Genomic DNA, 144,179 nt, shown 5'->3' on the forward strand with positions numbered 1-144,179 from the left:
ATTGATGCAAATCTATAGATCAATTTAAAAAAAATAGGACATACGAAGAGGAATTGGGTAAAGTAGTGACGGTCCCTCCATGTAGGAGAAATGTGTCTGGCATGCAGCCTCCTGACATTGTGTTGCACATGTAGAATGAACATGAACTACAGTCTTTTCTTCTGGTAATAGCAGCGGCAGGATCACTTGCTTTGTTGCAGTAGACGGGGTGGACTTTGCATGGTAAGCATGATCTCATGTTTCTCCCAGGCCTGTGCCTGACATTGATTTCTGATACATCTCTCTCTATCAGAGTTCTGTTACATTATGTCTGTCACTAGAGTTTCCAGCTTCCTGGGGCTAATATTTTCTCTACATAGTGTTAAAATGATATGGCAATAGGCTACAAAAATTCAATGCTTATCCCTAAAATTATTACAAGATGCTAATTGTAACATAATATGGTCAATAACATATTAAATAGTCATTGTACACAGCACTAATCTATACATGGATATACTCAGCTGGTCAAGTGGGGGATGGTAACATTGAAAGAGCGTGTGTATGTCGAGACTACAATTGTACCGCTTGTAAATGTTAAACGCTGAAACAGTTTTTTCTATACAACCTACTGAAATACCAGCCTACCTTGCCTATACCCTCACACTGTCCTTGATCCCAAGTACGTAGACCACCACTGAGTTGAGATGAGGACGACCAGGACAGTGGGACTGTGCTGGAAATCTGGGACTTTCTCTCTGTTTTGTGATACATACTTAGGAGGAAGTCTACAAAAAGAAGGTTCAGATTTTTAGCTCAAACATATTAAAACAACCACCAAGTAAAAAACTAACGGGGAAGAAATTATCCAATAAAAGACCTGAAACCATGTATCCTTAGGGTATGTTCACACGCTTAACAAAATACGGCAGAAAATACGGAGCTGTTTTCAAGGGAAAACAGCTCCTGATTTTCTGCCATTTTTTAATCAAACAAGCATTTTTCGCTGCGTTTTTGGAGCTGTTTTTCTATTGAGTCAATGAAAAACAGCTCCAAAAATGGCTCAAGACGTGACATGCACTTCTTTTTACGGGGCGTCTTTTTACATGCTGTTTTTTTAAATTGAGGCATAAAAAACGCCCTGTCAGAACAGAACGCTGTATTTACCATTGAAATCAATGGGCTGATGTTTGTAGGCATCCGGCTTCCGATTTTTCAGCCGTTTTTTGGAACGTTTATGGCCCGAGAAACGGCTGAAAATAGCCTCTGTGAACATACCCTCGTTATCAACATCGTTGCAACATCAGACTGGCTTTTCTTGGGCTTAATAAAAGAAACCATCACCCATCTATACAGAACTTGCAACCATACACTTTTTATTTTTTCACAAACTTTATTATTGTACATGCAGAACATGTAATCAATAAGGTTCTTTGTGAATCAAGCCATAGGAAATAGATCCTAGTGGCAAGTGATTGGTTCCAAAGTCACCTCCAAATGGTGTTGTCTTCTGCTGGACCTTTGGGGGCACTGTTGTGTTAGGGGCCAATTATTGTGTCAGAGTCTGGGCCCAACAGAGCACCCTCTGGTGCTCTAGTGGGCCAGTCTGGCCTAGATTGTGGTGAGTCCAAGCTGCAGAGTCCAGATCCTAATGCTAACCTTGATGTCTGATTATTGACTAAAACTGCAATACAGCTATGTCCACATAAGTATGTTCTACACATTATCGATTATTAGCATTATTGTATATTAATATCAGACGAATTATCACTGTTTTATGAAGCCATCTCTATTTAATGGTAATCCAGAATATATATATATATTGTGTTTCTGTATGGAATAAAAAAAATGCGTGACCACCTCCATATTATAACACATTACTGAAGAGTTGGCGCTCCCAGAGTAATAAATGTTTATTATTACCTGCATAAATAATCCTCATGTATTTTGTATGCCTAAGGATATAGCTCAATCATTTACAGTGGAAGTCAACATACAAACCTTCCATGGTACAGGATACCATGCTGGGTAACTACACAAACCTTCATTGATGTAAGTGTATTGAATTTACATAGAATACTGTATGTAAAGTGGGACGCCAAGTGGCGATTTACATTGATCTGTCATGGGAGCAATTGGCAGGTAGAACTCTATTGTCTGCACCCTCTAGACTAGATGTAAATAAACTATTTTAGGACTGGTGCACGACACTCACCCATCCAGATTATAAAAACGCAGCTTTTTATTCCATAAGGAGGAAGGTAACAGGAGACTAGTCAGCCTCCTGTCATGCGCTAGTCTCCTGTTCGTAACCTGCCTCCTTATAGAATAAAGAGCTGCCTTTTCATAATCTGGAAGGGTGAGTGTTGTGCATCTTTCTTCTTCGTTTGAATGTTCGAAACTGACTTATCATATGCACAGAGCACCAACGATCAGCAGCGATAGAACCACAGGTCCCAGCAGCTTAGTGTTCCACAGTGGATTGCCACGGTGCGATGTAGTGCCAACCGCTTACTCGCTGATGTGTAAATTGGGACTGGGATTCCTTGGGCCCACCAGAGGAGACGATCCTGAGGGCCCACCCCATCTATACAGAACATGTACACGTCCATATTATTATTAAGAATAGGTTATTACTGAATCATCTCATGAGAAATAGACCCCAGTGGCAAGTGATTGGCTCTAAATGGGGTTGTCTACAGCTGGATCTTTGAGGCCCATTATTGTATCAGGGCCAGGGCACACCGGGGGATCCCCTAGTATCCTGGTGGACTGGGATACTAGGGGATCCCCCAGTCCATCCCTGTTTTCAAGCTGTATTCACAAAACAGTCCATTTCTAATAATTAGTACAGACCATGACAACCAGAAAAACCTTTCATGTTTTCTCATTAGTTAAAATGGGCAAAGTCATCACTTTGCTTCAGTAGTGTTTTTGTAATAAGATTCTGAGCGAATTAACTGTTGGAGCTGATTAAGTCATGGTTTAACCGCATTGTCTTACCTAAAGTACTTTAGAAAGTTTAAAAAATTTTTTGAAAAAATGTGACGTCATGTCAAGACTAAACAAATTATTCAACTATTGCAGAACAACCTGCCATTCATTTATGCTCTGTGTAGGTTGTTGTTCTGGATGACAACATCATAACTTAAAATGAATAATTCAGATGAGATTTCTATCGATGACGTCATAACACAATTATTTTAAGCCTGCCCCCTGGTATACATTTGTGATTTGACTTTCCAAGTATACTCTTCCACGTATATCTGCCTTCTGGCAGCATTTGTCAGATTTTTATGGGTCATGAAAAAACATCAACAGACGACATAAAATGGTCTAAATTGGTCATGTTGGGTGTTTGAATTCTCTACTGTATGGCCAGCTTTAGGGGCAAACTCCCTCTCACAAAATCGTAAATACTTTGGGTTATGACACGTTAAGCACTAAGGACTCATGCACACAACCATATTTTTGTGGCCGCAATTTATCCGCATTTTCGGGGATAAAATGCGGACCCATTCTTTTCTATGGCCCCATGCACACGACCATGGTTTACACGGATCGGTGCGGCGGGTGAAAATCTGGACCGCAAAAACTCAGGACAAGTCACTTTAAGGGTCTAGATTTGTGGATTCGCCAATACTGGTGAATTGTTGTGGATCCATGAGTCCTGATGACACATGGATGCACAATAAGGTTTTTTTGCTGTCCGACGGACCATAAAACCAATACAGTCGCGTGCATGAGGCCTTAGAATTTCACTTGGCCTTCTTTTCCCAACTTCCCCCTTGCGCTCTCTGCGCTTCACCATGCGTTCCAACACATTTCCCCTCTCTTCCGGCATGCATTTGTTTATGGTTGCCATGACAACGCGCCAGTATGCGCGCTATGAAAGATCTCGTGTAGTTTTTTCTTTTGACACTTGCAATATCTCACTATCCCCCTTACAACTTCAGACTACTTATTCCTTCCACATACCACAAATAAAACCTCTTTATGTACAATTTACTGTTTGCATTGAGTGCAGCATTTCCCTGCTGCCCTGTGACTGAACAGAACCCCCTGGTTCGTCCAGTTAATGTAGCAAATATGGCCCTGTATGTCATTTTATGTCATTCATTATCTGCTAGCAACCCATTTGTGACCTTTATTCATTCCAATTTTATTGTTCACTGTTTTTATTTTTTCTGACATTTCTGAACTTTGACCTGCAGGTTTTGGCGGTTTTTGGCCAGGAGGCTGGTCTGAACTGGTCCAATGAACTTACTTTTCACTTGTACTTTTGTGTATATATATGTGTGTTTTTTTACTACTCTCATGATATGCCTGATGAAGATGCCGGTCCGGTATCGAAACGCGTAGCAATTATCGTCATTAAACCTATCTTATTAAGCAGCGCCGTGTATCCCGTTTTTTCCTCCTGTATTTCTTCTTTTCCCAAGGATATCAGAGTGTTTGTGGATCTGTTTCATGATCTATCATCCTCTGAAAGAATGAATGTTGCTTGTTGGATACCTTAATATTATTTATACAGAAGATGTGGTATTTCTTGAGACCACAATGAGCGGGCAAATGGTGATTTAAAAAAAGAAACGGACCCGGAGAATATTCGATACATCAGCCTTAACAGGACTCAAAAGAAATAATTTTTGGGGTTGGAAGATTGACCCTAACTTGGGAAAAACTTTAATATTGCAAATTTCCAGGCCTTCCAGAATGGAGGAGGTCTGCACATTTTTCCCATTGTGGACAATAATACTACATGAATATTATTTATCTTACTATCTGCAATCCTTGTATCAGGGAGTGTCAGGACAGAGCGATTTTTAAAGTATAGCAGATGTTTTCCAGAAGAAGCAGCTGGGATCTACACTGAACATCTCTGATCTCTGCTAACCATGATTCTGAGAATTATAATTTATGGTAAAGGGAAAAATCCTCCTTGTTACAATCTAGCAGTCCCTTGATAAATGCAGGCAGGGAGACAGACAGCAGCGGAACTGAGATAAAAGATATTACAGAATAGATAGAGTAAACAGATGAATTGTCTTAATGCTCAGCACATCTGTTCTTCCTCCAGTATTGTCACTTATTACAGGACAGCAAGACTTCACCTTTATCTCACACATGAATATTCTGGTGTTCATATCCACTCTCAGTGCAGGATATTCCCTAAAATAAGTTTTAAAGAGAAATCCACCCTGGTTGTAAAATCTTTAGACTGGAGGTACACAAATGTATATATTCTGCAGTTATTATAATCTCACTAGACCAATCATTAAAGGGGTTTGCCCATCAGGGACATTTATGGCATATCCACATGAAATGCCATAAATATCAGATAGATGCGGGTCTCACCTCTGGGACCCGCATCTATCTCTGGAACGGGGGCCCCTAAACCCCGTTCTACCTTTCTCAGTTCCCACTGCCTCCCGGGCCACTTCGTCGTTTCCGACCATGTAATCAGGAAAACAGAGTAGCTCGCTGAGCTACACTGTATTAGTAAGTCTCATAGAAGTGGATGGCAGTTACGGAAGAGGTGTAGCACCCGAGCTACACTGTTTCTGTAACTGCCTTTCACTTCTGTAGGAGTTACAAAAACAGTGTAGCTCAGCGAGTTACACTATTTTCGTAACTACTGACCATGTGATCAGGAAGAGGCCCGGGAGGCAGGAACCGAGAAAGGTAGAACGGGGTTTAGGGGGCCTCGTTCTAAAGATAAGTGCGAGTACAAGTGGTGGGACCCACATCTATCTGACATTTATGGCATATCCTGTGGATATGCCATAAATTACCCTGATGGGCAAATGTAACGTCCGTGGTCGCTGACCACAAACTCCTTCCATCCAGTCGACGCCCTTCTCTCTAGAGTTGTCTGCACATATGGCCATCTTGTTCCACAGTGATCACCAGGGTGCGCTCGCGAGCTCAATCCAGACTTAAGAAGCCAGAGCGCACACATGTGGGAGATTGAGCTGATTGCTCCCAGAGCACCCTGGGCTATAAGAAGGTCTCAGCTCCTTCCTCCCACACCTGAGCATTGTTGTCATATCCTAAGTTTGTCTTGCAAATGGTCCTCTAGTGTTTCCTGCTCCCAGTGTTCCCTGTTCCTGTATCCTGTAACCTGTATCCTGATCTAGTGCCATGCTGAGCTGTTGCCGTGCTGTGCTGTATACCACGCCTGTCCTGCTACCCCACGCCTGACGTCTACCTGCTGCCTAGTCCCAGCCAAGCCTGCCTTGCTACTGTCCGAGCTGCCACAGGTACCCTATATGAACTATAAACTCTGACCTGCGCCCTGTTGGCCAGCTGCCATACCGCCAAGGCGGTATGGCCCAGTGGGTCCACGAACCCTACGTGACAGCAAACTCCTTTAAAATGCTGTCTACAGTTTGTTGACAGAAACCGGGGGCAACTGCAAGGAACTTTATTTGCAGCTGCCCTTCTGTAATCTTATCTAATATATTAGCTTTAGTGCTCATTCATGCTATCTTAGGCTTATTTCACATCTGCACCAGGGCCCCGTTCCGACGGAGCTTTCCATCGGAACGGGACCCTGACTAACACAAACGGAAACCAAAGGTTCTAGTTTCCATCACCATTTATTTTCAATGGTGACAGATCCAGTGCTAATGGTTTCCGTTTGTCTCAGTTGTGCAAGGGTTCCGTCGTTTTGACAGGATTAATAGCGTAGTCGACTATGCTATTGATTCCGTCATAACGATGGTCGGAACGGGACCCTGGCGCAGATGTGAATGAAGCCTTATTATTACTACTTCGTACAACCTCCAAATTGTAAGGAGCCATAATACAGCACCCATAGAAGTTTATGGGGTCCCACCGTACCTCTGTATGATTCCAATCCCATATAAAGGAATAGACCATTTTTTTCCTTATGAATCCAACAGAAAATATGAATGGCATTTTCCATCGGATGACACATTACAGAAGTATTCTTGACTAGAAAAACTGTTGTGTAATAAGGTGCCATATGGAGGAACCATACGGTGGCACACAGGAAGTATGGAGTCACAGGGACTTAAGGTGCCTCTGTATAGGCTCTGTGCAGAGGGTTCGGTTTTCTTTGGCTTTTCCAACTAGCAGACCCCTGATTCATGGCTGTGACCAAACCTATCCTGGAACTACTCATGATATGAATATTAGTGTTAGTCCCGTTTTACTAAGCCTCGATGCCATTAAAAATTTTTATTATACTCTTGGATATTATTGGGGCTTTCTTGGCTTTGGAGACTATACACCTTCTTTTTGGCCAAAAATGCTGATAAAAGAGATAATACAGTTTCAAAAATTATAAATTCCATCAGTGGCGTTGCTGGCACCTGGCACCAGTGGAATATGACATGGGTATTTTGATCAATGCCCAAGGTCTCTTGTTGCATCCTCCCTTCCGCCAGTGCCCAAGTATCTTCAGAGCCTACCAAAACCCTTGCATTCCATTAAGATTTGGGAAATTTTACACATTTTTGAATTTCACTAACAAAAAACCTTAACATTAATTTTAGGAATAGCCATTTTTTAAATGTGTAAAATTGGAAACACATTATCACTATATGATTGTTAGTATTTATGTGTAACATAATTTAGGATTTTGTGATTTTAATCAACGATAAAGCAAAAACATTCCATCTAAGACTGATACAATATGTTCTTGTATGACTGGATTTGTATTTTTGCATCCATGTATAAAGCGTGCATGTACAAGATTCAGATACATCTTGTTATTGCCCAACAATATACCCACCTCCCCTGTGTCAATTTACAAGAACCTGACTCATCACTCTCCAAGGGAGACAGGATGAAGGGAAAGCTTAAGATAAAGCAGCTCGTGTTACATGTGGCCAGGAAATTCTGCCTACTTGAAACAACACAATGTGGATACACAAATGTGTGATACCAAACAAGTTAAAGCCCTTTAATATGGATTGTAGAGCAAGATCTCATTGTAATATGATGTCAAATCCCAAATTATTTGTTACCTGTTTACAGTAATTCCACACAAAATGTATACACACCTATCACTTGGTTGGTATGTCTTTAATATACCATTGCAGTCATTTTACATTTCGAGGATATAGAATGGAGCTTATATCTGTCTCCGTTTTCTTCATTTAAAAAGGATTTAAAGGAACACTCCATGAAAAATGGCTACACTGTGTTATGCCAAGTGCAGGCTTCGAACACCAAAAACAGAAGTCATACATCTTCCTCTCGGGACATGCACTAGGCATAATACAGTATAATATTTATTTCCTGACGTGATCCTTTAAGGCTATGTTCACACAGGCAGGGCGACTATGCCGCGTAAAAGCACACAGCATATATACGCCTTGGACGCCCCAGGGAATTTCTGGCCAAAAAACTGCACCAAATTGCGGTGCAGTTTTTCGGCCGGAATGTCAGCTGCAGAAAGCTGGTCTTAAAAAAACCAAATGTCATACCTACGTAGTGATGGCGACGCGTCCCTCTGCCATCCTGCAGGCCAGCCCCCTGGGAAGATCGTCTAGGAGGCCGGCCTGGATGAAGAAGCACAGAATTCTGGGCAAGACTTTTTTTCTAAGGTCAGATTTTTTGCAGCGGAATCTCAGCTTTTCCGCCGCAAAAATTGTAACATCTTCAATTTGTTGCAGGATTTACCGCTCCATTGAATTCAATGGGGAAAACCTGCAACAAAAAAGCAGCGATTACGCAAATAATGCTGCGGATTAAAAAAAACGCACCAAGGTAAATTTCTGAGTGTTTTTTCACATCATTTACGCAGCATGTGGATAAGATTTGTTCACTTTGCTGCTACTGTATTATGCTGCGGATCCGCAGTATTTACGCTACGTGTGAACTTACCCTTAAAGCTCCAAAAATACTTTGCACTTGCTACAGCCGATAAAAATATTTTACTTTTATCGACCTCTCTGGTAATAGAGAGGACAAAGTGGCTCGGACATTGATGGTATATCCTAGCCATATGCCATTTGTTGTGAAACAACCCCATGCAGGACATTGCGATCTATGAGTTACATTTGTTTGAATGATGCAGCATTTGTTGCTAAATACCTTTTTCCTCCCGAATTTCATAATTCGGTAAGGATCACAGATTTCATGACCTCCAAACCCTGGGACGGGTTATTTTCTGTACTCATCATCGCCCCCTGCAGAGAAATAAACATTGTATTGAACGAGGCCACCTAAGGTAAGATATAAGATGACTTACCTCAAGGTCAACATAGTTTGCTTGAAATAAACATCTCATTTCTTTTAATGAACAGAAATGGAGCCATTGATGTACAGTATTATATATATATTATATACAGTAACGAAAAATGATGCATTCTCGCCTATTTACAATTCATTTTTATTTCATTCAGGCCTCAATTACAGGCAGTGAAATCACCATAAGACATGCAATGAGATCATAGTCAATAATATCTGTCTTCTATTTATAGCCATTCACAGAAAAGACGAATGTTTTTGTATACAGCAGACAGGAGCTACAAGATGAGACTGGAGACATTAGTAGTCGGGAATAGCACAGAGATGTTAGTCATGTGTGTTGCATCAGAAGACAACCTACCATTAAAAAATGAGAAAAATATTCATTACATTTGGGTTTTTTGTTTCCGACATAATGACTCCAGTCACAAGTTCTGCTAAGGGCTTACAGTGAAGATCCCTGGAGCCAGAGTGGAGAATATATGCTAGAACTGGATAAATGGCAGCCTGTAGTCTGCTGATAGATCTGGAGGGCAGCTGTGGGGAAATTCTCTCCAGCCCGACATGATATATTTGGTATGTTCACTTTGGGGTATGTGCTTTATGTACTGAGAACCTCAGTTATAGATACAATATCAGATCCATCAGCACAGCTGGACTGTCCCCCAATAGGAGACGGAGATCCATACATAGCATTCATACATATATGGCTGCAGGGAAAATGTAGTATTACATACTGGCCACTCAAATGAATAGACAATCATATAATACATGGACAGCCTGGTTCTGCTCTTTGTGAACGGCTCTGTGCTCTGGCTCATGGAAGGGGTCCTAAGCTTGGACGCCCCTCTATGATGTTTATATGCTCTAATAAGGCAATAAGACCATAATTATGGCCCGCAATTACGGACGAATTCTACGGTCGTGTGCATGCGGATTTTGAAGAAAAATCTGCAACAAATCCGCTACATGTGTGGGTACCCTAAAAATCCTAGTACATCGAGCAGCGAAAGGCAGGCAACAACGGAATCATGGAGCATAGTGCTATATAGTGTTATACATCTACCTATCTATTCCATTTACATAATACAGGCTGCCGCAAATGAAATTCAGTCTTCCCATCACTGTTGCTACATGGGAGCGATTGTGCTAATAACATTAAAATTAAATTCTTTGATATATATATACAGTATGGAGTGGAGTTTCACTACAAGTGGCCATACACTTGTGATTTTGATCATTCGAAAAGGCAGCTTTAGAGAATTGTCGTCCATTGATTGTAAATTTTTCATGCACCGAACGACCATGTTCGACAAACCCCCGAAATCTGTGTCGGTCTTGATCTGAAGTTTCGGATTTTTTTTTAGTTGTATGTTTTGACCTGTTGTTAAGTACTGAAATCTTCGTTTCATATTGGACCGATGACATGTAAAGAGGATGCGCCAACAAATTACGTTATGAAAGGAATCTAATGAAGGTGTGCAGGACGAATGTCTCCTCACAAAATGGCGACAAGCAATATTTGTGAGCAGGACATGGTCAAACTGACGTGTTAATTCGTATACGTTTTCCCACCCAGAAATAATTTTACACAGATGTCGATTTTCATCTTTTCGGTGACAAATTGTTACACGTCTATTACCGTCTTCTGTTTTGCCAATCAACGCATATCAAAGTCGAATATGGAGTCAGCAATTGTACGGCCGTTCAAACTCACTAATATACATATGGCCAACTTTAGGATCCGTACTTCAGATCTTTGTGTATCTTTGAGGCAGCGTATTTTCTTCTAGAAGCAATCTTCCAAGGTAAGAATACTTTCATAATACAGAATGCAATGGAGCATGCCCCAATTTTTATCTGACCTCTGTCTAAAATTGCACATATGTTAGGTCCTACATTACGAATCTGTACCGCATGGATCCGTAATATGGCCCCGTGCATGACGCCTTAAATAAAGATGTAAGATTTTTCCATAATAATTGAAATATATCAGTCTGATCACTGGATGATCTGAGCTGCATTTCCTTTCCAATTTGGGGATAAACATGGTAATTAACAACTTTATCACATAGAATGTGATCAGCCAAGATGGAATCCTGCCAGGTTTTCCCAGATTTACTCCTTCTCATGAGTATTTTTCTCTGTAATATTTAGGTCAGAACTTTGCCTCTAGCAAAAGTCTACTGAGAACAACACATTTAAATCAAAGGAGAAAGCTGAATGTACAAAAAAAAAAGGGTATGTGCACACACACTAATTACGTCCGTAAATGACGGACGTATTTCGGCCGCAAGTACCGGACCGAACACAGTGCAGGGAGCCGTGCTCCTAGCATCATACTTATGTACGATGCTAGGAGTCCCTGCCTCGCTGCAGGACAACTGTCCCGTACTGTAATCATGTTTTCCTGCAGCGAGGCAGGGACTCCTAGCATCGTACATAAGTATGATGCTAGGAGCCCGGCTCCCTGCACTGTGTTCGGTCCGGTACTTGCGGCCGAAATACGTCCGTCAATTACGGACGTAATTAGTGTGTGTGCACATACCCTAAGATTGAAATGTATACACTCCTATATGCACTATGAATGCAGAATAATAACAGGCCACTCATAGTAAAGGTGCAGTATATTCACACTTACGGCATGTTCATACGTGGCAGAGTTTATCCGCTGCAAATGTCAGTGCAGATTTGGGGCAATTACGCAACGAATCTGCACCAACATTTGCATATTTGACAGGTAATCCAGACGTTGCAGAAAACACAGCGGACTTGCCACAGATTTCAGTTTTTGCATTGCAAAGGCTGAAATACGCAGTGAAATTCCGCTTCTTCTCCGCAACAGACAGTGCATGCTGCGGACAGAAAATTCCGCACCGCAGCCTATGGTCCGCAGCGGAGTTTTCTGCAATGTCTGAACTAACTTGCCTCAAAATGTATTGAAATAAACGTAAAAAACGGCCGCTGGGGAATTCCACAGCAATTCCGCTACGTCTGGCCATGCCCATAGGCCTCATGCACACGACCGCCTTGGTTTTCCAGCCTGCAAAAACCACGTTGTGGTCCATCGAACCGCAAAAAAAACCTTGTTGCGCATCCTTGTGTCATCAGCATACATGGATATACAACAATTTCACCAGAAGTGGGAACCCGCAATCTGGAACATAAAATGACATGTCCTGAATTTTAGTGGTCCGGATTCGCGGCCCCAGCACGAATCCGTGAAAACCACAGCCGTGTGCATAAGGCCATAGAAATGAATGGGTCTGCAGTTTATCCACAAAAATGCGGATAAATTTCAGACACAAATGCACGGTCGTGTGCATGAGGCGTTAGTGTTCGCAGTGCGGATTTTCCATCCAGATTTCGGGGCAGAAAATTTGCAGCGTATTACAGTAGCACAAAGTGGATGAGATTCTAACCAATCTCATTCATGTGATGCGGAAAAATTTTGCACAAAATATGTGCATAAATTCATTATAAATCCACAGCATGTCAATTTATGCTTCAAATTTGCTATGCATTTGTTGCAGAATTTCCCCACTGAGTTCACTGGCAAATGCCATTGTTTGCGGAATTTGCTGTGCATTCGAAGCAAATTCCCAGGTTTAGAAAAAAATAGATCCTATACTCACCTCTTGTGGCGCTGCCATATGCATCCCTGCTCTTCCAGCTGTTCTGTATCCAGACTGCAGTGGTCACATGTGATGAAACGTCATCACAGTAGATGGCCTGGACACAGAGCGTATGGAGGCCATCATTATTATTAATCCTGCCTGAGATGATAATGAGATGACTGCTGAGAAGTGATCTCTAGAGAACAGGAAGGATCAGTATATTCTGAATGGTGGATCCTGTGTTATCTATATATATATATATAGGTAAAACGAGATAGGGACTCCTAGCATCGTTCATAACTATGATGCTAGGAGCCCGGCTCCCTGCAGTGTGTTCGGTCCGGGATTAGCGGCCGAAATACGTTCCGTCCATTATGGACGTAATGTGCTCGTGTGAATCCAGCCTAAGCCTCCTTGGCTCTGGGCCATGTCCCTCCACAGATACATCACCACGCAACAAAAACCACCACACAACACCACTGGTTACCATGCGGTACTGCACTTGATAGAGTAGGGACCCACTAGAAAGAGGTTGCTGTGAAGTAGCACGTGGGCTTATACAATTTGATCAAAATGTTTACTAAGAACCTCATGTTCGTACATTTTTTACATTTTGCTGAGCCCCAATAGATCAAGTATAGCAAGTGGATGTGCGGTCCAGGTTTACTTTTCTCCCTTGTGGATACATCAACATTCAGCATACACTCTGCTATGCCCAGTGCAGGGCCCGAGGGGGCATTGCATGACACAGGCATTCAAGGAACACCAAGGAGAAAATCACTTTTTCATGCACCGACCCCCTCAGGCCCTGCACAAGGAATAACACAATCCATCAGTTTTATCTTGAGTATTCCCTTAATTTTATTAGAAAGGCACATTAGAATGGAACATGTTTATAAAGATGGTAAATCTAAAAGCGTAAGTGCAACCTATACATTTCACATTTGGTAATAACCTATTTTATTTTTCTTTATTGCCACATACAGTGCTTTGGTCTATTTTTGCAAGATGGATTTTACATACATTTTAAGGAAAAATTAGATAAGTAGATTGCATATTGCTATATATATGAAAGTTCACAGGCAATAGATATGGACTTACTCCTTACAACAGGAAGGAAGCTTAAGTGTTATTAGACTCCTCATCCCATTAGATATAATCAAAGGTAATTAGGTTAGGGCTGGCTGAGCCCCTGTCTCACCCTGTGATTGGAAGCACTTGGCTGGAGTATAATCAGACAGAAGAGAAAGTTCATTAGATTGTAGAAAGTCAGCAATCGCAACGCTGGCAGTGACTCATAGGCCTGAAAGTCTATCTTTACTACTTTAAAGGACACTCAATTTGAATCTATTCTATTGTTATAGAAGCTAAACATGTCTTCTGTTTTTGGAAAAATTATACTATATAATGTAGAGAGAGAAATTGATGTTCTAATATTTAAAAGTCTGGGTCAATATGTTATAAAGGATGATTAACAATAAAGTGCTTTGCTTGTAAAATTAATGTTCCTAAGAAGACCTTGTAATGTGTGTACCCTGGGGTGATTATCGGGGAGAAAAGCTTTTATATAACGCTCGTTGACGATAATTGCCCTGTGTAAACAAGGCAGCGATCAGCAGATGAACGCGCAAACGCTCGATCATTTGCTGATCGTATCATTTTAAAGAAGTAAAATATTATCATTGTTGGCAGGCGCTGCTGACATGATAACAATGTATAGGGAGGAGTGATCAGAGTAACGACCGCTCGTCCCCATCCATAGCTCCGTTTGACAGGAGCAAGCGAGCGCCGATCAATGATGTCTGGTTCATCGGCGCTCGCTGCACTGGCTAAATAATGTCAGGTTTAAAAGGCCTTTTACGCGATGATAAGCAGATCAGAGGGTGTCACACTGCTGGGATCCCTAGTGATCAGCTGTAATCTGTGGGGGATCATGGCAGCAAGTGATCAAATCTCCTGCAGTGCCCCATGGGGGAAATTAAGCATTACACAGCCTTAATTGAGGTCAATGGAATTTCCATGTAACGCATGGACATGCCGGGTCCTCCAGAGACACACTTTGTAACCACTCTGACTAATAGTTGAGGATCCTGAGGAAACGCCCAAACTGCACTTCCCCCATGCACCAATTTCCAATTCTGTCTCCTTTATTTCATGTAGTTTTTGGTCGTCAGTGTAGGTGTCCCTAAGGTCACTTGATGTCCACATAGGTCAATGTCATTTACCCAGTCGAAACCAAAAATAACTCTGAACATATTGATATTTATTGCAGCCAAGCTCTCATTTTGCATAATGCATCGGTATATAAACAAATACGCTATGTTAGGGTAAGTTCACACAGAGTTCTTTGACACGTGCAGGCAGAGCAAAATTTGCCTCAAAATTCCAAATGGAATGCAGATTTTCCGACTGCAAAAAACTCAGTGTGAACCTACCCTAAAGTTCAAAATACCTGAAGTATACACGATAATTACATTTAGAACTTCTGTGCTGATATTGACGTTGTTCACCGGTATAAGCGTAGCTGAAGGGTGCTATAAAGCAATAATAGTAACACATCCCCCTGATACCGTCTATCTACCTTGCAAATACCATACACTCATAGTAAACAAATATTCCAAACTATGATCCTGGCTAGCTTCTGCACACATTGCATTTATGTAATGTTTGCAAAAAGTAAAAATATATCAAAACAGAAGTAAAAATTAAAAATCAAAGTTGAAGAAAAAAATATACAACATGATTTTAGCCGATGATAACTTATTCTGCACGAGGACAATCATTAATAACGGTTTCTTCCACAGCTTTGGATTTGCACAGCTTTCTCTTAATAAGGAAAATGGACAACAACACCCCATAGGACACACTGACGCAAAGGAGGCCGCTGTATGTCACGAAAGCTACTTGGAGGACATTGACCGAATCTGTACAAAAAAATATACAAATAGTGTTATTGGATACGTCCATATGACCATCATTTATTTTTGTTCACAAAGAATAATGAGTCAATATCTTAGTGACGAGGATATAATTGCCGCCCGCCACCACAGGCTTATATATAGGGGGATGGTGTAAAGAAAAAAATTTTATTAAGCTAATTGTAAAATTATGTAACATGAAAACTTCAATATTATTTTGCGTAAAGATCCTGTGAATAAATTTCTCATTGAGACAGCAACAGACTTGATACGTTGTTAGGGTGCACGTACTCACATAGAATGGTCTCCACTCTCAAAAAATGTCCAAAGTAGTAATTGAGAAAACAGCATCCTTTTTCAATGAATTTCTTTTACAGTATTGTGTCCGTACTTGTACAAAAAAAGAAGTAACGTTTCGACCCATTACAGTGGTTGGTTCTTTTCCAAGCCCCACCTACTTTTTTAAAAGAGTCGGAGGCCACGTAAAAATATCAGCAGAGACAATTGTTAGTTTACCCTTTGTTCTCTTATTACAATTTGTATTTGTATACTTTGTAACTCCTAACCCTCTTCCCTTCCTTTCTGTACTCTCCTTCCATACCCCTCCTTTCCTATGTTTTAAAAGAAAAACTTAAATAAAGAATTTATAAAAAAAATTGATAAAAAAATAAAAATGGAAAAGTTTTAAAATTGTTGTAAAAAAAAACAAAACTTTTCTACGCCAGAAAATTACCGTAGAGTGTTTCATAAATTCCCACCAGCGTGTTTTACCATGTATGTTGCCTACATTTCAGCAAGTGATAAATATAATAGGCACATTATTTATAATGTAGTGTTTGTGGGGTCTAAGTTTGTTTGCTCTAGAAGAGGAGTTGGGTGGAATGACTTTCCTACATCATTAAGGATAGCTTTTAAATTAAATTACAATCAAATTCTGCTTTTGTGGGCAGCCACATTTGCAGAGTAATCCATTGCTTTTTGGAGGGGCCAGATGTAAAAAATTGGATTTCTGTAATGAATATTGTGCCACATGTATTGGTGCCGGTCTATGTGTTTCCTGCCCCCAAAGGATTCAAATGAAAAGAAAACAGCATTATTTTAGAAGAAAGAAAGCGTATTTTAAAGGGAAAGTCTGACATTAGTTATCCTCTGTGTTAGGGCTTATTCAGACGAACGTGATATACGTCCGTGCAACACGCGTGATTTTCACGCGCCTCGCACGGACCTATGTTAGTCAATGGGGCCGTTCAGACAGTCCGTGATTTTCACGCAGCGTGTATCCGCTGCGTAAAACTCACGACATGTCCTATATTTGTGCGTTTCTCGCGCATCACGCACCCATTGAAGTCAATGGGTGCATGAAAATCACGCGCAGCACACGGAAGCACTTCCGTGTGACGCGCGTGATTCGCGCAACAGCAGTAAAAACTATGAATGAAAACAGAAAAGCACCACGTGCTTTTCTGTTTACAAACATACAAACAGAGTGTCATAATGATGGCGGCTGCGCGAAAATCACACAGCCACGCATCATACGGGGCTGACACACGGAGCTGTTATGTACCTTTTGCGCGCGCAAAACGCACACGCTCGTGTGAATCCGGCCTTATAGGTGGGCATATGTAAGTTGGGACCCCATTGATTTTAAAAACAAAGGGGGATTTTATAAACTTTTTCTGGCGTAGAAAAGTAGCAAATGGCACAAAAGTCACAATTTGCGGGAAAAAATTATTTTGTGCCGCTTCTGTTGGGCCATGTTCAGATGTGCCGGAATTTTCCCACTGAAAATGTTGGTGCAGATTTGGGGCAATTACGCAACGAATCTGCACCAACATTTGCATATTTGACAGGTAATTCAGAGACGGTGCAGAAAACACAGCGGACTTGCCACAGATTTCAGTTTTTGCATTGCAAAGGCTGAAATCCGCAGTGAAATTCCACTTCTCCGCAACATAATGTGCATGCTGCGGAGGGAATATTCTGCACCGCAGCCTAAATTCCGCACAGTTATTTTCTGCAAAGTCTGAACTAAGTTTCCTAAAAATGTATAGAAACAAATGTAAAAAACGTCTGCTGCAGAATTCCACTGACCGCAGCTGAATTCAACAGCAATTCTGCCACGTCTGAATGTGCCCTTGCTCATGCCAACTTTTCTTTTTTCTTTTTTTATAAACGGTGGAGCTTAGTAAAATGAAGCGGAGCCACTAGCCGCCCAAGACATTTACTATAGTTTGCTTTAAAATGCAATCAATTATTTACGCCATAAACTGTACCTGGCCGGCGTAGTTTTCACTCTGTAGCATACGGAGAGCCGAAAGATGCGACAAATTTATTAAGAGGCGTGGGCCACTTAAATTTGTTGCATCTTACTCCTGCAAGCTTAAAGCTAAGACTGGCATATGAAACGCTAGTATTAGTAAATCTGCCACGTAGAATCCCATTTACAGCTGGTAAATGATTCCCATAACACTAAGAGCTCATGTACATGACCACATTATGGCTCTGTTTTGTACGAAGCCGTAAGGGTATGTGCACACACACTAATTACGTCCGTAATTGACGGACGTATTTCGGCCGCAAGTACCGGACCGAACACAGTGCAGGGAGCCGGGCTCCTAGCATCATACTTATGTACGATACTAGGAATCCCTGCCTCTCCGTGGAACTGCTGTCCCGTACTGAAAACATGATTACAGTACGGGACAGTTGTCCTGCAGCGAGGCAGGGACTCCTAGTATCGTACATAAGTATGATGCTAGGAGCCCGGCTCCCTGCACTGTGTTCGGTCCGGTACTTGCAGTCGAAATACATCCGTCAATTACGGACGTAATTAGTGTGTGTGCACATACCCTAATAGGGCTGCCATATAGGTCCATGAGCCCCGTAATGTACCTCCACATGGTTTATCTTATGCCGCTTGTATGGAATTGTTCTTCCCTATTGTCTATATGTACTGCTGTACAGGCTTCAGTCATTATAATAGTGTCTCTTCATGTGATACTTCTTTTTGGTGCGTAGAAACCATTTGTGCATACAGAGGAGTTGCAACGTTTTTTGGAAATCCTAATTGACTGTTTATAGTGTTGGAACATGGACATATGAAATAGTTAAACTTTATGTATACTCTCTAAACCTTAGTATTTTATTGCATTAGCGTTCATTTATCAGAGTATTGAAAACACAACAACTTGGAAACTGTTATTTTGTGCAAGACAAGTACATGCTGCAGTATTTGGACAGCGAAATTGAAATTCACATTCTCCCTATTTCGAACAGCTGTTAATCTGAAAATTACTTGGACATTCCAGGGCCGTAATCTCACCTCCCGAGGGGGAGTACAAGGGGTGGATAGAGAGTAAAAGCAGGAAGAGGAATAAATGATATCCTTCCCTCAGCAGACATCTGTATGATATTCTTCCCTCAGCAGACATCTGTACTGCCCAGGGACAGTTTGAGGATGGAGAGCTGGAAAGTTTATCATTCTAAATAAATTTAATTGTCTTACATTGTTCTGGGGATTTACCCACTTAGAAACAATTGATGTGTATGTACATCAACAACGCAGATGTTGTCGTCTGTCACAATACAACTGAAAGGGAATGTGTCGCTAGAAATTATTATTATTTTTTTTTGTTAAACAATTATTATTTAAGTGATTACACATTGTTTTGATTATTTAAATTTTTTCACAAGTCAGGAAATATTATAAATTAGATTCTAATTTATAACATTTCCATGTGCTGGTCACTAGAGGGAGCAGTTCCCAAAATTGCAGCATGGTCAATGTGGTAAAGCAACCTCATTGCTTTATGCTGTAAATTTGGGGTAGACACACTCGCTCTAGTGTCTTCACACAATCCCCCCTCCCTTATTCTGGCTAGTGCCAGGAGAAGGAGGGGGTTGAATCTTCAAACCTCCTACACTGTGTGCCGCCATTTTCTGAGCAAATGCACAGTGTAGGAGGATTAGATACAGTGCTAATCAGGCAGTATAACACGAACATACACAAACATAACTTACCTGCTCCTGCCGCCGCTGCCGCCTCCGCTCCTATTCCTTGCGTCTTCGCTTCCTTGAACATATGGCCAGAAGCCGCAGCCAGATGTCATCATCTGACTGTCCGGCAGCAGCTTCCGGTCCACATGAAAATGGCGCCGGATTTCGCTCTGCTAATAAGCTTCATTTTCGTCTGTGTGGGAGCGGCGCATACGCCGTTCCCACACAGACGCCGTACGCTGCAGTGAATGGAATGGCTCCCGTTCGCATTCTCTATGGGGATGTATGTGCCGTATTCCATCTCTGTATGTGTCGTTAATCGACACATACAGAGATGAAAAAAAGAATGGCAGCCCCCATAGAGAAGTAAAAGTAAGAAATAAAAAATAAGTAGTAATAACACAAGAACACAAATAAAAAATGTTTTAAAAATGTCATACTAAAAGCAATATTATAAAAAAAATTATAATTTCATGACACCTTCCCTTTAATGTTTTAATACCCACCAATGATGATAGACAGACAGACAGACAGACAGACAGATAGATAGATAGATAGATACATACAGAAATGAGGCAGCACTCCAGAGATAAAATAAAAAAAGTGTGGTGCTTTATTGATCCATAAGCTCAGTGCAACGTTTCAGTTCTACCATAGAGCCTTTTTCAGCAGCGGTTCTGGTGGCATATGAAAAATGAAATTCTAATCTCTCATATGACACCAGGATCTCAGTTCTAGCTGTGACACACCCAGAGATATCGCCAGTTGAAAACACAGTTGGGAATGGAAGCTGTATTCTATATGATCACACTGTATTGCTGGGCAGGGAAGGGGGAGAAGCTGTATGCTGATTGGACAGCGTCATACAGAAATTATTACACCGCCCAGAGTGAAAAGAAAGAGTCGCCTCCTATTTGGCTATTAGAGGCACATTAGCATATTTAGAAAAATTCTCATAACTTTGCAAATAATAAATGTTTTTGAAAAAAAAATATATGTAGTTATCAGCATCATAGCGCCTATTAGATTAGTTAGGAGATAGGGAATTAATAAACTGGTGATAGATCCTCTTTAATTTAGATTTGTATCATCTTAAAAACTTTCTTAAACTACTTTTTACATTATTATTTTTTAGTCCCAACACGGTACTTGAACATGCGATCATTTGATTGCTGGTACAATGCACTATAGTACTTGCAGTGTATTGTGCAATTTGCATCATCCTATTATTAGGGGAAACAACGCAGCAGACCTGGGGCTTTCACTAGTGCAGCGGGCCCCGCAGGGGGCGTTGGGCTGACAGAATCCCCCCCCCCTTTGTCTGTTAGATGCCGTGGTCGCTATTTAGCACCAGTATTTGTCATTTAGCCAATCGTGTGACTAATAAGCAACTTTGCTCTTCTCTAGCCGCTGAACCTCTTATGTAGATTCTTTTATCTCAATAGAGCTTGATAAATAAAAACACAGTCTTGGAAAATCTAATACCTGGAGATATCACAAATGTCTTTTCCTCTGTTTTATTTTTTGTTGGTGACAGTTCTTCAGCGATCAGAATCAGGGGATCACATTCTGAAACACATAAAAACATGACAATGAACAGCAAAAGTGTTTTGTCAATGCAAGTGGAGCTTGGGCTGCTGGAATCTGCTGGGAGAGAGCGTGCACGTAAACCTGCAACCTCTAATCCGTAACCACTCTGGTCGACAGAATCTAAGGCGACGCTAAGGTGTTCACCAAAGCTGACCGCAAGGTGAGATGAGCTTTGCTGCTTAGAACCCAGGTTGTCTTAACAGAATGTAGTTTTGGAAAAGAGGTGCAATGTAGGCAAACCTGAGCTGGAAACCAAACGGCCAATAGGTTAACTGAAAGTCCAGAAACGGAGTAGAGGTAACCAGACAAGCCACGGTCAAAACCAGTCGAGAGCGGATAATCAGAATCGGTAGGCAGAGGGTTAACGAGAGACAAGCCGAGGTCAGTATACACGAGGTCCAGAAAACAGAAATGCAGGAGCAGTCAGGAGCTTGATCAGAAACCAGGAAACAGGAAGATTCACAAGCAAAGACAGGAGGGAAGAGACAGGTATAAATACAAGCCCACAGCTGATTGGCAGAAAGACAGAGAAGAGAGATAGGTTCAAGGTAAAAGAAGAACCGCCCAGAAGCTAGATAGGTTGTCATAGCGACCTTACGGGAACAGTTGTTTTCCTAACAAAAAAAATCTGACACCGCAGAAGTTTACATTGATGAGCTGACAACACCACTAGTGATATATCGATAAAGGATTCTTGATACATTTATTAAAGGGCTTATCATCCATAATTAGACTTTATTGGGGTGACTAATGCTTCTGACGATAAGAAGAGCTCATCATCAACGAGATTTACAGCATATTTAAATGATCCTTCCCTTTTTACAAAAAAGAAGAGAAGGATCAACACTTTCCATCACTTTTGGCACCACCTGAACAACAGGTATTCTAGGAGTGGACTTATGTCTCATCAATGACAGTCAGTGTCATTGAAACATATAGTTGTCTATGAATGTCTACTCCTTTATTTCATAGGTCTATAATAATTTTTTGCTGGATAATTGTTTAAATGATTAACTACTGCCACCACTAGGGAGAGCTTAGGAGCTTACTGATACTGTTTGTACAGTGAACTCAATAACACAGTATGCAGTACGTTTCTAAGCTCCCCCTAGTGGTGGCAAAACTTTGCTCTGTAATAGACAACCGGATCTCTGACTGTTATAAAGATAACTTAAGAAATCAAACAGCCTAAAAAATACATGATGGTAAAATGTGGAAATGTAATTTAAGCCTCTGTGGTATATGTTATATACCTTATAGTAACTTCAGGATTTATCAAAGCCAGTGCTTTTCACGTAATTTACTCATGTGCACTCACTATGGGGCTGCTGGGAAATCATTGATCTCTGTGATAACCTTCCTCCGGCTGTGGTAGAAGATTATTAGCAGTTATAGTGCACACATTATTTTAACCACAAGCCCCTAAAACGGTGGTTTAGCAGCAGTTTGCTTATAAAGAAGGAAGCCAATTGTGAAACGTGCAGCTTTTTTGCGGTGAACACATCTCACAAGACTCACTAAACTGCAATCTTGTGAAAAAGTTCACAGGGCCGGATAGGAATTTTTATTTCAACCACAAGGTTAACCTTAACAACAACGGTCAACCTCGCATACATAGATCATACCACTTTCTACTGAATTGGACCACATACTGTCCTTTCTGTGTTATGGCTGAAGCCTGATTCGATCTGTCCAGTTTGGAAGCATCTGGGCTTGAGCATTAGGGTATGTTTACACGTAAACTCAAAAACGTCTGAAAATACGGAGCTGTTCTCAAGGGAAAACAGCTCCTGATTTTCAGACGTTTTTTAAGCAACTCGCGTTTTTCGCTGCATTTTTTACGGCCGTTTTTGGAGCTGTTTTCAATAGAGTCTATGGAAAAACGGCTCCAAAAACGTCCCAAAAAGTGACCTGCACTTCTTTTTCGCGGCGGTTTTAAAAAAAAATCAGCATAAAAAAACGGCCCATAGGAACAGAACGCAGTTTTTCCCATTGAAATCAATGGGCAGATGTTTGAAGGCGTTTTGCTTCCGTTTTTATGGCCGTTTTTCAGCCTGAAAAATGGCCGAAAATAGGCCGTGTAAACATACCCTTAGTCAACACCAATAGCATGTAAGTCGCAGGGAAATCAAATTCACTCTAGGATCAAATTCCCTCTGGGATCATAGTTAAACTATCGACTATAGTCATACACATTCGTCTATAAGTCATCAACTGGCTCTAAGGGCGACGAGATGGATGAATACTGTATAAGTGAATTATAACATTTCAAATAATATAATTCCCATGTACCTTTAACCCGAAATGACAAATTTTCAGAGAGTGGTAGTTTAATGGAGTTATCTCAAGAATAAAGGTTATGTCCTAACCACAGGATAGGTGAAAACATGCAATAATGGTGGTCCAACCACTGGGAACCCCACCGATCACGAGAATGGGAGCCTTGTTCCTCCGAATGAACTGAGTGGCAGGTCGTGCATGTGCACTGCCGCTACATTCACTGTCAATGGGACTGCCGGAGATAGCTCCATGCTCTATGGCAGCATGTTATCTCCTATCCTGTGGTTAGGAGATAAAGGGGTTATCTGAAGAATAAAAGTTAAGAGTCCAACATTTTTTGTATTTAGTGCATTATTCTAGCAATAATCTTTTTCTTTTTTTAGTATTATTATAGATAAAATTACGTTATTTTTTTTACTTTTATTTTTTTTCATTTTTATTTTGGAAGTTTACACTAAAATGGGAGATAAAATGGTTTCGCCATTTTGTTTTGGTCGTTTTAAAATAACAGGTCATCAGGGCAGAAAATGGGTACGGATTTTTTTTATTTTGTGTGCGTGTGTGTGTGGTATTAATATTTTTTTTACATAATATGTGCCCTAAAAGATCATACAAGACCTTTGCGGGAACATTCAAACTTCATATTTATTTTCTTTTTGAAAATTTTTTTTTTTGGAAAACGTTTATCTTGAGTTTCGGGTGAAGGTACATAAAGGAGGGAAGGAAGGAAGACCTGGGTAAACAATTGGGCAAGGGATGGAAACAAATGACAAAACAGGTAAGCAAACAATAAGTACAAACAACAACATCAAAAAAACATCTCTGCTGACCAGGCTGATCATTATGTTACAGTCTTTTTAACACTACGGTTTTCCATAGGAGCCCCAGTTACAGAAAAAACAGTCCCTTGTGATTACATGAGTCACGGTCAAGTGATCGCTTGGTCCAATAGAGGCATTGCATAAAAAACCTCAACATGCTGTTGTACACATAAACCATTGTATGTTTTATGTTCTATTCTATGTACATGTCAACGATTTGCTTTATCAGTGACTATGTTTGCTACACATGTATTAGCCCCATAATTTGCTATTCTTTGCGGTCATTATAGTTATTCTGTGTAGTACAGTGAACCACCATGGCAAAGGCTGGGAGGAGAAGCATTGAAGATAGGGAAAACAAGGGTCAGACCAAAAAGAAGCATTGAGCTGGGGTAAAATCTCATATGTAAAAGGATTTTCTGGATTGTCGAAAATCCATCTTCAAATAACTTATTAAGGAACTGAGTTAATAAACGGGCTCCCCTATTCATGACCCTAGTTTACCAGCCAGAGCAGAGAGCAACTACAAACAACCTCTCTAAATAATACAGTGTAATACCTAATTTTCCCTGTAGTGGCGCTGTAGGGAAATGCAACACTTGCTCCTGAATTTCCTCAAAGATTTCAGCTGATTGCTTGAGGTCTTAGAAGTGGGACACAGTGTGATCAGTTTAATGTTGGGGTAGCCTTCTAACAAAAAAAAAATTCCCTGAAGCAAACAACACCTTGAAGTTGAGATAGGCTTTTAACCTGTTAGTGACCACCAATACGCATTTTCACGGCGGCCACTAATGGGCTTTATTCTGGTGCAATAGCCTTTTCATGGCGCCGCATCAGAATAAATAAACAGAGCAAGGAGCCGTTAAATATCCCTGCTCTCAGCTAGAAGAGGTAGCTGAGGACTGGGGGCGTCCCTGCTCGAACAGGTGAGATTGATATTTGTATCGATCTCTCCCGTTTAACACCTAGCGAGCGCCGCATCTGAGTGGTTTTGGAGAGCGGGAGGGAGCTCCCTCTCTCATCGCATCGGCACCCAGCAATAAGATCACCGGGTGTCGTGTCTTCTATGGCAGCTGGGGGCCTAATAAAGGCCCCCAGGTCTGCCTGTAGTAAATGCCTGCTAGGTCATGCCAGAGGCATGGCCTAGCAGATGCCTGTCGGTTTTAAACGGACAGGCACTAATACACGGCAATACAAAAGTAATGCCGTTTATTATAAAAGCGATGGGCTGATCGCATATTAAAGTCCCCTAGTGGGACTAATAAAGAAGTAAAAAAAAAGTTTAATAAATTTCATTAAAAAAAGTGAAAGAAAATGAAAAACCCACTTTTTCATCTTACAAAATGCTTTATTATTAAAAAAAACCAAAATAAAATAAAAAAAGTTACACATATTTGGTATCGCCACGTCCGTAACGACCCCGACTAGAAAGCTATTACATTATTTAACCCACACGGTGAACGGCGTAAAAAATAAAATAAAAAACAATGGAAAAATTGCTGTTTTCTGTGAATCCTGCCTTAAATGTGATAAAAAGTGATCAAAAAGTCGCATGTACTCCAAAATGGTACCAATAAAAACTACAAGTCATCCTGCAAAAAAAAAGCCCTCATACAGCTGCATCAGTGGAACAATAAAAAAGATATGGCTCTTCAAATATGAAGACACAAAAACAAATAATTTTGAAAAAAATTTGTTTTTACTGTGTAAATAGTAAAACATACAAAATCGATACAAATTTGGTATCGTTGCAATCGTATAACCCACTGAATAAAGTTATTGTGTTATTTATACCACACGGTAAACGTCGTAGATTTAGGACGAAAAAAAGAGTGGCGAAATTTCAGGTTTTTTTCTATTCCCCCCCAAAAAAAAGTTAATAAAAGTTAATAAATAAACTATATGTACCCAAAAATGGTGCTATTAAAAAATACAACTTGTCCCGCAAAAAACAAGACCTTATACAGCTATGTCTACGCAAAAATCAAAAAGTTATAGCTCTTGGAATGCGACAATGGAAAAACTTAAAAAATAGCTTGGTCATTAAGGTTTAAAATAGGCTGGTCATTAAGGGGTTAAAGGCAAAAGACAATCACAGAGTTTTTTTTAGCCTTTCTGGCAACAATAGTAAAGAGCTTGTTTTTTTTTACCTTCCCAAGACATGTCATGTTGTCCAGTAGAAATAATGCTCCTAGTTTGTATACCGGATTCATGTTGCATCAGACATGTAACCTCTGTCCCTTTCTTCCATCGTTTTATCGGTATAGTAACAACAGAGGTTTGGTGGAATGTATTGTCTGTATTTTGAATGTGTTGGAAAGTTAGGAGCTCAAGAGGCAAAGATTTGTTATTGAGGAACCACTTAATCCGTAAGGGTTTAGGAAAGTAACGCTCAACATAGCACAGGAAGGTGGCCTCGTGACGAGACTGGATTTCCGAAGGAGAAGGTTCAAAAATCATTAAGATTGGTCTGTGAATTTCTTGAGTTTCTAGGAGATAAAATTAAAATAAAATATAAATGTAATTCTCTGCAGGAATTCAAAATTAAGAATAGATAGAAGATATGTAAAGGAAACACATGCATTCACTGATGAAGCTTCCATGTCCAATTATAAAGTAATGTTACCCGTAGACGTTCTAATGTCTATGAGGACTGGAAGACCCATGCCCTTGTACTGCAGCCGGGGTAAAAAAAGACTAGAAAGGTTGGCTTTCTAATAAAGAATCTATCGTTCTAATCAATATAAGCAGTTTGGCAGCCGCTTATCTCCCTGGCTTCATAGAATTAACATAACAATTCCACCGAGCAAAAAGTTCATGTCAATGAGATAATCACTGAATTAAATTTTTGCCCCAAAAAATTCTTTCAACTGACAATTTTTTGATATCTATGGTTTTAGATAAAGGATTGGAATAGTAAGGAGAGATCATGCATACATCTGTCTGACTAGACAATTTTTGGAATAGGGGCACCTGGATCCACGGAAGCTGAGATACTTCAGCATCTTCTCGGCTTTTCATGGTATTTATGTACATCAATAAGCTTATTGCTTACATAGACAAAAGTTTCTTAATATTTATATCGGAGAAGTTATGGAAACTATTTTATACCGATAACTACAATAAAGCCTGCCATATACATTAGAAAGCTGTCACCCGACTGCTCGTTCACCCAACAGCTACCGATCCCTACTCCCCCATAAACACGCACACTCGGCTCACCTCATTGGAGAGAGAGGAATAAGCGTCTGCTATACACCTCTCCTGGAGAACAAAGGATTGGGCATGTTGAAATCTAACATAGCCAATTCTACTTTCTGCCAGTGACTGTCAGGCTTTCCCCACACACATCTGATCGTCAGCTGAATTTAACCCCCTACCTCCGCAGCGATTTTTAGTTTTTCTTTGGTTTTTGAATTTATTTATTTTTACCTCCTAGCCTTCCAAAATCTATAACATTTTAATTTTTCGGTCCTATAAGGTCTATTTTTTTGCGGGACGAGTTGCAATTTTTAACAACACCATTGATTATATCGCATAATCTACTGGAAAAAAAAGGATTCCTCGATTGTTTTTCGGGCTTTGTTTTTACAACATTTATCGTGCGGTAAAAAAAACATGGTAACTTTATTCTGCGGGTCAATATGATTAGGGTATGTTCACACAGCAGCGTCCGTAACGGCTGAAATTACGGGGCTGTTTTCAGGAGAAAAAAATGGCACTGTTCAAATAAAAATGAATCATTTAAAATGTTATATTTCAATTACCCTGCACTTTGACCTCCGTGCCTTCCCCAAAGATATACTGGTTAGAGAACCAAACTGCACAGTAGTAGAGACCATCATCATTCTTGTCTGCATTTCCAATTGTTAGTATGAAAGCATTTGCAGACTCCTCAACTTCTGGGATGAATCTTTCAGTAACTCCTTCTCCGTAGGTAAGGCGACTCTTATCTCTTTGACTCACCAGGAACTCGATTTCATTTCCTGGCTTTTGACGGTACCAGGACAGTATATGATATGAAACCTTGCTACCTCTCATGATGCATCTCAGAGTAGGGTTTTTCCCTGCGGTGGTAATGGATGGAAGTGTCTGCTCCAGAGAAGGGACAGCGTTAGGCCCACTGACATCTGCAGAAGCTTTGGGGCCTGCCAAAGAAAGGAATAAAATTGAAAACAGTAACATAATGTAATAAATAGCCCAAATAAACGACATGGTGCTCTGGTATTATGAACGAGCTGGTGTTGTCAATGTTGCTTTTAGCAATTTTTTGTACACACTCTTCATTTATCTTTCTCTTAGGCTGGGTTCACACAACCTATTTTCAGGCGTAAACGAGGTGTATTATGCCTCAATTTACGCCTGAAAATAGGGCTACAATACGTCGGCAAACATCTGCCCATTCATTTGAATGGGTTTGCCGACGTACTGTGCCGACGACCTGTAATTTACGCGTCGTCGTTTGACAGCTGTCAAACGACGACGCGTAAATTGACTGCCTCGGCATAGAAGTGCAGGACACTTCTTTGCAACGTAATTTGAGCCGTTCTTCATTGAACTCAATGAAGAGCAGCTCAAGATTTACGAGCGTCACAGACGCCTCGCATAATACGAGGAGGAGCTTTTACGGCTGAAACGAGGCAGCTGTTTTCTCCTGAAAACAGTCTGTCATTTCAGCCGTAAAAGCCTCTCATCGTGTGCACATACCCTAAGGGCACATTCAGACGTGGCAGAATTTTTCCGCTGCAAATGTTGGTGCAGATTTGGGGCGATTACGCAACGAATCTGCACCAACATTTGCATATTTGACAGGTAATTCAGACGTTGCAGAAAACACAGCGGACTTGCCACAGATTTCAGTTTTTGCATTGCAAAGGATGAAATACGCAGTGAAATTCCGCTTCTTCTCCGCCACAGACAGTGCATGCTGCAGACTGAAAATTCCGCACCGCAGCCTATGGTCCGCAGCGGAGTTTTCCGCAACGTCTGAACTAACTTGCCTAAAAATGTATTGAAACAAATGTAAAAAAAAGGCCGCTGAAGAATTCCACTGCGGACTGTCCGCAGCGGAATTCCACAGCAATTCTGCCACGCCTGGACGTGCCCTAAGGGCATGGCCAGATGTGGCGGAATTACTCTGGAATTCCACTGTGGACACTCCGCAGCTGAAATCCGCAGCGGACCCGTTTCTCCATTCCCTTCCTCAGCTTTTTAGTAGGGTTCGTTTGCACGTTGCGGACAATTCCGCTGCGGAACATAGGCTGCGGTGCGGAATTTGGTATCCGCAGCACACAATGGTTGTTGCGGACGTGTGGCGGACTGGTTGCGGACTCATTGCGGAATTTCTCCATTGACTTCAATGGAGATTCAAAATTCCGCAATGAAGTCCGCAGATGTAATGTAGATGTTATGTGTGCTGCGGAGCGTATTGGTTTTTTAACATGACATTTTTCTTCATTCTGGCTGCACCTATGTATTTCTAGGTCTACAGCCAGACTGAGGAAGTCAATGGGGCTCCCGTAATTACGGGTGACTACGTGTGTGCACCCATAATTACGGGTGACTACGTGTGTGCACCCGTAATTTCGGGAGCGTTGCTAGGAGACATCAGTAAATAGTCACTGTCCAGGGTGCTGAAAGAGTTAAGCGATCGGCAGTAACTGTTTCTGCACCCTGGACAGTGACTACCGATCACAATATACAGCAACCTGTAAAAAAAATAGAAGTTCATACTTACCGAGAACTCCCTGCTTCTTCCTCCAGTCCGGTTTCCCAGGATGACGTTTTAGTCTAAGTGACGGCTGCAGCCAATCACAGGCTGCAGCGGTCACATGGACTGGCGCGTCATCCAGGGAGGTCGGGCTGGATGCCGAAAGAGGGACGCATCACCAAGACAACGGCCGGTAAGTATGAAATTCTTTTACTTTCACTAGGGAAAGGGCTGTCCCTTCTCTCTATCCTGCACTGATAGAGAGAAGGGAAGTACTTTCACCTCAATACGCAACGGCTAGTCGGCATCAATTTACTGCACATTTTGGGCAGATCCGCAACAGAATCTGCAACGCAGATTCTGTGCGGCATCGATGCGGACAGTTGCGGAAGAATTCCGCCACGTCTGGGCATGCCCTAAGTCTTCAATTCATAGGATATCTAGATACCTCCTGCCAATTAAACATCTCCATAAAATTAATTTAAAAAAAAATTGTTACTATAAATAAAATATATTCATACTTAAAAGCGTTAAGATTGTTGTGATATAACACAATCAATTTTGATCTTAGTATCCTGTGTCCTGCGCCCTCACCATTGGATTTATTAGGGCTGACAATTTTATAGTGACAGCCTGTGGACTATTAAATGGCCCCAGGGCTGAGTTGTGATAATGCCTGTTAAATAAAGTTTAACAAAGCTAAAAAAAAAATATAGCAAAAGTAAAAGTAAGAATAAAAACCAATTATTGAAAAAAACATATGCAATAAAAATGTGTTTAAAAAAAAAGGTTAGAATTGCGTTATTTGATGACTTATTTATTTTGCATTCCTCTAAAAAAAAAAAAAAATATGCTGCTACGTGAATGAAAAAACGGAAAAAATGTATAGCTGTCAGAAAGCAGGTAATAACTAGTATCGTCTGCATCTTTGTCTCCAAAATTGTCCGGTTCCTTAACTAACCAGTGAGAAAAACCCAATAATACATACAAAAAGATACAAAAGTTATCAAAATTGTAGCAAAAACAAGTTGATTTTTTTTCAAAGATTGTTTAAAAAATGTAGATATTTATTCTGTATTACTTGACCTTAAAAAAAAAATATGAATAATGATTTTTGACATGTTTCTTTTACAAAAATATGTTAAATCTTAAAATAAATTTAAAAAATCTCACGATCATGAAATAATTGTGTACCTACATAAAAATCAAAAATAAATCTTTCTAGAACTCGTATATAATTTTCTTAAGAAAAGAGAATTACATAACATATTACTATTATTATAATTCCCGCTGTGAAGTTCACTTTCTTATGTACTATCAATATTCTCATTTATATTTTTAGGTTTTACATCACTTTAAGTTTAATTATTTTAGCAATATTTACCTCTAATATATGTGACAATATGAAATCATTTTAGGTAAAAAGTGTCGGCATAAATTTCCGAAAGTAACAACGTTGCAAGAAGAATATTGCGCCATTCTAAATTCATGCTTTTTTTGTACCATAACATTTTGGTTTCAGCATAAAATACAAGGACCAAATATTTCTAGTCTTTTTTAGCATCTGTGCCAGAGATATTTGTCCTACAAATGTAATATTTTTTATATTTACTGACCTGCCACATAGAGGAGAAATGGGATCATCAAGTTTTTCATTCTGCTATGGCTTTGTGACAAAGATGGCCACAACCAAGGAGTGTTAGTGTTCTTTTTTCAGCCCCCCCCCCCCCTCTTCTACCCCAATTATTTCCTGCGTTCAATGCTAGAAATTTACCATATAAGGAGTTAAAACCAAAAAAACTCAAAGACGACCTGTGATTATAACTACTGAAACCTACTGAAATACTAAGTCTGAACACCTGTGCCTTGTTTGAAGGTCGTCTACCACGCTGATGAATTTGCATACGTTAAAGTCTCAGGGCGATTTGTTTTTCGTTTTTTCTTTGCCGCATTCCAAGACCCATAACATTATTTTTTGGGTTTTCTTTTTACGTGCGGTATAAATGACATGTTAACTTCACTCTGCCGCTCAATACGATCACGGCGATACCAAAATAAGTTTTACTACATTTGCGCAATAAAAACACTTTTTTTAATTGTTTTTCTGTCGCCAAATTATAAGAGCAATAATATTAAAATTTTTCTGTCAAAGGAACTCTATGAGGGCTTTCTTTTTTTGGTGCAGGTCAACCTGTAGTTTTCATTTTGGAGTACATACGACTTTTTGATCACTTTTTATTCAGTTTTATGGGAGACGGGATGAACAAAAAACATCAATTCTATCAATTTAAAAAAAATGTGGGCGTTCATCGTGCGGGATAAATCTCATCATTTTATAGTATGGGTCGCTACGAATGTGGTGATACCAATTTTGTATGGTGCATTTTTTGTTAGTTTTTTTTCTCATAATAAAACATTTTTAATTGCAAAAAAGGGGATTTTTTTTTTTTTTTTACACTGTACTACTTATATACTCATGTATGGCGGCTCACATTAAGGCCTCATTTACACGAGCGTAATATACGCGCGTGCGACGCGCGTGCTTTTCACGCGTGTCGTACGCACCTATATTACTCTATGGGGCAGTGCAGACAATGCATGAATTTTGCGCAGCGCGAGTGCGTTGCGTAAAACTCACGACATGTTCTATAATCGTGCGTTTTTCGCGCATCACGCACCCATTGAAGTCAATGGGTGCGTGAAAACCACAAAGGTCGCACGGAAGCACTTCCGTGCGAACTGCGTGATTCGCGCAAGAGCTGTCAAACTGAATGTAAACAGAAAAGCACCACGTGCTTTTCTGTTTACAAACATCCGAACGGAGTGTCTTAGAGATGAGCGAACCGAACTTCACCGGGTTCGGCCGAACTCGTTTTGACCAAACCCGGCAGGAGACAGTCACTGTCCAGGGTGCTGAAAGAGTTAAACTGGTTCAGCACCCTGGACAGTGACTTCCGAACCCAATATACGTGAACGTGTAAAAAAAAAAAAGTTCTGACTTACCGATAACTCCCGGCTTCTTCCTCCAGTCTGACCTCACGGGATGACAATTCAGTCCAAGTGACAGCTGCAGCCAATCACAAGCCAAACACAGGCTGCAGCGGTCACATGGACTGCCGCGTCATCCAGGGAGGTGGGGCCAGATGTCAAGAGAGGCGCGTCACCAAGGACGCGTCACCAAGGACGCGTCACCAAGGCAACGGCCGGGAAGTTCTCGGTAAGTAAGAACCTCTTTTTTCTTAAACAGGTTACTCGATATGGTGATCGGAATTCACTGTCGAGGGTGCTGAAAGAGTTACTGCCGATCAGTTAACTCTTTCAGCACCCTGGACAGTGACTCACGTCGACTAGCCTCATCTCTATGATGGCGGCTGCGCGAAAATCACGCAGCCGCGCATCATACACTGATGACACACGGAGCTGTCAAGTGCCTTTTGCGCACGCAAAACGCTGCGTTTTTTTGCGTGCGCAAAACGCACACGCTCGTGTAAATCAGGCCTAAGGCTTCATTTACACGAGTGTAATATACGCGCGTGCGATGCGCGTGCTTTTCAGGCGTGTCGTACGCACCTATATTACTCTATGGGGCAGTGCAGACAATGCGTGAATTTTGCACAGCGCGAGTGCGTTGCGTAAAACTCACGACATGTTCTATAATCGTGCGTTTTTTGCGCATCACGCACCCATTGAAGTCAATGGGTGTGTGAAAACCACGCATGACACACGGACGCTCCTGCGTTGCATGCGCGAAAATCACACATCACTTGTTATGTCCATGAAAAAGAGTTTATAAAGCTGGACAAAGCAAACAAAAACCAGGAAGTGCTTGCGTTTTGACTGCGAGTGGGCAAGGCTATTGACTTGAGACAGAACTTAGCTTCCACTGACATCTGCTGCCATGCCGCGTGGGATTGGAGCGCCTCATCGCCCTGGTCCAGGGCCATCATGCGATTTGGGACACTCGCGCGGAGGCGTACCACGACCGCACGGTCAAGGAGGACGCCTGGGAGGAGGTCGCGAGGGAGCTTTTTGGCCAGGAGTGGGAGAGTGGCCGAACCCGGGACCGCAGTCGGTTCGGTGAGTACCATGCTTTTTCTGTCAATGCAATGTCATCCCTATTGAAGAACTGGGGCCCTGTATGTGTCTTCTTCCGAAAATTTGCCCAATGACCTTTTGTGGAGCAGGCGCATCACCGTGTACCACGTCATTGGCAGGGCAGGGCCCCTCATTTTAGTGAGAGGGCAGAGTTCTTATGGCGTTATATTTGTTTTTACTCCAACAGTCCAAGACATCAAAACACGGTGGCGGAGCTGCCGGGACCAATTCCGCCATGAAATAGGGGAAAAGGGACGCAGCGGAGATGGCGGCTCGCGTAAGCGCCCTTACATGTACACCAAACAGTTGATGTTCCTGAAGGACATAATGGCGATGCGAACGTAAAGAGATTCTGCAATTGCATGTGTCTAATGTGTGTTCGCCCATGTCCTGTTTGCCATCGTGTTGTTGTGGGCATTGTTCTATATTCTGTTCTTACGTAATTTTCCCATTATAGAACCACCGACAATTTGGAGGATACGACAGAGGAGACGGACATCGGAGAGTCTCTGCCGGAATCTCCTGCTGCCCCTGTCCTGCCCCTTAGCCCTGAGCCGACACCCCTGGACCCCGCCCCTGTCCAGTCTGCACGGGCCGTCGCCTCTCCGGCTGAGGAGCGCCCCGTGCGTGCCCCCACTCGCCGGTGCCGTGCTCAACAGTCCTCCGCTGCTGCCCAAGTCGATACCCGGGTCCTCGAATATCTCAGGCGAGCCGCAGATGAGGACGGGAACGACTCCTTTGGGCGCAGCATCGTTCCCCTACTTCGGCTGGTCCCCATGGATCGTATGGCCCGTCTGCAAGCGTCGATCGTAACGTTGATCAACGCCTCCACACAGCCCCACAATCCCAACCATTGCTTCACGGCCATTGAGCAGTGGCGCGGATTAGCCATGCCGGCCACCACGCCACAGATGCCGGCCACATACCATCCAGCCCCCCAGATGCCACGTCCGCATCCCTATATGCGCCCTATGGCTCCCCACTTCCCTGCCCCAATGTACCACGGCCAACATCAGCACCACTATGCTGGCGAGGAACAACCTCCACAGCTCCAGGTCCAGCATAGTGGTGCTGAAATGCCGGCGTATTCGTCCCCTGGCCACCACTACCAACACCTGTGAGTGTGTTGGTGGCGTGATATTTGGGCGGCCAATTTAAGTTTGATGCAGGGATGGCAACTCGTCGTCTTATATATTATGTATATTACACCATGTTGGTGTTTGTTTGTTTGTTTATACGATATGTTTGTGTGTTTTCCTGACCACACCATGTTTCCGTTGTGTGCATTCCAAACACATTAAAAACATGGATGTTGATTGTTTCTATTGCGTGTTGTTTTTAATTGATACCCCTCAACACAATGTTTGACCCACATTTCCTTTGGCTATACCCACTCACACTTCTGGCCTTTGGGTCCAATGCATACCCACGTGATATGAGGTTTTAGTTAATCTCTCGGGGTTTGACATGGTTTGCAAGAGGTGCGAACGTTTAGGTGCTGTCATGGGCCCCGAAGCAAACTAAGTACACTTGCAATTGGACTTGCCTATCTTTAGGCCGCACATCATTCTATCTCGAGAAAGAATGTTGCCAAATGTCAAAAGTCCTGGTCAAACCCTGACAGATGTAAGCCCGCGTCAAGGGTCCTCATGTTTTGCGAGTCCCTAACCCAACACATAGTTACATAGTTACATAGTTACATAGTTAGTACGGCTGAAAAAAGACACATGTCCATCAAGTTCAACCAAGGGAAGGGAAAAGGGAAGGAAAAATTTCTACACATAGGAGCTAATATTTTTTTGTTCTAGGAAATTATCTAAGCCTTTTTTAAAGCCATCTTCTGTCCCTGCTGTGACCAGCTCCTGCGGTAGACTATTCCATAAATTCACCGTTCTTACTGTAAAGAAGCCTTGTCGCCTCTGCAGCTTGAACCTTTTTTTCTCCAGACGGAGGGAGTGCCCCCTTGTTTTTTGAGGGGGTTTTACAAGGAACAGGATTTCACCATATTTTTTGTATGTGCCATTAATATATTTATATAAGTTAATCATGTCCCCCCTTAGTCGTCTTTTTTCAAGGCTAAATAGGTTTAATTCTTTCAATCTTTCCTCATAACTTAAATTCTCCATGCCCCTTATTAGCTTTGTTGCTCTTCTTTGTATTTTTTCCAACTCCAGGGCATCCTTTCTATGAACTGGAGCCCAGAACTGGACTGCATATTCTAGATGAGGCCTCACTAATGCTTTGTAAAGTGGTAATATTACATCCCTGTCCCGCGAGTCCATGCCTCTTTTAATACACGACAATATCCTGCTGGCCTTTGAAGCAGCTGACTGACACTGCATGCTGTTATTGAGTTTATGATTTACAAGTACACCCAGATCCTTCTCAACAAGTGAATCCGCCAGTGTAGCTCCCCCTAGGACATATGATGCATGCAGGTTGTTGGTACCCAGATGCATAACTTTACATTTATCTACATTAAACTTCATCTGCCAAGTGGACGCCCAAACACTTAGTTTGTTTAAATCTGCCTGTAATTCATGAACATCTTCCATAGTCTGAACTATATTACATAGCTTGGTGTCATCTGCAAAAATAGAAATAGTGCTATTAATCCCTTCCTCTATATCATTAATAAATAAGTTGAATAATAGTGGTCCCAGCACTGAACCCTGGGGTACACCACTTATAACCGGTGACCATTCAGAGAAGGAATCATTGACCACAACTCTCTGGATACGGTCCTTGAGCCAATTCTCAATCCAATTACAAACTATATTTTCTAAACCTATAGTCCTTAATTTGCCCATTAGGCGTCTATGGGAGACAGTGTCAAATGCCTTTGCAAAGTCCAAAAACACTAAATCCACAGCGGCCCCTCTGTCTAGACTTCTGCTCACCTCTTCATAAAAACAGATTAGGTTGGTTTGACAACTTCTGTCCTTAGTAAAACCGTGCTGGCTGTCACTTATAATGCTATTTATTGTCACATAATCCAACACGAACACAAAAAACTTCTAAAAACCCAGGCCACATGTGACGTGTGTAGTGAAGCCTCCAAACAACAGATAACCCTTCAAAGGTCATCACGCCCCCACGGTGCGGCTCCTGATGGGCACTCGAAATATGCCGCCAAAGTATCCCGCACTCGAAGGCCGGAAGAGAGAGATCGGCCGAGAGGAATAACCGGGACAGTGTGGCTGGTGCCTGCATGTGTTAGGATATATTCTGCATCAAAGGTAGCATCATTAATGCGGCAGAAGTTATGCAGAACGACACACGCTTGTATAACACGTGTCACATTCTGCATGGGCAATTGCATTGTCGTCAGAAAGACACGCCACCTGTTCGACATAATGCCAAAGGCACATTCCACACATCGTCGAGCTCGGCCTAGGCGGAGATTGAACATGCGCCGACGGTCATCCAAGCCCCTTCTCGCAAAAGGACGCATGACTTGCCTTGTCAGGGCAAACCCCTCATCCGCCACGATGACATACGGGATTGGGGGTCCGCTGGAGCCTGGGAGGATGGAAGGTTCCGGCACCGCCAGTCGATTATTCACGAGTCGCTTCCCCATTCTTGATGAACGGAATATGCGGGCATCTGCCGAGCTTCCATACGAGCCGATGTCAACAATAGTGAAACAATAATTTGTGTCCGCCAAGGCTAACAATACCATAGAAAAAAACTGCTTGTAGTTATAGTATTGCGAGCCACTGCGTGGGGGCTTTCTCACACTAATGTGTTTGCCGTCTAGGGCACCAATGCAATTTGGAAAATCACTTGCTCTAAGAAATCCCTCTGAAATTCTTAGCCACTGTTCTGTCGTGGGCTGAGGCATGACCGTGGTCTTTAACCTCTGCCACAACACGACACAGGTGGATGTGACAATGAACGAAATGGTGGTCACTCCCAAAAGAAATTCTAAATGTAACGAATGATAACTATTGCCTGTGGCCAGAAATCTAGAAAACAAAGAGAAAGAAAAAGAAAGCAACAACACATGTTAGGGGGGGCTGGTAAAGCAGACAGCGTCATTGACTAAGTAATAGCAGCTGCACACATACCTCAAGGTCACAAGCAGACGTTCCTCGGGCGAAATGCAGCGTCTCATGTTGGTATTCTTGTAGGTGAGACCAGAGCGAATCTGCTCAAGCAGAAGGTCGAATGTGGCCACAGACATGCGGCAGAAGGCTCAAAATTTTTCAGGATGCCGTCGTAAGTCCTCATACAGGCTATGGAAATGGCCTTTCATCGTACGTTGGGCCACAAGTGGATGAACCCAAATGCGACATCTTACAGGCGTCTGGTGCTGCAGCATGGGTCGACGCTCCCCAAAACGACGTGAGATCATCCAGGCAAGAAGCACACGTGCCAGCGACTGAGAAGGCATAATTGTGCCGTGCAAAGCCGATTCCAACCTCAATGGAGAAACACACACTGGGGTTTCTGCAGAGGCGGAAATAAGGTGCAAAACCGGCTTCTCCCAGCAAGCAGGGGTTGGGCCAGCTGGCCTATTTGTAGGCTGGCCTCGCATTAATCCCCTCGGCGTTTTTTACGCGCGATGCAAACGCTAGTCGTGCGCGCGTTTAAAACGCAACAACGCTGCGTATACGCAGTGCAAATGCAATGCCAACGCGCGAAATACGCTGCGTTTTTTCCGCGCGCAAAATGCACACGCTCGTGTAAATGAGGCCTAAAGGAAATCTGTCAGTAGTTTTGAGGCCTCAAAACTGCCCACAGCACAATTTAAGGGAGAACATTTGTACCGATAAAGGGCGGATTTACACGAGCGTGTGCGTTTTGCGCACGCAAAAAACGCTGCGATTTGCGTGCGCAAAAGGCACTTAACAGCTCCGTGTGTCAGCTGCGTATGATGCGTGGCTGCGTGATTTTCGTGCAGCCGCCATCATTATGACACTCTGGATGTTTTTTAAACAGAAAAGCACGTGGTGCTTTTCTGTTTGCAATCATAGTTTGCCTGCTGTTGCGCGAATCACGCGCGTCCCACGGAAGTACCTCCGTGTGGCATGCGTGATTTTCACGCACCCATTGAGTTCAATGGGTGCATGATGCGCAAAAAACGCAGAAATATAGGACCTGTCGTGAGTTTTACGCAGCGGACTCACGCTGCGCAAAAAACACTGACAGTCTGCACTGCCCCACAGACTAGCATAGGTCCGTGCGACGCGCGTGAAAAGCAAGTGCGTTGCACGGACGTATTACAAATCCGCCCTAACTGTTGTCTCTGAGGCTATGTTCACACGCTAAACTACAAACGCCTGTAAAATATGGAGCTGATTTGAAGGGAAAACAGCCTCTGATTTTCAGCCATTTTTTAAACCACAACATATTTTTGAGGCGTTTTTGGTGCTGTTTTTCTATTGACAATGAAAAACATCTCCATCTCCATTACGCGCCGTTTTTTCAATAAAAGCCATCAGAACGAAACGCTGGTTTTTCCCATTGTAACCAATGGGCAGATGTTTGGAGGTGTTCAGCTTCCATATTTTTTACAGCCGTTTTTCGGGGCGTTTACAGCCCGAAAAAAGTGTGAAAATAAGCCGTGTGAACATACTCTAACATTCAAGTTGCATGACTAAGAAACCACCGATTAATTCTCCCAGCGCCATGGTCCCAATCGCTACTCTCTGCTCTGCTCTGACGGCTCTAGCGGGCAATCAGGAGACCACTAGAGCCGTCACTTAGAGCAGAGGGGCTGGCAGCGTGCAGTGAGTAGAACCAAAGCGCACTCGTGACCGCGATGCCGGGGGAATTAAACATAGATATTAACTTGCATGACTGAGACAAAATATACTGTTACAATGACCCCCCCCCCCCCCCTTCCGTATATCGCGTCTTCAGCAGTTTTGAGGCCTCAAAACTGCTGCCAGATTCCTTTTTAGAACATTCTGCGGGAACAAGTAAAACTACAATCTTGGTTACGTGTTCAGATCCCTGTGTGCAGTCTTGATCACTTCAGAAAAAATACAATTTATTTAAAGCATTTGAACTTAATAGATATAATGTAGATCTCTTCGACGTAGATAGACATCAACTTTTACAGATCATCCCTGCTACTCCCATCTCCAGGGGTAAAATGCAGGTGTTGAAACCTCCATAATATGGGATCATGCCGGATATAGGCAAACAGACGTATAGCACGGACCCCTTCATTTCTATGGGTGCCACATTACAGATCAGCCACACCACCATGTACATGACTCTTATACTATTTATGTTTGTGTCATTTCTATAATTGTAACTAAATGCTTTGCAGAAACAACATGACCTGCCTAAGTAGAGTCGTGTGTTAATGAACCTTCCCTTACCCATCCTATCCCTCCACCCCCACCTTTAGGAAAGACACGTGACACCGAGGTTGGATGTGAAATGGCCACAGCAGCCGTTTATTAATTTCACAGTTTTAAAAAAACAATTTTAAATCCGAAACATTCGGATAACTAGTTAGGAATCCACCAGAGAATTCCTCCTAATAATTCACATGACCCAACATGGGTCAGAATCGTAAATAACAATTTTAACGTTAACATTAACCCGAGCAGAGGAAGTCCTTGAAGCCATTTCAGATATTCCTTTTTTAAGAACACACCGAGTTAGCCATCTGCAAACCACCAATTACCTCCAGCCGTCAACCAGCTCGGAAGCACCGTTCACCTCTGCAGATGGCTCCAACCACTAGAAGTCCACTTCAAAGGGATAACACCCGATGAAGCCCTCAAGTGATATACCGACCACTAGAAGTCCACTTCAAAGGGATAACACCCGATGAAGCCTTCAAGTGATATACCTTCCACCAGAAGACCACTTCAAAGGGATAACACCCGATGAAGTCTTCAACCATGTACCTTTTTTGGGGGATGCATACCCCCGATGCGACCCCCCCACCATTTTGTACTGACTGGCCTCAAGGACTCCCCCCGCCAGCTGCCATGACAACAGAACCTACTCCGGAAAAAGGAAAAAACATGTTAAATAAGCACACAAATCAAACACAACACTCATATGCAAACGTACATAAAGACCCACAGGGGTAACAAACCAAGGGCGGGAGGGTGGGAGCTTGTCTCTCCCTGTGTTACTTCTCCCGCTGCTTCCGGCTCAATGCCGAAAACAGCGGGAAGCTCAGGAACGGCCCCCTGACTCCTCCTTGTCCCTCCTCCACCTCCTCCTAACTCTCCCTCGAACTCTCCCTTACCTATTAACCCTTTCCCTACCAGGGAGGTCATGCAGGCTTCCCTTTAAGCCCTGCAGGCTGCGTCCAGCCTCTTCTTGACCTGCCTAAGTAGAGTCGTGTGTTAATGAACCTTCCTTTACCCATTCTATCCCTCCACCCCCACCTTTAGGAAAGACACGTGACACCGAGGTTGGATGTGAAATGGCCACAGCAGCCGTTTATTAATTTCACAGTTTTATAAAAACAATTTTAAATCCGAAACATTCGGATAACTAGTTAGGAATCCACCAGAGAATTCCTCCTAATAATTCACATGACCCAACATGGGTCAGAATCGTAAATAACAATTTTAACGTTAACATTAACCCGAGCAGAGGAAGTCCTTGAAGCCATTTCAGATATTCCTTTTTTAAGAACACACCGAGTTAGCCATCTGCAAACCACCAATTACCTCCAGCCGTCAACCAGCTCGGAAGCACCGTTCACCTCTGCAGATGGCTCCAACCACTAGAAGTCCACTTCAAAGGGATAACACCCGATGAAGCCCTCAAGTGATATACCGACCACTAGAAGTCCACTTCAAAGGGATAACACCCGATGAAGCCTTCAAGTGATATACCTTCCACCAGAAGACCACTTCAAAGGGATAACACCCGATGAAGTCTTCAACCATGTACCTTTTTTGGGGGACGCATACCCCCGATGCGACCCCCCCACCATTTTGTACTGACTGGCCTCAAGGACTCCCCCCGCCACAGCGAAACAGGCCTTGACCACCTTAAGCCTGTGAGTTCCGCCACACCACCACCGCCCTTTCTATTCCTTCTGCTATCGCCAAGCTCCAAAGATCAATGCCAACCTCGGTCAGATGAACCCCATCACTCCTCCAGAAGTTCCCCACTCCTGACTCCAAATCCCTGTGCCGCACGCAAATGCCCCCGTTTTTCGCTACAAAACGGGACACCGCCCGATTAACTTTAATGCGAGCCTTATTGACTCTCTCCACTGACCTAGCCAACCGCCAATGTTTCCTCGGGACTATGTCCGACCACACTATCACCAACTTGGGATAAGAAACCCACAAACACAACATATCGTGTTTGATGTCCCGCACCAACTCACGAAAGGGGCGGACTCCTAAGTCATTCCCACCCACGTGCAACACTAAGACCTCCGGAACCCTATCAAGCCGGGCATATGTCTGGAATTCCGCCAACACCCTGCTCCAAGACATACCTCTAAATCCCAGCCAATGCACAACCGCATCCTGTCGCGGAATGCGCAACTGGCGACCGTCCGGGCAGACGTCTGCCCTCAAAGCCCCCCAGTGCACGTAAGAATGACCCAGCAACCACACCAAACACGGAGGCGAATCTGAAACGGAAAAAACAATTAGACACCACCATATAACATTTCTTAAGCATTAAAAACAAACCTCATAACAAATGGGGGCGGACATAGGACTTAAATCTGTTGGACTCCCAACGACCAATGCGCCGAACCCCTTCATCATCCAACCCCCAGCGCCCCGCTTCAGTTGCTGCGCCAATCCTGAAGGAATGAGATGAATATGAGCCCGCCGCGACACCAACCGCCGTCAGACATTTTTTAAATACAGCTCCAAACTGAAACCTGGACAAAAACGACCCGTCCACATGACGTAACAAAGGCAAATCTGGAGACCCCGCTCGCGGCTTAAAACCCTGCATGCACTCTACTGGGCACATAACCGACCCCGGGAGGGCGAACAAAACTATCAGCTTACCCTTCCCTAATTGGTCAGTTTTTGATCGACGCAACCATACCTCCAGCCGATCTGCGAATAAGCTCACTTCCCCAGATCTCAGCCCCCCTGCCTGTTTGGTACTTGGCGACACCAACTCACCTATTCTAAATGCCCCAAAGAACGCTAACGAAAAAGCTAATCGAAACAAATCCCTTTCGTCTGAAGAACGACAGACCGATGCCAATGAACCGCCCAACGAACTAAGCAAAGCAAACGACACAGGCCTTCTACTATCCGCCTCCACTCTACCTCGGCGCAACCCCTTCAAAGCCTGTAGCACCAGAAATTCCTTAGATACATCCTGAAAGCCTCGCAACTTAAAACCAAACGCCACCGCAGATATGAACCGGTTCACCTTTGCCACTGAAAACCCCGCCTCCCAGGCGTCCCCTAAAGAGTACAAAAGTGCCACCAACCTGTCTCTATCCGTATTGACGTCACCCAACTCTCTTATCCACTCCTCCCACTGCCTCCAACAAGCAGAATAAGCACTCCACGTCGTGCGCGCCAAAGACCTTTGTACCAGTTGTTCTACGGGACCGAGACCAGATCCCAAAGATGTTCCGGACAAGCCAAACCGAGACGTTCCGCTCCCGGTGCCAATTGCCGAAACCGGTCCCACTGCGAGCGAGAAAGAGCATCAGCGATACAATTCCGTACTCCCGGCACATGCACCGCCACCACCCACGCGTTCAACGACAAACACACCAACACTAAATGTCGCAACAATTGAACTACCGGAGGAGAGGACGCCGTGATGTTATTAATGGCCAGCACCACCCCCATGTTGTCGCAGTAAAAACTAACCTTCTTATCCCTGAGCCTGTCCCCCCAAATGGTCGCCGCCACCACGATGGGGAACAGCTCGAGCAGGGCCAGATTCCGCGTGAGTCCACTGGACACCCAACTAGCTGGCCATTGACCTGCGCACCACGGACCTCCCCCGTAAGCCCCAAAACCGCCCGCCCCAGCCGCATCCGTAAAAATATTCAAATCACTCGTATCCTGCGCTGGGGCCATCCACAGCGAGCGACCATTGTACTGGCCCAAGAAGTCATCCCAAACCTGAAGATCAGCTCGGTGCTCCTCCTTGAGCCGCACAAAATGATGCGGCGCACGCACTCCCGCCGTTGCCGCCGCCAACCGTCTACCAAACACCCTCCCCATTGGCATAATCCGGCAGGCGAAATTCAACTTCCCCAGCAGCGACTGAAGCTCCCGCAGCGTCATTTTCCTCAGTCTACAAGCCCGCCGTACCTCCAGCCTCAAAGCACCCAGCTTATCCGCAGGGAGACGACACTCCATTGCCACCGAATCTATTTCAATTCCCAAAAAACAAATCGTCGCTACCGGGCCCTCCGTTTTTTCTGGCGCCAAAGGGATCCCAAAATCCCTCGCCACCTTCTGTAGTGCATAAAGCAAATTACCGCAAACCGGCGAACCCCCCGGCCCAACGCACAAGAAATCATCTAAGTAATGGATCAACGAGTCGACCCCGGATACTCCCCTCGTTACCCACTCCACGAAGCTACTAAACACCTCGAAGTATGCACAAGAAAGGGAACACCCCATCGGGAGGCACCGATCCACGTAAAAAGCCCCATTCCAAAAACAGCCCAACAGCCGTTGGCTTTCTGGATGAACTGGCAACAACCTGAACGCCGCCTCGATGTCGGTTTTTGCTAGCAGCGCGCCAGGACCCGCAGCCCGCACTAAACCCACCGCCTTATCGAATGAGGTATAAACTACGGAGCACAACTCGTGATCTATCCCGTCATTTACCGACGAACCCTTGGGATACGATAAGTGTTGAATTAAACGAAATTTTCCGGGCTCGCGCTTAGGAACAATACCCAACGGGGACACAACTAAATCTTTTACTGGCGAATCAACAAAAGGCCCCGACATGCGACCCAACGAAACTTCCTTTAACAATTTGTCCGACACGACCTTGGCATGCAAGTAAGCCGATTTTAAATTCCTCCGCGTGACCGGAACCTCATAAGGAGGCGGAGGAATAACGAAACCAACACAAAACCCCTCGTAAAGCAACTTAGCCGCCGCCCTATCCGGATACTCATTTAGATAAGGGGCCATCTTTTCCACCCTCACCGGTGACACCCCCTTGACCAGCCGCGGAGGACTGGTTCCCTGACCTCTTTTTTCACATACATTTTGCCGCCCCGTGTGATGCACCATTACACTCGGAACACACGTGCTTGAACTTGCACGTGGCCCCGAACTTACACTGGCCTTCATTAAATTGCCAGCAAAACCCCGCCTTTCCCCCGCCGCCTTGTCCAACCTGACTAGACTGGCCTCCTTGGCCGACGCTCCCGGGAAAGGACTGCCTGACCGGAGCCGTAACCCGCAACCAGAGAGCAATATCCTTCTGGTCCCACCGAATCGCCGGCCGAACCGCTTTCCGCTGACGGAATTGCTCATCGTATCGCAGCCACGCCTGGCCCCCATACGCCCTATGAGCCTCCCCAATGGCATCAAAATAACAAAACAACGCCGAACAATTTTCCGGCGCCTTTTCCCCTATCACACTGGCTAATATGGCGAACGCCTGCGACCAATTAACGAATGTCTGCGGGATAAGCCTATACCGCCGCCGTACCTCCTCGTCCTTTTTACTCTCGTCCCGCTTGCTCTTATCTAAATTAAATTTAGCAAGCGGCAAGAGAGAAAAAATCTCGACATATTCATCCTTCCAGATCCGCTCACGCACCTCCTGCTTTAAATGCGCCCCCAACGGACCTTCGAAACAAACATACACCTCCCCACGAGCACGATCGTCAATACGCACCCGATCGCCATCCTTTTGCGCCTCGGTCTGTACCGACACCGCGACCGCCTCTCTAACCGCCGTCACGGGCCGCGCTTGTAACAGTCCCACATCCCTGGGACCCTCCCAAACTACCGCCGGGGACACTTCCGTGACTACCGGCGCCACCGCCCTATCTAGGCGCCCGACCAGCTCTCTCAAGCAACCCACTAAATCTGCCAGACCCGCGCCATCGCGCCCGCCCGCGCCACTACCGGCCACCGATGCGACGCTAGCAACCCCCCCGCCGACACCCGACATAAAAATCGCTGGATATGACAATGATGGAGTTATACACTCACCGGGCTGCACAGGCGCTGTGTTCCCGTCAGCCGGACCATCCTGACCTCGACGATACGAGTCCAGTTCACCCTCCTCCAGCTCCTCTCTCGCAGACGACTGGCCATCCCACCGACATCTTCGGAACGGAGATGATGAAGCGCTGACCGATGGGCCGGCAACCTGCCACCCGACCGCTGGAACCCAGACTTCCGACCGGACCTGTTGCCTCGACGTCGCTGTAGATCTAGGCGTCCGTCCTGATGATCCTGAAGAAGCCTGCCCCCTGGCCGGAACATCAACAGGCGGGGCGGCCGTACCTTGTCCTCCGAATCTTCCATCCGATGGGGGAGGGGTGACAGGGAGCCCGGCCTGCGACTCCCTGCATACCGCCGGACCCCGTCGCGGCTTGGGATTCCTGCCAGGACGCAGGGCCTGGGAAGGGGCGGTCCTCCCAGCTGCCTGGCCTGCAGCGTCCGTGATCGGGCTCCCTCTGCGACGCCGTGTCCGCGGGACTGCCTCAGGACTGAGGCGCTCTGGAGGTCGGGACCGCCGGGAGGGACGGGTCGACCCGGCCTGAGTCGCCGTCACCCCCGGCAACGCTCTCTGCCTGCTCCGATCAGGAGCGGTTGTTGCCGACTCCCCCCCCCCGCCGCCATAGTAAGGCTAGGAAGGGGGCCGGGGGAGGGGAGCCTGTCCTCTGCAACAGACCCCGAACGCCGGGCCTGACGTGGCGAAACGGCGTCCGGGATCCTAGTTAATGCAGCCACGGTCTCCTCCAGCCATCCGGGACCGTGGTGCACAGCAGCGGCGCGCAGCCGCTGTAATAATAATGCCTCCGACATAGGGAGTAGCGCGGGCAACGGGGAGCTTGTCTCTCCCTGTGTTACTTCTCCCGCTGCTTCCGGCTCAATGCCGAAAACAGCGGGAAGCTCAGGAACGGCCCCCTGACTCCTCCTTGTCCCTCCTCCACCTCCTCCTAACTCTCCCTCGAACTCTCCCTTACCTATTAACCCTTTCCCTACCAGGGAGGTCATGCAGGCTTCCCTTTAAGCCCTGCAGGCTGCGTCCAGCCTCTTCTGGATTAATATCTATGGGCTGTGTCTAGTATTGCAGAACTGTCCAATTCATAAGAATAGGGCTGAGCTGTGTTACCAGACACAGGCTGTGGACAAGGGTGGCACTGTTTCTGGAAAAACAGCAGACCTAATCTCATTCAATGCCTTTAAGGCCATGTTCGGTTGCTGTTGAATTCCGCTGTGGACAGTCCGCAGTGGAATTCTGCAGCAGCCGTTTTTTACATTTGTTTCTATACATTTTTAGGAAACTTAATTCAGACGTTGCGGAAATTAACTGTGCGGAAATCAGGCTGCGGTGCAGAATTTCCCCTCCGCAGCATGCACATTATGTTGCGGAGAAGCAGAGGAATTTCGCCTTAGCAATGAAAAAACTGAAATCTGCGGCAAGTCCACTGTGATATCCGCAACGTCTAAATTACCTGTCACATATGCAAATGTTGGTGCAGAGTCGTTCCGTAATTGCCCCGAATCTGCACCAACATTTGCAGCGGAAAAATTATATCACGTGTGAATATGGCCTAATTGTCCTTCTAAGCTAATTTCAAGGGTGGAAAGATAGTTAACATCAAGTATTGTTTGTTTTATTTTGTATGATTAACCAGTTAATGTCGTTTTATGCCCAATTTGCCTGTGTCATTTCAATGGTTATCACTATGGCACCTTTTGAGGCGATGACAGGTCCTACTGGACTTATCAGAACTGAATAGATACTTTTGTATCACATTAGATATTGTAGCATTGTCTTTGCAAATGCATTACACGTTATACAAGAGGCTAAATGAAGATTGAAGTTGATGTATTAGTCAGTCAGGAAACCACTGACTCTCGAATCAATGCCGCTTTCTTCTGCAGCAAGTGATAATGCTCGCTCACATCCGACTTCAATGAGATTTAATAAGTCTTTGCTTTTTGCAAGTCACAGCAGCTGTACCGGCTTCTACACTGCCATCTAGTGTTCACTACCTCAATTGCCAATTATCTATTCTAATACATATTTCTTAAGAAAATAACATATTCCTCCTACAAAAAATAGCTTGTTGCTGTGTTTACTATATTAAATCAGAACAACGTTAACACCGGTGCTACTACTTTACTATTTTCCTAATGCGCAGCTTTTATTGAAGACCCAAAAATGTAATCTGACAACCGTAAAAGTGGCTTTACAAATAAAAGAATTACTATTTGCGCTATTACCACCTTCGAATATAAGCTACGGCACATAGCACTCCTGATCGGTAATGCAGGATTGAAACATATACGCCGCAATAAAAGCTGGAATAGGAGATATCACTTAAATATACAGTAGAAGTAGACACTTTACTGTATAGAGCAAATGCTATGTTGGGCAGATGCCACTTCCATGAGAATTAAAGTTCTGCAAAGGAAATGTCAAGTGATTTTCACATCCGTGCGGTCCCTATTTGATAGTGATAATTGTGCAATGGTACCAGGTCCCATAAAAGTGTCAGTGCTGTCTGCAGTGGGCTGCGTATATCATACATCTCACTGCAGTTCTATGGCCGTAAGGCTTAATTCACATAGGATGGAAGTGCTGCAGAAAATCTGCTTCGGGTTACAGTCCCAGCCATGTGGATGAGATCTGAACAAATGTCATCCACATTGTAGAACATTTTCTGGACAGAATCAGAGCATGCTCATTCTGTTCTGCATGTCCACTGTGGATTTCACCCTTTTCAAGGTAGAAAGGATAAAATCTGCAGCAATGTGCGGATTTTGCAGCAGAAACGCTGCGGAAAATCCATGAGAATCCAGCCTAGCTGTCCTAAGGCTGGGTTCACACGACCTATTTTCAGACGTAAACGAGGCGTATTATGCCTCGTTTTACGTCTGAAAATAGAGCTACAATACGTCGGCAAACATCTGCCCATTCATTTGAATGGGTTTGCCGACGTACTGTGCAGACAACCTGTCATTTACGTGTTGTCGTTTGACAGCTGTCAAATGACGACGCGTAAAAATACAGCCTCGTCAAAGAAGTGCAGGACACTTCTTTCAGACGTAATTTGAGCCGTTCTTCATTGAACTCAATGAAGCACAGCTCAAAATTTACGGCTGTCAGAGAAGCCTCGCAAAATGCGAGGAGGAGCTGCTTTTACGTCTGAAACGAGGCAGCTGTTTTCTCCTGAAAACAGTCTGTCATTTCAGACGTAAGAGCCTGCTACCGTGTGCACATACCCTAAGACTTTGGATATCCTAAGACTTCAACAAGGTTTAGGTTTATTTTTACTTTATAAGAATATAACTCACACATTCAGGGCAGTACTGTTCAGAGCAAAAAAAAATATTTGATATAAATTGTACATATTATTCCTTGTAATACTCTTTAGCAGCCTAACATGGGCATACACAAAGGTGTGGGGAAGGGGTTATATGGTTAATACACTTAGGCTATGTTCACACGCAGAGTCAATAATGTCTCAAAATACGGAGCTGTTTTCAAGGGAAAACAGCTCCTGATTTTCAGACGTTTTTCGCTGCGTTTTTTACGGCCGTTTTTGGAGCTGTTTTCAATAGTCTATGAAAAAACGGCTCCAAAAACATTTTACGCGCTGTATTTGGACAGCGTAAAATAAAGACTCGTGCGAACAGAACATCGTAAAACCCATTGCAGGCAATGGGCAGATGTTTGCAGGCGTAATGGAGCCGTCTTTACAGACGTAATTCGAGGCATAAAACGCCAGAATTACGTCTGAAAATAGGTCATGTGAACATACCCTTTCACTTCTCAGTCTTTAAAGAAATCTTTAAAAGCATTTCTTCCAGCAGCCGCCACTAGGGGGAGCTGAACTTATGCAATGTAGGTCAAGGTGGTGTATAGCCAATGTGAGCAGGGTAGTCACTGAAAGGAGGAACGGATACTAGGATGACGACAAAACAAAGGAGGGAATTTATCAACCTTTCTACGCCAGTTTTCTGGCATAGAAAACTCACAAAAGTGCCCAAAAGTGAAAAGGGCCGTGGTTTTTAAAAGGGGATGGGGCCACAGATATGGTGGGCAGCGCCAGGACGATGAGGGGGCCGATGCATATAAGGCCCTGATGCTGCTCGGAGTCAGGACTTTGTATGAGCTGTGGCATTCTGAAGGAGCCTAAGGGGACATGGAGGGGAGATGAGGAGCGGTGAGGTGTGTAGACTTCTTTTTTTTTTTTTGTCTGTTGGGAAGGGGGGAATGAATGGCACACAGCCGTGGTCGATGCACCATAATTGTGGCACACGGCAAAACGAAAGATGTGACACATTTTTTAAGAAGCGTTTGCCTCTTACTAAATGTGTTGCATCTTACTCTAATTAATAATTTATTAAGATTGGCATATGAAACGCATATGAGTCTTTTTACTCAGGCCGGTGTTTCACTCGCCTACGGCCACAGCAACTCCGGGGACACTGCTAGTCCTACTATATTCAGGGGACACTCAGTTGGCACTGTTTATTGTGGGCATTCTGTTAAAAATTGTAATTGCTCTAGCTGTCGTTATATGAAAGGTGTTTTGTGAACTGTATAGCAGAATTATTTATTAATAAAAGCATGACCACATTATTTATGTGACTTTAACTTGTAACTTTCCTTGTGACACAGGGTATAATATTCAAACAGTGTCCAACACTTTTAAACAAAACATTTTTATCAAGTGCTTGACAAAGCGGGCAGTGCCCACAAAACATTGAACAGATGCTACTACCACACATGTAGATTGTTGACTGTTTACTTTGATTTATTGAGTTGAGTGTTATTTATGTGTTTGGTGGCATTAGTTATGTGTACAGTATGGCAGCATTGTATATGTACACTGTATGGTGACATTATTTATTCACGTTACAATGGGGGTGGTGATTCTGTCTGTCAGGTGCATATGTATATATCTGTATGTCTGTGCATGCTGCATATGCATTAATATAGTGGTGAATACTCCTTTGACAAAATAATGCATGTATCCCGCAGCCTTAGCTCATTTCTCTGACCTACTCAGATTGCTTTGCACAGTATCATCTCCTATTGTGGTCTAGGGAGTGTTCCTAGAAATCAGGAAAGTTCACAGTCTATAAGTTTCAGATCTGTCCAGCGCCACCTTCTCAGTTATGTCATTTGCAGCTGCATATGTATAGGCGAACTGTGAACATTCACATCAATGTCTCTAAATTACATATCTGTTTAACAGATGCATTGTGACTAATATGAAGGCGGACGCACCAGTATCAAATTGCTTAGGCAACAAAAGGTCAGGAGCTTTTATTCCTGGGTGAGATGTTTAACAATAAAACAGATGCTTTTTCCAGTCTTGGGAACGCCTGTTCATTTAATAGTTATGGGTATTAAGTCTAGCAAAGTGCAAAAGTTTAGTAACAGCTTATAGCAAACGATCAATAATTATGTCTGACCAGGAGTGTACGAAGACAGGAGAACAAACAAATATGAGGCATGCTGTATGTATGTATCATTTGTAAGCCACACTGTCCATAATATAGTGTCAACCTCAGGTTCCCTACAATACTGCCAGCCATAGTGCCCCAAAATAATGGCAGCAAGAGGATACATAGAACAATGATAATCTCCGTGCCACTGCAAGAATATCTGCACTGTTATACCTACAACAGGACCAACAGTATCCCTTAGACCAGTGGTTCCCAATTTTATTACCATGGGGGAACACCTAAAAATTGTTTTTACTTTTGGGGAAGTCCTGTCAATCCTACCCCCAAAGAAGCTTGATGCTGAGGAAGGTCAAAAATTCTAGACGTCTTGTCTGGCTCTGTGTTCTGGATGAGATGTGTTGACTGCTTTGCCAAGCAACTTGGGCAGGCTGAAATCAGCTTCTATGTTCTGGGGAACCACTGAACAGGTTCCAATGAACCCCAGAGTTACAGGAAACCCTGGTTGGGAGACATTGCCTTTCACAGCTACCATGCAAAATTATCAGCCATAGTGCCCCTAATATTATATTGCTAGTGTTCCGTTCCAATTATCTTCTTTACACATATTGATATACTCATATATTTTTGGGTGGAAGCATTCCTTAATCTAAAGAGAAAATCAAGTGAAAGGGCAAACTGCACAATATTTTGCCTTTGTGACATTTTCTGGGCAGCTCGTAAGAAAAAAAACTGCCGTCACAAAACCTGGAGCCCCAAAACAAAATCATATTGACCCTCCCCTAGTGGTTTGTGCCCTAAATTGGCTGCATTAACCCTTCCAATCTACACCCACCCTCAGCTGGTCAACCATACCCCACCCTATCTATGATTAGCAGCCATACATTCTTTGTAGAGACACAAATCACGAGAGAGAAGATGGAGGGAAGCAAACTCTACTCTACAAGCTCTTTTTAGAATTGCCAGGGAGCTACGTTTATTTGGCAGGTACCCCAAAAACTAGATTAATACAGAAGGAACATGGCACTTCCCTTGTCTACAGTGTTCAGCAATGCTCAGGTGATAATGTAGACTGTGGCATGCACGTTTGATATTAAACTTACTGTATGATGAGACAGGTAAGGTTCTGTTCACACTAACGGAAATAACAGGAGGCCATGACTTTTATGAAGGATCTGTTTCGATTTGGACCTATTGACTCATAATCGGTTTGTCAGGTTTCCATTTTAGTCTAAAGGAAAGAATAGACTAAGCTATACTTGGAAAAAAAAAAAAAGCAACTGAACCTGATGGAACAGACCCTAATGAGAACAGAGCCTAGAGGGTGGGAAGAAGCGAATAAGGGTGCTAGGTACATTTGTGGGGAAGATTTTGTCTTGCCTCAATCACCGGCTGTGTTCCTGCTGCATCTCTGCAACAGACCCTTATCAGCCTATTAACGCTCAGTGGTTCGCCATCTGATTAATATGGCTAGGGCTTGTATCCCTGTCCGGTGGAGACAAACTTCCCCTCCTTTCGTTTTTTTGTGGTTTAACAAAATACAGGAGATTATGAGAATTGAGGATCTTACCACCTCTCTCAGAGGCATCATGATAAATTCCTTACATCTTTGTATCCCTGGATTCGTTTCCAAAACGCCACTGAATTCAGATCTATTTCCTCCTAGTAGATCCAATGGTGATTATATGTTACATTCCATTTTTCTTTTCTCTGGCACTTCCTTTTCCTTTAGGAGACTGCCTTTCTTTCTCCTCTTCTTTCTCTTCTTTAGTCCATATACATGGTTATTCTAAGCATTGCATTACCTGTTAAATTTATTTTTGCTATGTGTAATCCTTTGCTGAGCCAAAAATTGTGCTGTTTATATTTCACATTAAAAATTACTTAAATTAAAGAATTAAAAAAAAAAAAGATGATGTAGTGGGTGTGCATGATGTCCTGTGGCAAACTACATATAAAACATTGTGGTATCCCAAGTTGTACCAAAAAGCTCTTATATATACACAATCGAGTCACATTATTATGACCAGCAGCTCATATCCAGAGTAACCGCCGTGTGCAGCACGGACAGCAGCTAGACGGGCTCGGAGTGACTCTATAAGATGCTGGTAGGTTGTCTCCAGTATCTGTGGCCGTGCTGACTGCAGAGCATCCAACATTTGCTGTTTGAGAAATACTGCCACCCTTGGCCCAAAAGCCAGTAATCATCCTTTTTAGCAACTCTGATAAATTGCCCCTTTTACCCATGGCAACAATGAGTGATATGTGTTTAGACAGCCTATCGCACACCTTATATACCCACCAAGCCAGCCCACGACACATCACTTCCTTCATGGGCTACGCACATACGACGTCGAAAGTAGGAAGTGGTCATAATAATGTGACTCAACTGTGTATGTATATATATATAGCGCTGGTGACTCCTAGTCACTGTAGCGGTGACCACAAAGATCACAAAGGGCACATAGCATGAATAACCTTTTGTATGCACCACTTTACTTTCTTAACAGAAAAATGCCAGAAATGAATCATGGTTTAAACTATAATATGGGAGCTTGCATCTTTATTCTGAACTAATCACTGAGAACTTCTAGTTATGTGGAAGGCAGATGGAGATGCCGTCTAAAGAGATTTTCTCATGCTCCACTTGGGACTCCCTTGCCAGATTTTCGGTCACTGGGACAAATACCAAGATGTATCAGACAGGACAGAACATATAAACATCCCAGCTAAGCTTCCTTCCTTCCATCAGAATATGGATTCTATTGCTAAGAGAAAGAATTAATCATTTCAACCGTGGGAAATTCTAAAATATGGGCACCGATCTGTTCATTTCCAGCCAGATAGGAGGACACCTTCAGGATCCGGATAATTGTCCTAGACTTTGAAAAGCATTGCAGATGTCACATGGGGTTTTCATAACAATAATCTATCTGGGGGACAATTACCTAATTTTACAAACTGCATATAAAATGTAAGCTTAAATTTTTTTCTCTTTTTTGGTATAAACTTCTGAACTGTGCAGCTGTGTCAACGAAAATGATATGTTGTGATGTCAAAAGCAATTTATTAATATTTTGCTTGTAAACTTGCATGCATGCTAACATGTTTAGACTCATCGAGTGCACTCTAAATGAACCAACGACCTTGGCTATTCCAAGGTGAACAAGGGTGCCAGAGTTTGATGACACATCTTTAGGCTATGGATAAACTTAAGAAGATTCCAAGAAAGGCTACATAAAAAGAACGATGTAAACTATCCCATGGAAAAAATTAAAAGAATTGAATTTAAACAGTTTACAGGAGAGAACAGATCAGATACTTCACAGCAAATTCTGTGTGCTTCTGTAATGATGGGGGTAAGGAGACAGACAAGTGAGCCCTAATCTACCCGCCACTCAGTCCCTGCCTACTTGCAACGACCCGCCCTAGGCGACGGGGTACAACTGGGCGACGGTCCCTACGCTCAATAATTGCACGACAGACAAACAGACAAGGGTACACAGAAGCAAGGGAAAAGGGGCAGTTGCCCACGGCAACACCGTGAGCAATAAGAGTGGTGAACGAGCCGAGTCAAACCAGGAGTGTACGAGGTACCAAACGCAGAGCACTAGAGTAGTGAACAAGCCGAGTCAAACCAGGAGTGTACGAGGTACCAAACGCAGAGCAGGAGAGTAGTCAGTAAGCCAGGGTCAATATGAAGCAGGGTCAAATGGTTCAAGAAGCTGCAGCAAGGCCAGGAAACAAAACGAGAAGAATCACAAGCAAGGAGGAACAGGAAAGGCAGGTATAAATAGACAGAGGGCGGGAGCTAGCTCCGTCTGGCCAGGCTGTGATAGGCTCTCCCACTCCTAAGCCTGCCATCCTGAGTGGTGGAAGATGGAGTCAGTCTCACAGACATAGAAGCAGGTGCAGACTGATTACCTATGGGAGTGGATACAGAAGCTGTGCCTGGCAGATCCTTAACAGCTTCATTGAATGTACACTAGGTTCACAATATAATTCACATTCTATCTAATGGGTAGTTGTCCCAAAATTGCAAAAACAATCTTACGTTTTGACGCAGTCGGTGTTCTAGGCAATGTCCTGAGAATGCAGACATGACACCCCTGCCTTTCAAAAAGCCTCCTCCCCCGAGTGGCGTGAGAAAATAAAGCATCAGGTGGTTGCTATCACATCTTCAAGGCCGATGATAAGATTAATTGCATAGCATGGCCACTGCAAATATCTAAGTGAAAGACCAAGCAGCAATTCAGTGCATGGTGAAGAGGTTCAGTAGTTCAGACCAAGTACCAGAAAGGGGAAGAAAAGCCTTCTTTACTGTAAGGCTACATTCAGTGCGTCGGCAACCTCGGACGTGAAAAACGAAAGTTTTTCACGTCCGACGTGCACCCGTGCTGGACGCGTTGTCATGGAGGCCCCCATAGACTAGAGTCTATGGAGGAATCCATGGCACGCAGTAAAATAGGACATATCCTATCCCCTCGGGTCCTTCAATACCAAGTAAAGCCATCGATCACATCACAGGGATTTCCTGTGATGGATGCGATCAAAGGGGAGACCCCCTTCTCATTAGTGCTTTGAATGCCGGGATCAGCTTTGACGGCGGAGAGAAGAGATAAGTATATCTCCTCTTTGCAAATTCCCATCATTTTTAGGTCACTAGGAGAATTTTTCCCATGTACCGTAGAAAAATTAGCAGATACGCCATGAGACATAAGTCCCTTCTTTACATAATTAATGTGCTCATTGATGTGGGTTTTCCATTTTCTGCCTGTCCACTCCACATAATGAAAATCACTTTTACACGTTGTGGAAATGCTGCAGATTGTCCATCCAGATTTCTGTACAAATTACTGTGAAAGTAGCCTAAACATAGATAGCCCATGCACCTCGGATTATTCTGTTGTATTAATGCATGACTGTGGTTGGATTCCCTATAGCTTTGCATAGTTTGATTTCAGACAGATTGCTAAACCAAGATTCTCTACTGTAGTATATTGCCAATTCATGAGCCTCAACTGGCTGTCCAACATTGGTATTCTTTTACATATAGTTTATGTACTGTTTTACCTTGTTTGTAAAACCTCAATATCGGCTGTAAAAATAAAGGTACTACTGGTTCCTGATTTTAGTGGCTTCTATTTAACCACTTAATGACCAGACCTGAATGGGCACGACCAGCTCAATTTATTTGTTTTTGCCTTTCTACATTTTAGCAGCAATATTTATTTTTTAATTGACATGGCCATATGAGGCTTAGTTTTTTGCGGGATAAATTTTTATTTGTTTTCGACACAGTTTGGGGGTAAAAATAATTTACTCTGTCATTTATATAATTTGTGTTTTGATGTGAATATAGATTTTTCAGCATTTTATTTTTTACACTGTTCTGGTTTTACACAAAATAACCTGGTAAATTAATTTCTTAGGTTATTACGGTGGTGTGCATTCCTAGTATGTGTAGGTTTTTTATGTTTAGTATTCACAATAAAATTTATTTTATACTAAATAATCATATTAGAATAATAATTTTTTAATTAATTTATATTTAATCTTTTTTTTTAAAATCTCCTACTATGATAAGGTCACCAGGAAAGCCGGTAACACAACTGTAGGGGGGAGTCCCCTTTGATCATGCGGCGGTCACGGACCATGGCGATCAAAGGGTTAAAAGCCCGGGATCAGAGGTTCCTCCGTTTCCGGCCATACCTAGGAGTCGTCGCTAAGAACAGGAGCTGTTAGTAATAGATCCTGCTTAAAGAAAGAGTGCTCAGTGGAGAGCTCCTTATCCTGTTCTACAGCCTCGCCAAAAAACGATGCTATAGACTAAGGACCTTCAACGCCCGCCGACAAAAGTGGGTGGTCATTGAAGGGTTAAATAATTTTAATGGACAAAACAAAAAACAAAGGGCTTTTAGGTCTTTATGGCCTCTACACGAAAGCCATAGAATAGGGAAAGCTTGCAATGTAGTTTCCACTTACACATTAAATATAGTACATTTACATTTTTCGGCTTTTTTAAAACAAATGTAAATTGCATCCTCATTTACCGTAATTTACAAACACATTAATCTTTCTGTTCGTTCTTCCATTACATTTATTCTTAAACGCCCTTTAATTTTCTGCACTTACTGATATCTCAGCTTCTCGCTTTCTGAATTCTATAAACCATTACAACTTGCCTCCAGTCAATCAAGGTTTAAGGTTGTTGAAGACTTTCTACACCTTCATATGGATTATACAGGCAATGCAGACGTTATGCAGTATTCACTATGACAGTATGGATGTACCTGTTCATGACATGTCCGTAAAGGTACACAGTGCTTATCACGGCTGCCATGATAAATGTGATTACTTCCCTCCTAGTTTTGTAAAACAAGTGCAATTTATAGGCTATGTAAATTTTCGAAGGTTTTTTTTTAAATTAAATTAATGTTTTTGTGTTTTTAAGCACTTTTTTAATTGACTTTGATGAAAAAATGTTTTTACTTTTTGCAATACAACTGAGATGTCATCGATATTAGCTGGATCCTGTGTGCCAGAGACACGCAGGACGCGCTCCCAGCCAAGCCGTCAGTTCAGCTCAAATAACGGAATCGGCTGAGAGAGAACGATAGAGCTTCTATGTATACAAAATACATAAAAGCTGTTTCGGAAAAAGTTAACTTTAATAAAAGTCAATTTAAAAAGTGCTTAAAAACACAATAAACATTGAATTTAAAAAAATCCATTAAATAGAACTTATGTACCTGCTAATCATTATTCTTGCTCTTCCTCAATTTGTGTTGGGTCCTATAAAAAGACCTGTTTTTCACAGCCTAGTACATCATATAGGCACCTGCAAATAGTCTAGCTGCTTACAATGTGGTGGTATCAGTATTTCATTGTTCACTTTTAAAAGACAGTACATTGTGACATGCGCTTGTCTACCAGAGAAAATAAGTATGATGAACATCAAGTTAGTTCAGTTGTTTCCATAACGCCCTAGACTTTAAAGAGGCACTGTCACCAGATTATAAGTGCCCTATTTCCTACATAATGTGATTGGCGCTGTAATGTAGATACATATTGAGCAAGTTATGCACAATTTTAGATTTATGCTAATTAGTTTCTTAATAGATAACTGGGCGTGTTTTTACTTTTTTACCAACTGGGCATTGTAAAGACAAGTGTATGACGCTGACCAATCAGCATCATACACTTCCCTCCATTCATTTTTAGCAGTACTCGCAACGCAGTGTGATCTCGCGAGATCACGCTGTGCAGTCACATACTCCGACATTAACTTTACCGAAGTATATTTACCGAACTATTTACCGAAGTATATTAACTTTACCTCCAGCCAGGACGCGATGTCTATTCATTGGGGACTTGCTCACACAGCACAGCGTGATATCGCGAGATCACGCTGTGATGTCCTTCACAGAAACTTTACCAAAGTGTCGGGAGTGTGAATAGACATTGCGTCCCGGCTGGAGGTGATGTCTATTGACTCTGAAGATACTTCGGTAAAGTTAATGTGGGAGTATGTAACTGCACAGCGTGATCTCGCGAGATCACACTGTGTTGCGAGTACTGCTAAAAATGAATGGAGGGAAGTGTATGACGCTGATTGGTCAGCGTCATACACTTCTCTTTACAACGCCCAGTTGGTAAAAAAGTAAAAACACGCCCAGTTGTCTATTAAGAAACGAATAAACATAAATCTAAAATTGTGCATAACTTGTTATCTACATTACAGCGCCGATCGGATTATGTAGAAGATAGGGCACTTTTAATCTGGTGACAGAGCCTCTTTAATGGAGGGAAACACTTGTCCCTTCAATCTTCTTCCGGTTGCGGCAGCTGCCTAACCTGGTGCATCGAGGGTCATGGGATCCCTGTACTCCTAATAGGACACCCCACAGTTCAGGACCTGACCTATCAGACATTCATGGTAGATACCATAAATGTCTAAAATGGGTAATCCCCTTTAATATAAGTCCTGAACGGTGGAGGTTTAGTTTAATCTCTATCTGTGCACTTACTGGATCTCATTGAACCCAAACACAGTTGAAAGGTTGTCCATATGCAAAAAAAGGAAACCAACAGATCACCTAAAATCTATTTGTTGATGCTGCAGATATAAATCCACTGTTCTACAAGAGTTATTAATGGGGAGGCTCACATAAAACAAATATATTTCAACTCACTCAGTGTTCAAAAGAGTAGAACTTTTTGGCAGGCTTTTTCTCATCTTGGATCCCAGCCTCAGAACAGAGAGATAACATTTCTATCACTATTAGCATTAGCTTTTGGCCCATAGGAAGTTCTCTCCCTCAGTTTTCTTTTCACACACAACTGCAAAGTATAAGAACGGAAGATACCGGGGTCAGGATCCGGCAAGCATTGCCAGACAACATTACCAGCTGCAAAAAGAAAATGAAAAAATTAACTGATTCATAACTGGATAAACTAAAGTATGACGCAAAATGAAGATTTGAAGAACGATCCTGGTAACGGAAGAAGTGAAAGGGTAACACTCACAGCTGCAGGTCTGAAAAGAAGGACTGCTGATTCTTCATTTATGACTGACTCATTCATATCCTCTGCACAAAAGAGACGGCAATGAGGAAGTCTTTAAACATACTGTGCAGCTAACCAACACTATTAAATGGGAACATTCATTAATGAACTATTCTTAGATGTATAAGGAAGTGTAGTACAGATCTATTTCACATATTCAGCTTTTTCAGCACAGAACGTCCCATATTATACGTTGTTCTTATTTTACGGTTTTAATCCATACTTCCGTAAAATGTGACGAAATAAGGTCACAAAGAGTTCTTTAAACTGTACAGTTTTATCTGAAAACGACAATAGCACTTTATACTTAGAAAATATATGAACCCCTTTCAAACACAATGGAGCCAATTTTGTAGAGAGTCAATCAGTAGGTTTTTGGTGGGAAAATGAGTACCTGGAGATAACCCACGCAAAGTCAGGGAGAATTAACAAACCCAGGACATCGGTGCTACAAGGTAACAGTGCTTACCACTGAGCCAACGTGCTGCCCATCATGGACATGGAGAAAGGAGAGAGCTTTGGGTGGATGTAGAATCCGTCAGTCACAAAGAGGGTGCTCGAAAAACATATAAAAACTGAATGTGTAAAATAACATAACACTAGGTGTGCTTCAACCCGCTTATATACACTGTAAAATGTCATATCCTTGAACACCTTCATTGGAAACATCATTGTTTATCTATATCCATCTTGTACATGTGTATGAGATACATACCTGGTACATAATTCCTTGTATTTAAACAGTAAACCCCTCCCTGCAGCCAAGGTCTCCAAGGTCAGGACTTGGTGGTGATTCTTGGTTGGTCCATTTAGTTCAATACTAAAATTCATCTATTTATTTCTTATATACCTGCGGATCATGAAATATATTCCTCTCTCTGTTTATAGTTTTATCATTTTAACACAAATTTGAAGCTCTTGAAAGAATAACCCACATATTTTTGACACATTTTGGATTTTAATAAGACTGTATTTAAGTTGTATGTTATGTATTAAACCAATTAAAAAGATCAAAAACTTAATGTCAAACAATATAAAAATTACCCATTGCGCTTAATAATGGTTTATATATCCCTCTTAGGGTATGTGCACACACAATAATTACGTCCGTAATTGACGGACGTATTTCGGCCGCAAGTAGTGGACCGAACACAGTGCAGGGAGCCGGGCTCCTAGTATCATACTTATGTACGACACTAGGAGTCCCTGCCTCTCCGTGGAACTGCTGTCCCGTACTGAAAACATGATTACAGTACGCGACAGTTGTCCTGCAGAGAGGCAGGGACTCCTAGCATCGTACATAACTATGATGCTAGGAGCCCAGCTCCCTGCACTGTGTTCGGTCCGGTACTTGCGGCCGAAATACGTCCGTCAATTACGGACGTAATTAGTGTGTGTGCACATACCCTTAGGGTATGTGCACACGTAGTGACCAAAAACGTCTGAAAATCCAGAGCTGTTTTCAAGGGAAAACAGACCCTGCTTTTCAGACGTTTTTTGACCAACTCGCATTTTTCGCGGCGTTTTTTGTGCCGTTTTCGCTGCGTTTTTTACGTCCGTTTTTGGGGCTGTTTTCATTGGAGTCTATGAGAAAACAGCTCCAAAAACGTCCAAAGAAGTGTCCTGCACTTCTTTTGACGAGGCTGTATTTTTACGCGTCGTCGTTTGACAGCTGTCAAACGACGACGCGTAAATAACAGGTCGTCTGCACAGTACGTCGGCAAACCCATTCAAATGAATGGGCAGATGTTTGCCGACGTATTGTAGCCCTATTTTCAGACGTAAAACGAGGCATAATACGCCTCGTTTACGTCTGAAAATAGGTCGTGTGAACACAGCCTCAGGGGTCTCTTCCTTCGACTTCTTCACTTTCAAAGGTTCTTCCTGCATTTTAAGTTGAAGTGCTTTATGTTTTGAGAATCCCAAAAAATAAATAGATTAATAATAAATAGTAAATTTTTGGGTTGAGCAGGCTCTGCATGCTTTTATCACAGTGGTATATATAGCCCTATTGAAATTAATTATACAGATCTGATTCTAGATGAAAACTTAATCAGTAAAACAGAACTTTGGCCATAACATGGTGCGCAATGCTATTCCGTTTCACCGAATTAAAAAGCAAACACCGAGTGCATGAGGCTGAAACTTTATAATTATTTATGCTTATGTTTAACTTTGAATACCATTTTTTAGTACATAAAAACCTGAATAACTTTGTAAATACTTGATCAAAAGGGCAAATGTTGTAAAAAGGTCAAACAAAAAAAAAAAAACATTTCCTACCGCATCTACAAAATTCCTTATGAAGCCGCTAAGTCTAGGTTCACATTCTTTTTACTGTATATCCCCTAAAATCCTCCCAATGCATAAGTCTAACCTGACCATAAACTTTCATTAGCCAAAAGTATGCCGAAAAAGTGTCCCTTTTGCCAGACATTTGGCCAATCGACACTGGTATAACATTGCTTCAACTATATTGAAAAGTAATCCCATAGTTGACTAATTTTAATACAACCTAATAAGAAAAAAATGAAAAAACTATACAAAGTACATGTTTATTTTTATCTGTGTCAATGGCAAACATATGCTTTTGTATTGGAGCATATTTTCAGCAGAATGTTTCAAACGAAAGTAATGCCCAAATGAAGTTAGCTTAACTTTTCGTAGAGTTATAAGTTGACTACCACAACATTTACAGTTGGCGACTGGTCTGGAAGTAGCAATTCCTTAATGGATTCTAGAATTGCCTGAGATTATAAATAAAGCTTTGGTTTTTTTTCCCAAAAAAAGTGCCGCTCTTTTTCATATGCTGTGTCTGGTACTGCAGCTCCATCCCACTCCCTTGAATTTGGCTGAGCTGCAATACCAGTCACAGACCATTGACAACCTTGGCAATGAAAAATCTAATCTCATACAACCCCTTTAATTGTAAATGCAAATTGTGTACTTTCCTAAAAAGATTAGGAGTGTGGGTTCTAATGGCTAGTGCGCACGGTTTTCGTGGTGTTTTTCGGCTGCGGCCATTGAGACGCTTTCTCTGCCTCTTATTGATTTCAATGGGAGAGTGAGACGGAACCGCTAGAAGGAAGAGCATGTCGCTTTTTTTTCCCACAAGCGACTAAAATCGCGTGCGGGAAAAAAACGGCTCCTGGGTCCTTGGCGCTGATTCGAACACGGTTTCCGGGTCAAAATCAGAGCAAAAAAGCTCCATGTGAACAGGGCCTATGTCTGAACACTTTGCTGAATTTCTTCCTCAAGTAGGTAAGTATGATATTTGTATATGACCTCAAGATCCTAGGCATTCACATCTGCACGAATAAAGTGTCCCTAGAAATTAGCAAGTACATAAATATGCTCAAGCACCTAAAAAGTTTATCCCATGTGGATCCTCTTATTATACTGTATATATTTGGTAAGTCTTTATTTGAAGAAAATGTTTCTTTTTCCCCAATCTTATTGTAACGTACTGTAAGATGCTTCAAGTTTCTTCGAGGTAAAAAAAGAAAAACATCTCAGGAAGTGAGTACATCTGGAACAATTCTGTATATGTTGTGAAGAAAATGTATAAACAGGCTCTTCTCTGTGGGGAAAACAGATGGATTTTTTTCCCCTCTCCAAAACTTGGAAACCAAATGGCTTTAATGAGAAGCAAATATTTTTTGTCCTGTTCCTGCAAGTAGCCTCTTAGCCATAGCAAAAACTGACAATTCAGATATACAGCCTGCTCGTGCTGTATATTACACTCTTATAATGCACCAGGGGCGTAACTAGGAAAGACTGGGCCCCATAGCAAACTTTTGACTGGGGCCCCCCCTCCCCTGGGTGTCACACAACCCCCCCCCCCCTTGTAGATAGTGCCTTTTTTACAGCCCCCCCTGTAGCTAACGCCATACAGCCCCCCCCCCTCTGTAGATAGCGCCATACAGCCCCCCTGTAAATAACGCCATACAGCCCCCCCTGTAGGGAACGCCATACAGCCCCCCCTGTAGGGAACGCCATACAGACCCCACCCCTGTAGAGAACTCCATACAGCTCCCCCCCCCCCGTAGGGAACGCCATACAGCTCCCCCCCTGTAGGGAACGCCATACAGCCACCCCCCTATAGGGAACGCCATACAGCGTCCCTCCCCCTGTAGGGAACGCCATACAGCGTCCCCCCTCCCAACAAAAATGCGACCTACAGTATGTCCTACAAAATACATGTATCCCCTCTCCACAGGATCTCCACAGGATAGGGGATACATGTGTGATCGCTGGCAGCGATAGGGAGAACGGGGGACTGAAAGTCCCCTGAACTTCTCCATGACAAACCTCGGACTTCCGGCGTCTGCGCAGCTCAATAACAATGAAAGGAGCGCTGGTCACGCATGGGCACAAGCACGACCGGCGCTCCATTCATTTCTACGGAGCTGCCGACACAGACCCCGGAAGTCCGAGGTTTGTGATGGAGAACTTCAGGGGACTTTCAGTCCCCCGTTCTCCCTATCGCTGCTACCGATCACACATGTATCCCCTGTCCTGTGGAGATCCTGTGGAGAGGGGGGGGGGGATACATGTCTTTTGCTCTGTTTTGCGCCTTCAGGACCAGACACCGTTTAGCCATTTTTAGCACGTGTTTGTTAAATGGCTATAACTTTTTTATTTGTTGGGCTAACGACGTGATTTTTACGACGTTTTTTCCGTAGATCTTGATGGGCATGTGTCTTTTTTCAGCCGTACTAACTATGTAACTATGTAACTATGTAACCATGCAGGTTTCATTTTTTATCGTTTTTATACACACCTTTTTTGCTATTTTAGAATTTTTATTCATAAAGTTTGAAAATAATAGTAAAAAAATAAGCTTTTTTACATTTCAGCTATTTTTTTTTGGGTAATAACATAGTTTTACCCTAAAATAGACGTTTTATTTGTGACCGTCATTGTCTACCGTAAATTGTAATATATTACATGTCTATATTAGGGTAATTGGGTCAGCGCTAGCGTTACAACAATGATTGGCGGGGGGGGAACGTTTTTTTTTTGGGGTGGGTATTTTATGTATATTTATTATTTACATTTTTTTTGCACTTTACTATTTTTTCATTACTATGGTCTGTTCCTCAAAGGTCAAAGAAGACCTTTGGGGAACTTTATATATTTTTTTTCTCTCTTTTACACCATGTTTTTCCACTGTAACTGGAGCTGCACAGCAGCCCCAGTTACAGGGGTAATCAGCCCTCTCATAGTGACGATTGTCACTAATAGGGCTGTGCTGGGTCTAGTAAGACCCAGCAGCAGCCTGCCACTAACGGCACCCGGCGATCATGTGACCAGTCACATGATCACCGGGAGGAATAGAGACAGCGACGCTGCTGCTGTCTCTATTCCTGTACACAGCGCGCATTCAGCGCTGTGTACAAGTGATCAGAGAAGACAGAAGCAGCGAAAGCTGCTTCTATCCTCTCCTCAGGGTCCCCGGCAGTCACTGACAGCCGGAGACCCGACATTCAGCTGCCCGATCGCGCGGGCAGCAAGTTAAAACCCGAGCCGTAGAAAGTCTATGGCTCGGGTTTTAAGGACCCTGACCGCTGGCCATAAAAATACAGCCAGCGGTCGGGAACCAGTAAATGGCAGAGCGGGGAAATACCTCCCTGCTCTGCCGTAGTGTTCAGTGGCGTCCCGCTGTAGCAGCCATAGCGGCTGCTAGCGGAGCCTCCGGCCATGGTGGGGGCCCGTGCCGGCGGACGACACGGGCCCCCTCATGCCGCGGGCCCCGTAGCAGCCGCTACTGCTGCTACGGCGGTAGTTACGCCACTGTAATGCACGTCAAAAACACACTTCCATTTATCTGTAGATAGACACCTCCTCTAGCAACCAGGGGAATGTCTGCTCCAGTAAGGAGGGGAAAGGGAGCATAGGAAAGGCTAAACAGGTCATGGTAGTGGGAGACTCTATTATTAGGGGAACAGATGGGGAAATCTGTCACAAAGACCGCGAATGCCGAACAGCTTGCTGTCTACCGAGAGCTCAGGTTCGACATATCGCGAATCGGGTTGACAGATTATTGGGAGGGTCTGGTGATGACCCAGTGATCATAGTGCACATTGGCACAAATTACAAAGTTAGAGGGAGGCGAAAGGTCCTAAAACAAGATTTCAGGGACTTGGGTAACAAGCTCAGGGCAAGGACCTCAAATGTAGTATTTTCAGAAATACTGCCTGTACCACGTGCCACACTGGAGAGACAGCGGGAGATTAGGGATGTGAATAAGTGGCTAAAGAATTGATGTAGGAAAGAGGGGTTTGGGTTCTTAGAGAACTGGGCTGACTTTTCTGTTGGCTACAGACTCTACTTTAGGGATAGATTGCACCTGAATGGGGAGGGTGCAGCTGTGTTGGGGGAAAAGATGGCGAGAAGGTTGGAGGGAATGTGGAGGGCAATTACTGTATAAGAGCGGGGGCGTAGCTAGTGAGCCAGGGCTGAGAAATGGAACTGGGGGTGGAAGAGAGGAATGGGTTAGAACAGTTAATAGGAATAAGAAGAAAAGTGGTACGGATAAACACATAAAGTGCATGTATACTAATGCCAGAAGCCTCACTAACAAGATAGAGTAATTATAATTGGTAATGCTGGAAGAGAATTGTGACATAGTTGGGATAAGTGAGACATGGCTGGATGATCGCTATGACTGGGCTGTTAATTTGCAGGGTTATAGTCTGTTTAGAAATGATTGAACTAATAAGAAAGGGAGAGGGGTTTGTTTATATGTGAAATCCTGCCTAAAACCCATCCTGCGTGATGATATCTATGAGGGAAATTATCATGTGGAGTCCCTATGGGTAGAAATAAGGGGCGGGAGCAAGAATGATAAAAGACCGATAGGGGTTTGTTATATGTCTCCAAGTATAATGGAAGAAGCAGAAAATCAACTGATAAAGCAAATAGATGAGGCAGCAAATCCTAATGAAGTCATTATTATGGGGGACTTTAACTAATCTGATATAAACTGTGAAAAAGGTTTTTGACAATAATTAAGGACAATTACCTTTCACAACTGGTGCAAGATCCAAGAAGAGGGGCCTACTAGATTCCAGGATTCCAAAAGTACAGGTTGGAGGTCACCTAGGTAATAGTGACCACAACATAATATGTTTTCATGTAGCCTTTAAAATGATGTTTGGTAAAGTATCTACAAAAACACCAAACTTCAGAAAGGACAATTTTCACAGGCTAAGGGATGACCTTAAGGGCGTAAACTGGGGCAATGTCCTCAGAAGTAAAAATACAGAAACTAAATGGGACATTTTTAAAAGCCTCTTAATTAGGTCCTGTGAAAAATATATACCTTATGGGAATAAAAAGCTAGAAACAGGATGAAACCTATGTGGTTAAATAAAACATTTAGGGGGGCAATAAATGCTAAAAAGGAAAGCGTTCAAACTACTAAAGCAAGACGGAAGTGACATGGAATTAAATAATTATAAAGAAAAAAATAAGTTGTGTAAAAGACAAATAAAGGCAGCAAAGACTGAAACAGAGAGACTTGTTGCCAAAGAAAGTAGAAATAACCCAAAAATATTTTTCAAATACATAAATAATAAGAAACTGAAAACCGAAAGTGTTGGTCCTATCAAAAATAATCTGGGTGTAATGGTGGAGGAGGAAGAGGAAAAGTCCAATCTATTGAACACCTCTTTCTCTACTGTATTTACACATGAAAATCCAATGTCAGACGACATAATTAGGGATAAAGTAAATTCTCCAATAAATGTCACCTGCTTAACCCAGCAAAAAGTGCTGCGTCGCCTTAAAAGCATTAAAATAGACAAATCACCGGGTCCGGATGGTATACAACCCCCGCGTTCTGCAGGAATTAAGTACCGTAATAGACTGACCCTTATTTCTGCTGTTTAAGGATTCTATCATGACTGAGTCTGTTCTACAGGACTGGCACATAGCAAATGTCGTGCCAATATTTAAAAAGGGGTCAAAAAGTGAGCCCGGAAACTGTAGACCTGTAAGTTTAACCTCCATTGTGGGTAAAATATTTGAGGGTTTTCTAAGAGATGCTATTCTGGAGTATCTCAATGCAAATATACTGTTAACCCACATCAGCATGGGTTTATGAGGAATCGGTCCTATCCAACCAATCTGATCAGCTTCTATGAGGAGGTAAGTGTAGCGTCCATGGTCACGGGCCGTCGGATTTACTCACCTCCCGATGCCCTCAGCCATGGATCCGTGAGCGCTGGTCCCCATCTCCTTCCTAGGAGACGCCAGCGCTCACTTCCGCTCCGTTCTGCTGCGTCCCGTAGGGCCAGCGCGCGCACATCAGGAAATCATCATCATCAACGGCCCATGATTTCCTGGTCTATAAGAGGGCCCCACCCCTTCTGATCCTTGCCTGAGCGTTGTTAGTTTTCCCAGTCTGTCTTGCAAATGGTCCCTTAGTGTTTCCCGTTCCAGTTGTTACCCGTGCCCTGTTACCTGTTCCTGTATCCGGTGCTGTTTTGTTCCTGTGCCTATTAGTGTCGGAGTCGAGTCACATCCTGTGTCATCTGCCATGTCCGGAGGAATTCGCACAACCTGCGGCATCTGTGTCATCCGCCACGTTCTGTGTCTTCTGCCACGTCAGAAGGAATTCACCACGTCTGGCGCAACCTGCGGCATCTGTGACATCCGCCACGTTTGGCGATACCTGCTGCACCCATCTCCATCAGTGCCAGAGCTGCGGCCACTGTCTGGACTATCCAGGTACCCTTGTGCGGGACTTTGTATTCTGGGGTTCCTGTTGTTTGGCCAGCTGCCTCCCTGCTACGGCGGTGTGGCCTAGTGAGTCCACTAACCCGCTTTGTGACAGTAACTTCTAGACTGGACCTGGGTAAGGCTGTGGACTGGGGGAAAATGTGTAATTGGGTCAACAACTGGCTCGGTGATAGAAAACAGAGGGTGGTTATTGACGGTACATCCTCAGAGTGGGTTGCAGCTACCAGTGGGGTTCCACAGGAACCAGTATTGGGCCCTCTTCTATATAATATGTTTATAAATGACCTTGTAGAGGGTTTACAGAGTATAATTTCAGTAATTGCAGATGATACTAAGCTCTGTAAAGTAATCAACACAGAGGAGGATAATGTAATGTAATACTACAGAGGGATTTAGGGGAAGCTGGAGGTTTGGGCAGAGAAATGGCAAATTAAGTTTAATGTGGATAAATGTAAGGTTACACACTTAGGCCGAGGAAACAGATTTTACAATTATGCATTAAATGGTAAAACACTGGATAAAACTACCACTGAAAAAGATTTGGAGATATTGGTGGACAGTACATTTACCTTTAGTAACCAGTGCCAGGCAGCTGCTGCCAAGGCAAATAAAATCATGGAGGCAAATAAAGTCATGGGATGTATCAAAAGAGGCATAGATGCTCGTGACAAGAACATAGTTTTGCCTCTATACAAATCACTAGTCAGACCACATATGGAATATTGTGCACAATTTTGGGCACCTGTGTATAAGAAGGGCATGGCTGAACTAGAAGGGGTGCAAAGAAGGGCAACCAAGGGAATTAAGGGAATGGGAAGATTGCAGTACCAAGAAAGGTTATCAAACTTGGGGCTATTCAGTTTACAAAAAAGACGGCTTAGGGACGATCTACTGTAGTTACAATGAACAAATATATGACACAACAGTACAGAGATCTTTTTAATGATCTTTTTAAACCTAGACCTGTAACAAGGACATTGGGGCATCATCTACGTCTAGAGGAAAACAGGTTCCACCACCATCACAGATGGGTATTCTTTACTGTGAGAGCAGTGAGACTATGGTTGATTCTTTGAACAGGTTCAAGAAGGGCCTTGATGCCTTTCTTTAAAAATATAATATTACAGGTTATGAGTACGAGATTCTGGAGATGGGATGTTGATCCAGGGATTTATTCTGATTTCCATATTTGGAGTCAGGGAGGAAATTTTAACCTAATGAGGCAATTGGCATCAACCTCATGGGAGCTTTGCCTTCCTCTGGATTAACACAGTAGGATTATGGATTGGACCTTTGACTTTTTTCAACCTTATCAACTATGCAATTATGTGTGTAAATAATACTGTATATAGGAAGTTACATGTGAACTACTGGAGGAAATGTGGAAGAAGTGCACACTGCGGCACTAGAAGCCATTTGAGGGCTTTGTGGCTGTGCGGTTTGTGTAGTTCTTGCGGCGCGCACTGTGTAGTGGAATTTGTGAATGGCACTATATAGGGGATACTGTGGCTGCCTATTTCTGTGACAACTGTTAGTGGCACTGGCTGATATTGTGGCTGGCATTCTTTGACATTTGTACGGGGGAATAGTGACTGACACTGTATAGGGGACTTTGGAAACGCTGAGCCTGGCTCCTTGTATCATAGACATCTCAGCTGCTGTACAACCTTGTTTTAAAGGGATTTGGCCCTTTAAAACAAGGGATTTGGCAGTATTATATTCAGGGAGCACAGAGTGTTGCTGCTTTATATTCAGGGGCACAGTGTGTGGCTGTATTATATTCAGGGGCACATTGTGTTGCTGAAGATAATTTCAGGTATTAAGGTGAACACTTTCAGCAAGTGAGTCCATCCATCAGCAAAAAATTAGTTCTTAATGATGTCAGCAAAAAAATTCAAGGGCGCAATTGTTGGCTGATTTCTCTTCTGTCCTCATGCTTACACGGTGCAATAGGCGTTAAGGGCCCTGTGGAATCTGTAATTCTGCAGAACTGGCGCTGAACTATCAACCTACTTGGTGTTCAGTTCGCAATATTTGTAGCAAGTGTCCAGACCATCTGCAATGGAACTCCACCATAATATACAATCCTGTTTGGGTTTTACACTCTCATACCCATATAAGTTAAGAAAAGAGAACAAAAAATGATGATAAACTCACATAGAGAGGAGCCAAGATTTTTTTTATATTTTCCAGACACACCTTTTTACTACAGCTGAAGGTCATACTTTGTGTTTCTTATTACTAACGTAAGGTGACTTTAGGACATTGTTGTGCGTGCCTCGCACTTTATTAAGATTATTAATATCATGATATGTTGACATAGAGAATAATACAATGGCAATGTGTTGTTGATTGTGTTCGGGAATAAATAAATACAATGCAGCAATGCAGAAACTCTCTCTCCCGGGATGCATATTCTGGCACGGCAATGAGAACTACAACATAAGGAAGGAATTTCTGTCTCTCCCAATTGGTTGCTGTACAGAGGTTATACAAGAACAAATTAATCCCTGGGATTCTTGCAATTCTGCTTTTGACTTTTTATGGCCTATGCTAGAGCTCCCTTGTGAAAATTAGTTCCATTAATTGAGTTTTTTCAAATTCTTTTGGTGGTTAACTTTATTCTGAATTCCACTGGTTGCATTAACTCCTAATATGTTGTAGACCACTATTTCGGCTATCGTGACTTGATTGGATGTTCATTAAATAGCTAATTAGTTATATGGGAGCAGCGCAGCAGAAATAACTCATTTAGGATTTTTTTTACTTGATCTGTCTTTAAGCTATGCCACTTTAAATGAGGGGGTTCTGCTTTAATCTTCTGACATGTCATAGAGAAAAATGATGGAGGTCTACAAAATATTTGTAAAATTGGTGGTTGTCTTAAAAGACCTCGCTATGCTCAGTAAAGCACTCAAACTTGTTTAGCCACTGGTCCGATATTCCCATAAAAATGTCTGTCTGACACAACACAGAATATGGGTGTATATATAGTGTCTATGGCTCGGTAATATCAAACTGTACAAACTCCATGTTCCTGTCAGGGAATGTTGGGAGTTGTAGTTTCACTACAGCTGGAGTGCCGAAGGTTGCTGTCCCCTGGTCTAGGATATGATTGGCAATATATAAGGCCAGGATTGGACTTGTATTTCAACTAGACATTGGACACCCTTCAATAGACGTAAACGAAAAGGGCCACGCAACATTTGCGCCACTTCCTTGGTCCTCATTGCCTGTGTTATTTTGCACCAAAGCTGCACCCAAATTCATGGTCTATGCCTCCTGTAGTTGCAGAAGAATTGATGGCATGAAAAGTGCCAGGTGCTTCTTATAGATGTGCTGGTTGTGCAACTAAAGTTATCGTTTAGAGCAGGTATAAACCAAAATAGTGAATAGTAAATTTTTTGACCCTGTAAAAAACAGTTTAACCCGTTAGTGACCGGCCCATAGTGTTTCTACGTCGGTCACTAACGGGCCTTATTCCGATGCCATAGACTTTTTACGTCGCGGCATTGGAATAAGTAAACAGAGCAGGGAGCTGTTAAATCTCCCTGCTCTCAGCTGCCAGAGGTAGCTGGGGGCGTCCCTGCTCGACCGGGTGAGATCGATATAAGTATCGATCTCACCCGTTTAAACCCTCAGATGCGGTGCTCAATAGCGTGCACCGCATCTGAGTGGTTTTGGAGAGAGGGAGGGAGCTCCCTCTCATCCAACTGACAACCGGCGATAAGTTCGCCGGGTGGGTGGCAGGAGCGCGGCTGGGCAGAAAAAAAACGGTGAATCGGGCCGGAACACTGCTTTATTCTCAGGATCGGTGTCGGAGCAGCAGTCGGACCGCCACCGATCAGAAAGTGATGGCATATCCTAGCTTTATGCCATCACTTTCTGTGATGGAAATAACCCTGTCAGTTGACCAACACATTTTACTCGAGTCCACCATAAATATGCTGAGTCTGCCATGTTTATTTCAACGGAGAGAGAGGAATTAGCCGCTGCCAGACCCCTCTATAGATATTCCTAATTTATTTTAATCAATTCATTTGATGGTACCAAGAAAAGCAAATAATTATATATCTCCCATTAAAACTATAACAAAAAACCTACGATGGCAGATTTATAAGACAGCCAATTTGCCAACAGTTTTGAGAATGGGTCCTGTGTGTGTCTGACACACAGGATCCACCTAATATCGATCTCATCTAAATTATGAATCAAGATGTGATCAATATTAGTGGATCCTGTGTGTTAGACACACACAGGACCCACTCTCAGCCGAGCCGTCAGATCAGCTTAACTAACGGAATCGGCTGATAGACAACGATACAGCTTCTATGTAAGATTTTTTTTTTATCAAAGTCAATTAGAAAAGTGGTTAAAAACACAAAATACACTAATTTAATTTAAAAAAAAATCCATTCAAAGTCGTACATAGCCTTAAAGTCCGCATTTAGGCTGTATATTTCTACTACAATATTTTTAGGTCAAGAAACCATTGATTGAAGATTGAATTTTATGTTCTTTTTACATGTATATTGCCCTCGAGCGACACCTGCAGGTATAAAACTGATAATGCAACTAAAAAAAAAATTCATTTGTGGCTTTCTTTTTATGGAACCTGTCACCAGTGTTTTAACCATCAAAGTGCTGGCATGGCACTGTAGGACTTTAAAACTCTATTCCATCTATGCCGTATTAAAATCCTTAGGTGGCCTTGCAGAATATTTAGATCCTATGCCCTAAACAGAGTAGTGAAAGTTACAATGCATGCTAACAGGAAAAAAATATATATTTTTATTTTTATTTTGTTTGAATGGGAAAAAAAATATCGTGGTAATCGCTGGCAGTATTTTTTATAATGTTTTGTTAATATTTTTTAACCATAGTTTTTATTTAAAGAGACAGGTAATAATTCATAAAAAAAAAAAAAATAATGTACCGTTACCCACATGAAAAGTTAATCTGAAGCAGATTTTATTCTATACGACCGTCGTCGTGGGAGACGAGTGGCCTTACATCATTGTCCCTGACCTTCTCTTCTCAAATTAGTTCTGACATCAAAGTGCATATTCTGGCACACTTCCGATCTCTTTCCTGCCATTTTAAGCAACACAACAGTTCCCGTTAACTAAGTAAATCACTGCAGAAGAAACGTATTTATTTAACCTGTGACAAGTACTTGATAAATTATATCTGTTGTTCTAATGCTTCTCAGGGCACATAACCTGCTTTATGTAGAGTTTGGCGCAGTAATACCTAAAATTCCATGTATATGTTTATTAACAAACAACATGCGCTTCTATGGGAAAGAATGCTGAACACGCCACGGACGTACTTTCCCACTATTAATCTCTTCCCTTGTACCGAGGCCCCCGCTTCTTCTATTGATACATTACAGAGAAGCTCAGTTACGTCCAGACGTGGCAAAAAGAAATCACGAAATCCACAGCGAACACATTAAAAAATATATTTGTGAATCGCTTAAATAGCAATTCCAAAATATATTACTGTCAGACATGCTCCCTTCACAAGCAGAGTGGCCCTGATAACACCAGGGATATGGAGAATCTCAAATTGCCCATGAACCCAGATGTAACATGGATATCTAACTTTACTGACAAGCTCTATTGTGTAATAAATATTACAAAACTGATCAGATCAAGGCCAAGTCTCCCTCTCTATGGCTCTTCTGGCTTTTTCCGAGCACCAACATGGATGGACATTACAGTCAATAGCTGAGCATGAAGCCATCCGAAAAAAGCCAAGTGGAGCTGCCCGGAGCCTGTCCTAGTCAGGGCCGGTGTCAGCACCCGTCGAATGCAGGCAAGTGCCGGGGCCCACTACCCTCGGGGGGCCCACCCGGCCGCCGGGTGCTGACGCTGCCATCATGCCTCTCCTCATGGCTGCCGTCCTGGCTTCCCCAGGGAGTCCAGGGGCGGGCTGGATGCCCACCGGGCCGGTCCTCCAGTAAACTTTTAGGGCTGTTCTCCATATTTATTTCCCTACCCTCCAACCGCCGCGCTATTCCTTTAAAATCCCTTATCTAGCAGACGTGCGGTGATAGGCACGTATGCTAGAAGACGCCCCTCCTCTCTCCTGACGCTGCCCGCAGTGCCAGAGTGGAGCAGGAGCGCCAGAGGGAAGACACCGAGGAGAGGAAGCCAGGCTGAGACTGAGGTGAGCGCTGTCTTAAAACAACTGAGCGCCGCTCACTGCACTCAGCCACCTGCCCCTTATTAACTTAAAAAAGTAATCGCCGGCCGACGCTAGGGATTGGGGGGGCGGTTTGGCTGTTTGCAAGGGGGGGGTTTTGGCTGTTAGCATGCGGGGAATTTGGCTGTTAGGAAGGGGGGATTTTGGCTGTTAGCAGGGGGGGATTTTGGCTGTTAGCAGGGGGGGATTTTGGCTATTAGCAAGGGGGGTTTCGACTGTTAGCAAGGGGGGGATTTTAACTGTTTGCAGAGGGGATTTTGGCTTTTTGCAAGGGGGGGATTTTGGCTGTTTGCAAGCGGGGGTCTACGCATCTCGCTGACAGCAAAAGGCTCAATGGGCGGATTATATGTAAGGGGCCAATTGGGGGGCTCACTCGGCCGCCGGGTGCTTCCTTATGCTGCTGTCACGCCTCCTCCAGGAGCGGAATTTCCGGCCAGAGCGTTGCCGACGCTCTTGCTGGGGATTCCGCTCCTGGAAGAGCCCCTGACATCACTGTCCATATATGGACTGTGACGTCAAGTGCTCCTCTGGGACCGAAACCCCCAGCCAGAGCGTTCGGCAACGCTCTGGCCGGGGATTCCACTATTAGAGGGAGCCCAATGGCACTATCTACAGGGAGGGATGTGTGTGCCACTATTTACAAGGAGGTGTGCATGGCTTTATCTACAGGGCGCAGTGTGTGGTAATATCTACAGGGAGCAGTATGTGGTAATATCTACAGGGACCAGTGAGTGGCATTATCTACAGGGAGCAGTGTGTGGTAATATCTACAGGGAAGAGTGCTTTTTCCACATAGGGTTCGTGGACCCACTGGGCCGTACCGCCTTGGGGGTATGGCAGCTGGCGAACAGGGCTGTAGCGCCCATGGCCGCGGGCCGTCGGGTTCACTCACCTCCCGACGCCCGCAGCCATGGATCTGTGAGCGCTGGCCTCCGTCTCCCTCCTAGGAGATGCCAGCGCTCACTTCCGCTCCGTCCGGCTGGGTCCCGTAGGGTGCGCGCGCACGCTCGCGCCCGCTCTTAAAGGGCCAGCGCGCGCACATGAAAACAATGTTCATTAACCCACATGATTTCCTGCCCTATAAGAATGCCCCAGCCTTTCTGATCCTTGCCTGAGCGTTGTTAGTCTTTCCCAGTCTGTCTCGCCAATGGTCCCTTAGTGTCTCCCGTTCCAGCTGTTACCCGTGCCCTGTTACCGTTCCTGTATTCCGCATTGTTCCTGTGCCTACCTGTGTTCAAGTGCCATCTGCCACGTCAAGTGCCATCTGCCACGTCAAGTGTCATCTGCCACGTCAAGTGCCATCTGCCACGTCAAGTGCCTTCTGCCACGTCAAGTGCCAACTGCCACGTCAAGTGTCTTCTGCCACGTCAAGTGCCATCTGCTCATCGGATACTGCCCGCCACGTCTGGCGCCACTTTCCGCACCTGCCTCCATCCGTGCTGAAGCCACAGCCACCGCCCGGACTATTTCAGGTACCTAAGCATTACTGTCTGCCATCTTACTTTCACATAGACTGTGACCTGGTCAGCTGCCTCCCCGCTACGGCGGAGCGGCCTAGTGGGTCCACAAACCCAGTGTCCGTGACAGTACGCTCAGGCCATGGAACCCGCTGGCCAGCCCAAGACCCCACTACAGAAGATTCAGACAGAGATGCAAGACCTACGCACTCGTCAGGATCAACTCCTTGAGGCGGTGAATTCTATTCTGGTCCGCCTGGATCTACTCGCTGTTCCATCCCCGGTTCTTCCTCCAGAGGCTGTTGCCGTGCCACTGCCTGTTGCTCCCCCTGTTTGTTCCGGATCCTCAGTTCCTCTGCCTCTTCCTCCACGCTACGACGGTGACCCCAGAGCATGCAGAGGATTTCTTAATCAATGCACGGTGCATTTTAGGCTACGGCCTCATCTCTTCCCCTCCGAGGAGGCTAAAGTAGCGTTCATTATCTCCCTCCTCGCTGGCAAAGCCCTCGCATGGGCGAACCCAATCTTGGAGCAACAGGGACCTGTATCCTCGGACCTAGCCTTGTTCCTGCAGTCCTTTCGTGCCGTGTTCGAGGAGCCGGGTCGAACATCCTCTGCCGCAGCCACTCTGTTGACCCTCAAGCAAGAAGGCTCCACAGTAGGGGAGTATGCGATCTCCTTCCGTACCCTAGCAGCCGAGCTGGCATGGAACAATGAGGCACTGGTGGCGACCTTCTGGCAGGGACTGTCCTCTCACATCAAGGACGAACTGGCAGCCCGCGACCTTCCTTCTACCTTGGATGCCCTCATCCTGTTAGCCACCCGGGTTGATATGAGAATCCGGGAGCGCTCTCTAGAGGTTCGTCAGGAGAGCCGGGCCCACAGACCAGCACCCCCTGCCCAGAGACCACTATTGCCCACTCCTAGTGCGCTACCTGAGGAACCCATGCAGGTAGACAGAGTCCGGTTATCTGAACAGGAGAAGCAGCGCAGACACTCCTCTGGACTGCATGTATTGCGGCCTCAAGGGTCATTTTGTGCGTCAATGCCCACAGAAACCGGGAAACTCCAGTACCTAGGGTTGGTTGGAGAGGCAACTCTAGGTGGAACGTCTCCAAACGTTAAAACCTCTTCCAAATTATCGATACCTGTGGCCATCGTCACCGGACAGACTTCACATCCTTCCTCCGCCTATCTCGACTCTGGAGCGGCTGCTAATTTTATCGACCAAGATCTAGTGGATCGGTTTCAACTACCCACAGTCCGTCTGGAGAGACCCCTGGCAGTTGCTTCTGTGAATGGTCTACCGCTGCCTGATCCAATCATGCTCATCACTGAGCCGGTGACATTACGGGTCGGAGCTCTTCACTCAGAACAGATCTCCTTCCTGGTACTACCCAAGGCTATCAATCCTATCCTGCTGGGTCGGCCATGGCTTCGTCTACACGCCCCGACACTCGACTGGAGTTCTGGAGAGGTTCTTCAATGGGGCTCCAGATGCCATAGCCATTGCCTGCCACAAGTCCGTCCTGTTGTGCCCCCTCTGCCTCAGTCACTCTCCGATCTACCTTCTCAGTATGCCAGTTTTGCGGATGTCTTCTGCAAACGAGAGGCTGAGACGTTGCCTCCACATCGGAATTATGACTGTCCCATTGAACTGGTTCCCAATGCTTCTCTTCCCCGTGGATGAGTATATCCTCTCTCCTTGCCAGAGACTTTATCGATGTCAGCCTATATCAAGGAGAACTTGGAGAGGGGTTTTATTCGAAAATCTTCCTCCCCGGCCGGGGCAGGATTCTTCTTCGTTAAAAAGAAAGATGGATCTCTCCGACCCTGCATTGACTACCGTGGTCTCAATCAGATCACGGTCAAGAACAAATACCCGTTGCCACTCATTTCCGAGCTGTTTGATCGCATACGAGGAGCCAAAAATTTTTCCAAGCTAGATCTGCGAGGGGCCTATAATCTAATCCGGATTCGCCGGGGTGACGAATGGAAGACAGCATTTAACACCCGCGATGGGCACTACGAATACCGAGTGATGCCCTTCGGACTGTGTAACGCTCCCGCAGTATTTCAGGAGTTCGTTAATGATATCTTCCAAGATCTCCTCTATACATGTGTTGTAGTTTATCTCGATGATATTCTAATCTTCTCCCCAGATCTGATGACCGATCGGAGGCACGTTCGTCAAGTTCTTCTGCGACTAAGAAAGAATCGCTTGTATGCCAAGTTAGAGAAATGCACCTTTGAAAAGAGGTCTCTGCCCTTCCTGGGCTATGTCATCTCGGATCAAGGCCTTAAGATGGACCCTGAGAAGTTAAAGTCTGTCCTGGAATGGCCACGTCCTCAAGGCCTAAGGGCCATACAGCGGTTCCTGGGTTTCGGCCAATTTCTACCGGCAGTTTATTCCGAACTTTTCTTCTCTGACGGCCCCCATCTCTACCCTTACCAAGAAGGGTGTGAACGCCAAGGTGTGGACTCCGGAGGCAGAGTCCGCATTCATTAGCCTCAAGAAAGCCTTCACTTCAGCTTCGATCCTCCATCACCCTGAAATATCTCGGCAGTTCTCACTGGAAGTGGACGCTTCCTCTGTTGGTGCAGGCGCACTTCTGTTCCAGAGGAGCTCCAAAGGAAAAGCAGTAGTGTGTGGCTACTACTCAAGACTGTTTTCCTCTGCTGAGCGCAATTATTCCATTGGAGATCGGGAGCTACTGGCTATCAAATTGGCCCTGGAGGAGTGGAGACATCTTCTGGAGGGCGCTGCTCACCCCATCCTGATCTTCACCGACCACAAGAATCTCACTTACCTTCAGTCCGCTCAAAGACTGAATCCTCGTCAAGCCAGGTGGTCACTGTTCTTCACCCGCTTCCAATTTCTGCTCCACTACCGTCCCGCTGACAAGAACGTGAGGGCCGATGCCCTGTCCAGATCATTCGAAACGGAAGACACGGTGGAGTCCCTTCAGACGATCATAGACCCATCCTGCGTTGTCACCGCCAATCCTCTGCAGCTTAGAAATATCCCTCCAGGGAGAACTTTTGTTCGGTTGGCAGACAGAAAAAGAATTCTCCGCTGGGGACACAGTTCTAAACTAGCTGGGCACGCCAGTGTCCGTAAGACTCAAGACCTGATCGCTCGTCACTTCTGGTGGCCCACGCTACCTAAGGATGTTCTGGACTTTGTCTCTGCTTGCACGGTGTGTGCCGCTAACAAGGTGGCTCACAGCAAGCCTGCCGGCCTGCTTCAACCCCTGCCTGTACCCAGTGCCCCCTGGCAGCACATCGCTATGGACTTCATCACGGACCTTCCTCTCTCAGCAGGATGCAACACCATCTGGGTGGTGGTGGACCGGTTCTCTAAGATGGCACATTTTATCCCGCTGACCGGCCTACCCTCTGCTCCTCGACTGGCAAGCTTCTTCATTCAGCACATCTTCCGCTTGCATGGCTTGCCTCTTCACATTGTGTCCGACCGGGGGGTTCAGTTTACCTCCAAGTTCTGGAGAGCCCTCTGTAAACTCCTGGATGTGAGTTTGGACTTTTCCTCTGCCTATCACCCCCAGTCCAATGGGCAAGTTGAGAGGATCAACCAGATCATGGAAAATTATCTCCGCCACTTCATCTCTTCACAGCACGATAACTGGGTACAGCTTCTACCATGGGCGGAGTTTTCATATAATAACCACACAAGTGAGTCCACCACCTCCACTCCGTTTCACATCGTGTACAGTCAACATCCCAGAGTTCCTCTTCTAGTGTCGACTTCATCTCAGGTACCCGCTGCTGACTCTGCATATGGGGACTTCCTGCAAATCTGGCAACAGACCCGGTCCTCTATTTTGCAGGCGGTAGATCGCATGAAGGGTAAGGCAGATACCAAAAGAAGAGAGCCGCCTCAGTATCTTCCTGGGACTAAAGTCTGGCTGTCCTCTCGAAACATTCGCTTGAGGGTGCCTTCATACAAGTTTGCTCCCAGGTTCCTTGGTCCCTTCGAGATCCTGCAAAAAATTAACCCTGTTTCCTATAAGCTGCGGCTGCCCCCTACCCTCAGAATCCCTAACTCCTTCCATGTGTCCCTCCTGAAACCAGTGGTCCTGAACCGCTACAGCAAGACCTCTAGTTCCACAGTTGCTTCCAGCGGTCCTTCTGATGTATTCGAGGTAAAGGAGATCCTGGACCGCAAGAGGGTTGGAGGAAGGACTTTCTATCTGGTGGACTGGAGAGGGTTTGGTCCTGAGGAGAGGTCCTGGGAGCCAGAAGAGGACCTCAGCGCCCCTACTCTTATTAAAAAGTTCCTCTCTCACTCTGGTCCCAAGAAGAGGGGGCGTAAGAGGGGGGATACTGTAGCGCCCATGGCCGCGGGCCGTCGGGTTCACTCACCTCCCGACGCCCACAGCCATGGATCTGTGAGCGCTGGTCTCCGTCTCCCTCCTAGGAGATGCCAGCGCTCACTTCAGCTCCGTCCGGCTGGGTCCCGTAGGGTGCGGGCACACGCTCGCGCCCGCTCTTAAAGGGCCAGCGCGCGCACATGAAAACAATGTTCATTAACCCACATGATTTCCTGCCCTATAAGAATGCCCCAGCCCTTCTGATCCTTGCCTGAGCGTTGTTAGTCTTTCCCAGTCTGTCTCGCAAATGGTCCCTTAGTGTCTCCCGTTCCAGCTGTTACCCGTGCCCTGTTACCGTTCCTGTATTCCGCATTGTTCCTGTGCCTACCCGTGTTCAAGTGCCATCTGCCACGTCAAGTGCCATCTGCCACGTCAAGTGTCATCTGTCACGTCAAGTACCATCTGCCACGTCAAGTACCTTCTGCCACGTCAAGTGCCATCTGCCACGTCAAGTGCCATCTGCCACGTCAAGTGCCAACTGCCACGTCAAGTGTCTTCTGCCACGTCAAGTGCCATCTGCTCATCGGATACTGCCCGCCACGTCTGGCGCCACTTTCCGCACCTGCCTCCATCCGTGCTGAAGCCACAGCCACCGCCCGGACTATTTCAGGCACCTAAGCATTACTGTCTGCCATCTTACTTTCACATAGACTGTGACCTGGTCAGCTGCCTGCCCGCTACGGCGGAGCGGCCTAGTGGGTCCACAAACCCAGTGTCCGTGACAAGGGCGCAGGTTAAAGTCTATAGTTCGTATAGGGTACCTGTGGCAGCTCGGACAGTAGCAAGGCAGGCTCGGCTGGGACTAGGCAGCAGGCAGATGTCAGGCATGGTGAAGCCGGACAGGAGTGGTACGGCACACGACCATGGATAGCACGGGATACAGGTAACAGGTACACACTAGGAGAACATCGCATAGACAAACTTAGGGTACGACAACAACGCTCAGGCATAGAAGCAAGGGGCTGAACCCCTCTTATAGTCCAGGGCACTCATGGGCTGATACTTCAATAAAGTCCGGTGCGCGTGCGCACACCCTACGGGATCCGGCTGAGGTGAGTGGAAGTGAGCGACGCATGGCTGCGGCCGTCAGGGGGAGAGTGAACCTGACGGCCCGCAGCCACGGACATGACAGTTTGGTAATATCTACAGGGAGCAGTGTGTGGTAATATCTACAGGGAGCAGTGTGTGGTAATATATACAGGGGGCAGTGTGTGGCATTATCTACAGGGGGCTGTGTGGCATTATCTACAGGGGGCTGCGTGTGGCATTATCTACAGGGGCATCGTGTGGCATTATCTACAGGGGATGTGTGTGTGGCATTATCTACAGGGGGCTGTGTGGCATTATCTACAGGGGGCTGTGTGTGTCATTATCTACAGGGGGCTGTGTGGCATTATCTACAGGGGGCTGTGTGTGGCATTATCTACAGGGGGCTGTGTGTGGCATTATCTACAGAGGGTTGTGTGTGGCATTATCTACAGGGGGCTGTGTGTGGCATTATCTTCAGGGGATATGTGTGGCATTATCTACAGGGGCTGTCTGGCATTATCTACAGGCGGGTGTGTGGCATTATCAATAGGGGGTGTGTGGCATTATCTACAGGGGGCTGTGTGGCATTATCTACAGAGGAAACTGTATATAAGGGGGCATAAACTGGGGGCCTAACCTCTATATGGGGGCATAAACAAGGCCTAACTTTTATATGGGGCACAAACTGGAGGCCTAACTTCTATATGGGGGCACAAACTGCCATTTTACTGCAGCTTTAAGTGAGTTCCCCCGCAAAGGCGCCCGCTAAGTCTGTGTTACCCAAGGGCCCACATAAACCTGGAGCCGGCCCTGAACCTAGTGCCGCTTCATTCTAGTGATATATGGAGTCACAGTGGTTGGTGACATATCCTAGAAATATGGCACCAATATCTATGATGAGACAACCCCTTTAAAGAGACTCTGTCACCACACTATAAGTGCCCTGTCTCCTACATAAGGAGATCTGCGCTATAATGTAGGTGACAGCAGTGCTTTTTATTTAGAAAAACTATCTATTTTGACCACGTTAGGAGCAATTTTAGCTTTATGCTAATTAGCTTCTTAATGCCCAAGTGGGCGTTGTGGAGAGAAGTGTATGACGCTGACCAATCAGCGTCATACACTTCTCTCCATTCATTTAGACAGCGCATAGTGGCACTGAGTTGTTCACGATGTGCTGTCTTATACTGACATATAAATGTTACTGAAGTGTTTAGACAGTGAATAGACATTCCTTCCAGACATGACGGGATGTCTTTTCACAATCCCGGCACTTCGATAACGTTTCTGTGGTATTTACAGCAGAGCAAAGAGTAATCTCCCTGTAATCTGTCATTTACAGCGAGATCTCGAAAATTACGCTTTGCTCTGCTGTAAGTACAAACAAACGTTAATGAAGTGCAGGGATTGAGAATAGACATCCCGTCCTGGCTGGAAGGAATGTCTATTCACTGTCTAAACACTTCAGTAACATTTATATGTCAGTATAAGACAGCACATCGTGAACAACTCAGTGTCACTATGCGCTGACTAAATGAATGGAGTGAAGTGTATGACGCTGATTGGTCAGCGTCATACACTTCTCTCCACAACGCCCACTTGGGCATTAAGAAGCTAATTAGCATAAAGCTAAAATTGCTCCTAACGTGGTCAAAATAGATAGTTTTTCTAAATAAAAAGCACTGCTGTCACCTACATTATAGCGCCGATCTCCTTATGTAGGAGACAGGGCACTTATAGTGTGGTGACAGAGTCTCTTTAAAGGGGTTGTCTCATCATAGATATTGGTGCCATATTTCTAGGATATGTGAAGGAGTGAAGTGTATGACGCTGATTGGTCCCCCCTTGGTATCATAACCTATAGTTAAGAAAAATGTGATCTCCGCCCTAACTGCAAATGCATACAAGTATTTCCCAAAGCCTAGTACCGTTATTAACCCTTTCACTAACACGCCCCGGTGTACAGCATATAATAACGTTCTATACGTCACTTTCCAAAGAAAACAAAAAGCAGAACACGTGGCCTGTACTTGGGGGTCAGCGTACAAGTAACCACGTGATCGCAGGTCAGTCTGCAAGCTTGCTGGGCGCTTCACACAACTCATTCAGACGCCGCTTAGAATCCTGGGAATTATAGTTCACCCTTTGTTTTGACGATGATGATGAGCGTCTAACTAAACTACATTTCCCATCGTCCTAGAGTATTCAGCGTTTTATTGGTCAGTACGCGCAGCGAATAGCTTCTCTTTTTCCATTCTTGCAATGCATACTGGGAATTGTAGTTTTGGTGATGCTTCTGAGAAGAGGGAGTAGAGCGTCGAAAAACTACAACGTCCATAATGCATAAAGTGAGGAGAATTATGCCGTCCAGTTAAAATGTGAAGCTCATTAAGACGTTCGTAAGAGCCCCCGGTCTTGCCTGCAGCTGTGCAACAGGTTTTGTTGGTTTCTTGTGGGTTTTTTTTTTATCGTAGTAATTTGTGTCAAGCTGTAAGTTTTGGGCGAGTGATGGAGTTGTATTGCTAAAACTTATATGCGTGTGTTTTTGCTTTTTCATGTATTTGTATATTGCAATGTATCTCTAGCTTCTTTGAAACTACAACTCTCAGAACATCCTGGGAGTTCTAGTATTGCAACAACTAGTAAGTTTCTTTTCTCCAAGGTGTTTTGTGGGTTGTTTTTTTTTGTCGGCCGTTGAATCTAATGTAAAAAACACACCGGCATGAACCACAGTAAAAAAAAAAACTCCACACAAGCACACGGATGTGCGTCCGTGTGCTTTCCGTCATTTTCACGCACCCATTGACTTCAATGGGTGCGTGATGCGCAAAAAAACGCTCAAGTATAGGACATGCAGCGGGCACACGCTGCGTGAAAAAATCGGCATGTCTGAATGGCCCCATTGACTTGCATAGGTCTGTGCGACGTGAGTGATTTTCACGCGTGTATCACAGACGTGAAATACGCTCGTGTAAAGGCCATGTATCCTATTAGGGCTCATGGATGATGATCCTATAGAATGGGAATAGATCCAGAGCAGAGAGGTGGGAAACCTTCCCAAAGGGTTTTGATATATTTCCTATGCACCATGTTCTAGGATCTGTTCCTATCATTGGTGCCTTATTTAGGGCTAATTCTGTCTGGACGGACTCCATGCAGCATAACCAGGAGTCCCTAAGGGTCTGTTTTTTGCAGAGTTATAGGCACCAATTGCGCTGCTGTACCCTATAGCGGTGCTAAGTTTATTGTGGACTTTATGGCTGTGTTTGCGCATTGTGGTTTAACTCTTTTGCTGCCTCCACAATTTTCACACTTTTGACATACGTGATCTGACACCAGAAATTTACCTATCAAACTAGCAACAGGTGAGTTCTCCTGAATGTAATGTTTTTGTTTTTTTTGGGGTGGGGTTTCAATATAAATTTGTTTCAAATTTCACAAAGAAAAAACAAAAATACATTGTTATATACAGAGATCCAAATCCAACAAGGATCTGTGCAAGGGTCCACAAGGAGAAAACGACGTGCATGTAAGGTAGTAGAAAAGCATAATACAAAGAAATAACTACATAAACCGCACTCGTGTAAGATAGTACATCTGACAGCTAGGTCGAATCGGTAAAAAAAAAACACTCGCATGTATATAAGAGTGAGGAATCGATCATGCTGGACCAGAAAGGTGGAAGCTTGAAATACTATCTGGCAGATCCTGACATATTGGAGAACAAAACCTTGATTTTTAGGGGTATTTGTTCGAGTAAAATGGTATCCATATAGACCATCTAGAAAGCAGGCGGGACGTAGAGTGGTTGTGTAAAGCTACAACTTTTTCCATATTAAATGCGAATTGCACGGAATGACAAAGTTCTGTAATAGTGGAGAGCTACAGGTTTTAGCGATCGTCCGTCTAGCAGTTATATGTCCGATAACTGTCCTAAGATTCGGAGGGAAGTCTGATAAACCTAAAGAAAAGAATTAGTTTGGGCAGTAGTCGAATATTTAAATCGGTAACTTCCTTGATTAGAACGGAGGTAGTTTGCCAAAAGGAGTTAACTAGAGGACATTCCCACCAGACATGCGGTTGACGCGGTTTTGTTGCGTTTGAAAACCGCATGCGGTTAACTCCATGCGTTTTTTTTGTCTCTGTAATGCTTCAGTTCTGTTGCGTTTTTAAAGGAAATAATTGATGGACATAGTTTTCACTGGGGTTGAAGTTTTTTAGGCGCTTCCCGTATATAGTTCATTACAATGCATTGCAGGACTGTTAGCAAAAACGCAAGCAGTTCAGCAACAACTTTGGCAGCGCGGTCATTAACTGCATGCGGTCGGACATTATGAAGATGCGTTCAAAAGCACAAAAAACACATTGTAATATAATAGCAGCCGTCTGTCCATAACCAAAATTTCACCATTGACTTCTATTGAAAAATGACTTGCTGTGGTTTAAAAACGCAACATAAGCGCACCGTGTGGCCTTCTTCTAAAACTGAAAAATGTTAGTTGGAAAAATCCGTGACCCTTTAGATACGCCTTACTCACTTTTTCGAATCTGCAAGTGTTTATAAAAATCCCTTGCATGTAATGTAGAATTGGAAAACTGTCCAATTGTATTCAGCCCTGAAGACATCCAGTTCCGCAAGTCAATGTCTGGAATTAACGTGTTCAGAAAGTGCAAAGGTAAATCACCTAAACTGGGTAATTCAAACATGGAGTTGCAAGAGTGGAGATGCCGCCAGGCTTTAATGGAAGCTGTTGGGGTATGTTCACACGGCTTATTTTCGGGCCGAAAAATCGGAAGCAGAACGCCTCCAAACAAATGCCGATTGATTGCAAAGAGAAAAACAGCGTTCTGTTCCGACGGGCTGCGAAAAAGTGCAGGTCACTTCTTGGGACGTTTTTGAAACCATTTTCATAGACCCCATTGAAAACCACTCCCAAAAACGCCATCAAAATCGCGAGTGGCTTAAAAAAACGTTTGAAAATCAGGAGCTGTTTTCCCTTCAAAACAGCTCTGTATTTTCAGATGCTTTTGACTCCGCGTGTGTACATACCCTAATACTAAGACGTTTGGAACAGTGATTGCTTAAGGGGGGATGTAGATGGGTTTAATAAGGCAATCAAGACACCCCAAGGTGGAGCTTTCAATTTCTGCCCACCTCTTATCAGGAGTTAAATTGCACCAGGCTTTACACAAAAAACAGAGAAAAGGCCATACTTACATAATGGGCAGGTAAAAACCCGTTCCCAACAGGACACGGACAGGTAAGAGATGCAAAGGTAAGTATGGCCTCTTCTGTGTGTTTTGTGTAAATTCATGTCCCCCTGTTTTTATCCACCAGTCTGATCCAGACGAGCTGCCAAATAGTACTTTTTTTTTTAAGTCGGGTATCCCCATAGCACCCCTGGTCCAGGGTCTAATCATAGTTCAGAGTAATGTTTTCCTCTTTCACATGGTGCCTCCTCTGCAGAGAAAATCACTTTATTCAATATATGCAAATTAGCATTTTGGAACAATGGTGACGCCCTCGTTCCAAAATGCTCATTTGCATATATTGGATAAAGGGATTTTCTCTGCAAAGGAGGCACCGTGTGAAAAGGAAAATAACATTCTGTTCAGGTGAGCCTACCCTATTACTCTGTTGCTCGTTTGATAGGTAAATTTCTAGTGACACTCCCTTTAAGTGGCTTCCCCTCATTAGAAAAAAAAACAAGATGGTAGTGATTTTATAAATCTGATGGTTTTTGTATTGTGGTTTGTTTTCCTGATATTCATACTGTCCAACAATCCAGCACCTACCCCTTTTTATAAACCTGGCTTTGTTGCGAATGCTCATTAAAGGCAAAGCAAAAAATTATTATAGACAGTGGCCATAAGAAATAAACCATGCTAGAGTCCTTCTGTTTTATCTCCGGGTAGGTTTTTTGTTTTTTGTTTTTTTTTGAGTTGTCGCCATAAAAGCTTATGAACATTTGGATGGTGTAGATGTGATTATTCGTTATACAAGAGACTTATTAACTTTTTGTCTACTGCACCATGACACAATAGTTAAAGGGTAACAAAACTTTTTATAAAACTGTGACATGTCAGTGGGAGTCTGAGCGCTGATAGGTGAATGCTGTGCCGCCTCGTTTTCGACCGGCTTTCTGAGGAAAGCCAAGCGAGCGGTGTATGGATTCGTAGACTTCCTATTGAGCCTGTACACCACTTGCTCAGCTTTACATGGAAAGCGGATCAGAAACGAAGTGACACAGCTTCACCTGATCGCTTCTACCGCATAGTTTTAGCAATCGGTAGGGGGTCTCAGCGCTCGGACCCCCACTGATCAAAACCTCTGGCATGTCACGTTTTATAAAAGTTCAATTACACTCTTAGAACGTTTCTCCATGTCCCACGCCAGGTTAGTGAATGTGAAGTACTAAACCTTTAACCCCTATTCTTTGACAGTACTAAGGAAAGTGTCAACAATTTGGTTTACTCATCAGTCATATTTTATGCTCCTTAGCAACCTTTGATACCTGAGGAGGAAAGAGAAAATTACTGCCAAGATCCTGATTCTTCAGTACGGATCAACTTTCAAGACTCCACCAAGTAAGTTTGTTCGTTCTTTTAATCGATTTATCGTAGCGTTTTGAGTCATGTTATCCATCCTTGATAGGTGGAAGTCTCTGAGTAATTCTTAAGGGAGGATTGAGTCCTCTCCATTCATGTTCTGTTTCCATCATTCCCATAGCTCAACTGCCGCTCCGTTAAGTTTCCCCATCACTGTGGTCGAGTAGTGAGGAGGAACAAGAGGGGTTCAGGACCCCCATTCTCACGATTGGTGGGGTCCCAGCAGTGGTACCCCCCAGTCATCAGACAATTTATTACCCATACTGTGAATAGTTGGGGATACCCCTTTAAGTAAGACCTTAATAAGATGTTACTTACAGAATTTCCCCTTCCAAATTCTGCCCACCTTTCAGAAACAGAAGATCTTACGACTGTATGTAGCTTGTTGAAGGTATATCGTCTGTCATAAACCGCCCCTAACTGCTCACCAGTCTGCAGGGAAGTAAATCGATTCCGAGCGGAGTATGCCACTTTCTAATATATTCTTTAGTGGCACTATGCAGCTTCACTGCAGTTCTGTCTACATTTATTTTCATCAAAATAGGATTAATACTGCTGTAAGGCTTTCTTCACATACACTTTGTGTGGCTGTTTTTTGGCTAAAAAAAAAAGTCTTAAATAAACATTAAGTTTTTTTGTAGTAAAATGGTACATGTGGCTCTTGGGCCTCCTTCATAGACAGAATTTTAGTGTCCTTCTGTACATGCTTTATTTCGGGCGTTGTGTAAAATCCTATAGAAAAGCGTAAGGGAAAACAACTGGAAAAAAACGTTCCTGACCACAAAGTTGCCTCAGGCTAAGGCCTTGCTCACACGAGCGTATTTCACGTCTGTGTTACGCGTGTTAAAACAACGCACGTCACACGGACCTATGCAATTCAATGGGGACATTCAGTGTTTTTCACGCAGCGTGTGTCCGTTGCGTGAAACTCACTGCATGTCTTATACTTGTGCGTTTTTTGTGCATCACGCACCCATTGAAGTCAATGGGTGCGTGAAAATCACGGACGGCACACGGACGCACATCCGTTTGCTGTGCGTTTTTCACGCAACTGTTGCTAAAGAAATGATGAGAAAAAGGAAAACGCCTTCAGTTTCTTTTGCTGATGTAATAAACGAGTGACATACGCGCGTAAAAAAACGCAGACACTCGCCGTACACGGATGTCACACGGAACTGCAACGCAAGAAAAGCGCTGCGTTTTTTTTACTCGCGCAAAACTGACACGTTCGGGTGAATAATGCCTAACAGTGTGTAGTGAATTTGATATTTTACTATAGACTTAAAAGGGGTATTCCAGCCGTTAGCATTTTTTTTTTTACCTATCCACCTGATGAAAAATGCCTGATCGGTGGGGGTTCAACTGCTGGGACCCCCCACAGATCACCAAAACGGCAACTAGGAGCGTGCCTGGCCTCCGCTCCATTCAAACTACTCCTAGCCGCTGTCTTGTGGCTGGAGGGACCAGGGTCCCAGCGATTGAACCATCACCGGTCTAGCATTTCTCGCCTATTCAGTGAAAAATGGACATGTCAAAAGTTTTGATTGGTGGGGGTCCGAGCACTGAGACCAATACCAATCGCTAGAACGAAGCAGCTGAAGTGCTCGTGTGAGCGCTCAGCCGCTTCATGTCTGTTCGGCTTTTTCCGGAAAGCCGATGTATGGGCTCATAGACTTTGTATTGAGTCCGTTCACGATACATTTATTTCCGGAAAAAGCCGAACAGACACGAAGCGGCTGAGCGCTCACACGGGCGCTACATCTGCTTCGTTCTAATGATTGGTGGGGGTCTCCGTGCTCGGACCCCCACCAATCCAAACTTCTGACATGTCACTATGACATGTCAGAAGCTTGTCAAACGTTTAGCTACACTTTAAAGGGAATGTGTCGCAAATTAAACTTTTTTTTTTTTAAGTGTTGTTACTTATTTCTATTATTTTTTACGTTTTTTGCTGTATTTATTTTTTTTTCCGTATGGTGGGAAGTATTAAAAATTAAATAATAATTTGACATGTTTTCCAATGTTGGCCACCAGGGGGAGCACTTCCCAGAATTACAGCAAGGTGAATAAGGCAAAGCAACCTGACTCACAGCTGTTGTAAATGTGGGAGGGAACCTCACCCCCCCCCTCTCACAAGCCAGGTAAAGGTGTCTTCAAATTGCTAAGCAGTGTCCGTCAGCCATTTTGGATGTGTTCTAGGACACGCCAAAAGGCTAAGTGTATGTTCACACGCTTACTAAACAAAGGGAAAACCGCTTCTGATTTTCAGCCATTTTTTAATCAAACTCGCGTTTTTTAACGGCGGTTTTTGGAGCTCTTTCTATAAAGTCAATGAAAAACGGCTCAAAAAAATGGCCCAAGAAGTGATGTGCACTTCATTTTGGTCGGGCGTCTTTTTACGTGCTGTTTTTGGAAAACTACCACGTAAAAAACGCCCTGTGGGAACAGAACGCCGTATTTCCCATTGAAACCAATGGGCAGATGCTTGTAGGCGTTCTGCTTCCGATTTTTTTCAGCTGAAAACTTTGTGTGTGAACATACCCTTAGGGTATGTGCACACACTAACTGCACTTACGCCCGTAATTTGGAGCTGTTCATTGAATTCAATGAAAAACGGCTCAAATTACGTCCCAAGAAGTGTCCTGCATATAATGTATATAAGTGTCCTGCACTTCTTTGCCGAGGCTGTTATTTTACGCGCCGTCTTTTGACAGTGACGCGTAAAATTACAGGTCGTCTGCACAGTACGTCGGCAAACCCATTCAAATGAATGGGCAGATGTTTGCCGACGTATTGGAGCCGTCTTTTAAGGCGTAAATCGAGGTGTAACATGGCGCCGCACCTGTCCTCAGGTCGTGTGTGGTATTACAACTCTGTCCTATTCACTTCAATGGAGGTGAACTACAATACCAGACACGACCTGAGGACAGGTGCGGCGCTGTGTCTCCAGTCCAGACACCCCTTCTGTCCTGAGATGACCCAACGGGGGAGGCGGGTGTCAGACACCCACCACCATCACTGCAGACAGAACCACAACTACGGCATGAGGGCAGGGCTTGTCCTGAGTGAACTGTCTCTTGTTATGGACAGAGTTATAGTCACATGAACCCCGTCTGATGAACCGGTAACCTAGGTCCGATCACATGACAGAGGGGGATCACCAAAAACCCTGTGCACCCTCAGCCCGTCCATCCAGCCCTTTCCTGGTTATATCTGCGTCTGGGAAAGCTGGGTGACTACCATTACCCCTCCTAGTGGAGTGTGTTTGGGGATGTGACTAATGAACCTCTCATACTCCAGTAGGAGGGGTAATTGTGGTCATAAATCTCTAATTGTTCTTTCCCAGTACAGTTTCTTCATGTGTCCTTCACACAAGGGGGGAGGGGGGGGGGGGCTCTTCGGGGGGGGGGCCGTCGGGGGTCACGAGAGCGGGGGTCTGTGAGAGAGAGTGGGACATGCAGAGACGCACATCTTACCTGCAGTGCAGCTGGTCTTCAAGATGGCGCCTGCTCTCTCCCTGCAAACAGCTGCTCTGCGCAGGACAGAGCCATAGTGCAAAGTCAAAGGGACGGGTCCCGTTCATTGACTCCTATGGACTGTGGCTGCCGTATTCCATGTCTGTATGTGTCGTTAATCGACACACACAGTAATGGAAACAAAAATGGCAGCCCCCATAGAGAAGTAAATGAATTAAAAACGAAAAAAGTACAACACAACAACATACATTAATAAAATTTCTTTATCACACTAAAACCCATAACATATTAAAAAAAAGTTGGTCGTGACACTGTTCCTTTAAGGCTGAAATACCTCTTGAAAATCTATAATAAAATATCAAATGCACTACACACAATTGTGTTTTGGTTTGTGGCTTTCTATGGAAAGTCCTGCCAATCCTCCCTGCTCCTTCTGTGCTGTTAGCCTAAGATTACTTTGATTTTCATTCTCCAAGCAAAATTGCCCTCAGCTAAGTTCACACTTGTGCTGCATAATTAGTTAGGCTATGTTCACACCTGTGTCTGTTTGTTCAGTTCCGCTGTCACAGGAGCAGAACAAGGGAATAACGGAAGCAACGGTTCTGTTGCACAATAGACACCGCTGACAGAACCCATTGACTTTAATGGGTTCTGTCAAGGTGTCTGATTTTACTGGAAATAATAGTGGTTTAATATCTGGGTTACATTGACGCCAATGATTAAAATAACCTTTCTCCATAAAAAAAACGGATGACTAACATAATGGATTCAATTAAAAATCCCATTTTTAATTGAACCATTTTTATCTTTTATAATCTAAAAACAGGCCAGAGTAACAGATCATACAATGCAAGTGGGAATTTAGCCTTAGGCTACATCTACACGAGTGTGACAGATTTAAGCGCGTAAAAAACACTCGTAAATCTGTGCATTGCGTCTTTGGATCAGTGTGGCATGCGTTTTTTCACACATGCATCAGTGTGCTGTCCATGGGTTTTCACATACCCATTGACTTCAATGGGCGACTAGGTGCATGAAAACTTACCAATCTAGGACATGCAGTGGGTTTCACGCAACGGACACTCGCTGCGTGAAACTCACGCATGTGTGAATAGCCCCATTGAAATCAATGGGTCCGTGGGCTGTGCGTTTCAACGCGCAGCCCACGGACACGAATCGTGCTCGTCTGAATGAGCCCTAAGACTTCTTTCTAGGCACACACTACCTGACTATCCCATTGTTAAGAATGTTGTTAGGCAGTGTATCTACTCACCTGACTGTTCAGATGTGACTTAACTGGGCTGGCACCAGTTCTCATGAAGGCAACCTCTATCCAAATGTCCGTTTATTGTATATTGACATCACAGCTAGGAGTCCTTTGTTTAGGACTCCTCTCTATAGGCCATAGTGGAAAGCTGCTAAGTAAGAGGGGTTCCTACTCTGGTGTATTGGTCGGCCGCTCATTTGAATGTGCACCATGGAATACTACATTTGTAGCCGGACAATAGTTCCCCAGGCTATACCTGCTGAACAATGGGGTTTTCTTGGTGAAACAATTTTTTTTAAATTTTTTTTTTTTACGCTACGATGTATAATGGGAATTGCATATAAATGCAACAGTAATGTTCTATGATATTTTGTCAGCACTATTTGTTAAAATGGATGTTATTCTTGATCAGTAACTTATTAAAGATGGCCTTTCGGTATATAAACCGTTCAGCCATCAGATTAAAATCACTGACAGGTGAAGTGAATATAGTTGATTATCTTTGCGACAGATGCCATTGTGACGAGTGGGATATATTAGGCAGCAAGTGAACAGTCCGTTCTTGAAGTTGATGTGTAAGAAGTAGGAAAAATGGGCAAGTGTAAGGCCTCATGCACACGACTGTGTTCAGTCCGTGATATACAGGTCGCATTTCCCGGACCAGTACCGTTCAGGGAGCTGGGCTCCTAGCATCAGTTATGTATGATGCTGAGTCCCTTCCTCCCTGCGGGACTACTGTCCCGTACTGAAAACATGTTTCAGTACGGGACAGTATTCCCGTGGGGAGGCCGGGGCACCTAGCGTCCTACATAACAATGATGCTAGTAGCCCGGCTCCCTGAACTGTGTTCGATCCGGGAAATTCAGCCGATGTGCAGTCCGTATATAACAGACTGAACATGGTCGTGTGCATGAGGCCTTAGTATCTGAGCAACTCCGAAACATTTGTGATGGCTGGACAACTGGGTCAGAACATCTCCAATATAGTAGGTCTTGTGGAGTGTTCTAGTGTGCCGTGGTAAGTACCTAGCAAAAGTGACTAAAGTCAGGACACTGAACTGGTGACCTGGGCGCCCAAGGCTCATAGATGCTTGTGGGAAGTGAAGGCTAGCGATAGTGGGATCTGGGATAGGTATTGTACTCTTATGACGGGACTGAAGAACTTGGCGCAGATGTGAACGAAGCCTTACTTTGAAACGTTCCACCTGCCAAAACATTGTTGCAGATCAAGTACATCCCTTCATTGCAAGGAAGTTCTCTAATAGCAGTGGCTTCTTCCAGCAGGATAATGTGGGTTTAAGGAAAATGACAAGGTGTTGACTTGGCTCCAAATTCCACAGATCTCAATCCAATCGATGGTCTGTGAGATGTGCTGGTGAAACAAGTCTGATCCATGGAGGCCGCACCTCACAACTTATAGAACATAAAGGATCTGCTGCGAACAACTTGGTGCCAGAAACCACAGGAACCTTCCGAGGTCTTGTGGAGTTCATGTTGCTTATGCAGCGTTACATGTAATCTTTATGGCTTGAAGGGAGAAATCCTAAATATTGTACAGCAGATATGTCATTAGCGTCCCTAATTAATACGGTGTATGTGGAATGGATTAAATGAACAGATCATCCACAAGGCGGGAGATAGTATTGAAGAACCATTATATAATAACTCCTGTGCCAGCTATAAAAGTTAATCTTTGAAATAAAGTTCTACCAGCAGAAGAAAACTGAAATGTGCGGAGGTCCTTTTTTAGTGTAATCTTGGCTGTAATGTAATCTCACAGGAAGCCAGGTCTGCAGGTCGCTTTTGATGTGACTTTCGACTTGAAGATCGTTCGAAGCAGCTTGGCTGAGAAGATACCTGCGTCATAAGCTAGCAGTGCCCCGCTGGTGTGGGGTTTATTGTCACCACGCTGTCTCTGCTCACCGGCTGCTTAACTTTGCCTTTCGCCCTGGAGAGATTAGGCTACTGGCTTAAAACCAAATTCTCGTGATGTGAGTTCAGTACAAGCCTCAGTATGTCTTGGGAACACGCTGACATTGGGGTTTGGTCTGAGCAGTACACAGAGTTTGACTTCTTCTTTATTGTTGCTGGGTACATAGCACTCAATGCTGAGACCTGGAATGGTGACAATGTGATCATATCTTGCTAGGTTTCCCTATGTCACATTTTCTCCTGCTCTGTCTTTCTGTTTATATTCTCTTGTTGCTTTTATTTTGCTATTTTCCCCTTTTTCTGTCACTTTGTGATTGTCTTTATCACTCTCTTCTCCCTACAGACTACCTCTATTTATTTATAAAATCTTTCTAACCCTGCTCTGGTGCCATTTTGTCCAGATACAGCATGTGGTGTCACAGGCTGGCATGGCTCTATCCAATGACCAGGGGACTTCTATCCAAGGTGGTTAAAGGAGAGAATCGATGGACACCCAAATTGCAAAGGTCTTCTCCTTCAGTGGTTCGATGGCTCAGTACAGCTTCAGAGACTCCAGAATGCTCCTGGGTCCTTCATACTGATCATTTAGGTGAGTTCAGACTTGAGATCTGTGTAATGCTTACGCTTGGTTATTCCGTCAGATTTTGTAGTGGCTTAACTTTTTTTTTTTTTTATTGCCCCTGTAGCCAATATGGTTGTTAATATTGCAATTGCTATTTCTCATTACCCAATCTATACGAAGGAGAAAAAGGCAAATGTTTACTTTTCTATTTCCTGCTTAGCTGGTAAAGCGATTCACATCGTTCAATAGAACAAAGAAAACAAAAACCTGTATACATACACTGCAATAAAATGAAGCCACTTACTAATAAGTAGTAGTTAAAGGAGTGTTCTCATTACACACCACCCCTTTTAATAGGGGAGGTCCTGGTAGCCAGACCCCAACTGACCAGACGTTTCCCCTGTGGCCGCCGCTACAATGCAATGAGGTATTATATGCGGTCATTCAGATAAATTGCCTTTCAAGTATTAGTACATGCACAGCTACAGCGAGACCCTCCACTCTACCTTCCAGGAGGAGAAGGTCCACACCATCTGATGTCTGTCCCAGTAGGATACATATTTACAAGGGTTGTCCTGATGGGGTTACCCCATTTTTAAAAGGTTTCCTCCTTTCACAAATCCTGCTGCCACATGTAATGATCTGCGGGTGATGGGTCCTATAGTGACATCACATCCTGTGGTCATGTCATCTAGTCACGTAACCAATGCGTTTAATAGCTCTAGCCCCATACACCATAGCTGCTTTTGCTAACGGGAAACATTTCTAATCATTACCTACCAGTACTTTGGCTACATTTTATTATGTGCACGGTAAAATCCATTAATAAAAAAATAAATTGTGATAGCCCGGCACTTACTACTGGGGCAGAGATTTTGGGACTCTTCTGACTAAGTGAACTTTTATAGTAGCAAACTTATTTGCAGCATCTTAGGCTTTCCTTCTAGAGCTTTTTACTTTTTCAGGTAACTTTTTATATAATTTTCTATAATGGTTGAAAATGTAACCTGACACATTGCTTTTGCTATTTTTTATTTTTTTTCATGGTTTTATTAAGTTATAATTTTCCAATGATTTCCATTTACACAGAACTGTTATACTCCGGCGCTTGCATGCGTTTAGACTATGTGTGGCTCCGAGATCACTGTCGCTCATCTTCCTGTTATAATTCCAAAACCAACCAGCGCAGTCTGGACACGGCAACCGTCGATTTGGACATCAAACCGGCAAAAGTTCGAGCAGATGAGACCTCTCTGTACATAACATGTAAGTCTTTTTTCTATTCTAACAAAGGAGCTTTACCTCTATAAAGGAACTCCCCTCTCTAGCCACAATACAACTGCCTTATGGGGCAGACCAGAAATATTCACACCTCTGATGACCAGCCCACTGTTTTGGACCAAATCTGGTCTGATTTGTCTGAAAATGTATGTTCAAAGAGGACCTGACATGTTTGTTTTAGTAAATACTTGTATCCCTTATGAAATAACAATTCTGGTCCAAATTTTCTTAGAACTTTACGTTGTGCCGTTCCTTTGTTACTCCTAGAAACTATGAATAAATTGAAAACTGGGTGTTACTATTCCCCTTATCAGAGGGGCATGTCCCTACGGTCTGTCAGAAGTGATTGGACATAGTCTGTGACGCCCCCAACTGGTAACACCCAGTTGTCAACTAAGGGCCTGTTCACTTCACCGTTCATTTCCGTTCCGGCGGGTGAACCCCGCAACAGAGTGAAAGCACAGCTTCCAATGGTGACGGACACATCGCTAATGGTTTCCGTTCATCACCATTCCAGCAGGTTTGCGGTTTTCCGACAGAAGCAATAGCGGACTCGACTGCACTATTGATTCAGTCGGAAAACCAGAAACCTGCCGGAATAGTGTCAAACGGAAACCATTAGCGGTGATTCCATCACCATTGAGATCAATGGTGACTGAAACGGAAGCTGTCACTTTGTTGCGGGGTTCACCCGACGGAAACCTCAGACGGAACCCCGGAACGCAAATGAACGGTGGTGTGAACAGGCCCTAAGCTACTGCTCTGAGCTGTGAATGGCATTTCATAGATTTGATTTCATTAGTTTAGAAAGGTTGTTATTTTTTTACTTTATTTCCCAGGAACTGTGCCATTCTTGCTGTCCATGGGTTGCGTCTGATATTACGACGTAGCCTTATTCTTTTGAATGAGACTGAACTGCAAGACTAGACCCAGCCCATGATCAAGAGAAGCGCTGTTTCTGGGGGATAAAAAAAACATACCCTTAAAATTATCTAAAGCACGGTACGTCTCAATCAGGTTGAAAAGTTCACTGATAAATGGTCTATATGGTGTGAGTATTTGAACTCCGGGACTCTCCCTCACTAGGATGTTTATGGAAGCTCAACCCTAAACCTTGAAGATGTTTGAAAATAATCAATCTGTGATCTCTGATACCAATGACTTAGAAAATATATGATTGTCTCCTGGAATACTGTTTGTTTGGTTCATAAGTTGTAACTTTTCTAAAGTGGTATGTTATTAGGTGAATATGTCAACAATGTAATGCATAATATCCTGTGACATTTTTGTACGGCTATGTTGGCCTCATTGTTGGCATTGTATTTGATGTTTTACAAAATTTTGAATAAAGAGTGAAATTCAAAAAAAAAAATTATCTAAAGCGCATTTAGTTTTATAGTTCGCGGGCAATTTAGAAGAGCATACGGTCTTCATACATAAAGTCTTCTGTTTGCAGTATATCCTGTGTCGCCTTTTGTATGGGTTTCCATACAGAAGGGTTCCTAAGCGCCATCTTACTCGTTTCTCATGGCTTCCCTTTACCAGGGCCAGATGCTCACATGACCCGATTTGGTTTGGAGTGGTTGTCCCAGAATAGCTTTGAAGGACAGAAACAACAGCTTGTTCAGCCGAGGATATTGTGGAATGAGAAGATCTATAAAGAAGCAAACGTTCCGGCCGTCGGTTACTTGCCTTTCCTAGAGACAAATGAGGGGCTGAGAGACTTTCTGCAGAATTTCATATTATATGGTATTGCTTTTGTAGAGGATGTTCCAGGCACCCGAGAAGACACTGAGAACGTGGCCGAGAGACTTAGCCATATCCGGTAATTTCCTCAACCCGTGGAACCGCTTTATAGATTAGTGAATTACTTCAGCAGTAAGACCGACTACAATTAGTTCTGAAGTTAAAGGCTTGTTCCATCTGGACATCCCCTTCTCTAATTGAAAACCCACTGCCATGTTGCTGGTCTCGCAGCTGAAACCCCCAGTGATTGGTGATCAGCGTCCACTGCAGGAGAAATGTGGTATTACATGGTGTCAATTCAAATGGATGGGTGACATGTAACACATGGTATTGCGGAGTCCTTCAGATCGTATGTTTTCTGGGTAATGGAGGTGGGCCCAAACAAGGGACTTGAATCATGCCTATGAGACCACACGTTTAATCATGGGAGATCATTTATTAATGTGGGAACATTCCTATATTTCGTATGAAGCTATGTACCTCTGTGATGGGAAGTAGACGACTCCTTTCGTTTGAGGGATCCACGTTTTCAATAAAATGGTTTAGACAAGCTAGGAAGCCAAATAATGTGGTGAATGTACACTTTCTTGCCTCGTGCAATATCCTTAACCACTAGTGGGCACGGTCTCCTTATGCTTTAAAACGCCCAATATCATTTTTGGACCGATTTGATTATATCTACTGTGTAGTATTTTAATTGTCCATTGTATACTTTTTTTATTTTTTAATTCCTATTTACACAGGCCAATTATCGGGCAAAAGATCGTTCGCAGAACGCTAGTTCCTGAACATTACCCTGTGTAAACGGGGCTACGATCAGCCGATGTGAACAGACGCTTGTTCATCGGCTGACTATTGTTTAAGCTGCAAGAAATATTATTGTCGGCAGCACAGCTCCCTGTGTAAACTAGGAGATCGTAGTAAACTTCACTAGTCCCCAAACCAGCTCATTGTGAAAGGAGCAATGAGTGCCAATCCACAAGCTGTCTCGTTGATCGGTGCTTGTTTACACGGCCCTACTCCCTTAATTTTTTTTTGTCCTTCTCTGCCCAAAATTGTCCTAAGACAATAAGGCTGACTGTTGGGAGGTCTCGCGTATTGGGTGCATGTGCCAGATTGACCACTTATGTATTTCCTATCCCACTCCTGTAATTTATAATACACGAACGTAAAATTTCTCCTCTAGTCTATACTAGATGTATAGACCACCTCAGTAGGGATCTATACGTGTCCTTAAATGTGACCATGGTCCCCAGAATTAAAATATCCATAGTTTGCATTGCTGGATCCATTCAGAGAACTGGATAACCGTGCACAATGAAGCTAGAAATATTTAAAAAAATAAATAAATTAAACTTCTGTCACTTCCTATGGAGAAAGAATAAACCTGAAACAGAAAAGGTAGCACTCGAATAAGTGACAGGGAATCTTATGTGACTCATGCGACCGAGTATCCCTAGCCTGAGACATATATTACTTCCAGCGTAGGTCATCATTCTGCTGCTGGCTGTTTATCACTAATAATGCATTCACAATTTCTACAGGGAGACCATTTATGGTAGAATGTGGGACTTCACATCTGATTTCTCAAGGGGAGACACCGCATATACAAAGCTCGCTCTGGACCGACATACAGACACCACGTACTTCCAGGAGCCTTGTGGGTAAGTTTAATTTTGTTTGCAAATTATAGGACCACTACAGTATTTAAAGACCAGGTGTGTGTGTATATGTGTGTGTGTGTGTGTGTGTATATATATATATATATATAATTTTTTTGCATAAGGTTTTATATATTTAAATTAGTGATTCTTTGCGGTATTTAGACTGACATTAAAGGGAACGTAACATTACAAACTTGTTTTTATTATAAATATATTAATAATTTTACCAATTTTTGGTGGAGTTTGTAATTTTTCTTATGTGACTATGGTCTTAAAATATTCCAGTTTTCACACTGTCCAGAGCCCTTTGATAGACTGATCCTTCCTGTTCTGTAGAGATCACTTCCTGGTAGTAATCTCCTTATCACAGGCAAGATTAGTGATGGGCAGGACCTCTATTTTCTCCCTGGAGGCAGGTAACACAGGATCACACCATTGACAATAGGTGAAATGAAAGGCTCCCCTCCTCCCTGTTCCTGCACGGAGACCTCTTCACATGTTAAAGCCCCCTCACCACTCTCCAATAGAAGGCAATAGTTTGTTTCCCTTTATATTTGCGGCTGTTGAAAAGCAAATCCATTTACTGCTGTTTATAGCTCAGAGCCTTGGTTCAGGCAATATTAACTGCCACAACGATTGTCACATTATGAATTTTAAATTAAACAAATCATATACTGCCCCCATACATTCTATGGAAGTAGTCACTTCATACATTGTAAAAATGCCACCCAGCACTTTATACTAATGGGCACCTTCTTGCAATTTTGCATCAAAGTGTAATAGTGTATACAAAATGCATATAAAGTCATGTTTGTGGCGGTCTGATCCAAGAAGAGCCTGGGATGCACAACTCGTCCTAAAATATATGCACTTTGCGCATCTAGAACATTTGTTCCCTATGGCCATGTCTACATGCAGATATATTCACCAGAACACCCCAAAATATCTGTGATCCAGATGCCAGTACACAAGAGTCAGAGTGTGATTAGGGGGGAAAAATGTCAGCTTACCGGAGTCCAGCCATTTGAAAAGGCTCATATGATGGCACACGCAGGGACTGGTTCCAAACACTTGATCAATAGCGATGAGGAAAAGAAATCCATCTCGTCCGTAATCCGTAAAATTCCAACTTTAAAACTTGACCGGTAAACGAGTGTCGATCGGCGCTCATTTGCTCCATTTTAAAGGAGCGATTATCTCCATACGAATTGCATCTGGTCAGCCAGCAGCACATCCCTTGTTTACGTGGAGAGAAATGCTGCCGACAAGCGACCGTTTTTTGGGTCTCCTAAAAGATCAGATTAATCCCTTTTGCAGTAGACGGACCGCTTTATTTGGAAGTCCTTTGTAGGTTTCTGGAGAAATCTATCAGCATACTGTCAAACTGATTTTTATAAAGTTCCTTACCCATAGCCACCACGGATCCTCCCTTGTCGGCCGTCTTGATCATGAGGTTCGTGTAATTTCTCTAAGCGGCACCATTTTTTTCCTTGTAAAATATAAAGAAACTATATGAATTTGGGATCACCGTAATAATTTTGACCCACAGAATAAAGGTAACATGTAGTTTTAATTGCACGGTAAACACCATAATAACAAAGCACAAAAAACATTTGCGGAATATTTTTTTATTTTTTTTTCCTCTGGTTTCCTAGTACATTATATGGTGGCATAAACGACAACTCGTCCTGCAAAAATCAAGCCCTCATAGGGCTATATATCGATTGAAAAATAAGTTATGGCTTTTGGATGGTGGCGAGGATAGAATGAAAATCTGAAATCGCTGCGGCGGGAATGGGTTAAGCCTGGCCATAATTCATTTCCGAGCCATTAAATGTCAACACAAGCTATACTATAGATCTGACTTATGGTTTTTCTTAGTTTCAGTTAGATGCATTATGATTATATTTTTGAGGAAATAAATAATCACGTACAGAGTTTCCAGTTAGAACCACATTTTTTTGTTTATGCTTTAATAAAAACAATTTACATATAGTAATATATTTGACATTATAGGGGTTGTCCTATGAGACTGAGCTGATCTCTGGGTCCCACTGCTGGCCAATCATTTGTAGGGCTTATGAAATGCATAACAGAATTTTCAATGTGGAGAGCAGCGCTAGGAAAAAAAATCATACTTACCCCAGCCGTAGTCACGGCGAAATGTCCCCCTCTTCTGAGCACAGGCCGCCCCCCCCCGGTATGACGCTGTAGCCGGTGACTGGTGCAGCAGGGACATGGGATAAAACGTCAGCCCAGGAGGCCGGCTTGCGCTCAGGATAGAGGATCAAGTCACTAGGACTACGGCCGAGGGTAAGTATAAAACTTTTTTTTTTTTTTTTTTTTTTAAATGCTAGATATGTAGTTGGTTATGAATTCTTATTTTTTTTTCTCCCACTTTCTGAACCCTGACTATTATATATTTTATTGTGCTGATGTTTATTGCTGTTACAGGATGCAGATTTTTCATTGCCTGCGACATGAAGGCACCGGGGGGCGCACTCTCCTGGTAGACGGCTTCTATGCTGCTGAGCAACTTCGCCAACATCACCCTGAGAATTTTGAAATCCTCAGCACTACCCCTATAAGACATGAATACATTGAGCATGTTAGAGACCGTCACAATCTCATGGCTGGAATAGGCCCAGTATTAAATGTTTATCCTTGGAATAAAGAGCTTTATATGATTAGGTGAGTGGCAACTGCACAATTTATGACTTTTTATATGTTCACTTATTACGTATTATGCACTTGTTTGCTTTTTATTCTGCAGCACTGTACACAGCCTGTGCCCAGCTTAACCAATGGCCAAATATCACGTTTTCTAGCAGTTTCACCAGCTGCCAAATTTCCTATTATGGAACCATATTTCCCTCATTGGAGGCTACAATATGTATCTGTATTTTAGACTCTGTTCTTTTATGGCTCAAAGGCTATAAACACTTTTGGGGCCATTTTTCATTATTGCATTGGATGTATTATGGGTTAGAAAACACTATTACAAATGGTGGTTATTAAAAATTTTGCTCCGTTCGTCTTTTTCAGTCTGCATAATCTAGCCAATAATACTGCCAATACAATTAAAAAATGGCCACAAAGGTGTGCACATACTGTAAAGGGGGAACTAAACTTTAAGTAAACTCCGGACATGTCATAGTGACTTGTTAGAAGTTTTGATCGGTGGGGGTCCGAGCACTGAGACTCCCCACTCATCACTAAAATGAAGCGGCATAACCCTTTAAATACAGTTATGAAATTTAGAAAATTTGTATGCATATACTAATTTGGGAGTGGAAAAAAAAAAACGTGGGAAAATAAGTATTGACTAGCTGGAAAGTTAAAGCGACCCTCCAGGCTTCCCTCTACTAGGGCTCATTTACCTCAGTATGTGGGGAAATGACCTGGTGGTTTATTAATAAATGGCTTATAATCATTCTGCCCTGGCTATAAGAGAAATCCGCTGTCCCTGTACAGACTTCCTGGTGAGCCTGTTACAGACTTGTGTTTATGCACGGCAGCCAATCTTAAGGCAGATCTTCAGCCTGAACCAATGACTAGGCCGGAGGTGTGTCTTAGACTACATCCGTCTCCCTATAGACATTGTAGCTGAACTGTGATCACCGCTCTGCCCTAATGGAGCGAAGCTAAAAAGCAGCCAAACATCAAGCACTGAAGGAAAAAATTAGCAGGACATAATCACCAACTTAGGCCCCATGCACACGACCGTAGATTTCATCCGTAATTACGAACTCCTTCATTTCTATGGTCGACTGACACCTTCCCGTAGGTTTACGGGAAGGTGTCCAGGCCGTAGAAAGCTTCCTTAAAAAAAAAAAGGAACATGTCGTTTTTATTTTACAGACCATTCTCCCATACTTTATAATGGGAGCACGGCCTGCAAATGCAGATGACTGTCGCCGGCTGTACTGTAATCACGGACCGGGATTATGCTACAGCTGTGTGCAGGGGGCCTAACAGACTGATCTTACATTTTATTTTGATTCTTACTGCTGGACTGTCACAATCTAAGGGAGGTGTAAGTGGAAAAAAGATATAAGATGGGAAAGATATGGATATCCGTAATTGGACACCGTATATATTACACGGCCTCAGGAACTGGTGACGGTATATACAGGGATCACCAGGGAATAGCCACTGTGTATTTTAAGTTCTTTTTTTTTTTTTTTTTTTTCCCTCTTTTCTTCAGATACAACAACTATGATCGTTCGGTCATTAACACCGTACCCCATGATCTAGTGAGGAAATGGTATACTTCTCATCGCATCCTCACAAACGAACTGAGGAAGCCTGGGAATGAGCTGTGGGTGAAATTAAAGCCAGGCAAGGTGAGTGCCGGAGAAACGGGTATGACTTTGTTCTAAATCACATTCATCAAATAGTTAATGGTTCATGTCCTATACATATTCGGTACATCTACCTAATGGGTGATTGGACAGTCTGTTGCCTCTAACTGCTTGGTGGCCATTGCTCCAATTTGCCTTATGGATTCTTTGCCATGCTGACATTCTGCGCAATATTTTATTACTCTATAACATATGAGACCGCAGTGGTTGTAGGTCTCCTTTGTACGGGTGGAACTTCACATGGGAGACTATATAGTTTTTGCCAGTTACCCTTTAATGATGACACAATCTTTGACTGAATACAGTAGCCATAAACATATCAACCTGGTCAGGACCATTCTGTGCTCGGATGGGTCCTAATTGGTATCGGGGACCCAGTGTGTATCAGGAGATCATACACAAGTCTTTAGTGGTCCAGGTTTTGTGCTTGTCGTTTTTTGTTTTTTTTTTTGGATGACTTCACACTATATGGTCATCTGCAGTTATAGCCCTCCTATGCCAATAACCATGAACGGTTTCTGTTTAGGTGACTATTGTGGTCACTTATGTTTCTTTTGCATAGCTGCTAACTTCTTCAAGTCCTTATTTTAACAGGAGTATCTTGTATGTTGTACTTCAGGTGACAGGAAAAGTAATCATATTTTCAGTGGGGTATGGAAACATTTTTCACTTGTGCTAATGTCTTTTAAAGGGAACCAGTCACGTTTAGCATGCTGTTCTGAACAGGTCTTGAGCAGATTGATTGGTTTTGTACAGAAAGATTTAGGATAACCTGTAATTAATTTAATGCCCTTTTCATTGTGGGCTAGAGTCCAGTGGGTGGGCTCGACCATTGATTGACAGCCTTCCCTGTGTGAATACATAATTGTCAATCACTGTAAGACCACCCACTTGACTCTTTAAGAGACTGTCACTAGTTTAATTCCCTATCTCCTAACTAATCTAATAGGTGCTTTGCTGCTGCGAACTACAGTGTGATTTGTTTAAAAAAATAAATAAAATTTATTAGAAAAATGCTCATGACTATTGCAAATTATGTAAATGAGCCTTTATTAGACAACTGGGAGGTAACTGCAGTGATTCTCCTGAGGTGGAGCTCCTCCCAGCCCCTGACGCTGTCCTATCCGCATGAAGCTGCTTCACACAGTGTGAGAGACTGAGACTTGAGTGAAGGGGGATCACTTCAAACAGCTATATCCCGGGCTGTGGACCACCTAGAACAGCGGTTGGTGGCATATGAAAGAAGATTCTAATATTTCATATGACACCAGGATCGCAGTTCTACCTGTTACACAACCGGAGGTATCACCAGTTGAAAACAGTCTGGAATGGATTCTGTATACTATATAATCAGGCTGTGTTGCTGGGCGGGGAAGGGGGAGAAGCTGCATGCTGATAGGACAGCGTACAGTATAGGTTCCGTCAAAGCGTCGGAGCCCTTGCACAATAGACAAACAAACCATTGGCGTCGGATCCGTCACTATTGAAGTCAATGGTGATGCAAACGGAAACCTATGGTTTCTGTTTTTGTCAGGGTCCCATTCTGACTGGAAGCTCCAACAGGGCGTCGGAACGGGACCCTGACGCAACCATAGAACGCAGTGACTGCACCAGGACTTCAGAGTAGATGAAACGGTGGATTTATTCACCTCAAGTGAGCAACGTTTCGGTTCAACAGAGAACCTTTCTCGAACCAAAACGTCGCTCACTTGAGGTGAATAAATCCACCCTGTTTCATCTACTCAAGTCCTGGTGCCGTTACTGCGTTCTATGGTTGCTCTCCATTCAAGTGGGGGAATTTATTCATCCCCTGGTGACGAGCACATGGCCTGATTTATAGGTATGTTGGAGTGCTGTGTTCATCTGTATCTGGAATATATATATCTATATCTTGTCCGCTCCTCCTGCTCTTACATGGTGCCCACTGATCGGACTGCATGTTTTACTTGAAAGGTTTCCTTTGATGTAGGGTTTTAAAAAAAAAAAAAAAAATTTGATAGATTTAGCTGATAACCATTATGGTTACATTGCAGATAAGATCACGATTTCCTTTGAACAGTGTTTAGCTGGTATTTTTTTTTTTTTTTGTACTGAAATATGTCAGAAGTGCAACCGTTCAACAATCTTTAGTGATATTTCTGTAGTGTTTCAAAGCTTCTACAATATACTTCGCTGCTACTGACACTACACAATCTACTGCCTATCGTGTGACACATAATTCCTCCAGAAACGGGGATAAATGGCATGGGATGACCCATAATACAGGGAAGGGGGAGGGCAGGTAACATGTGTTAAAAAGAACCTTTCATCTGCACATGCATGTTATAGGCAGTGCTGCACAAACCTTGTCTCGCTTTAAAAAAAAAAAAAACATTCTATCATCCTCTGTTTAGATATCGGTGCTGTTATATTTGGCGCCAGATATGTAAATAACTCCCTAAACTGTCAATGGGGCGTTTCTTTATTTCTAAATGGCATGGGGCGTGTTACTTCTCGCGCTGACACTGTCCAATCTGATACGAACAGTGTGAGCAGCTCGTGCTGTGACCTCTCTCGCTCACGAGCGATCAGTTTTGTCGACCTTACGTGCGCACAGTTCCGAGGTTGCTGCTGCCGACTATACTTCTGCCGCCACAGGAGAGAAGAATTCACCTTCTCTCCTGTTCCGTGACGGCGCTGGAGCGATGCGTGCGCACGCTCTCCTCTACAGCTCTTGTCAGACAGTGAAGGAAAGACTGTTCTTGTGAGAAGTAACACGCCCCCATGACATTTAGAAATCGCCCGACTGACTGTGCAGGGGGTTATTAGCATATCAGGCACCAAATCTAACTCCACCGATATCTAAACAACGGACTGGCTTACAGAGAGGGTATGTTCACACGGCAGCCTCCGTTACGGAGCGGTTTTCAGACGTAATTGCTCGTCCTCGCATTTTGTGAGGCGTCATTGACGGATGTAATTTAGAGCTGTTCTTCATTGAATTCAATGAAAAATGGCTCAAATTACGTTGCAAAGAAGTGTCCTGCACTTCTTTGACGAGGCAATCATTTTACGCGTCGTCGCTTGACAGCTGTCAAACGAAGACGCGTAAATTACAGGTCGGCACAGTACGTCGGCAAACCCATTCAAATGAATGGGCAGATGTTTGCCGACGTATTGGAGCCGTATTTTCAAGCGTAAATCGAGGCATAATACGCCTCGTTTACGCCTGAAAATAGGTCGTGTGAACCCAGCCTGACCGTTCAGCTACAGACAGCACATTAGTAAGGAACTGATCTTACTGCAGTTACACCATCTGCACACAATGTTTTAAGACCAGAGAAGCCCTTTGGTCTCCAGGTATATAGGCGCTATATAATATTTTGGCAAGGTGGGGAACAAGAGGGCCTACAGTCATGATGCTGTTTGTAGCATAACTTCTGAAGGTTTATGAATTTCAAGATAGTAATTTTACATAGTGTCATTTCATGTTTTATGTTAAAAAAAAAAACACCGGATGCCACAAAGTAAAGGTACTCATTGTGGCTTTAAATGCTGAACAGGAAGATGAGCTTACTGTAAATTCTATTTCAGTTATCACTTGCATAAAGGAATATCTCGTGACCTAGATCATACAATAAATTAGATATTGTTTTTTGTTTTTTTTTAAGCTTCGCAGTATTTTGCGATTAGATAAATTTGTCAGTCACGTAAAAAAAAAAAAAAATTGGATGCATACACTGTCACCCTGGATCGCTGTGAGCGGATAAGGCTATAGGGATATATTCGCACGGCGTGATAAAAGGGCAGTTAACGGATCAACGTTTCCCCCCCCCCCCCCCCCCTCACGGAGTCTCTTTTGGGTCTCAACTTTAGAGCCATAGACACTGCGTGCTTCCATATGTTGCGATATTTCAGATTCTCCAATAGATGTAATGTTTCTAAGAGAAAATCTCTGTAGTATGACAATTACTTTTAAAATGCCAATTTTTTTATTTTTTGGTTGGAAAATACTCTGCATGGCTTCATATGAAATTGGAAGCATGTGGAGGTAGAGTATGGTCCCATTGACCTCTAGGGGTGTCCTACTACTGCTCTGTACAACTTGGAGACTGTATGGGGCCATAATGCGGCCCTATGCTTAAAGAGTCTCTGTCACCACATTATAAGTGCCCTATATTGTACATGATGTGATCGGCGCTGTAATGTAGATTACAGCAGTGTTTTTCATTTAGAAAAACAATTTTTGACAGTTATCCCCTATTTTAGCTTTATGCTAATGAGTTTCTTCATGAACAACTGGGCGTGTTTTACTTTTTGGCCAAGTGGGCGTTTTACAGAGGTGTTTATGACGCTGACCAATCGGCGTCCTACACTTCTCTCCATTCAATAACACTGCAGATAGCGATATAGCTATATCGCTGTGTGCAGCCACAAACACACTATAACGTTACTGCAGTGTCCTGACCATGAATATACATTACCTCCAGCCAGGACGACATGTCTATTCACAATCCTGACACTACCGTAGCGTCTGTGTGCTATTTCGGCAAGGCAAGCGTAATCTCGCGAGATTACAATGTAACCTGTCATTTCAAACAAGATTATGCTTGCCTTGCTGTAAATCTTACAGAAGTGTCAGGATTGTGAATCGACATGACGTCCTGGCTGGAGGTAATGTATATTCACTGTCAGGACACTGCAGTAATGTTATAGTGTGTTTATGTGGCTGCACACCGCGATATAGCTATATCGCTATCTGCAGTGTAAATGAATGGAGAGAAGTGTAGGACGCCGATTGGTCAGCGTCATAAACGCCTCTGTAAAACGCCCTCTTGGCCAAAAAGTAAAACACGCCCAGTTGTCCATTAAGAAACACATTAGTGTAAAGCTAAAATAGGGGATAACTGTCAAAAATGATTGTTTTTCTAAATAAAAAACACTGCTGTAATCTACATTACAGCGCTGATCACATCATGTACAATATAGGCCACTTATGATGTGGTGACAGTCTCTTTAAGGCCTAATCATTTTGTGTAATTTTTTAAATCCTGGTCACGTACTATGACCTGTAGCAGTACAATCTTCAGGAGTGTTCTTGTGTATTGCTTAATCTTCTGAATCTAAAATAATTCCTGTTATTTCAGGTTGTGCTTGTCGATAACTGGAGGGTATTGCATGGACGGGAGTCCTTCACCGGTTACAGACAAATTTGCGGTTGCTATCTCTCTAGGGACGATATAATGAACCGCGCACGTTTACTGGGCCTCAGCGTCTGATGGTGCTGCAGAGAAAGCAATAATATCACCGTGTATAGACTGCCAAAACAACCTAACCAAAGGATTATCCACGCTGAACTTGCCTCTAGCCAACTTTAAAAGTCAAAGGAATGATCCACTAATGTAACAGTTGTAATTACTCAGCACTTCAGTCCTATTGTCTAAACAATCACTATTCTGGTGTAAGATCATAGCTATAAAATCACTGCATTATTTCTCTTCATTGTATTCCTGTATTAAAGAGAATCAGTCACCTCTCCTGGCTTGTTTAAGTGAATACTTTAATTCCCCATGAAATAACTATTCTGGAACATATTTTCTTGGGACTCTGCGTTGAGCTGTTCCTCTGTTGTTCCTCCTACTAATCGATGAATAAATTAACTGGGTGTTACCATTACACTTCTCAAAGGGGCGTGTCCCTACAGTCTTGCTCTGTCAATACCCATTGGACAGTTTGTCTGGGCACATGCCCATCTGGTTAAAACACCCAGTTGTCATTTTATTAAAACCTTTCTAGGAGGAATAACGGGCAAATTTCTACCATAAATGCAAAATGTTGCTTTTTTTTTTGCTTTTTTTTCTCCTCGCTGTGTATCTGCAGCATAAATCTTGTGTAGAAAAATCAAAATAGATTTCTGATTTAAAATGGTAAAAAAAATACTATACTAGCTTCCCTCGCTGGTCTTTGTCATAGTGGGAGGCTGGCTGCATAATTTGTCTGTTGTGAGCGCTGCAGCCTGTCATTCCCTTCAGCAGTCTCATGGGATTAATTAAATGTCCAACTGGGGAAGCAGGGGTTCCATAAAATAGCAGTGACTACTGGATTGTTATGGGGTATGTATGTCAGGGTATAGTTCTTTGTTGTTTGGGGAGACCGCCACCTAGCAACAGCGAATGTGGGCAGACTGCTGCCTCCCTGGGCTGTCTTAGATGTGATCCGGGTGGCTATAGTAGCTGTGGTAATGTGATCCTGGGGGAGTTCTCGCAAGAGTGTGGGAACTCTTGAGTTTTTCAGGTGGCGATGGAGGAGGGTGCATGCTCTATAGCAGCCTCTTTATCTGTCGAGAAAAGCGGTGGGTTCCAAATGCCCTTTAGCCTACCAGTCTTTCAATTCACTCCTGAAGAGGAACCAATAAAGAAAAAGTATAGGGTGGCTGTGGAATGCAGCACCCATGCATTGCCTCAGAGATGTAGTGATACTGAGGCTTCTATACATAGTGCCATTACAGCTGGTTGGTGGCACACTTCAATGGCTACAAAAGGGGTCTTTGGCAGTTTGCATAGCACCACTCTTTTGGAGAACAGAATTTGTTGGAGGGCTGCACTACAGAGAGGAGTTGTCCCCAAATAGTGTGTTTGCCCATAACGCTGCAGGTTCCATGTTTGAGGTAGAATGGGACTCAGGCAGTTATTTGCTCCTTTGTATCCTCAGAGAAAAATGGAGCGAACTTCAAGTGTTAAGGGTGGGCTTTGCTGGCAAGACACCTTCCAAATTAGTCACTCACAGGTGGGCCATTCCAGACAGTTTGGAGGTGAGAGAATTTGCACAACTCTCCTTCCGTTCATTCCTAGTGAAGGAAGGTGACCTAGTCCTTAGAACATTTGTAGGAATTCCCGATTTTCATGCCTTAATAGGATCTAAAATAGAGCAGTCTTTGCTGTCTATTACTGGGTCAGCATTCCCTTTTGTTAATTTTGACCAGATCCTTAAGCACATCCAATTTAAAATATCCGATGCGGTGGGTCCTTTTCTCCATATGGTGTTAAAAGCAGAGCAAGAAGGGGAACTTTCCAGAACTCTAAATGTTAAGGCTTTATTATCTTCCAAAATGGCATTAGTAAAAGCGACCAGTAGGTATATATTATTAATAAGTGGATCTCGAGAGTTTATCGTACTTCACAAGTCCGGCTAGTAATGACAAAAGTTGTAAAACTAGAGTTTCCTCAACCTTGTCCCATCTGACACAGAGTAGTGGGCTAAACAGTAACGTCCGATGCTTCCCTGACGGGATGGGGTGCCTTTTCGCACAAGGCAGCAGTTCAAGGGAAATGGAATCCATTAGAGTATGGATTATGCAATATCCTGGAACTCCGAGCTGCCAAGCTGGGTCTTCAGAGGTTATATACCCTGTCACCAACATGTCACATGATAATAATCCAAATGGACTGCTGTAGCATATGTGAACAAAATGGGCATGAGATCCAAGACCTTGTGCTCTGGAGCTATGGAATTGGGCTCTAGACAGGGGTCTAGTGCTCCCAGCCCAGTATGTTGCGAGTCATTCCAACAAAGTTGCGGATCCATTGTCACAACAGAAGATGATATTGTCTTCGTTGGCTCTGGAACTAGAGCTCTTTCAGAGAATAGAGCACACATTAGTGGTCAGAGAAATAGATCTTTTCACCTTGGCTCAGACCAAACGGTTTGTTTCCAGGACTTGTTCTTAAGGGACATGTCGTTTTCTTGGACCCACCTAAAAAAAAAAACCTTTACAGCTCTTGCACACAGCTGTAAAAAACGGTCCGTGTGTCGGCCAAATTGCCGGCCTGACCACGGTACAGGTGAACGGGACTCCTGGCATCCTAGACATTTATGATGCAAGGAGTCTGCCTCCACATGGAACTGCTGTTCTTTACTGTATCATTAGGTTCAGTACAGAACAGCAGTTCTGTGGGGAGGGAGAGAATCCTAGCATCATAAATGTCTATGATGCCAGGGGTCCTGTTCACCTGTACCGGGGTAGGGCTGGGAAATCCGACCGACACACAGACCGTCTTTCACGGCCCGATCTCAGTCGTGTGCCAGAGATGGTTTCCCTCCCCCAACACTACTGTCTCAGGAGTTGCGGAAGATCCAAGAGGATCAAGTAGAGGGGATGGTACTGGTCTACCCAGTTGGGCCTTCTAGACCCTGGTACCCAATGATTCACAAACTAATCCAAGGGAGCAAGGTTTCCCTCGGCTGGACGAGTGTTTTTGGGATCGGAAGATCTTCTAGTCCAACTTCCACCATTAATGTGGATTACGGCTCTGATAGGCTCTTCTTTTTCTCAAACTTATCAGATGATGTTAACCAGCTAATCAACCACTCTTTGAACCCTAGGATGAGAAATAGATATACATTTATTATTGCTGAATTTTAGACCTGTTACTCTAACATGTTATCCAGACTTAATCCTTTCCCAACTTGAGGCGGCCGTGGAGCTTCTTACACAGAAATTCCTGGCGAGCTTGGCTTGCAACACAATTAAGTCCATGGACTCTGCTTCAAACCTACTAATGCCAAATCTTACAGAAGATAAGCTATACTGTACCTTAGGTTAAATGAGGGAACTTCTGCTGTAAGCCCAAAAGTTCCTAGGTACTCATGCACCTGGGGGATTGATCCCCTATTACATTATCTTAGCACCATGACCAAAGGGGACAGCCATCTTAGGAACAAAGGTATAAAGCTAGCATGTCTCCTTTTCCTAGCTATTGCAGAAGGTACAGCAGAACTTACTCTTTTCCACATTATGGTACCTGGCTATCTGTCACCAGGAGGTTTCCATCTAGTTCTTAAGGGCAGAACTAAAACTTCTCATTTGGCTGAGACATCAGTGGAGCTATACTTCGTAAAGGATCTAGAGGAACCTTCTCTGTGGTTGGTCAATACTCTTCAGGTGTATTTTACCCTGTGCCCCTCACAGAGCGAAGATTACAAATCTCTTCATCACTTCCAGACATCTGCTCTGAAAAGCATCAGCTAATACAGTTAGAGGCTGGGTCTTATTTGCAATGAAAAGTGCAGACATAGATACTAATTTATTCAAAGCCCATTCTATCAGAGCTACGGCTTCCTTCAGGGCTACAGCCAAAGGGATTCCCCTTGTTTCCCTACTCAGAGCAGCTAGATGGTCCTCTAGCAAAACCTTCATCAAGTTCTATTAGCGTCTTTCCAAGACACAACCGCTTGAATTTCTCACAGCTGCCTCCAGGTTTGTGCTACTCTACCCATTAGCTGGTGCAAGGTGACTGTCTCTCCGAAGAACAAGGAAGAATTAGCCGGAATCTATGACCTGCAAACGGTATTTATTCTAGGGAAAAGGACAGCCACCTAGCAACAGCGACCCTCCCATTCTCTCCCTAACAAGGTTCTACTGTGGTAACAGTCTTCTTAATGTCTCCATCTTTTAGGGCAAAGAAACCGGAGACAAGGGAGCCATCCGCAAGCCAAATGCAAGAAATATATACTGGTCTTGAGACCTCTTTCCTAGACTGAAGTTTACTTCATACTCTCAGGATCCCTACCTATGTACTACTGGTTTCAACTCCACGTTCAGTTCCCTCCTTATCAACCACTCCAGATGAGTCAGACATCTGTTAGATCTCATCTTAAGCGCTGTTTAACCTTTCATTGTTATTAAAGCATCGAATAATGTTACTGATCATGTTTCCATGCTTTATCTCCCTCTCACGATAACTCCCCGGGATCAGATGACCGCGGCTGTTACTGGCTGCTGCGTCTAAGATGGCCGGGTAAGCTGCCTGTAAGAGGGGTGAACATGGCTGAGATAAGTGACTGTAGTCTGTGTAACCTGTATTCTGCTGTACTATGCGTATGCTGTAACTGTAGTTTGTTATTACTGTTATCTGTCTGATTATATTTGTAGAAGGAATATTTTTACTAATGAGTAATTTGACATTGTACTGAGCATGTCCAGAAAGCCCAGCACAGCAGACTGAGGAAAGTTCTAGAAAGCAAGAGGAGCAGCAGGAGGAGGAGCTCTGTGCTGGAGGAGGAGCAGCTCTGTGCTGGAGGAGCAGGAGTAGGAGCTCTGTGCTGGAGGAGCAACAGGAGGAGGAGCTCTGTGCCTTTAGGAGCAGCAGGAGGAGGCGGAGCTCTGTGCTGGAGGAGGAGCAGCTCTGTGCTGGAGGAGCAGCAGGAGGGGGAGCTCTGTGCTGGAGGAGGAGGAGGAGGAGAGACTGCAGAGAAACTCATGAGAGGAGAGTATAAAGAGAGACCCCTGAATGGAAAGTCTGGAAAGAGAGCAGAATTTAGAGACAACTGGAGACTGAGACAGCTACAGGAGTGGCTGAGAACTGCTGGGACTGTCCTCACTGATGTGGCAGATGGGAGCTGAGGAGACGCCTGTGATATGTGGATATTTGCCGAGACTGATATAGTGTCACTGTATAACCCACAGACACTCATTTCTGAAGTAAAGTTGTGTAAAATCTGCAACCTGTCTGGTTCCTGTGCTCATATATTGCACTGGATATGCCATCCTTACATGCCGTCTGCACCCATAAGCGGTTGCTGTCCTTTCCCCTAGAACAAATACTGTTTGCAGGTTATAGATTCCTGGAAACTTTTCTGTAACTTGTGTAATTTCTATGCGGTTTTCTGTGTATTGTCTTGTTCTTTTTGTACTGTATTAAGATAGTAATAAAAATATAAAAAACAAACAAAAAAAAACCTTTTGCAAAGAATGCTGGGGGAAGGGCTTTCCTGATTTCACAGGATGAGATCCAATCCTGTCCTTTGCACAGAATATATGGCCGTGCATGAGCTATATGAGTTTTAAAAAACAATGTAAGTTTATTGTATGCCTTCTATTTTGTGGCTGTTTTCTTTGTCCAAGTCACTGGACGTGAGAGTTTAGTTATTCAGTTGATTCCAATATTGAGACCACAACATGATTCAGTCCGTGAGTTCAGTCAGTTGCAGATATAAGGTTCGCACTAAATGGGGGAAAAATGTGATGCGAGTGATGGACTTTGTGTATATCCCGGGTGGCAGGAAAGAATCCTTTTCATTTGGTGTGTGCAAATAAAGGTAAGGCCCTATGCACACAAACGTAATTACGGCCCGTCGTAAAAACGACCATACTTGCCCCCTCCCTCTTTTCTGCGCATAGTCTGGCCTCCCAAGATGACGTTGCAGGCCATGTGACGCTGCAGCCTGTGAAGGAGAGCGTTCTGGCTAAGTATGATTTTTTTAGGATCTATGTAGCTCTGTCAGCAGTTTGGTGGGCTCAAATCTGCTGACCGATTTCCTTTAATAACTTAACTTGCCTAAACAGAAAAATAGAAGCCAACCTTTGTAGGGTTTTCTCACTTATTTGCTTTTCATACTGAATTAATACGAGAACATCATGTAGTGCCAAAGTTCCCTATGTTGTAGTAGGTGGCGGATTATCATATGGGCGGTTCGGGCGGCCGCCCAGGGCCCACGGCTCCCAGGGGGCCCATGGCCTCCCGATCCGCACATAATTAAATAAAAAAACACATTGCAGCGCGCTTGCGCCGCTAATGGGGAGGAGTGGCGTGCTGAGAGGGAATAGGGCCGCACCGTCCGCCCTGCTGCCTCTCTGAGGGTTCGGCGGCGCAACTGGAACCAGCCGCCACCATCCCCTCCTGCACTAATTGTACCTGCGTCTATAGAACGCAGGTACAATTACATGCATAAGCGCTAAATGGCCGGGTACGTTCCGTGCCCGACCATTCAGCGCCTTACAATGAGGCTGATTGGCAGGGCAGAATGCGTTGTCCCGCCAATCAGTGCCTTTCAACTTGTGAAATCATTCTGCCCTGCCAATCAACAATGGTAGCGGCGCGATGACGTCAGCGCACCGCTTCTATTGTTGAAGGGCGCTGATTGACGGGGCCTGTCATTCTGCCATGCCAATCAGCGCCTTTCAACGACGCAAGCGGCGCAATGGTGTCGCTCAGCCCCAGCAGACCTGCTCAGAAAAGAGAGCAGGCCTGCATTGACACAGGACGGCGCGGGAACGGGATCATGGTGAGTATGTAAATTTTGTTGTTTTCAACTAAAAAGTGTGGGCGGCATTATCTACAGGAGGGGGGCTATATGTGGGGCATAATCTACAGGGCAGGCTTTATGTGGGACACAATCTACAGGGGGACTATATGTAGGGTGCTATATATAGAGCGCCATCTACAGGGGGCTATATGTGGGGCACAATCTACAGGGGAGGCTTTATGTGGGACACAAACTACAGGGGGACTATATGTAGGGCACTATACAGGGTGCGCTATATGTAGAGCGCAATCTACACGGGGCTATATATGGGGCACAATCTACAGGGGAGGCTTTATGTGGGGCACAATCTACAGGGGCACTATATGTAGGGTACTATATACAAGGGAAGCTATACGTAGAGCACTATTCAGGGGGCTATATGTAGAGTGCTATCAACAGGGGGCTATATGGGGCACAATCTACAGGGGAGGCTTTATGTGGGACACAATCTACAGGGGGACTATATGTAGGGCACTATATACATGGTGCGCTATATGTAGAGCGCAATCTACAGGGGGCTATATGTGGGGCACTGACAAACCTAAAGTTCGGAGTCTGACACACCAAAATATTTTAAAACAAAAATATCTTTATTAAATACATTTTAAAAGATAACATGAATTAAAAAACAGAGATGAATTCCACAGTGCAGAAAAGACAACCAGATCACACGTATATAATATATAATATTATGTCCAAATGTATGGGTAATAGGCGACACTGTTAAGCTACAGAAATGCAAAGATACATCAGTGGTATATTACATTTATATGATATGCATATTCTGTTACATAGCCAGCATGAAAGAACAATAAATAGCAGCAGAAAAAATAGCAGCAGAAAAAAGGGGGGGGCTAATCAGCAGCAGGACAGCTCTGTATATCTATCTACACAGACAAGTAGAATCAAAATACATGTAGATTACAGCGTGTATTGCAATGTGAGTACCCCTGATAAGAGCCAGACAAAGAAACCAGTATCCATACTATGCACACAAATTATATGGCTCAGCTGGACCCCGTAAGTAAAGAGCACAATACAAAATCAGAGCTGTGGCTGTGTTGTCAGCCACAAGTGCAAACAGCCACTCCCCCTTGTAATGATCAAAATACAAGACTCATAATGCTGAAGGTGGACATATGCTGGAAACGCAGCTCATACCCATTGGAACAGGTCACCGTCACTGGCGTCACCCCGACGCGCGTTTCGGCCCGGAAGCCTTCGTCTGGGGGTGGTGTTGGAAGTGCAGATGCCATCCCCCTTATAGCCCCCCTCAACCAATCATCTCCTACAGCGGGAGGGTGCAGCAGCTGTGCCTCGGTGTAGCAGATTATCATGACGTCGTTACAGGTAAACAAACCCGTTGTGCTGGATCCGGAAGCACTGGAGAGTGAAATCACATGACCAGTGATCCGGCCACAGCTGGGGTAGAACCATGGCAACGGACGCCGTTCATCAGATCAAAGAGCCGAGGCAAGTGCAAGTAAGTTGCTGTGTTAAAATCGAATGCCAGACGTGACCGGACAATGAAAGTGAAAGCTCACACAATATATAACAGTCAGATATATCCATACCAGAAGCTATTTCATATATAACGTTAATCAACCATAATTAGCGCGGTATAACTAGGTAAAACTTCATAAACACACTTTTGTAGATATGAATGAAGGCTTACAGATAAATAAGTGAATATATAGAATCAAAGAATATTTAAAGATACAGAAACATGTTATAAATGCACATTACAAAGACAAACACTAAAAAAGCATACATCAATGTTTATATATATATATACACACTCATTTGTGTGTGTTTAATTAGATTGTTATAGTTGCTATTTGAGCACTTTCCCTAACCTTTCCCTATTGGTGTATAACAGTGATAAATTATATGTGTATGAATACACATATAAACATAGAAAATGTGATGGAGACATACAACAAGAGATGAAAAACATCAAGCATAAATATTAATAATAAATATATGCATAATAAAAAAGTGACCAAGATGAAAGAAAAATAAAAAAATATTAAGTATATGCATATACACCAACAAAAAATCATACATAATTACAGAAACAAATAATATAATTAATAAAAAATATGTAAAATGAAATTTATTAATAGAGACATGTGAATATAAATAAATAAGTGAATATATACACATATATATACACCCTGTGAAAAATTGTTTAAATAAGTATTAATTACAACAGTGTATACAAATAATGAAAAAACAGAAACTATATATATATATATGTATAAATAGAAATAAGTAATATTTATAGTGAATTAAAGTGCTAAATTATAACAAAAGTACCAAATTACAGGTGCTTTTGTAAGTGTCACTCAATTTAAATATATATACACAATTAAATTATAAACATACATATATTCACACAAGTTAATTGCAATATACAAACCACATTTAATGTACAACCCACCAAGAAGTGTATAAGCCTGTGTGGATCACATTCAATAAGGCGCAAACAATACACATACATCAGGATCAGAGAATACATAACCGTGTATATCTTTCTTTCTGTTTTCACAATTCATGTACATGATTAACGCCAAATTGACATAAAGAGCAGTTAATACATCTGTACATATACACATACACTAGATTACATAAATCCGTCCAGAAAATTTCTTTATAAAAACCACATCTAAAATTACATAAATCGCAACAAATTATCATCTTCCAATGACCTATTTGGGGAGATTGGTTGGAAGAATAAGGAGGTAGAAGATCACATTCGACCCAATAGGGAAGCATCAGTATTGTAGGTACTAACAGGTTCTCAAGATTTTGGGAGAATTCAATCCATGTAACTAAAAACAAAAGCACAAAGCACATATATATTAGAACTTGTACATAAACTAAGAACATGTTAAAAACAACACCATGGATGATCCTGACACTATAGAAAAGCTGCGAAGCCCAGGCTTTCATTCAAGCCATTGGGTTGTAGTGTTTTTAATTTCCAGATCCATCTAGATTCGACTCTCAACAGTTTCTTCATCAAAGATCCTCCCCTCATATCAAGTTGTACATGGTCAATACCCTTAATTTTTAACATTTTTGATGCACAGTTGTGATACTGAGCAAAGTGTCGGGGTAGGGTTTTTAAGAGATCAATTTTATCTAAAGCTGTTCCCCTAGCTGCCTCAATACCATTGACATGTTCTCTTGTTCGTGTTTTTAATTCTCTGGTCGTAAGCCCAATATAAATTTTTGGGCAGGGGCAGTATGCATAGTAGATCACTCCCTTTCTATTGCAATTGATGGGCCAAGTGATCTTATATTTGCACTGCCCTGACGAATCAACAAAATCCTCACTACAGACAATATTTGGGCATGCAATACATCTACCGCATGGTTTGCACCCCCATTTGGGTTTAGATGCCCCAAAAATTGGTTTAGTTATCTGGGGTTGATGGTAGCTATAGACCAAGGAATCTCGGAGGTTTCTGGCCCTTCTTGATGCAAATGCTGGTTTTGCAGGCAATAAATCAGCCAAAACACCATCAGTTTGTAAAACTGACCAATGTTTGGATACACACTTCTGCATCTCACCCCATCTCTCATGATATGTAGTGACATACCTGATTTTGGTGTCAACATTATCCTTTTTAGTGGTGGGATGAAGCAATTCGATCCGTGTGGCTCTGCATGCCCTGTTGTACGCTCGGTTGATGCATCTCCTGGTATAGCTCCTATCAGAAAAACACTGTTTAAGGATGGTTGCTTGTCTTTCAAAATCCTCATCAGATGAACACAATCTACGTATTCTCAAGAATTGCCCGATCGGGATAGATCGGATCATGTGTTGAGGATGCGAGGAAGAGGCGTGTAAGTAGGAGTTTACCGCCGTATCTTTTCTGTGTATATCTGTTTGAATACACCCTGTGTTATCACATTTGATCAACACGTCCAAGAAGTCAATAGCTGTTGAGCTGGTTTTACAGGTCAATCGTATGTTGACCTCGTTCACATTCAATTCACCCATGAAGGAATCAAATTCCCCCTGGGTGCCCTGCCAGATGATAAAAATGTTATCAATGAATCTGGTCCAAAGGACCACCTTGCTCATTGATGACAACCGATCCGACAGGAAAAGATCCCTCTCCCACAGCCCCAGGAACAAGTTGGCGTAAGAGGGAGCACAGGCTGACCCCATCGCCGTTCCCTGGAGCTGGAGATAAAATGAACCGTTGAAGGTGAAAAAATTGTGTGTGAGCACAAATTCCAATAAAGTAAGAACCAACTGTGATTTGGCCGGATCAATGTCTGTCATCCTTAAAAAATATGCCACTGCCCGAAGGCCATCTTGGTGACGGATGTTCGTGTACAATGACTCAACGTCACATGTTGCTAATAGCATGTTGGGTTCAAGTTGAACACCTTCCAATTTTTTAAGGAGATCAGCCGAATCACGGAGGTAAGATGGTAAGGTCTCCACTAAAGGCTTCAAAATCGCATCGATGTATTTACTCACATTATCGCAAACATTCTCTCTCCCGGAAATAATGGGTCGCCCTGGTGGTAGGTTAAGGTTTTTGTGTATTTTCGGTAATAAGTATAGACTGGACACCTTGGGATCTTGAACCACCAGACAATCCATCAATGCCGTAGAGATGGTGCCCGCATCAAGGGCCTCTCTCAGTATATGATGAAGTGATATACTGAAAGCAGATAAAGGATTAAAAGTTAATTTTTTGTAATATGTAGGGTTTCTCAATTGACGATATGCTTCCTTCTCGTATAAATCCCTGGGCCAGACCACTATATTACCCCCCTTGTCAGCTGGTTTAAAAACCGTATCATTAAAGGACTTCAGTTTCTTCAAGCTAGTTCGTTCATTGCTCGTCAAATTGTCATGTTTAATGCTACTAGACATTTTCTCCATATCCTGTGTAACTAGTTTAACAAATAAATCAATTGCTGGACATATGGTGAAAGGAGGGAATTTTGTCGATCGCTTCCTGATTGATTGGGGGATCGTACCTGTCACAGGGGATTCCTGTTCTTTCAATAGTTGTTCTAAGGACTGCAGAGCCTCTATTTCCTCAGGTGTGGTGAAGCTATTATCGGTCCTCCTGTGAAACCACCTCTTAAATATCAGGCCTCTAGCGAAAAGGTGTAAATCTTTTATAGCTGTAAAAGCATCAAATTGATTTGAGGGTGCAAATGTTAACCCCTTTGATAATACCCCAATATCAGTGGAAGACAATTGATGAGTCGATAAATTAATTACCTTCAAACGTTGGTTGTCAGATGTTGGAAAGCGCCTAATTTCATCTCTCTGTCTACCGGGGGGATCAAAACTGTACGGTTGTGTACGTCGTTCATCCGTACGGAATCTCTGTCTACCCCTTTGGTTGGGTATATTATGTCTCCTGTAATCCAAACCACTACGTGTTCTTCCTTTCTGCCCATTATCATCAGATTCTGAGACTGAACTGCCTGAGGATACTGAAGGGGATCTGCTAGTGATCCTGTTATGTACTTTGGAGTATTGCCATTTGTACATCCTATTCGTCAGTTTATCATTTAGATCCCGCTGAAATTTGCGGCTCTTGATATCCTGTATGCCTTTCTCCCATTTATCCATTTCTATATTACATTGCTGAGAAATAGCAATCCATTCATCTTCACTAACTTTAGCTTTCAATAGAATCTGTGCCTTATCTATTTCAACATCCAGTACTTCAAGAGACTGTTTGTCAAGGCCGATCAATAGCTCCATAAACGTCTGTGAAGCGGATCTACAATTATCCTCCCATCGACTGACAAAGCTTTCATCTAAACTGTTGAGAGTAGGAAATACCTGAATACGGAGACCTCTGGGTATAAGGCCCCTTTGTAAGTACTTTTCTAAAAAAGCCTTATTCCACCACGTTTTTGTACGTTTGTGGAATAATGTTCTTAAGTTATTCCTGATAGCAGCTGAATTTCCTAGAGTGTCAGAATCTCCTGCCATGGGTTCATCTCTGAAGACTGTATCTAACTTGGTCAGCCAGGTTTTTTCCCTGGCTCTAAAGTCCATGCTGGTGGACCTCCCAGAATCTGCAAAACAAACAGATAGTAATAGTAGTATACCTACATGAAGAACACCACAAAGATTATCCCCCGGATACATTTATTAAAGTCACAACTATGACCTGATACATAATAGTTTGTGGGGCACTGTCTACAGGGGGCACTATCTATGGGAGCACTATTTACAGGGGGCTCTATGGGGGCACTATCTACAGGGAGCACTGTGTGTTTGTGTGTGACACAGTGTATGGTGCTACTATTAGAATCAGGGACACAGTGTATGGCGTTATTATAATTAGGGACATATTGTCCAGCACCATGATAACTTTATCTTTGTTTATAGATGCAGAAATGTTTGAAAAGTGAAAAGCCCAAGCCCAAGAGCGGAAAACTGAAGAATTGGGTCGTGGCCGGGAGAAGTCATAGAGGTCTGGACGGGATTGAGAAGAAAAGAGAAAAATAATAACTAGAATCTGAAATGAAGTCACCGGTAAGTCACTTAATGTAAATGTTTATTCTGCCTCTAATCAGTACTGTAGTCACTGTATGATCTGCAGCGAGATGATGGGTGGTATGATATTTTTTGGGGAAACGGCAACTCCCATCATATCCTTACCATTGTTCGGGCCATGCTGGGAGCTGTAGTTTTATCCCTACAAACCTATACAGCAGGGGTTGCACTAAATTGGGCTATACTGATATACAAAAACACTGTAACCCGAACAGAATGATGCCTTATGTTCATAGAGGATTTAATAAAAATAAAAAAATAGAAGAAAAAGTATTTTTTTTAATATATATTTCCCTCTGATCCACACATGCATGCAGAACTGCATCAAAACTGCACTACTGTATGTGAACAAGGCCTTATACCGCGTTTGTACGTGAAGTTTATAATGAAGGTGCCATTCAAGAATGGAATAATGGCGGTTATTAAAGCATTCTGTGCTGGGTTTCTTACACAAAGAAATGCACAGAGGTTGCAACTGTTGCACCTGTTGCACTTAATAGAAGTGAAATTAGAGCAGGAAAAAATTGCATGAATTGAACAACAGTCATATCATCTAGTTTCAGTTGTGGAACTTGCCATCAGCTGGTGTTGCGCGACTAAAGTCATATTGTAGCCCTAGGCTTATACATGTGGAAATCTCCAGTCACTACTATAGAAAAGTGTACCGTTCTGGTTTTGTTGAGGGGTTGGTTTGCCCCAATTTCTACAAAACTGCCACAAAACCATTGCAGTCTAGCAAAACCGCTGCGTTGAAGTTGCAACATGTGGATACAGACTTACCATCTTCAAGCTTCAACCCTTGAATCAATTTACATGCCTTTTAATAATGTCTAAAGATAGGCAAATTAATTCAAAAGTTGAGAATCTTGAATTTGTCAAATCAGTTTTCGCATCTGTATTGGTAAGTTATTACCACTGGAAAAAAATAGCTGCAATTTGAAATCTCAACCTATATAGTGTAGGCAAGTCAGCAACTACTATGAGTAAGAGCTTATTCAGACGGATGAGTGTAAACTCGGACGTGGAAAAACTGCAGTTTTTCACATCCGAGTCGCACCCGTGCGGGACCTGTTTTCTCGGTTCCCTCATAGACTTGAGTCTATTGAGGGATCTGTGAAAAAGGACGAAAATAGGACATGTACTATTTTTCACGAGCCCTTCATACGGTCCGTTAAAACAACGGCCGTGTGAACAGCCCTATTGAATTGCATGGGTCCGTGTGCTGTCTGTTTTTTTAACGGACAGCACACAGATTTATATTACACTCGTCTGAATATGGCTAAAGACTTTCATTTACCTCTCCTGGAATTATCACTGGAGATGATCTGGTGGATGGGTCATTCAGGACTAGAATGCTGCAACTCATAGTCAGCCATGGCGTCACCTTGGCATACCTAGTTAGTCACTTCAAAGTTCTGTGTTTTCATGATCTAATTGACGCAGGCCAGAAAATCTCTACATCCCAAGGCCTAATGTGAAAAAGTATTGGGGTGTGTAAATTAAGCCAATCAAGAACTAAAGCCTTTCGCAGGACCCAGAGTTATACTCTAACCTTTGTATACGTATTGTGGCCAAGAAGGACTAAGGTTTACAAATGACTATTGCCTCTTATAGCAAATTCACACTGTGCACGCATCTAGGGGACAATTATCACTGAGTTATGATAGTGCTATAAACAAGAACACACAATCTTAAGAAATGGCATTTTTAATAAAAGAGTCAAAACAAAACCAATACAAATGTTAAAAATCACAAATCAAAAAAAAATCACAATTTAAAAAAAAATATATATAAGTGGACTATATAACAGTCCATCAATTCATGTTCGGACCCTGTTGAGTCATATATACAGAAGGCTGTTTCATGTGAGGCATCTTTGGCTACATTCATTTTCAGCAAAATCCATTCTTAGCTATGAAATCTAATATTTTTTAATGTGCTGCAATATGCAGTCAATTATTGTGAATGATGTGTACATAGTGATCTCACATTATAGTCCAGTGAATGAGGCTGAGCTCCAATTCCAGACAGCCCATGGACATGAGTGGCGCTGTTTGTGGGGGGAAAATATAAAAGCAAATGGTTTTTATAATTTTGTACAATTCAAGTTCCTTTTGGGTATGAGGACATCACATAAAGGGATCCCCAGCTTGGAATCGCCCTATATGAGCCAGGGTAGAGAGCCACTATAAAGAGACTACAATATTACATAGCGGCCCTTTCATTTGAAGGGGCCAAATGAAGATTCCCATGGGGATAACGGGGATAACAGCTGGTGACTCGGGATAAGAAAATCTGATTGCTGGGGCAACGTCAGTATAAACTGTTCTTAGAGCTCTATGTTGTGCCGTTCCTCTGTTATTCCTCCTAGAAATCTTTGAATACATTGACAACTGGGTGTTACCAGTTAGGGGTGTGTCCCTAGACAGACTGACACTGTCCAATCAGTGCTGATCGTGGCAGACAGTGTAGGGATATGCCAATTTGACAAGGGGAATTGTAACATCCAGTCGTCAATTTATTCATAAATTTCTAAAAGGAATAACAGAGGAACGGCACAACGCACAGTTCTAAGAAAATATGTTCTAGAATTCATATTTTATGGGGAATACAATTATGTACTATTATAAACATGTCAGGAGAGGTGGCAGGATCTCTTTAAGATATTAAGAACTCTTTTTTTTTTTTCAAGCCTCAACTCCATTTAATTATCCACGGCTCTTGTTGACAAGGAAGAATACTATGAAAAGTCTTTGTCTTATAAAGTCAAAGTTTCTATTCTCCACTTCTTAGAAATATACTCTAGGTATTGGCTTGTTAACTGCCGACAAACTGGCATTTCTTGTTATTTTTAAAGTCTTCTTCATACCAAAGTATGTGTTGGCACCAGTTATGTAGAGTCTTTGAAAACACAATTTATTTTGGCACCACTGGTGAATTCAATCTATGGTGAACTGTTCTTATAAGACAAGGTGCAGTTGGTTTTTTGAGTGCCTGTGGTTTGCACGAGTTTACAGGGGGGTTGCCACTAACAGGTTGTGTAGACTGAGGTCAGCAAATTCGGCTCTAGTGTACAAAATACAAATTGGGTCATTATTTAATATTTTGGGATTTTTGAGACTATACCCCATCACAAAAGACCTAGCACCCACTGTTTTGGACCCATCAAATCTTGGAGATATCTACTGTGATGTGGACCTAGCACTGATTGCACTATGATACAGCACTTTATATATACCATGTTCAGAATGACAAGGAGATCTGCTGGATGAACTAGGTCATGTTGACATCCCTTCTTAGAACGTCGGTGTTGATAGAAGCCAGAGTTCTTTGAGGATACACTAGAGAATCTGACATCTCATATTTATATGGTGCAAAGAAGCTTAAGGTCCTTCCAGGACACACAGGAATAACAAGGAAGATTGCATAAATCTCTGTTCCCTTCCATAAACCACACAGGGTATTTTTGTGTGACCAGCCACAGAGGAACAGGTGCTACTGTAGGCACAGGCCGTAAACATTGCAAAACCCGGATTCACATTTCAGTAACAGATCTGTTGCCGTTTGACACTCTGTCCTGATTGTTTATAATGAGTTTGAGTTTTCCTTGAATGGTGCAAATAACAACTCTTTTGAAGCTGTCTGACAAGAAGAAATAGATCACCGGGTCCAGGCAGCTGTTGAGAGTGGATAAACAGAGCACCAATTCATTGGTAATATGCAAAGTCTGTTTCCAGGACAAGCTGGGGATGATATTTATCTGGGCCAGAACATAGGGCACACGTACTAAGTGATAAGGGACAAAACACACAATAAAAATGATTAGAACAATGAAGGACTTTTTCATTGCCCGGTTACTGTTTCTTTTGGTTTGTGGCTGGTTCTTCATCGTAGATGCTCTGTGGAGTTTAGCTGAGATCTTTGTATAAAAATAGACAAAAAGAAAAAGAAGAACAAAGAAAGCAATGACCGCAGTCAGGTTGATGGCGGCTGACACGTTCCCCTTCTTCTTGAAGTGGAAGCACTTTTGGCTACAAGGTTCATTTCCTTTGTTTTCAAATAAGAATGGGACAATACAAATCACATTGATCGCCCAGACCACATGAGCCGCCCTAGAGCTCCATTGGACGCCATGGATTTTGTACTGTTGTAGAGGCCTGATTATTTTAAGATACCGGTCCATACTGATGAGGCTCAGAAACATGATACTTGCATACATATTCAAGTAGAAGAAGGCACCTATGATATGACACAAGAGCAAGGGGCCATTACTGTTCTGATATGCAATGCGGAAAGGTAAGCATAGTGCTAAGAGGAGATCAGCTATTGCAAGGTTCCTCATGTATATGGTCATGGATGTACATCTTTGACAATTTGTCCAGAAGACAAACAGAGCCAGAATGTTGCTCAGAAGGTTTAGTCCACAAACAAATGAGTAAACCACAGGAAGCGTCCAGGACAAGATTCCATCTTGGATGTCACAGCCATTAGAAGGAGGTAATGAAGATATATTGAGGTGAAAGGACAGAGGACCAGAGGTCTCCAGAGTCCATGTCTTTGTAGTCACGTCACTTGGTGTTGAGTTTGTCAGAAGGTCCATTATCTGTGAAAGGAGAACAGAAAATAACTTAGACATGTTACGTGTGATGTATTGTCAACCTCTCTAAATATTTGTATTCAATTTTCCTTTCTAGTGTTATTACCATTTTCATATTATTTGAACGTTGTCTCTTTTTTATATGTAATGTATATATACTGTCTTAATGATTTTTTTTTTTTTTGTAATGACTGAATTCTATTTGCCAGGGGTGTACATAAACATGAACGTCTGTAAGACAGTTTTCTTTCGTTGAACACTTGCAAATTACGGTGTACGCCATATTTGCACAATAGTTTGCTGCTTTTTTCCATCTACGACGTTCTTGGCCCTTTCATAAAAAATGGGCAGCCGACTATTTCATTATAATTTACACCAGAAATTGGCATAATCTATAGCGGAAATCTATGTCAGTGGCGTAGATTTCACTTTCTGGTGCATGGACAGCACAAGATGCAACATATTTATTAAGACTCATCCTGCGGGCTTCAGACTAAGGCTGGCATATGCAACGCCAGTCTTGGAAAAACTACCTATGGTGATTGCATTTTATTTTTCCCTCTTCCACACTTGATCAACAGTTTTTGCTCTCAGTGAAAAAATAGCGCAGACATTGCCTCATTTATACAGCACCTGTGACATTTTATACTCCAAATTGATCTTTGACCTGGCATACATTGTGGAGGGTTTTTGTCTATCTATCTATCTATCTATCTATCTATCTATCTATCTATCTATCTATCTATCTATCTATCTATCTATCTATCTATCTATCTATCTATCTATCTATCTCATATCTATTATCTATCTATCTATCTCATATCTATTATCTATCTATCTATCTATCTATCTATCTATCTCATATCTATCTATCTATCTATCTATCTATCTATCTATCTATCTATCTATCTATCTATCTATCATCTATCTATCTATCTCCTATCTATCTATCTCTATCTATCGCTCTATTATCTATCTATCTATCTATCTATCTATCTATCTATCTATCTATCTATCTATCTCTATCTATCGCTCTATTATCTATCTATCTATCTATCTATCTATCTATCTATCTATCTATCTATCTATCTATCTATTAAACACCTCATGTCTTTTTAACATTTCACTAACTATGTGCCAATTAAATATTCTGTGTGTATTTTGCTGTTACAGGTCTGTATAAATGAAACGTTCACCCACACCAGTCATATGGTTTTACATCACTATATAGGACTTGGGCCATGTGCTGTGATTCACAAATAATCTATTAGATCTTATAGATTATATATTTTGTGTGTGAAATGAGAGCAACAAAAATTACAATGCAATTAAAAATGGACGTGTGCACGCCCTTTATGGGTAGAGGGTGGACGCTCACATTCATTTCCTATGGTGGAGCCAAGAAACCCCAGTTTGGCACTGAGGCTATGGGCCTGAGAATACTGCGGGTGCATATATCACAAATGTTGCAGAGCTTCTCTTGAAATTACATCTTGTCAACCCTAATGTGGCCGTGTCAGTATATCACATAAGCTTATACCTGATTTACAACACTATAGAGCATCAAATCCTATATATCCTATATATTCTATTGTAAACCCATGAAATTTACTCCATTTAAAATAAGCATTTATTATACTGCTCTAGTATTTTATTCCGTGATCAGCAGTTCAATATTTTTTTTATATATTTTATGTATAATGTTGACGAATATCTTTGCATTTCAAGATACTATGCAAATGGATCCATCAAACCAGAGTATTAGGGTGCCCATACACATTAGATGAAAGTCGTCCGGATTTTGGCAAGAACGGCCGAACATAGAATGTGTATTGTGGTGTCCCGACCCCAATACATCGGGCATATTGGATTTTAACATGCCCGATCCTTTATTTCTGCAATAGATAAGCCGCTGCTAGAGGTATCTATTAAGTTTAGTCATTATATAGATACAGTATATGCTCATTTGCCCCACCTTTACTCATCTTGGCACTTTAACTACTAATATTAAAGGTCTATAATGCAAACCAATCTGTTTAAATCTGCAAATAGAATAACCCACAGAACTATCTCTGCCCCATATTTGTGTTCCAAGACAAAAAATAGTATTGTTACAACAATCAGTTTGTTCTGTCGGAAGCTATGATGTGAAAACTACCCATGTCTACTCAACAGATGCAGGAGCTGCTATGGGAAAAAACTTTTTACAAGAGTTGCAAGAATAGGACTATAACAGCTGCATCATTTACAAGTGCATGTAAAGCGCCTGGTCAAACAAGACTGAGCAAATACAATGCGGAGGTTCAATAGCGGCCTAGAAACAGTTAGTGGGCTTTATATTACCCTAAGTGGATTCTTCATTTTACATGTGTATAGACTTTTTTATAGTAACAACCTGATTAAACAAGTGTGTATACCACTTTAAGAACCCACCATCTTTGTTCTCTGATGGTATGAATAGGTAAGAGCTACTAGGACTACATTCACACTGGTGTTTTAGAGATCTATTTAGACAAGAACGGATCCCAGCAGTTATTCTTCGTGTTGTACTGGGATCCATTTCTGTTTAGGTGAATAATAATAAATCATGGATCTAGATAAGCAAGCAGCATGGGTAAAAACACGGCAGATGAATTTTAATGTTGATAAATGCACCTAGGCCACAATAATAGTATTAATGCATATACATTAAATGGAATACAACTAAGAAGAAGAGAAGGACCTGGGTATTCTGGTTGCAAATAAGCTAAGCAGCAGTGCTCAATGTCAAGCAGCAGCTGCAAAAGCAAATAGGATGTTAGGGTGTATAAAAAGAGAGATAAAAACCTGTTACCCCTCTATAAATCCCTCGTAAGGCCACATCTTGGAGATTGAATTCAGTTGTGGGCTCCAAATTGTAAAAAGGGTAGGAGAGCTAAAGAGGCTTCCAAGACGGGCGACTAGATTAATAAATGGGATGGGAGGTGTCGCTTACAATGAATGGCTAAAAAAATTTGGCTGCTGAAGTGATCTTATTAACATGTATCTGTGTGGTCAATACAAAGAACTAGCACATGATCTGTTCTTTCCAAGTATTTTACAAAGGACCAGGGGACATTCATTGTGTGCGGAAGAAAGAAGGCAGTTTACAGGCACCTTTGCCGTACACATGCCTGGGATTGTAGTTCCAGTGCCATTCAAGTGCCTACCGTTGTGTATGGTGCTTTGCCTGTTAAACACTGAAGAGGCCATGGCGACGAACCCTTGCAACCCCTTCAGTCACCTGAACGGTGGTGGTGCCGCGCGTCAGACCCACGCCAGTCTGATATTGATGACCTATCCTAAGGACAACCCCATTAATACTGTGTGCAACATCAGAAAATCATAAAACAGGAGAAAGCCATATAAAGGGCATTAATGACATATAGAAGTATGAAGTGCAGGGGCACATGCTGCATGGTATTTATCTACATAATGGTTAACTATTCATAGGTAATTAATGAGGGGTAAAATTGACTATTGATTAAATGCAAATATACTATTGATCATCTGCACTGGAAGCTGAAGGTTGGCACTTGTGTAGGCAATGTGTATTTCCTATTGTTTATCTAGTGTCCCTATCTATCTATCTATCTATCTATCTATCTATCATCTATCTATCTATCTATCTATCTATCTATCTATCTATCTATCTATCTATCTATCTATCTATCTCTCATATCTATCTATCTATCTATCTATCTATCTATCTATCTATCTATCTATCTATCTATCTATCTATCTATCTATCTATCTATCTATCTATCTATCTATCTATCTATCTATCTATCATCTGTATCTATCTATCTATCTATCTATCTATCTATCTATCTATCTATCTATCTATCTATCTATCTATCTATCTATCTATCTATCTATCTATCTATCTATCTATCTATCATCTGTCTATCTATCTATCTATCTATCTCTCATATCTATCTATCTATCTATCTATCTATCTATCTATCTATCTATCTATCTATCTATCTATCTATCTATCTATCTATCTATCTATCTATCTATCTATCATCTGTATCTATCTATCTATCTATCTATCTATCTATCTATCTATCTATCTATCTATCTATCTATCTATCTATCTATCTATCTATCTATCTATCTATCTATCTATCTATCTATCTATCGAACTTCCCCATTCGCCTTGTCATATGGCTGACCCCTAAAGAAATTACGATGATCTCAAACAGCAATGTGGCCGGATCTGCCATGTAGTAGCTCTGTATATGAATAATCCATATAATATATGTTTTTATGTTATTTTTTTATTTATAAAGTCTTACCCTGGCCCCAAGACATATAGACCAAGTTTAGAAAAAATAACAATTATTTATTTTTCCCAATAACTTCCTGACATTTTCCGTTAGCCACACAGAGTTGGAGTCTACAGGGGAATCAATAAAGATGTGACACTAATGACTAATATTTACTTAAAACGCCATTTTATTGAGGACATTTTTACTACAGATTATCAAATGATTAATATCCAAAACTAAATTTTTTATACAATAAGTTAAGTGAATTTTATAAGCAACTGCCCCTGTATAATAACTCTCTCCATCCCAATACTACTAGCCAGATTAATTTCATCCAGTAAAGCTGGGCATAAGCTTCGATAATTGGGATCTATAATAGATACATGGTGTGATATTGCTACATGTGATCAGATCTATAGTAGATACATGATCTGATATTGCTACATGTGATCAGATCTATAGTAGATACATGATCTGATATTGCTACATGTGATCGGATCTATAGTAGATACATGGTCTGATATTGCTACATGTGATCGGATCTATAGTAGATACACGGTCTGATATTGCTACATGTGATCGGATCTATAGTAGATACATGGTGTGATATTGCTACATGTGATCAGATCTATAGTAGATACACGGTCTGATATTGCTACATGTGATCGGATCTATAGTAGATACATCGTCTGATATTGCTTCATGTGATCAGATCTATAGTAGATACATGGTCTGATATTGATACATGTGATCGGATCTATAGTAGATACACGGTGTGATATTGCTACATGTGATCGGATCTATAGGAGATACACAGTCTGATATTGCTACATGTGATCAGATCTATAGTAAATACATGATCTGATATTGCTACATGTGATCGGATCTATAGTAGATACATGGTCTGATATTGCTACATGTATCAGATCTATAGTAGATACGTGGTCTGATATTGCTACATGTAATCGGATCTATAGTAGATACACAGTCTGATATTGCTACATGTGATCGGATCTATAGTAGATGCACGGTCTGATATTGCTACATGTGATCGGATCTATAGTAGATGCACGGTCTGATATTGCTACATGTGATCGGATCTATAGTAGATACATCGTCTGATATTGCTTCATGTGATCAGATCTATAGTAGATACATGGTCTGATATTGATACATGTGATCGGATCTATAGTAGATACACGGTGTGATATTGCTACATGTGATCGGATCTATAGTAGATACACAGTCTGATATTGCTACATGTGATCAGATCTATAGTAAATACATGATCTGATATTGCTACATGTGATCGGATCTATAGTAGATACATGGTCTGATATTGCTACATGTATCAGATCTATAGTAGATACGTGGTCTGATATTGCTACATGTGATCGGATCTATAGTAGATACACAGTCTGATATTGCTACATGTGATTGGATCTATAGTAGATGCACGGTCTGATATTGCTACATGTGATCGGATCTATAGTAGATACATGGTGTGATATTGCTACATGTATCAGATCTATAGTAGATACACGGTCTGCTATTGCTACATGTGATCGGATCTATAGTAGATACACGGTCTGATATTGCTACATGTGATCGGATCTATAGTAGATACACGGTCTGATATTGCTACATGTGATCGGATCTATAGGAGATAAATGGTCTGATATTGCTACATGTGGTCGAATCTATAGTAGATAAATGGTCTGATATTGCTACATGTGGTCGAATCTATAGTAGATAAATGGTCTGATATTGCTACATGTCATAATTTTCTGCATACACTGACATATCTGCTATCTTGCAGACAACTTGATAATTATCTCCTAGACTAGTAAGTCGCAATTTTGATGTTTCTACACTATTTCTGACTTCTACAACTGTGTGATACAAAGTGGAAGAAACAAAACTAGAAGGAAACAACACACTATAAAAATGTCATAGACACAGCACAAGCCAGTATAGAAATTCATCCATCCACTCACCTCTGAGGCTTCTCCTCACCCTGACATCATGGGCTTCTCAGAAATGACTTGAAGACTGGTGTGGGAATCCCCCTCTTCACCTGCTCTCCTCCATCTGATTCTGATGGGTTTTCTGCTGTCCTTATGTCATGATGGGAGTGGTTATCAATGTCTTCTCCCCTTCTTGTTTCACAGCTTCAAACCTGTCCTGTGTACAATGGAACACTTACAGATGTAGCAGGAGGGGTGACACACATTGTAACAGCTAATGCTATATCTGCAGAGTAGGAGCTGCTGGGTATATAGCATATACAGAACTTGTGACACCTTAAAATAATTCTCTAGATGTACAGGGAGAGTGGGGGTTCTCATTCTATCTATCTATCTATCTATCTATCTATCTATCTATCTATCTATCTATCTATCTATCTATCTATCTATCTATCTATCTATCTATCTATGTTGTATGGCAGTCTCTACATGGATTTTGTATGGTCTTCCAGTGCTTGCGCAGGTTTTTTCCGGTACCCCTCATTCCACCCATACTCGATAATTTTGCTTTTTGCTAGGATTCGGTCATGTGTGTAAACCCCAGTAGGGACAGGCACTGGTGTGAGTGAAAATATTTTATATTCATCACTGCAGAATATCTTAGCACTATATTATATAAATTATTTTCTTTCTCATTTCTACAACTATTCTGTCCTCCCGTGAAGTTATGGTCCTTAACATCAGCATTCAGAACCGGGTTCCAGACAGATAAAGATAAATATACATATAATGCTATACACATTCATTGATCCCTTACAATAAAAGTCACCTAAAATCCTGACATTAGGATTGATATGAGGAATCTCCATTATTCTACTCCACATCTGGTTGCATTGAAAGTCAGTTGCTGCTTTACTGCCCAATAGCTAATATAGATCTGTGACCATCTGTCTTTCATGGCGCAGATCCAGGCTACACATGTCATCCGCAGCGAAAATCGCGGCAAATGGCGTGCAGGCAGATGAAAATCTGCCTCAAAGAATTTTCTGCCTGTAAAAAAACACCACGTGAACAGGGCCTAATAGGCATTTTCAATAATAGTTAAAAACTAGTTGAAAAGTTATAAATATTTATCATAGTTATCATGTGTTTCATGTTTTTATTTATACCTGTATTCATGTTTTGCTATTTATGTATTTTAAACATGTTGCATTTTTTTGTAATCATTGAACACCCGCCACATGCCCAATTTCCAGATCTTAGTCTTTTTAAACACTTCCATGCTTTTATTATACATTGTTTTATACCTGGGAAAGGAACCGGTTTGGTTCTGAAATGCGTTTTTACACAATAAAACTTTTTGGATAAATTACCACGGCATCATACTTCGAGCAGCATAGGAACAATTTGATTTTCTTCATTCAATGATCCTCGTAGAGATGGCCCCTCTGCCTCACCTGGGATGGAGTAATGGCAGCAGCTCTGCACTATGATACACTATCAAGGGATGTTGTGCTTCCAGCCAAGCTAACCAAGGTGAGCATACTCATTATCTGCCCTTCCACATTAATATTGTGTTGAATGATGCCCTCCAGCTGAGATTCATAACTTATTACATCATGGCGCCCCCATCAAAATCTGTCATAGCGAATCTACAATGGCCACATTTGGGTTTGGAAGCTACTTAGATATAGGAGCTCTTTTGCAACTTCTGTAACCACTGCTTTACTGCATTATATCATCATTAAATATATAATGTCTAAGCCCAACTTAAAATAGAACAGGAGGAGCAACTGGAATAAGTAGCACTTATAATATGTTGCGGTTGTACTGTGCCTATGTGTAAATCTTGGGGTCTATTGCTGCAAATAGTTTATGTATATACTGTATGTCCATTGCAGTCTGTACATGTGGACGTGCTTTGTGGACTCTCAGTTCAGGGATCAGATTTCAACATAAAATATATGAAAAAGTAAGAGCATTGTTGAGACATATGAGCTGGGTTTAATTTATAATGTATAACCCCTTTATTAGATCTCCTTGACAGAATTGGCCATCCATGTGCAACAATTAAAACCTTTCATACGTCCAGGAGACTTGCTGGTATTGAAAACCATTTAAAATTTGGAGGCTTAGTGGAGTATCTCCATCATTTATGAACTACGCTCCCTTCATTCTCCGGGGTTCATTAGACTAGGTCTAGAAAAATGCGGAACACGTACACAGAGCAGAATCAGCTGTTCCTTGCACCTGGCCTACGTGTGTTCTCTTATATATTTTACTGTCACAATGACTTCTATATTTTTATATTGTTTCAGTTGTCTTTTTAGAGAGTGAAGTATATAGTGTAAAATATATTGCTCAAATTGATCCAGCTTTATAGTTATCAGTGAGTGTTCCTATCATGTTATATTATTATACTCAACATATTAGAGAAATATTGTTACATAATTGAAGGTATTATTTGTTTTTTTGCCTTTTTTTTTTATAGCAAACTATACACAACTTATGGCTACCATTGAGCTCCATTCTACAGTTTATATATAACTACAATCTACATAAACATTGTAGTAACTTGGTACATACATTACTCATATTATCTTGTACTGACCCTGAGTTGTTGTATTAAAGTCCAGATGTAATGTCGGGGTAGGGAGACAGACAGGTCAGCCCTAATCTACCCGCCACTCAGTCCCTGCCTACTTGAAACGACCCGCCCTAGGCGACGGGGTACAACTGTGCGACGGTCCCTACACTCAATAGGTGCACGACAGACAAACAGACAAGGGTACAAAGAAGCCGGGGAAATGGGGAAGTTGCCCACGGGAACACCGTGAGCAACCAGCGAGGTGAACGAGCCGAGTCAAAACAGGAAATGAGCGAGGTACAAAAACGCAGAGCAGAGGAGTGGTCAGTAAAGCCAAGGTCAATAACAAGCAGAGGGTAAGTAGTTCAAGAAGCTGCAGCAGGGCCAGGAAACCAGCAGAGAAGAATCACAAGCAAAGGAGGAACAAGAAAGGCAGGTATAAATAGACAGAGGGTGGGAGCTAGCTCCGTCTGGCCAGGCTGTGATAGGCTCTCCCACTCCTAAGCCTGCCATCCTGAGTGGTGGAAGATGGAGTCAGTCTCACAGACATAGAAGCAGGTGCAGACTGATTACCTATGGGCGTTGACACAGAAGCTGTGTCTGGCAGATGCTTTACACCAGAGCTGCATTCATAACTCTGCTGGTTCTTATTGGAAACAGTCAACAAGTTTGTTGACAAACACTCCCCTACCAGCTAAGCTGGACTACTATAATGCAGTTAGACAGTTAGACATTCCTACACTATGTCACTGTACAGTGAATGATGTAAAGACTACACTAGTTTGTAAATCAACACAACAATCTCTATACAGAAATTAAGCCAGTAGGGAATTCTGGGAAATTTTAGCTCTGAAGCCTGCTGAATTGTAAATGCAGCTTTGGTCTGTAATACACAAAACCTATACAATTTCTCAAAAGGTATCACATGGGCACCTCCAATTTCAGTGCCACACCGAACAAATAAAGATAATTTGCCAGAATCTGTATAAAAAAATATCAAAAAGTTTATTCAAACACATAGATAAGAATGATAGTATAATGACCATATAATGGGTCCGTACAACCCCTGTTGTAAAGAGCCATAGTATGGCACTCATAAATGTGTATGGGGCCCTACTGTACCTCTGGTTTTATAGGGGTTCATATGAAAAATACAAAAAAAATGGTGGCAGGCTCCATTGGGCGCCTATTACGGAGGTATTTTCTATAATACGGTACCATATGGAGGAACTATAGGGAAGCGCATGTAGCACTAAAAGGCATAACAATTTAATCAGAAGTCGGAAATAAAACAATCTAATCCTGATTGAAGTTGTTGGAGAAATACAGTACTGTGCAAAACTATTAGGCAGCTGTGGAAAAATTCTTTCAAAAATAGAAAGTGTTAGTAGTTTTTTTTTAACAATTAACAAAATACAAAGTGAATGAAAAGAAGAGAACTCTAAATCGAACCAATATTTGGTGTGACCACACTTTGCCTTCAAAACAGCATCAATACATTGAGTTGCACTTGCACAAAGTCATGGATTTTGTAGGATTATAGTCAGGTGTATGATTAACCAATTATACCAACCAGGTGACAATGATCATCATTTTCATATGTAGGTTAAAATACAGTCATTAACTGTAAGGCTGGGTTCACACGACCATGTTACGTCCGCAATGTACGGAACGTATTTCGGCCGGAAGACCCGGACCGAACACACTGCAGGGGGCCGGGCTCCTAGCATCATAGTGATGTACGACGCTAGGAGTCCCTGCCTCTGCGTGGAACTACTGTCCCGTACTGTTTATCATGATTACAGTACGGGACAGTTGTCCTGCAGCATCGTACATCACTATGATGCTAGGAGCCCGGCTCCCTGCACTGTGTTCGGGCCGGGTCTTCCGGCCGAAATACGTTCCGTACTTTACGGACGTAACATGGTCCTGTGAACCCAGCCTAACAGGAACAGCTGTGTATGAAGCTTGAAACTGGATGAGTAACAGCCAAACTCTGATACAAAGGTGAGGTTGTGGAAGACAGTTTCATATCAGGTCCACCACGGCAATGGAACCATGAAAACTTAGTGCAGCAGATCAAAAATCTATCATGCTTACTTCCCTACGAAATCGGAAAATCTCCAGCAGTGCCATCAGCTCAGAACTGGCAGAAACCAGTGGGACCCAGCTATACCCATCTACTGTTCAGAGAAGTCTGGCCAAAAGTGGTCTTCATGGAAGAATTGAAACCAAAAATCCATATCTTTGAGGCGCAAACAAGGACAGGGGACTCAACTATTCACGAAAATATAAGGGTGCAGAAAAATTGCATGTGCTCTGGACTGATGAGTCAAAATGTGAAATATTTGGCAGAAGGCAGTTTCTTCGCCAAAGGGCTGGAAAGCGGTACAATAATGGGTGTCTGCAGGCAACAGTAAAGCATGGTGGAGGTTTCTTGCAAGTTTGACGTTTGGGGCTGAATTTCCGCAAATGGAGTTGGGGATATGGTCAGGATTAATGGTGTCCTCAATGCTTAGATATACAGGCAGATACTTATACCTCATGCCATACCATCAGAGAAGCAGCTTATTAGCTCCAAATTTATTCTGCAGCAGGACAACAACCCCAAAACTACAGCCAAAGTCATTAAGAACTATCTTCAGCATAAAGAAGAACAAGGAGCCCTGGAAGTAATGATATGTCCCCCACAGAGTCCTGATCTCAACATAATCGAGTCTGTCTGAGATTACATGAAGAGACAGAAGGATTTGAGGAAGCGACATCCACAGAATGTCTGTGGTTAGTTCTCCAAGATACTTGGAACAACCTCCCTACCGAGTTCCTTCAAAATCTATGTTCAAGTGTACCTAGAAGAATTGATGCTGTTTTGGAGGCAAAGGGCGGTCACACCAAATATTGATTTGATTAGGATTTCTCTTCTTTCTATTCATTCACTTTGCATTTTGTTAATTGATAAAAAAAAACAACTAACACTTCTATTTTTTTAAAGCATTCTTAATTTGCAGCATTTTTCCACAACTGCCTAAAACCTTTGCACAGTGCTATATGTTGCAAGTCAGTTAGGACAGTTTTCTGGAACAATGCTACACTTTTACAGTGACCTATTGATAAATTGGCCACTGTAAAAGTGGAGCAATGGGCCATAAATTGGCCCCGCTGTGTGCTGCATTGAAATGAGAGTAAAATTTACTCCATGGTAGCAGTGTACACAGTAGTCTGGAGTCCGGGAAAAAGTATAATGCAAATGAGACTCAGCTGTACTGTCATTTATATGCAGTGTTTGGTCCCTTGTCCCAGAGGGGACATAAAATAAATACCTTATCTATTGCACACGGAATACAAGACAATATGTACTGGATAATTCATTCTTTTTTGACTGTTTATCTTAAAATGCTCTCTCCATCGCAATGATGTTAAGTGAGTGGAAGAATGTGGCATATAATTACTCACTAATGCTATGTATTACGAAGTGATTTGTAATTTGCTATTTGTCAGACAGATCCTTTCCTTTATTTCTAATTTTCCTAAATTTCACATTAAAAAATTTGAAATATAGAATAAAAAAACATTACTTTTAAGGGATCGTATACTTAGGGCAATCCCTGTTTGTTAGATGGGTTCCCCAGTGATAAGCTGATTAAAGGGTGTCCTGCTTCTAGGTCCTCCAGCAATCAGCGGTAATTTGTGCAGCAGCAAGTATTCAATTTCCATGCAGCGCCTCCACAGGAGAAATAAAGCATTGCATGATGCCCATTGAAATCAATAGGCCATGTGTGTAATGCATGGATGTGCCGTGACTTCCCAAGAGAAAGAGGATCTTTGTAGCCACTATTCACACTAAGGGTCAGTTCATACTTTTCATTGCGGAAAATCTGCAGCATAATACAGTAACAGCAAAGTGGATGAGATAGAACTATTCTCATCCACACGCTGCGTAAATACTGAGCGGAAATACCGCTCAGAAATTTACATGCGTGTGGAATTTTATTCCGCAGCATATAAATTGTATTTGCGTAAACGCTGGCTTATTTGTTGCAGGTTTTCCTCATTGAATTCAATGGGGAGGTAAAACCTGCAAGAAATAGCAGTTGTTGCTTTTTTTGCGGTGGAATCGTAGCGATTCCACTGCAAAAAAACACACCCAGCGCTGGACCCACTTCTTCTACCTTTTTGTCTATGCTGGCTTGAATACTTTGTAGCTGCTTTATCTATGGCTTCCGCTCCGCTAGGCCTAACTCAGGTCTCTGAAGGCTTCCTGGTCCCTCTCACTTAGTAGACCTTACGGTTGGCCGCCATCAGCCTCAAGTACCAGTCTCACACTAGCCTTTGCTCTCGGCCCCGTTCTTCAATGCTCTCTCTCTCTTTCTGTTGTTTGGTCAGTGAAGTACTAACTTGTACACCATTTAATGACCACTCATTACCACTACTTGGTGCCACAGACCCCTTGTAGATATCTTCTTGAAGTCCCACTTCGACGCAGGACATTACGCTCTCTCGCCTCTGCCTAATTGTAACAGGCCAACCACAACATAGCGCTGGGGCCTAAACTTCCTGTGTATGCGTTTTTTCAGGCCTGCGTCAATAAAGAGGGGGTAGCCATCAAGTTCACACCGGTAGACCGTTATTTACATGCCCAACCCTGATTATCATTAGCAATACAGGAATACCAATATCCCACATAATAAATAATGCAATTGCACCCCCTTTAATCACTGTATAATTAAAAGTTATGCAACTTTCTAATATATGTTTTCACGAGCTCTGCTTGTTGTCAGTGATAAAAAAAAACATTCATATTTACATTCAGAGGCTGAAAACCGGTACAGACATAGGCTGATTTTATCTACGCTGATACATTGCAGCAAACAATATGGGCAGGAAAAAAATTTGTGCTGTTGATGGATTTAGCTCACAGCTACCTGTATCTTGCCATATTCAACCATGCACAGTGCTGGCAACAAACATGTACAATGCTCAAAGTTACACCAGTGTGCGACCTGTTCTTGATATAGTCCAGACACATGGTCTATTCTCTCCAGCGAGCTGCTTAGGTGTCATTTTTGACTCCAGTCCCTTCTACCGTTCATACTCTGACAGCTGTCTCTGGAAGAACACATCTTTTATATCTTCCATTATCTCACACGTGATACATATGTGAGATCTAGTAAAATTGTTGGACCGCCGCAGAACACACTGGATCTATTCTGATCTTTATGGATTTAGTGACTTCGTTCTACCACCTGGTTGTCAATGCCACACAAGAATTAGGATCACTACTGTCCTAGGTTAGGTAAGTGACCCTTTTGTGCGATTAGACCGTCCTAATCATTCAAGTTGTAGCCAAAAGTGACTCACCCACCTGTGTTGTGGCTACATTGATCCAAATACTTCTAGTGAATGAGTCTCACAATGGCGCCTGCTGGGGCAGGAATCGTCATGTTACGTGGAGGACTTAGATCATCCTGTCAATCTCTGTACTGGCCCTCTACCCATTTCTTCTGGATATCCCATATTCAATGTGACAATCTTACTAACTGCTCCATCATGTTAGACACAATCAGCAATAGATGACTTCTGCCCGTCAGGTTGTAACACTCTTCTGCGTCCCATGCGTTCCACACTGAGGGCAGGTCTCTTGGCGACATATTTGGTGTTTTCCTACCTGTCTAGTAAAAGTCACACAGTCCTACTAGAGTTTTTCTTAGCTCAGCTTCCGGCCACTGACACAGGCGTTGAATTAGAGATTCCCTGTTATTACTGAGTGTCGACCATCAAACATGTGAGTCCGCAGAGCCCTATCATGACAATCATTTTATACCAGCTCTATGTGTATACATCGCTCGCCAGCCATAACATTAAAACCACTGACAGTGAAGTGAATAACATTGATTATCTGAATACAATGGCGCCTGACAAGGGGTGGGATATATTAGGTAGCAAGTGAACAATTAGATCTTGAACAGGGGCGTAACTAGGAAAGACTGGGCCCCATAGCAAACTTTTGACTGGGGGCCCCCCCTCTGCTGGGTATCACACAACCCCCCCCCCCACTGTAGATAGTGCCTCCCTATAGATTCCACCACACAGCGCCCCACTATAGATAGCACCATACACAGCCCCCTGTAGATAACGCCATACAGACCCCCTGTAGATAACACCATACAGCCCCCTCTGTAGAGAACGCCATACAGACCCCCTCTGTAGATAACACCATATAAGCCCCCCCCAAAAAAACAAAAACGGCCTATAGTTTGTCCTACAAAAAACATGCATCCCCTATCCACAGGATAGGGGATACATGTGCGATCGCTGGCATTGATAAGGAGAACGGGGGACCGAAAGTCCCCCGAAGTTCTCCATGACTAACCTCGGACTTCTGGCGTCTGCGCAGTTCAATAAAAATGAAAGGAGCGCTGGTCACGCATGCGCACAAGCGCGACCGGCGCTCCATTCATTTCTACGGAGCTGCCGACACAGACCCCGGAAGTCCGAGGTTTGTCATGGAGAATTTAGGGGGGACTTTCGGTCCCCCGTTCTCCTCATCGCTGGGCGTCCCAGCGATCACACATGTATCCCCTATCCTGTGGTTAGGGGATGCATGTCTTTTGTAGGAACAACCCCTTCAGTGGCGTCGGGCTGTAGCAGCCATAGCGGCTGCTAGCGGAGCCTGCGGCCATGGGAGGGGGCCGTGCCGGCGGGTGCCACGGGCCCCCTCATGCTGCAGGCCCCGTAGAAGTCGCTACGGCTGCTATAGCGGTAGTTACGCCACTGCGTATAGGTTTGTACTGTGTAAAACTACAGCTCCCAGCATGGCCGGAACAATGATAAGGATATGCTGGGAGATGCGGTTTCACAAAAAAAAATCATACCACCCATCATCTCGCTGCAGATCATACAGTGACTACAATACTGATTAGAGGCAGATTAATTTACATTAAGTGACTCACCGGTGACATCTCAGATTCTAGTTCTTTTCTTCTCCCTCCGGTTCAGACATCTATGATGAATTCTCCCGG

General features: G+C 43.0%; 3 protein-coding genes across 7 annotated transcripts; 1 reads left to right on the plus strand and 2 right to left on the minus strand.

Moving 5' to 3' along the window:
• Positions 1 to 14,746: 14,746 nt before the first annotated feature.
• LOC142658798 (immunoglobulin kappa light chain-like) lies at positions 14,747 to 60,239 on the minus strand. The gene is made up of 5 exons (XM_075834413.1): positions 59,991 to 60,239; positions 28,194 to 28,574; positions 26,577 to 26,915; positions 21,221 to 21,304; positions 14,747 to 15,745 (listed from the first exon to the last, which is right to left on the minus strand). Exons 2-5 carry the CDS (start codon positions 28,465 to 28,467, stop codon positions 15,582 to 15,584), a joined length of 861 nt encoding a protein of 286 aa, XP_075690528.1. The 5' UTR covers positions 28,468 to 28,574; positions 59,991 to 60,239; the 3' UTR covers positions 14,747 to 15,581.
• Positions 60,240 to 75,235: 14,996 nt separating this feature from the next.
• Positions 75,236 to 110,615, plus strand: TMLHE (trimethyllysine hydroxylase, epsilon). Of its 5 annotated transcripts, none has more exons than XM_075836001.1 (9): positions 75,236 to 75,285; positions 88,701 to 88,786; positions 95,889 to 96,070; positions 97,133 to 97,309; positions 98,870 to 99,149; positions 100,615 to 100,734; positions 103,189 to 103,425; positions 104,942 to 105,080; positions 110,225 to 110,615. In XM_075836001.1, the coding sequence occupies exons 3-9, from the start codon at positions 95,890 to 95,892 to the stop codon at positions 110,354 to 110,356; spliced, it is 1,266 nt and encodes a 421-aa protein (XP_075692116.1). In that variant the 5' UTR covers positions 75,236 to 75,285; positions 88,701 to 88,786; position 95,889; the 3' UTR covers positions 110,357 to 110,615. The 5 variants fall into 5 exon arrangements, with proteins under 5 accessions (XP_075692116.1, XP_075692113.1, XP_075692117.1 ...); XM_075835998.1 differs by lacking the exon at positions 75,236 to 75,285 and adding an exon at positions 84,527 to 84,634; XM_075835999.1 differs by lacking the exon at positions 75,236 to 75,285 and adding an exon at positions 84,550 to 84,650.
• A 16,637-nt stretch (positions 110,616 to 127,252) lies between these two features.
• On the minus strand, positions 127,253 to 128,317 carry LOC142658799 (putative G-protein coupled receptor 34). Its single transcript, XM_075834414.1, has one exon. The coding sequence runs from the start codon at positions 128,315 to 128,317 to the stop codon at positions 127,253 to 127,255; it is 1,065 nt and encodes a 354-aa protein (XP_075690529.1).
• Between the last annotated feature and the right edge of the window lie 15,862 nt (positions 128,318 to 144,179).

Source organism: Rhinoderma darwinii, chromosome 8, assembly GCF_050947455.1.
Source record: "Rhinoderma darwinii isolate aRhiDar2 chromosome 8, aRhiDar2.hap1, whole genome shotgun sequence".
NCBI classification, from domain to species: Eukaryota; Metazoa; Chordata; class Amphibia; order Anura; family Rhinodermatidae; genus Rhinoderma; species Rhinoderma darwinii.

Coding starts and splice junctions, on each gene's coding strand:
- LOC142658798 (XM_075834413.1), bottom strand. CDS start 28,467: ATGAGAGGTAGCAAGGTTTCATATCATATACTGTCCTGGTACCGTCAA. Junction 26,916..28,193: donor CACGGAGGTCAAAGTGCAGG/GTAATTGAAATA, acceptor TTTATCTCCTAG/AAACTCAAGAAATTCACAGA. Junction 15,746..21,220: donor GACATTTGTGATATCTCCAG/GTATTAGATTTT, acceptor TTTTTTGTACAG/ATTCGGTCAATGTCCTCCAA.
- TMLHE (XM_075836001.1), top strand. CDS start 95,890: ATGTGGTGTCACAGGCTGGCATGGCTCTATCCAATGACCAGGGGACTT. Junction 99,150..100,614: donor GAGAGACTTAGCCATATCCG/GTAATTTCCTCA, acceptor CAATTTCTACAG/GGAGACCATTTATGGTAGAA. Junction 105,081..110,224: donor TGAAATTAAAGCCAGGCAAG/GTGAGTGCCGGA, acceptor CTGTTATTTCAG/GTTGTGCTTGTCGATAACTG.
- LOC142658799 (XM_075834414.1), bottom strand. CDS start 128,317: ATGGACCTTCTGACAAACTCAACACCAAGTGACGTGACTACAAAGACA.